The 144,179-nt window shown below is 43.9% G+C and overlaps 1 protein-coding gene across 1 annotated transcript; it reads left to right on the top strand.

Moving 5' to 3' along the window:
- The first annotated feature begins 45,245 nt into the window (after positions 1-45,245).
- Positions 45,246-120,941, top strand: TAF8 (TATA-box binding protein associated factor 8). Its single transcript, XM_086923520.1, has 8 exons — positions 45,246-45,314; positions 49,685-49,841; positions 68,238-68,336; positions 72,818-72,880; positions 73,873-73,997; positions 102,962-103,109; positions 107,865-108,007; positions 119,079-120,941. Exons 1-8 carry the CDS (start codon positions 45,267-45,269, stop codon positions 119,217-119,219), a joined length of 924 nt encoding a protein of 307 aa, XP_086779646.1. The 5' UTR covers positions 45,246-45,266; the 3' UTR covers positions 119,220-120,941.
- Positions 120,942-144,179: the final 23,238 nt, after the last annotated feature.

Raw genomic sequence — 144,179 nt, 5'->3', positions numbered from 1 at the left:
TAAAATCGGCACCTTGTTAAGCAAGAATTTCACGGGGGAAATCTATGCAGGAACAAAACCTCAATCATAGCTGAAGCAATTTGTAGCATGAAGAACAACAATGAAAGAGTGTTACTTGTTTAAAAAATACACAAGTATTAGAGCACATAGGAGAAACAACACCTATTTGGTTTGTTTAGAAAGCCCTCACTCACCGACCTGGCCGGTGACATGCTTCATCATCGGGCCCCACTGGGTGTGACCGAATGTCACCCCAGTGTGCTTCAAAGCCAGATTTACTGCGGAGCGGGTAATGTGAAGATGTGAGAGCTAAGTGATAGATTACGTGAAAAGAGTGAAGTGGTGGGTTTAAAAATGCCTTGATTCTATCAAAAATTGATTTAATGGCTGATCAACAAGGACATGTTAAAAAATGTGATGGTAAACTAGACCAACTAAATTGAATGGTCTGTTTCCAATATTCTTACGTGTATTCTTTAAACAAGTAACACTCTTTCATTGTTGTTCTTTAAGTCATAGTGGGGATTAAGAGTGTTGCTCCCTCCCTACCTCTCTCTTTGTTGATATGCAATTTGTAGCATGCCAGATGACAGGGGACAGCCTTCTTGGTAAAGAAATGTGATGGAGTTTATATATATTGGTAATCCACAGGTTGTGCATTCTTGCCAATGTTTCTTTATTTGCCCAATCATACCGGGCCAGTAAAATTATTCAAAAATAGTTTTTTTCAGTTTTTTGGGGGAGCAAAAAAGTGTATTTGCCCCTGAAAGTCTCTAGGAACGAACAACTGCAAGCCTGTCCCAGGATTATTTCTTCTGTAGGAAAATCTATTCCTAATTACAAAATAGGGTCCTACCTCTGAATCTCCTCCTTCTTCTTTTGCTTCTTCCTAGGCATGCTGGAGATTAGTGTCATATCTTTAGGCTGACCTAAAATATCAGTGCTCCTACCATAGTTCTTGTGTGAGACAGGATATGAACTCTAGGGGTCTTTTTCCTCTTATCTTCATTCCCTATCTATGGTCTCACCTAAGACAGCACATGTGCTGGCTGTTGAGAGACATTTTGTTACTTTACAGTGGGCATACAACCAGCCCATTACTTACCACTGGTTGGCTTCATTGTTGTTTCATTTGCTTGCTTCTATTTCATTAGCGGGTGTAGTTTTTAGTTCCTCTTCTTGGGTTTGTCTCTCCCGATATGGCAATATTTTTTATCTTGGGCTCCGTGCTCTGGTTACCCTCAGCTACTTGTAGGTACTTGTTTCAAACGAATGAGAAGAGGAGGTTATTCATTTTTTTTCCTGGCTGCTCAGACCTGAATTCATCTTCTTTTTTAGGTCTCGCCTATGCAGCGTGCAGGCGCTGAATAGGAGGAGACCTTTAGTAATCAATTCCGTTTTTGGCCCAAAAACGTGCACACGTTGCATTGCTTTCAATGGCATCAAGTGCACGTTTGGCGATTCCCTTGAGGGAGAGATCTTTGGCACCATATGTTTGTAGTTAACTTGCAAACATATGGTGCCCTTGCTCATTCACGCATAGGAAACAGGTGCAGGCCCCCTCCTCCTCATTCAGCGCGAGGCGCGGGCGCTTGTTAAAGGGTGGGCTGGGCATCTATATTTACACGCATTTTGCACTCCGCTGTCTTCGTAAATTCGAAGTGTTCTACAGTATAACATCTGCAAGAACAGTCCCCAAACAGGTTGACCGCAGCCGCTGACACGATGATAAAGCTCCTTCCAAGCCCCGGCGCTTACTTTACTCCCCCTGCCTGCTCGGCAGCACATTTCTCGGGTAAAAGTGCCCGCTGTTCCGGGCCCTTTGAAGTCAGGTGCTGCGCAGACCTAGGCTGCTGAGGTCGGGCGCAAGCACTGCTCAGCTGAACTTTCATGGAAATCGCGCCCGTGCAGCAGTGGCGTAGTGATGACAATATGTGCTGCTTCAATCTGGGGTCCTCCACCTCGTCCCCTGGAAGTGATGGCAGCAAGAAGCAAACATGCACCAGGAAACACTCACAGAGCGTTCTTTGGCACTAGTCTAGGAGGTAACTTGAGGAAGCGCAGAGCGCTGTGACGTGTTGACAGTACAGCCCAATCGACGTCTTGATCAAAGGGTCGCCATCCATCTGTAACTTCAACTGCTGCAGTGGCAATGATATGGGGCAGTGTTGGCTGTCCAGACTTGGTTGTTTCATCTGTGTGTGGTGGGGTGGACAAATAACTTCCCAAATGAAAACTTCACACAGCTTAAGGCGAGGGTCAGGCCCCTCATTGCCAAATTAGCCTGTGTTTTTTTCTAAAGGTAGATGAAACAAAGCCTGCGTCAAATTAAGCAAAAGACTAATGCACACGTCTTCGAAAACACTTCCAGAACTTGAGAAGGAAGGCAAGGACAGCTGAGTCAGGCTAAGAAGGTGGTGGTTAGGAAAATACGAGTGTTGGGGTCGGCTTGCTATTGGAGGGTGGTTTGCTGTAGCATTCAGCCTGGTAGTCATTGATTTCTGCATCTGCAGCTCCGGCCTCACCTCGCCGTGCTGTTAGACCATGAGGACGTGCTTCTCCTGTGCCTGCCCCTTTATTGCGTCTGTAGGCTGAGAAATAGGGTGAGTTGGGTCATCCCAGGAAATGCTAGAAATCTGTTTTTGGTCAACCAGGGTTGTACCAATGAAGAGTATCAAACCCATAAAAATGTGTATAAAATGGCCGAACCTGTTGCTCCTTGAAATTGAAATATGATCTCCAATCTTAGCTTTCCCGTTTGACAGTGTGTGAACTTGAGAACGATTGCTTACTTTCTGTATGCAGTGAGCAGTACAGCAGCATATAAGCAGGCACTATGTATTCTTTTTTTTCTATAAGCTGCTGCTTTGCTCTAAGCATCCAAAAGTCCAGTAGGATGGTGGAGTCACATTTTCTGCTTTTCTCTCCTGCTTAGTGCCAGTAGTAGGGGCTTTAGAAGGGGGGGGGGGGGGGTGGTTCTTGACGAAAAACCATGGAGCTTCTCTGTTCATTTTATGGAGCTAGTACAAAAGAAATTCGGAGAAGAGATTGTGACAGAGATTTCTTGAATTCCCTGCAGTGAAAGGAGGCCTTGCACTTGGAGTAACAATTGAAGGACGGGGAGCACCTTCAATGCTCTGCTTAACTGGGGCCACCCTCAGTGATGCTCTTGAAGAGGACATGATGTGATCATGTTCATCTGCTTGTGTGAGTGATTGGTTTGCCATGAAGATGATCAAGTTGTCAATTTGGAAGACCTAAGTAGAAACTATTATGATATTCAATCAGCTGTACAGGATAGTGTTCTCAATGTGGATAGGGCGTTGTAAGGGCAAGAAAAATGCTTTTGTCCAGGTTTTTTAATTTTATTTTAAACTCTATAGAAATGACTTCTGTGGGAATTGAAACGGTTTGATGCACTAAAATGCAAAGATCACTTTCAAAACAGAGCTAGTGTGTGTTACAGTCCCACGTCACCTGAGACATACCCACTGGTGCACTGCCTTTCAGACATGACTCAGGAGGGAGGTAAAAACATCGAACCTCTGCCGGTCCTAACATAAAGGTGCTTCACCCGCTCACAGTTAAAAGGTGAGGTTAAATGCTCAAGTGATGTCAGCTAGGCAGCAAAAGGTGACCTTATTGGTGGGAAACATTAAAGGTGACATCTGAGATGCAGCATGCCTACTTTGTAAGGGAAGAAGACATTGAGATTCCACGGCCTCCAAAGTATCTTACACAATTAATTAACCTCCAAACTCCCAAAATCCAATATAATCAGTGTACTGATATCACTGACATATGTAGTAAGTGGAACGTTGTTGAAAAATAAGAATAATTCAGGCTTTTCATGTAGAAAACCCCACTTTGGAGTCATCAGTGTTTAGTTGAGTTCTACTTGGTGCTGTGTTTTAGGGTTGTTTTGTGCCATGGACAGGAGGGCAGGCTTTGGTACATTGTAAGTGGGATTTTTGGCACCTGAATGTTTACTTAATACAGCAGAGAGATTGTAGGTTTGAGTTTGGAGATGGTGTTTTCTGAGCACCACATGGATATGAATGAAGTGAAATGAATGAATGAAATGAATTGAAATGAAATTTGATTTATAAAGCGCATGGCTGCCTGAAAGCGTCCCAGCGCTGAAAGAACAGAAAGAAACCTAAAGTGGGGGCCGATAGTTAAGGGTCGTTGGGAAAAAGAAAAGTTTTGAGAAGCTTCCGAAACTTCCAGTAATTGGGTTCAGTTCGAAGCGTCACAGGAAGGGTGTTCCACAGCGATGCCGCGTTGACCGAAAAACGACCCCCCCCCCCCCCCCCCCCCAATCCCCGAGAGTGCCCTCCTCACTCTGGGGACAATGGCCAGGTTTCCCCGGTCAGAGCGTAAAGTCAGGGTGGGCTTTTAAGGGCGAATCAAACTCCTCAGGATGGGGGGGTCCCTTATCCTGAAGGGACTTGTGTGTTATGCAGAGGGATTTGAATTTTATTCTTTCCCGAATCGGGAGCCAGTGGAGAGATTTTAGTGCTGGCTTAGCCGAGGTTCTTAATGAGGAGCCAGTAAGCAGCCTAGCTGCTGAGTTCTGGACACGCTGGAGGGTGTTGATGGTTGCTTCGGGTGCCGCCAGAAACAGGGCATTGCTGTGGTCCAGTCTAGATATTATTAGACCTTGGACTAACAGCTTCCTGGACTGGAAAGGCAGAAGTGGAAGAACCTTTCGAACAGACCGAAGTAACCCATGGCATATGCCTGCTGTTTTCTTTGCTTGTGTCTTAAAGGTAAGGTCCCGCTCAAACCAAACCCCTAAACTTTTGTTTTCATCTTTAGGGGCGGGGGCATCACCCAGGCAGGGAGGCCAGATGGACTTGGGCAGCACTGTTGATTGGTGGCCCAGGAGCATGATCTCTGTTTTGGCTCCATTTAATTTGAGCCGAGAACTGGACATCCTGGCATAAATTCCCGAGAGGCAAACAGAAAGGTTTTCACAGCAACTCTCTTGTTGGGATAACGAGACGACTAGTTGGGTGTCGTCAGCGTAGGTGACTATGTTTATCCCAAAAGGATTAACCACCTCCTCCAGTGGGGACATATAAACGTTGAAAAGGGTAGGGCTCAATGAAGAGCCCTGAGGTACTCCACACTGGAGAGGGATGGATTTCGAGGTTGCACTGCCTTCGCAAATCTGGAAGGATCGACAGCTCAGAAAGTATGACAACCATTGTAATGCCATGCCAGAAATTCCCAATCCCGCAAGTCGCTGGATTAGGATACCATGGCCCACCGTGTCAAAAGCTGCACTAAGATCCAGGAGGATCGCAACTGCGGATCCCCCTGAATCTATAATGCATCTTGCCTCTCCCGCTACCGCTATCAGGTCGGATTCAGTCCCCTGACCCGGGCGAAAGCCTGTTTGTGAGTTACGCAGCAGCATGTTGTTTTCCAGAAAGGAAGAGAGCTGCTGGTTAACCATTCTTTCCGCGATTTTGCTAAGCCCAGGTAATAATGATATTGAGCGGAAGTTTCCCAAATCTGCGGGATCAAGACTTGGCTTTTTAGGAAGAGCCTTCACCCTAGCTTGCTTCCAGCTGGGTGGAACAGTACCACAGGTAAAGGAGGCATTTATAAGTTCCGTGGCTACAGGGGCAATGGTGTCTGAGATGAGTTTGAGGATGTGCATAGGCGCTGGGTCGGACGGGGAACCGCTTTTCATAGAAGACAAGATTTTACAAAAATCTTCCCTAGTTGGGGGGGAAAAGGAATCCAATGATAGGCCAGTGGTATGGGGCAGAGGTCAGCAGAGTAAGAGGATGGACCACTATGCGGTAAACTGTCTAAAATTTTCTGGATTTTCATATCAAAAAAGTCGGCTAGTTGATTGCATCTTGCTTTTGAGTTCTCCTGACTAATTGAGGGTGGGGGGACTTTCAACAATTCTTTTACTATTTTAAAAGTTTCCCTAGATGAGTTAGAGGCGGTTTTAATTCTCTCCTCCAGGTAGGCTGACTGGGCTGTTTTACAGGCAGTTTTATAAAGCCTCATAGCAGAGCGGTATGCTGCCTTATTATTGGCCGACCAGTCTTTTTGCCATGTGCGTTCTAGTTGTTTGCACTTTTTCCTCATATTTCTAAGTTCCAAGGTATACCATGGTGTTTTGAAGGGGCTGCTCTTCTTAGTTATGCTTTTCCTAGGCAGTACCACATCTAGAGAATTAATCAGCCAACTATGAAAATTGGTGTCCGCCACTAGTGGATCGGGTTTTGGTATGGGTATTGTCTGTTCCAGTATCCGGATAAAGTTCTTAAGGGGAAGTTTAGACCAGGCTCTCTCTAATGTACGGGACAGTGTGGCGTTTGGTGTGTCAGTGCAAGTTTTCCATGTGAAAGGAACCAAAAAGTGGTCAGTCCATGGAAGATGGAGAGGGGGGCTGGAATCCAACTGAAAGATGTTAGTAAATATAGGGTCCAATAAATGTCCTTTAGTGTGGGTGGCCTCCTTATTTATAAGGTTAAGATCGAAAGATTTAAGGTCGAGCCTAAGATCCACTGCCACCTTGCCATCAGGATCATTGAAATGTAGGTTGAGATCCCCCAATATCATAAAGTTGGATGAGGACGCAGCTGCAGCTATAGTGATGTCTAAAAGAGATTCTTTAAATTGTTTTATGCTGCCCGGGTGGCGGTAGATGAAGAGACCTGATAGAGAGTTGTTAGGGGTGATTTGGATAATAAAGTGACAACTTTCTGAGTCAGCAATACAACTGTCCTCTATCCTACATGTAAACCTATTTTTGTGGATTATAGCCAGGCCACCTCCCTTCCCATGCGCCCTAAGTTGGCACTGAATAAGGAAGCCAGTCGGAAGGGCGCTGACAATATCAAACTCTGAGTTGGAGGATAGCCATGTCTCAGATAGAAACAGTATATCCAGGTTCCCCTCTTGGAGCATAAGGTTGATCTCGATAGCGTGCGTTGGTAGTGACCTACAATTAAGGAGTGACATACTAAGATTACTTGTCATCAGTTCTATTTACCTGGATGATTTTGGGACAAGGCTGGCCTCGTCTGAGTTGGCTATCGTAACTCTCCCGTTGACCACACTGAGGTCCTACCTTATGCTTTAATTGAAGAAGATCGCCCTGGTGCATTTCCTGCAGTCCTTGAGAAGTGGTAGAGGGCAGAGTATTTGGCCCATGGCCCGGTCTGGCGCGGACGTATCATATCATTGGGCTGTTGGGAGTATCAAAGCTAAGCTCTTGTAATATGGTGCACATGAACTTTATAAGAAACTGTGGCTGAAAACTACAGCCGGTTGAGAATCAGGAAGACAGATTGTGCCTTATCCTAAAACAATTTAACCATTTAATTTTCACCTTAATATCATTAACCCCAGATTCAAGCCTTGATACTGGGCACCAAACTTAGATCCGTCATTCCCTGGGCACCGTGGAAATCCGGCACCTGTTTACACTCATGCAAGGCAGATCAGTGTGTGCCTTTTACTCATCCACAGCCTAGCCCAAACTCAGATCAGAACATAGAGGAAAATCACCCCTGATACAATTTCCAAGACTCTTAAATATCCTTGATCCAACAATGAGATCCCAAGAGAAGGACCTCATCTTCAGAAGGGCTGAAGACAAAGTGTGTTCTCGCAAGCCACATGTGCTTATGCACACATACAGAGCATCTCGCCAAAAAGAAAGCATTGGGTCCTGAATTTCCAAAAGGAACATTGAAATCTCCAGCCATACACTACAAATGAATAAAAGAACACAGCTATTCCCAGTGGTACTAAACCAGTGCTGATCCTACCCGTGCCATCCAAACTCCAACATATACTGGCAGAAAATCAAAGTGTGATAGCAGTATAGCCAGCTACAACAGCGATCCAGAGGGGCTGCATGTTATCTTGATGGTATCTAGATAAACAAGCATTGGCAAAGGCAATAGGTCTCGCCTTTGGGACCTTATAAGTATTTCATTGTGCAGCACAATATCCTGGGTGCAACAACATCAACTGTTGCATGGATAAACACTTATAAGGTCCCAAAGGCGAGACCTATTGGTTATGCCAATGCTTGTTATCTTAGAAACATGCTGAATGAGGAGTGTTTTCGTAAAGTGTTAAAAACCCACTTCTTTAATTTGTTATGATCTTGTCCCTTGATTTGCTTCTGCCTGCAGCACCGGGACACTCTCTGAGTAGCCATGAGCTCTAGAAGTGTGCACATTCATTAATTATTTGATGCATTCATATTTTGATTAATCAATACCACGTTGATTTTTGTTTACTTTAAGTGATTAACCTTTAATAAATCTTCATAGTTAAATATGCTCTGCCTTTCTTGTGGAACCTATTTTATTTAAACTGCCCAGAGAGACCTCCTCTTCTTTGTATTTGAAAAAGTTTCATTGGCTGCCTGTTAGAAGGAGAATTGCATGTAAAGCTCTGGTCTTAGCTCACTGAGCATTTCTTTGCACAGGGCCACAATATCTCATTGCCAGGTTATAAGTGTAGACCCATTACTTAATAATCTTGCAGCGCTCCGTTTTCAGATTCGACTTTATTCTTTTTAAGCACTTTACGGGAGTGTGTTTTTTTTTACGTCTCCCTTGTGTGCGTTTCCCCCTATGCTGCGCTCTCTGCCTCTGGGCTTCATCCATGTCCTTGTGCGCTAATCCCTCTTCTGTGTTCCTTTTTCACCCGTTTGTTTCTCCTCATTTTCGTGTTGCAATCTCTCCCGTTTGTTAGTTCCTACCACGTTCCTCTCTCTCTCTACGTTTGCTCCCTTCTGTATTCCCTACACCAATACTATGGGAAAACAACCATACCCAGGAATTCACAATTAATTCAAAGGGAGACACGGGAATTCAACCCAAATCTTATGCTGAAATCTTGAACTTTAGCAGCTTCTCACATTCCTCTCATTGGTTCTCCAACACAGAAGCTACAGGAGGATAAAGAAAGTATATGGTATCATGTGCATGGTAGAGTGTGTTAGCGTTTTTTCTTTGTGCAAGATCCAATACCATAAAGCCCTATCAGGTGGATTCAATTTCACAACTGACTCTGGTCAACCAATTAATACATTCATTAAATGTGAAGCACACGACGGGTTGCCATGTTCTGCCCAACTCGCACACATATGCTGAACCAAATGATTTGGCAGACCTAGATAAAGTATGCTTGAATAGTCCAGTCGGGAGATGATCCGAGCCTAAACAACTCATCTCTGCGCTTCCCAAAGGAGAAAAGCAGGAAATGTTTTTAGCACTTTCATTATCAAAATACAAGATCTAAACACCGAAAAGACCTGGGCCTTAAAGAGAGGTGAGAATAAAACAACCCCCAGATTTCTAGCAACCTCTGTAGGCAGGGAAGCCAGATATTCCCATAGCCAACTCCCTACCTATCCTGACAATAGGTTGGGGCCAAATAATAGAGGTTCTGTTTTATCTGGGTTGCACTGTAAATTATTTATTCTCAACCAACTCATAACTGCCCCAAACAGGCTGGAGAAAGCCTCCTTTGCTGTGTCAGAATCACCCTCATAAGAGAGCAATAACTGAGTATCATCTGCATGGGAGATGATTTTAATGCCAAAAGATTCCACTAATTAGGCATGGGGGGACATATATATATATATATATATTCACTGAAAAACCATAGGTTATAGACCATATATAGTTAGGGATTAGCATTTACAAAACCTTATTTTACTCACACAAAACCATTGAAATTCGCATATATAGTTAGTTGCACTAACTATATATCGCGCACCCGCAATCCACTGCTGATGATGTCACATATTACATCATTCATGACATGGTCAGTGACATCACTGATGACATCACTGATGACATCTCAAATGACATCACTGATGACATCTCCAATGACATCACTGATGACATCACTGATGACAACATCCAGTGACTGTATGTTTCTGTAAAGTTAAAATATGTCTTACATATTGGAGAATGAGTGAATGTATAAGTGTATGGATGAAGGATTTAGTAGGTGCTTGACTATATGGGTTATTGATTGGTTACCCAAGTATTTGTATGGGAGACTGAGTGTGTTTGTGGGTGGCTGGGAGGTGTATGACTCTGTGCATAGATGCGTGAGCAGTTGATTCACTAGATGTATGGGTTCAAAAGTGCATGTGGAAACAGCTGTATGGGCGGTTGACTGTGTGCATGAGTGTATTGGTGATTGAATGGATATCTCAGTGCTACATGTCAAAGTAAGTACATATGTAAAACACAGTACATGTGAGAGTTGACATATATTAATAACTGCATAAGAGCCAGTAAATGTGTGAGTGGCTGTATGGATCATTGTGAACTTGTATCAGGGATTGTATAAGAGAGTAAATATGTGTTAGTATATGTTTGAATAAGTAAGGTGTGTATAACTGTATAGTTGAGGAAATGGAGGTGTGATTGATTCTAGGCATGACTGACTAGGTGTGTGAGTAACTCCATGGATGAGTGACAGTCTGTAAGTGTCTGTTTACACTGATTGTATCTAAGGTTATATTAGAGTCTGAAGAGGTTCATTGTATTATCACATAAATGATATCATCAGTGATGTGATCAGTAATGTCAAATGAAATGTCATCAGTGATGTCATCAGTGATGTCATTTGAGATGTCATCAGTGATGTCATCAGTGATGTCACTGACCATGTCATGAATGATGTAATATGTGACATCATCAGCAGTGGATTGCGGGTGCGCGATATATAGTTAGTGCAACTAACTATATATGCGAATTTCAATGGTTTTGTGTGAGTAAAATAAGGTTTTGTAAATGCTAATCCCTAACTATATATGGTCTATAACCTATGGTTTTTTCAGTGAATTTTCAAGGTTTTGTAAATGCTAATTCCTAACTATATATGGTCTTTAACCTATGGTTTTTTCAGTGAATTTCAATAGTTTTTAATAGCAAATATCAAAAGCTGTAAAATGTATTCTTCTTTTGAATGAAAAATATATTTTATATGTTTTTATTATAATTGTTTTATGCATTTGCCAAACCCTGACCTCTTAATAGTGCACCGTGGTGGAAATGATTTGGGCACTATGACTGGGGTTGGTCTGGAAATGCTTTTAAAGGACACCTTTCATATATTGATGACACTTTTTCCCCAAACTCCCTTGGTATATTCCAATATATGCCAAAGACAGAAATGGAACTGGTCCACCCAATTTTGTCCACAATTTGAGAAAGCACGGTAACATGTGAATAAATCTCTTTCTGCCTACATGAGAGACTTTAGAATGGGTTCAATATACAACAATAACTTGCATTACAACATGCAAGACATCTACAGAGGAGATGGTGTGCACTTCTCAGATGAGGGGAATAGAATATTCCTCCTGAATTTAAAACTGTGCATTGGAACCTACTTGTAGGTACCTAAATCAGCCACAGAACCCAATAGCTCTTTTCAGAGCTACCCTACCTCTGATCATTCTAAACGTTTATCTTTTTCTAACTTTTTTCACTATTTTTCACCAAAGTACGCTCCCCTGTTCGCTTACCGGTGCGCGTACCGGACGCTCCCCCGCAAAATTTTTCATTTTTTTTTTTTTGCCTATATGAGCGTCCTAAGCCCCCCTTAGAAAACCTAGAGGGTCACAAAGTATCTACCGTGCCCCCTTCTACCCATTCCGAACATTGTTTCTCCTCCATCTTGTGTCTCAATTCTACCGATACACAAAATGGAGGACTCCCGTAACGCTGCCGGTTCGCGTACCGGTGCGCGCACCGGTGAGCGCTCGCTAAAAAAAGGTGGGAAAGTAATCTACAGAAAAACCACTGAAGACACTTTCATCAAATATAGAATAGGCCCTACTACATAGCAGTCCCTACCATTTACCCAAATTTGATGGAATTCCATTGAGAAAATTATGCTGTAGGACTGACTAAATATCCTGAGGTAAATTACATGACAGAAACACATATGAAGTGTTAGAATTGACATCCAATTAAAATGTTACTTTCATTTTCTACTATTATTTCATGACATTTGATTGGTTATGTACCTGAATATATATAAAGAAAGAGAGAGAAACACAGCAATTTTGACTACTACTTCCTGAAGTACATTTCAAGAGCATTTTGACTGTGAACTTTAACTTCTTTTTCAAAGGTAAGATATAATTTTAAAAATTTGAAAGGAGAACTATGTTATGCACTTTAAATTAAATAAGGAAAACATTTTCAGATAGTTACATACTGTCCCTCTATAAGAGTTAGTCATTGAGAAAGACTTAATTATTTAAATTATTGATTGAGTTAGGCTTCTGTGGTATAATTATGAATTTACTTAGGCTTCATCACAGGCACTTTTTAATAGTTTTACTTCCTGCCTGAAACCATGCACTGCCCAAAGATTACTTCACTGTTAAAAACTCACAAGCACCTGTCTGAACTTAAACCCAACAGTGCCCTATCTCCACTGATATATTTTTTTATGCAATTTACAGCAAGAAAATGGAAGCACAGCCAAAAGAAAATACAATTTCATTTGAAATTAAGATTGAAAGCAATCCAAACCAAGAAAAAGAAGAACTAGACTTTATGGATGAATCAGTAGACCAAGAATTATTAAAATGTGCTGAAGAATGTGAATGTGATTCTTGGAATGAAAAGGAGGACATTCCTGATGATTTAATGCTACAAATTCTCTTAGATTATGAAAAATCAGAACAATAAATTTAAATTTTAAAAGTTACATTTGTTTGAGACATTATTCTTTTTAATATGAAAATTATGAAATAGTACCCAAAAAGATAAAATATAAACTGTGACTTAAAATATACTGTGCAACTTTTTTTGTGTTACATAGTAAGTTTGCTCATAGTTACTTCCTTTCTCCCACTATATTTGTCTCCAATGTGTATTTAACATCTCTTTATCATCTCCTGCCTCCATGTTCTTTCTGCTTTCCTCACAGACTATGCTATGAATTCCATATACCACAATAACTTCTGAAACAACATGCAAGATATCTACAAAGGAAAAGGTGTATATTTATTTTTAGACTCTGCATTGGTACCTACGTGTTGGTACTTAAATAATTTTTTTTTTTTAAAAATACAACAAAAAGAACAATCAATAAACATACAATATTTGAACATTCTTTCATTCTTTTTTCCGTATATTACGCTCCCCGGACCGCTTCCCGGTGCGCGTACCGGGCGCTCCCCCCGCAAAAAAAAAGATAATAAAAATATTTTTTTTTGCCCCACGGGGCCTTTTAAAGCCCCCTCATCAAACCTAGGGGTCAAGGAGGATGTACTCTGCCCCCTTATGCTCATTTCCCACTTTGTTTTTTCCACCTCTTGTGTCTCGAACCTACCGAGACACAAGATGGTGGCCGCTCCGGACTGTTTAGAATGTTGACAGTCACCGGGGAGCCAATCCGCTTCTCCTCGCGACGTTCCGTTACGCGTCAGGTACGCGAACCGGGGCGCTAACCGGGACGCTGTCACAGATATATCTGTTTTTTCAAATGTTAATTTCTCAAAATCCTCTGGAGCACATATATTGAGACATAGCAAAGGCACGTCGGGCAAACCAAATCTACAATTTTGCCAAGTTTCGTATAAATCCATTCAGCCGTTCGAGCTAAAAGTGATTCCAACCGCCCTATGGAAAAATGAATGGGAAAAACGCGTTTTGGGACCCCCCTTTTTTCTCCGCCCCCCCTTGACGAAACCCCCCCAAATTTTTAAGGAGCTGCTCAGAAACAAAATGTGCCATTTTCCTGAAAATTTCAGCCAATTCCGTCCACAAACGCCAAAGTTATTCGACATAGAATTTTCAGAAATCCCATAGGAAAAAAATCCTAACTATATATACCTACTGGCGACCGCCAGTAGGTAATATATATATATATATATATATATATATATATATATATATATATATATATATATATATATATATGCGCAAACAGAAGTCTTTCACCACAGAACCACCAGGCAGGCAGCAACGAGGAAAAACCACGCAAGTCCCAGTCTTCTTTCGGCAAGTTTATTTAAAAAGGCAAGTTCACCAAATCTGACGCGTTTCGGGCGTCCGCCCTTGGCCAACATAACAAATGCACATGTATATAATCAATGAGTCATGATCATGACAAAATATATATCTTGACAAATCAAATTAAATGCATATTATTGACATGTGCACAAAACGAGACAAGTGGAGTCTGTGCTGACACTCGTGTTAAATGGCCATGCTAGATCGTAAATTATGTATTGGAGGTGACCAACATGCATGGCACAGAGAGTAGAAGACTATCCAAATGGATGACAGTGTCTAAGCCAGTTACTAGGTGAAATTTCATGTTAGATTTTAACATCTGCTATTTTTAAATTCACAGGAACATCACTGGGATTGAGACCCTTCACTGCACCTGCACCAGTCAACTTCCCTTCACGTTCCTGATATAAGATAAGAGCACGCCTTCGCTGGCTTCACTTCACAGACATTGACTTTTATGACCAGGCCGCCTGATAGAACTTTGGCGCTTCGCCGCCTACCGCAAAACTCTGTAGGCACTCTGGGAACCCAGGTATTTCACCTAGTAACTGGCCATTTAACGCGAGTGTCAGCACAGACTCCACTTGTCTCGTTTTGTGCACATGTCAATAATATGCATTTAATTTGATTTGTCAAGATATATATTTTGTCATGATCATGACTCATTGATTATATACATGTGCATTTGTTATGTTAGTTAAGACGCATTAACAGCATAATTTGACCGTTCCAACATGGCCGAACCACTTTTTGTCCTCTGACATGCGACCTGAGTCCTCTGTCTCTGTTGTTGTATAGTATTTACGCTGTACAGATGCGATGCACAAACTTACGTGAACAAGGCTTCTCGCAAACCGAAACATGTCGTAAGGTGTCAATAAACACCCTTGGACTCTGCTGATCTCTGGCGTTTACTTGGTGTCTGAGAGCGTGGTGAATTGTGAGACGAAGTATTGTCATTTGAAGTTACCGGCGTGCTCTACCGGCATTCACGCCACTTCCCACGGGGCCGACCGCAACCCTTTGGAGCAACCTAGGAACTTGGATATATATATATATATATATATATATATATATATATATATATATATATATATATATTTATATATATATATATGTATATATATATATATATATATATATATATATATATATATATATATATATATATATATATATATATATATATATATATATATATATATATATATATATATATATATATATATTAGCAGCCCGCTCCAGCATTGCCTGGGGCAGAAGGGGGCTGGGGGCAGCATTTTAGGCTTGTGTGCACTCCCGCCCCGGCCCCCGCCCACCACAACATTGTCTGTGTCCCGGACAATGTCATGGCGGACGGGGGCCTGGGCGGGAGTGCACGCAAGCCTGAAATGCTGCCCCCAGACCCTGATATTTTCAGAGAACAAGGGAGACCCAATGGGTGCCTAGGGACCTTGGGCAATCAATTATTATGAAAAACAGTGGTCCATAGGATTGAGTTTTCACAAAGACAAATAGAAATATAGACTCAAATCAGTGCTATATTGACAAGATTTTCAGTACCCAGCCGGGCCTGAATTTTTATTTTCAAATATAGGTAAATTTAAAAGACCATCAAGAAGGTCTAATATAGCAGTTACTAGGATACAAGCCTGTACCTATCCAAAAGTACACTCAAGAAAAATTCAAGAGTAGGAAGAGAGCAAGGAAAAAGAAGGTGAAGAATATCAGGCAAAAAGAGCTGCGGAGCCAATTGTCCCTTGCATCAATAACATATTAGCACTGCAAGTTCAGACAACCAATTCATGTAACATTATAAACACAATGGACAGGTTACATAATCGGAATGAGTGTCGACGGCGTTTCGATCCCCGGCTCCTAGTGAACTGGGATCATCATCAGGACAGTAAAAGTGTATTGCCTGTATGTGCTTTCTTTAAAACCTGTTAGGAATTACAATTTACAGAAATGGGAAAAAGAAGAGAAAAGGAGAAGAAAATTCTGTTTAAATACAGCACTAATTACAGGAAAATGCACGTGGTGTTCATTTTTGTCATGCCATTGTGATCATGTTGGTATCAACCAAACGTCCTTTAGTGTTCAAAACACATGCTTTATCCAGAAAAGTGCAAGAACCGTTTAAGGCAAAGCCGAATCGGGAAATAGTACAGTGAGCATTTAACCGCTAACGTCGTTGCGCCTATTAGAGCGAACGTGACTATATGTGTCGCTTTCAAGGATGACATAGTGGTGAAGCCGTGTTTGGCGCTGATTCTGTGTCTGGCAAAAAGTGAAAATAAAAACTTTACAGATCGTGGCGGTGGTGGCTAAGGTGTTGGGGTGGTAAAATCATGCATCACGTTTGCCTGGTTTCTTTGCATGCCTCTTAACATGGCCATACTGATACCATAATGATAATTAAAGGCGCACCTTTTAGGCGTTTTACATCAGCCTTCTAGTAGTTATAAGGATAAATGAATCGAAGGGCTGGTACCTAAAGTAAACAAGACAAATTAGCCAACAGTGCTGGTAATATGCGCTAATAGTTAGAGCAGGGGGGAACATAGCGTTACCTCGGTGTCCTATTAGGTGGGTTTTGGGGGTGCTGCCATAAGTTTCTATCATATGATGGATGAAGAATCCAATTATTCTTGGAACTTTAGTCGTGTGTATTCCGTGATGGGCATATACACTGGGACTCGAGGGTCTGCAATTAAAAGGGGATTAGAGCGTTAGGGCAAAAGAATACTACTGGCCCATGGTATTGACGCACAGAGGGTGAGAGGGAGGTCGAGAACCCTTACCTTGGCGAGGAGATAATAGTCCTATTACTCGCGGTCCGAGTTGGCAGTAAGCGGTGTGCACAATGGTAACGCGCCGGCTTCACGATGATACGGAGGTCAGCCCGTGCACCGCCGCGTGTAATTAAATAAACAGTGAAGAGGGAGTGAGCGCAAAGGGAGGCGGGAGAAGTGTCCCCGTGGCGGCCATCTTAGCGTGGTGTTTGTTTACTCACGCTAGGTGCAAGTGCTCGTTGTCATGCAATGTGCTGGGATTACAGAGCAATTTCAATAACAGGGCAAAACGAATTACATGATGAGAAATTCTGCAGCCTTTTCATCACCCCGCCTTAGACTCAGCACGTACAGTTGTTAAGTTTTGGAAAGCATGATTTAGAATTTCAAAGGCAGACAGCATTATGTTAAAACACATCATACATTAAGCTATTGAGCAATATGTTGGTAAAAATCCGGAAATTTTTGACACTGTCATAAGTCAAACTCTGGCAATTCATAGCAGTCCTGCCCAATCCTCAGTCCGGTTGAGACCATTCCGGATTGTGTCCAGAAGCAAAATACATTTCAGTTCCTCTTTGTTTAGGAGTTGAGCCATACAACCTCCTCTCTGTGGTAGCCTTAGTGCCTTTAGCACAGTCCATTTTAAGTCATTTTCTGTGTGCTTGGCACTGGCAAAATGTTCCACGAGCGGTGCATTCTGGGTTTGACAACGGATGCGGCTCTTGTGCTGGCAGATCCTTGTTTTCACCTTCTGCGATGTTTGACCCACATACATTTTCATACATGGACATTGAACCAAGTAAATAACATTACAGGTGTTACAATTAGAAAGTGAAGAGCTGGTAAAGGTGATGTTATTAAATACCCTGGTTTTCCCTTCAATGGTTATGTCACACACACTGCAACTGCCACATTTCACATGTCCTACAACGGGGGACAGACCCCATATGCTTTCAAGTGTAGAGGATTGAACGGGGCTTGGCAGTGCTGCTCGGACTAGATGGTCCTTCAGATTTTTGCTCTTTTTAAAAGCAAATAAAGGGCGCTCAATTTCTAGTATGCCCGCATTAATGACAGGCCAGTGACGGAGTATCATCTTTCTCATTTTGTTTGACACGGGAGAAAAAGTGGTTACACAAGCTATTCTCTCCTGTGGGGTCTTAGTGGTGGGTGTCAGTAAGGTTTCTCTAGGTCTATACCATGCCCTTTTAAGGGCATTTTTAACAATACGCCTCGGGTAGCCCCTGTTTTTTAGTTTTTCTGCTAGGATGGCACCTTCTTTGAAATAATCCTGCCTGCACGAGCAATTTCTCCTGATTCGCAGGAACTGAGAGAATGGGAGTGAATCCCGTAGTGCTCTGGGATGGTTGCTGGAATAATCTAATAGTGTATTCCGCTCTGTAGTTTTTCTGAACAAACGTGTCAGGAGAACTCCCTCTTGATGGAAGATGGAAAGGTCTAGGAAATCGATGGAGGTCTTATTCGAGGTTAAGGTAAAGTGAAGACCACAGCAATTGTTATCCATCCAATGTTGGAAATGGCGCAGATCATTGACTTCGCATCTCCAGATCATGAATATGTCGTCAATGTATCTACGCCATAATACAATTCCTGGGTAGAATGGATTAGATGGGCAAAGTATCACCTCCTTTTCAATTTCATTCATGAAAAGTATAGCCAAGTTTGGGGCAAAAATAGCCCCCATACTGGTGCCCTTGATCTGCTGGTAAAAAAGGCCATTAAATGTGAAGAAGTTTTTTGTTAGGCAGATTTCAAGCAACTGTAGAATAAAAGATGTAGGTATTGCGTGAGGGCGGGGACGTGTGTCTAGAGTTTTTTGAATCACCTTCAGGGCCGCTATCTGAGGGATATTTGTATAAAGCGACTCCACGTCCATGGTGCAGAGCGTGTCAGTCACTGGATTAAAGGGCAAGTTTTCAACTAGTGAGATCATGGACATGGAGTCTCTGACATAACAGGGTGTGGAGGGGACAAACTCCTTTATAAAGAAGTCAATAAAGGCTCCTAATGGCTCTAAAATAGAGCCACAAGCTGATACAATCGGCCGTCCAGGTGGTACAGTAAGGCTCTTATGGATTTTTGGAAGAGTATATATCACTGGTGTCCTCGGGCTTTTGATATTTAGATAATTAAACTCTTTTTTAGATAAGAAACCTTCTCTCATTGCGTCCGTGGTAATATTCTTTATTAATTCCTGAATTTCCTTTGTAGGATTGGATGCTAGCCTTTGATAGTGTTCCCTATTGTCTAACTGCCTTTGTATTTCAGCGGTGTAGGACTCGAGATCCTGGAGAACGATTCCACCGCCCTTGTCTGCACTCTTGATGATCAGAGAATTGTTCATTTTGAGAGTGGTGATTGCCTGTTTTTCTCTTAGCGTGATATTGTTTGGGATGAAATTGCGGGTGTTTTGTAAAGTGGAGAGATCTTTTAAGACCAACTTCTCGAAAGTAATTATCTCTGGTGGAATCATCCCGGAAGTGGGAGAAAAGTTAGAGGGAGGCCGGAAAGGTGTTAGGGCATTACTCTCCTGACTGGGATGTAGTTGAAAGAATGCCTTTAACAAAACTCGTCTGAAGAATCTCATCAGTTCGGTTTGTAGTTCCAAAAAATTGGGCGGAATTGTGGGCACAAAAGTGAGTCCTTTTTTAAGAAGGGAAATTTCATCCTCCTTCAAGGAGTAGTTGGAGATGTTGAAGATAGGGATTATTTCTGTGCTAGGGGAAGCGGAGTCTACCACTGGTAGAAATTGTTCCTCGTCCGTCGTTCCCCTGGTGGGTTGACCCATCTCTGGGTTTTCTTGACTTTCCCTCTCTGGGGTGTGCCTTGTTGGCCTCTCTGTAAAAAAGGATTTGTACCACCTGTCTGATGTGAACCGCCTCGTCGAGATGTACTGCTGCCTTCACCCGCGTCCGAGTTATCGGAAGATTCGGCTGAGGTTTCTGAGAATCCTACCAGGTTCCGCCGTCTGTTATACCTACCCCAGGGCCTGAATTGTTGGGGGTTAGAATATGCCCGATTTGTGTAGAAGTCTTTTTGTAGGTACGGGTATGTCACTTCTATATTATATGCTTTTATATCTTTTTTGATTTTGTTGGATTTTTTATTTTGTTCTATTCTTTGATATTCTGCAATGGTTTTATCGACCTGTTCCAGGAGTTTCTTGCTATCTTCAGTGGTACCTGAGTCCTGGATTTGTTTTAAAATATCCGCGATCTCAGTTTCGAGTGATTTCAATGTCTCTACGGCAGTATCGATCCCTAGTGCAAGCCAATGGCGTGAACACGTGGTTCCTATGTAGCTAAAGCTAGTTGTGTATTTCGGATTGTCTGTGAAAATTCCTGGTACGTTACGGACTTGTAATCCTACAGGGATTACCTCGGCCTTTAAATAGTCCGTCAGCATCAATATCATCAATTGCAAGCGGACTTGTTTTTTACGAAGTTTCTCTAATTGTTCCGGGATTGTGGTGTTCTCCTGGCTGGGGGTTTCTGAGTTATCTGACAGGAGGGATGGGCCAGAGCAAAGTTGCTTTAAGTACTCATCTGTATAGAGGGGTGCATGACCTGACATAGTGCAATAGAATAAGAGGAAATAAAGGAATTGGGGAAATAGCAAGGTTCAGTAGGAATGGGATACTAGGGGACCCAAAACCGCTAGGGGTTTGGACAATGCGGAGCCCTTGCAAACCAGCGTTTGCGCTCACGTATATTTTCAGAGAACAAGGGAGACCCAATGGGTGCCTAGGGACCTTGGGCAATCAATTATTATGAAAAACAGTGGTCCATAGGATTGAGTTTTCACAAAGACAAATAGAAATATAGACTCAAATCAGTACTATATTGACAAGATTTTCAGTACCCAGCCGGGCCTGAATTTTTATTTTCAAATATAGGTAAATTTAAAAGACCATCAAGAAGGTCTAATATAGCAGTTACTAGGGTACAAGCCTGTACCTATCCAAAAGTACACTCAAGAAAAATTCAAGAGTAGGAAGAGAGCAAGGAAAAAGAAGGTGAAGAATATCAGGCAAAAAGAGCTGCGGAGCCAATTGTCCCTTGCATCAATAACATATTAGCACTGCAAGTTCAGACAACCAATTCATGTAACATTATAAACACAATGGACAGGTTACATAATCGGAATGAGTGTCGACGGCGTTTCGATCCCCGGCTCCTAGTGAACTGGGATCATCATCAGGACAGTAAAAGTGTATTGCCTGTATGTGCTTTCTTTAAAACCTGTTAGGAATTACAATTTACAGAAATGGGAAAAAGAAGAGAAAAGGAGAAGAAAATTCTGTTTAAATACAGCACTAATTACAGGAAAATGCACGTGGTGTTCATTTTTGTCATGCCATTGTGATCATGTTGGTATCAACCAAACGTCCTTTAGTGTTCAAAACACATGCTTTATCCAGAAAAGTGCAAGAACCGTTTAAGGCAAAGCCGAATCGGGAAATAGTACAGTGAGCATTTAACCGCTAACGTCGTTGCGCCTATTAGAGCGAACGTGACTATATGTGTCGCTTTCAAGGATGACATAGTGGTGAAGCCGTGTTTGGCGCTGATTCTGTGTCTGGCAAAAAGTGAAAATAAAAACTTTACAGATCGTGGCGGTGGTGGCTAAGGTGTTGGGGTGGTAAAATCATGCATCACGTTTGCCTGGTTTCTTTGCATGCCTCTTAACATGGCCATACTGATACCATAATGATAATTAAAGGCGCACCTTTTAGGCGTTTTACATCAGCCTTCTAGTAGTTATAAGGATAAATGAATCGAAGGGCTGGTACCTAAAGTAAACAAGACAAATTAGCCAACAGTGCTGGTAATATGCGCTAATAGTTAGAGCAGGGGGGAACATAACGTTACCTCGGTGTCCTATTAGGTGGGTTTTGGGGGTGCTGCCATAAGTTTCTATCATATGATGGATGAAGAATCCAGACCCTGAGCCTTACCGCAGTTGTTACGGCCCAACCTCCCGCACCGGCTCCCTCCCGTCCCATGTCCCAGAGCCTTACCTGAGCCGCCGCTCCTCCCCGAGCTCCTCACTTCACCGCCGCTCCTCCTCGCAAGCCTGAAATGCTGCCCCCAGACCCTGAGCCTTACCGCAGTTGTTCCGGGCCAACCTCCCGCACCGGCTCCCTCCCGTCCCGTGTCCCAGAGCCTTACCTGAGCCGCCGCTCCTCCCCGAGCTCCTCACTTCAACGCCGCTCCTCCTCGTCATCACGTACGTTGCAGCCAGCGCTACGTCGTGGCCGTCAGCGTCACGGCCGGCGCTACTTTCAGGAAACTACTTTTTTTTTAAGTTATATTTTTAAATTTACGTTTTATTTTTATTTTCTCTAGCCTATGTCCATCTGCACACCCTGAGGATTACAACAATGTATTGGGTGTGTGGATTGGAGCTGTGGTTCCCGAGTTTACCTTGCCAAAAGGTTTGTGTTCTCTCTTTATAATAGTATATATATATATATATATATATATATATATATTGAACAAAGTCGGACTGACTGCAGACCCTTGCGGAACCCAACCTAGTGTCTTGGTATCAGAAGTGTAAGGGTTCATCCAGACAACCTGCTCTCTCAGGTACTAGAAGGAGCTAAACCAAGTCCAGGGAGATCCTCCCACCCCAAGGGCCGAGAGGATACCATGGAAGGATACCATGGGAGACGGTGTCAAATGCAGCAGAAACATCTATTAAGATCAAGGTGGTATTATAACCAAGGTCCTGAGTCATCCTAATCGAGTCTGCTATTTCAAACAGTGCGAGTTCAGTGCAGTGACGAGCCCGAATTCCAGACTGAGATGGATGTAATAGCTTGAATGCCCCCAAAAACTCTGAGAGTTGGGCATTGACATTTTCTTTCTAAAATCTTTGAAGCTGCATGGAAGAGAGAAATCGGTCTAAAATTAGATAGAGTAGAACAATCTGCTGTGGGAGTTTTCAAAAGAGGAACGACACTTGCCTGCTTCTAAATCTCAAGGGCTAGGCCCGACTGTAATGAGGAGCTAAACAAATTAAAATAAAATGGATAGATAGTATCGACAACCCCTCTCAGGATATGAGGCTCAGAGTGGTTCAAAGGGGAGACAGATTTGCAATTCAAAAAGCCCACTTTAATCTATTCCTGGTCAATTTATGGTTTAAATCTTTTTATTGATTTTCAAAAAGGCAAAGACAAAATCACCACCTACAACCAAGCGGCCGGTGGGAAGACGTCAGTAGTTAAGTAGAAGGAAAGAAATAGAGGCTAGAAGTCAAGTAAAGAAGGAGTGTGAGAAAGTTATGCATGGGTCAGTTCATGGTGTTATAGACTGTGGTTAGTGGGCTTCGTCAACCATCTTGTGAGTCCACTGCAGGGTTGTCCATTGAGCTCAGAGGGATCTTTAGTGAGTCCAAGTACCCGTAGGTACATAGGGCATGCAGGCTCATTCTATTCTGTAGATAAAAAGTCCAAGGTTGGCTTCCCGGTTTTATCGAAGCGGGGAAGATCATGAGATATACTGGCTGTGATCTTTTCCATGCCTACCACTTTCCATAGTCTATGTAGCCAATCTAACTTGGTGGGGACCCCTTCCTTGCCCCACCTAGGCAGTATCACCTGTTTAGCTGCCCCCAATGCTAGTGTAATTCCTCTTCCCCTACAAGAGTTCAGAGGGTACGTTAAGGCGTTCCGGAGACCTAGTAAAATGTAGCTTGGAAAACGTGGTCAGTTGGTGTCATAGGTGTTATTTATGTCAGGCAGAATAGAGTCTCAGAAGGGCTGTATCTTAGGGCAATCCCACAGTAAATGGGTCAGTGTACCTATTTGCCACAGTGACACCAGCAAAGCGCGCTTGCCCCCAGTTTCTAGTGTGCCACCCTCTCAGGGGTGTAATACCAGCAGTGTGCTATTTTAAGGAAAATATCCTTGCCGGCCGTACTACAAGAAGATGCCTTGGCCCTATACACAATGTCGTGCCACTCCTTAAGGGAGAATTGTCGTGCGCACTCTGTCTCCCATCTGCGCTGTGCTGGTGATTTACAATGCTGTGTTGGCTTCTTTAAAAAGGCATATATGTTGGACACTAGTTTTTTGTCTGAAGTTCTAGTGATAAACCTTTTCTCAAATTTTGTTAAAGGCCGCCCTGCATGTATACGGACCTTTTTATGAGCGCCATGCTTTTTAGGTCTCGCCTGAGTCAGAGCATGCGCTGCTATGGTGAGACATTTAGTGAGTGGGCTTTAAAAAGCCGACCACAGCATTTTGTGTGGCATAGAGCGTGCGGTTACGCGCACTATTACGAGCAGAGGCACCATATGGCTTTCGTCTCTTGTCATGGTGCATGCACATTGCACACCACTTGCCAGACGTGACGCTGCAGCCGCTTTCACTTTTGTCGCCGCGCAGGCGCGCACCACTCGCACGCGTTTAAAAAAAATATTATAGCGCCTGCGCACGCACACAACTCCCGGGCTTATGCTTTGTGAATGTTGAGCAAGAAGACTCCTGCAATGTTGAACTCTTCATGTACATTGGTTTAGAACTGCTGCTAGCACACCTAGTGCATGCACGAGGCCGTGGTCTTCTATGACACCTTCTGCAGTCCTGTTTGTAGCCACGCTTCCTTTACGTGTTGGTATGTTTTCACACACAATAGTAAGTCCTGCCATGCAGTGTCCTGCCTTGTACAGGCCTGGACGGGGAAAGGTATCATGCTTGACATACGGCAATAGGCCGACATGCTGGTTCTATTGGCGATATAGCATGCTGTACTGTTCAGAACAGGCATGCCTCTGTGATTTATTTGAGCCCATCTGTTCCCCGATGCTAAAGCATGCAAATACTGGTTGGACAAACATTCACAGACTGACTGTGTCGTTTATCACAGGAACAGGCATCTTTTTGTGCTTCTCACGCCCCTTGTCAACCTTGTGGCAGCAGAGACCTCTGCAGTTTTCAATGTGAACGTTTTGTTTTCGTGCATTCATTCATGCTGCAGTTGGACTTATTTCCTCTTTCCCATTCGTTCCTAAGCTCCTCTCCTCTCTACCCTGCCACTCTCTCTTCCTCATTCACATCCTGGCACCCTTCTGCGGAGCCCATTGATGTGAGCCCCCCTCCTGCGCTCTGAGATAGCAGGGCAGCTGCTGATGCACCCGGCCACTGAACGAGAAACGTCACGGCGGGAGGCTGCCAATTAGAGCTCGTGTACCGCAGTTATTTCTGAGCAGACGGATTTCTAACCACACGGGGAGCCCAGGATGTTTTATCTAACTCATGCTTCAGTAATTTTGTAGGGCTGCATTCTGGCGCACTGCCTGAGGTAAGCGCCGGGCAGGAAAGTAGCAACAGTTCCACAGGCTCGCCCCTCCCCCTATTCACAACAAGCATTTGCAATGCAATAGGTCTCGCATTTATGCAAGTTTGAGCTATTCCCATTGCAAATAGCAATGCCTTTTATTTTTTTTGTTTTCATGCAAATGCTAGTTCTAGTTGGTTTTGAAGTATTGTCGCTCTTCAGCACACTGCGCAACCCCCGCATCATTTCACATGACTATTTTGCCCATATGTTCCTGTGCTTCCGACCCCCGCATTGCTCTTTCTTGCATGTTTCTGTTTCATTTTTTTAAACATACCGCAAACTTGGACCAAGTGCCTGGTAGTGTTTTACATGAGCACCAGCTATTAAACAAAATTGACAGAAAGAGATCAAGTGATGTGCCTGGAATCCGAGGATGTTGAGTTGACGCCAGAACTTGAACAAGGTCCCTCGGATCAAGGGTCTGCAGGCCTGACTGCAAGGCAACATTCTCTTATCCCGTCACTAACTGTATTCCAAATTTCGTACATGTTCTTCTCAATGCTCTCACTGTTGCCTCACCCCGTCCTCTGACCCGCTGTTAATAGCTAGCAATTTGTTGTGAGAGACATTCATCTTTTATTGTAAGAAAACGTCAGCTTTAGACTGAAGTTGGTCATCATTATGATCACCGGATGAGCAGACGAAGATTGAACTGTTGGCAAAGAATCAATCTTTTTTTGTTGTGCTTCATCTTTGCTTTACCCACGGGCATATGTAAACATTCAAGCTTAACCGCTTAGAAAAACATTGTCTTTTCTTTTTAACAATCTCACAAAATCCAGGGGATGCCTGTTTGATCTTTGTGACATTCCATTAACAACTTAGTTGATATTAAGATGTCAGTGGTGCCTGTCAGCTTTCTTTTGTGTAAGTTTTGTTTTGACATCTGATTTTGTAGTTAATTGAGTGCGTTTGTGCATACATTTACTTAGCGCCAAAAGCCGGCGGTGCAAAAGCAGCTACACGCTAAGTGTTCTCTGTAAATTCATCTGGGTCAAAATCTGACCAGACCTTCTCAAACCGCTCAGCTGCAAAGAGTACACTCCTGAAAAACTGTTGTGGTCTAGGGCAGGTTGCCATATAAATGCTTCTCTGATGCTCTTTAGGCACTATAAGATTCTGAAGCTGTTGTAGGTCTGTTTTCCAAAACAGAAAGCAAAGCATCTCTGTTAGAATTACTTCAACTAGGTTTTTGTTAGGAATTGAAGGCTGAAGCATCCGGTTAACCACAACATGTGTCAAGTTGCAGTTTCTAAAGAGACATTAAATATGTATGTGTACACTTGGGTAAACAGATGACACTCGCTGTTCAAACTACACACACAGATTCCTTGAACCAGAGGAGTTCGACTCACCACAGTTCTGGAGTAAATGCTTTAGCCGCCCATCTTGGCACTGGTTCTAATTCAAAAGTTCGCACTTGTCCAAAGTGGGTGATCAACTTAATCTTCACTGGAACTCTTCCGCTGTTTCGGCCGCCAACCAGTTCTCCATATTTCTCTCCGGAAATAACCTTGTGCAACACAATTCTAAACCTACACATGCCAAAGTCTCCACTCTTGACATTAACATCTTCAAAGTTAACCTGATAACAGCAGATGACCCTATACCAATAGACAGGTCTGACCATTTCCTCATTCCCTTCTCACTCCACCTCTCTCATGTTGTTACACTTGGTGTTAGACTTGGCATCTTTTGGCGTGTTTCCCCTGAGTTTTTTGCTTTCTGACCTCCTGGTTCTGACTCTGTATGTGCTGGCTTAGTGTTTCTGCGTACCTTCCTCACTGCTAATCAGTGGTAAAGTGCAAGTGCAAACCCTATTTTGCGAGTCAGTAACCTATTACCGACTCGCAAAATAGGGCTATCGAACAGCTATTAGGAAGGGGGGTGCCAAGGGTGTTCCTTCCTAATAACGAGTCGCACTGGTATGCATGATTGTTTTGCGACCACAAATGCAGTTGCAAAACAATCACAGTTACCACCTACTTCAAGTAGGTGGTAAGCCAGTAGCAAAAGGGAAGGGGTCCCTATGGGACCCCTTCCCCTTTGTGTTGGGCAGCAAAAATATTTTTTACGAGCCGGCAGTGGTACCACCCACCACTGCCTACTCTTAAACCTTAAACAAGTATTGGCATAGCCAATAGGTCTCGGCTTTGGGACCTTATAAGTGTTTAGCCATGCAACAGTTGATGTTGTTGCACCAAGGATATTGTGCTGGATAACCAAACACTTATAAGGTCCCAAAGGCGAGACCTATTGGCTATGCCAATGCTTGTTCGTTTTTTTCGGTTAGTGGGGTATTATTACATTTCTGTATATTATTATTTAGGCTACACAATCATTCTTCTTGTGAGAGCATGATGATACATTATATTCATTAGACACATTCACATACACATACTTGTGAATGCACTTTACAAGACTACAGAGATTGACTGGCCTACAGAGAAATTTCGTGATTTCACAGGTTTTGGCCCCTGAAATGATGATGGGCTCTCAAAGCCAGTCACGTTTGTATTTGGCGGACATTCGGTTGACTGATTATGCCCCTGCCCCATCCGCCTTTCTATCCGCCAGTCAAGATCGCTTTTTTTATTTAGGTTTGATATGCAGTTACATTTGAGTAAAAGATCACCAGCCACCTTTTCCCTTTTGCCACTAATACAGGCATTAATTCGCTGCGGGATAATATTTATTTAACATGATCTGCTAGTTACATAAAATACAAATTGAGTTGAGACAGTGTATGCAGTCGTTTGTCAATTAAGACTGTTTAGGTGTTATTTTGGTGTTATTTCATGTGTTATGTTATATTGATTTGGATGGCGCGCTAATCAATGGAGAGGGTATCAAGACGCTTTAATGCAATCTCTAAAATATAACCACTTTCATGTGCCAACGCTTAGGAAGGTTTCCAGCAGATCTTACATGTCATAGAAGAAACAGTCTGAGGAATCACTTGACAACTTGGACTCGACACTTGAAAACATGGCGGGTCGTAAAATGAAAAGCCTTACATTTCCTCTCCATGACAATGTGATGTGTTGCATTGATGTTTAACAAAATGTACCTGCTTGTCGGTGCCCACCATTCTCAATAAAGAACCGTGTTTCAAGAAGCATTTCATATACCCTGGTCCTCTCCATGTTTGTCTAGCTAATGTTTACATTAAAGTCCAGGCACAGAGTCCTATGCAATAGATCATTTCAAAGGAATGTGTGAAAAATAACCGAGGCTGCCTGTACGTTGCTGACATCAGTCAGTGCACTCTCTGAGTGAAGGATGTCTGCTCAACCAGCACCAAACAAATGTCAACAGTAACATCTGTTGAAAGGGTACAGTGAACAATGAACATTCCAATCTTGAAGCATGACAATAGCATCACAAGCATTGGCATAGCCAATAGGTCTCGCCTTTGGGACCTTATAAGTGTTTACCCATGCAACAGTTAATGTTGTTGCACCAAAGATATTGTGCTGCATAACTAAATACTTATAAGGTCCCAAAAGCGAGACCTATTGGCTATGCCAATGCTTGTTTTGTTTAGGGAATCTGGTCAGCCTAGATGAAGACCTGTGAATTTCTCTCCACTAGTGCCTGCTCACTACTGTAAAATTAACTGGCTTCTCTCCCAAACACCCTATACCCTAACAAGCCCTCCAATCTCATAAAAGCCTCCAAACATCAGACACGCTCCCTCTTTGCTACATGGGGCGCTACAAAAAGTACTTCTAAGAGACATTTCTAGATATCAGTAAAAACCTGTTCAGCAGAGAGCACTCTGGAACAATACCATATTAAAATGATCGATTTACCGCAAACATGTTAAGTGCCACAAAAATATTTAGGAGGTCAGCAATACAAGGTAATATGTAGGATTATACTCGGTTCTTTAGCAAGAAAAAGGAAGATCATGGTAACACATTAAGCAAAATGATCATTTTTACATAAGGCAAGCTAAGGAGCCTGGGAAGATCACGGTTACACTGTTTTATTTGCATATTATTTTTATGTAACTGGAAAAGAGAAGGTTCTTACAGCCGGTTGGTTGCTTGTAAGCTCCTAACCTGAAATGACAGCAGACAATGTCTACAATAAATTCTGCCATTTGATGCAGCATGCCTGCAATAAAGATGAAAAGAAGTAAAAGTACTGCAGTTTTGAATACAAGTTTACGGTGTCATAAAGGTAAACACGGGCAGCTTTTAAAACATTTTTTGCATAGCAGCATGGAAGAACAGTGAAAAAATGAAAAACAGAATACATAAGCTGTATTTCTGACTTTCAAAAATTCTGCAGAAATTAAAATTAGGCTTCTTTCAAATAAAACACTCTTGGGATTTTAGAGGAACTCAGTGTCTATGTATTAAGACTTGTTTACTTCAAGTGAGAGTGCCCACCAAGGGGAACTTCGCAATTACAGGCAGTGAAACAACCAGGCATTTTCACTGCAATAAGTCTCGCATTGGCGAAAGGTGAAGCAATTAACGTTGTTCATTTGAACGATTTTACTTATGTTTTTTTGGTTTAGAGAAGGCAGAGCCTTTTTGCATTGATATGACCGCAAATAGTCAAGAGGCTGCAGTAGGGTGACCAGAATTTAAAAGACAAAAACCGGGACATTTCCCAAAAACAGAAGCAGGGCTACAATTTTACTTCCACACAGCGCACAGAATGGCAGCACTCCTCAGCAGAGAATTACAGAAGATTTAGTAAGAACGTACAACAAATGCTATTTTTAAAGCCAGTAACATGCCTGTTAATTAAATGTACTTCTTCTTATAACAGCAGCTAACTATCCCTGCTTTGTAAAACTTAAAAAGATACCTCCCAGCGTTTTCAGCTGACTGTCTCTAAAAACCAGGACATGAGCTTAACTTCTTGAAATTTGCCTTGGCAGCTCGTGGAAAACCGGGATTGTCTGGGCAAATTCGGGACGCCTGGTCACCCTAGGCTGCAGGCTAATTCTTCAGGTCAGGAAATGAGCTGCGGCCACAACAGAAAAGTTCCAGAAGTGGAACTCCTGCTAAATTTTGCTTCAAATTTTGAAAATTTATGCAAGGGAAAAGGGCTCCAATTGAGAGCTTGTGGATGGATAAATGCCAGCGCAGGAATGTGATTCTGGAATGCCGCCACATAAAATAAAATGTATTTGTTGATTAAATCAAAGCTGCGCATGTTGACTTCCGAAATTCAGCATGTTTGCGTTACTTAATACACGCCGTACTTTCAGAACCAGTGCCTGTGCACGGTGAGCTACAGTAAAAGTTGATCAGCTCTCTCTTTACTGCTTAACCCCAGCGTCCTGCCAGGCCAGACTTTTATTTTGTCACAGAAGAACAACTGGGTCCGGCAACAGTGCGCCTGCGCTGGGTGTCTAAAGCGCAATCGGAATTACGGGTCGGGCTAGTTTGCCAGGAGATGCAAGAGGGGCAGTTGCCTTAATGCGTTTACTTTACGTTACGGACACCTGAGAGACCTGCACTGGCTCCCCATCATCAAAAGGATTACGTTCAGACTCCTCACCCACGCACACAAGGCTCTCCACGACCTGGGCCCCAAGTACCTCAACGACCTTCTACACGCCCACCCGCCAGCTACGATCGACCAGCCAAGCCCTCGCCACCGTACCACGCATCTGCAGAGCCACCGCCGGAGGAAGATCCTTCTCCTACCTGGCAGCCAAGACATGGAACTCCCTCCCCATCCACCTTCGGCTGACCCAAGTCCATCTGTCCTTCAGGAAGCAGCTCAAGACCTGGCTGTTCGAGCAGTAACTTACCCCTCTCCCCCAGCGCCTTGAGACCCTCCCGGGTGAGTAGCGCGCTATACAAATGCTGTGATTGATTGATTGATTGACTTTGCTGGTGCCTTTATTAAAGATGAATGGCGGTGATGGAGCGGCATGCAGTGCTACAAAAAAATACGTTGAGTGGGCCGAACTTAGCACAACAAAAGATAAGATGCACAGGCGCCATTGTTAAATTTCAGAAGAGGCATGGTGCGCTGCGAAAAAAAGAAACACAAATAAAATGTTACCTTGCACGCTAATGCAACCAAACCATAGAAAAACACACCCAAAATTACAAGAACAACATGCAGTTGTGTGCAGTGAGCAGCTGCCTGCACCGGCAGATAATACAAACAAACATTGGAGAGGTACGCAAGGCTTAATGAGCCTTGACAGAAACCCGCATGTCGGCTGAGCAAACAAGCAATGGAGAGAGGCACGCAAGGCTTAATGAGCCTTGACAGAAACCTGCATTGCGGCTGCGCGCGTGCACGCGCGGATAGCCGCAAGTGCTAGGCCAGCAAAAGCCTCTGGTAGCTCTTTAAAAACCCCACTTACAAAATGTCTCACAGAGCAGAGCATGCGCAGGCTCAGCGAGACCTAAAAAATGGAACAGAAAAGTTAATTTTTCTTTTCTAAATGCATTATGTTTTCCTTTAAGGAAAACGAGCTGCATGTAAAAAAACATAAACTGCTTTATTTAAAAAGCAGTCTCAGACATGGTGGTCTGCTGACCTCAGCAGGCCACCATCCCTGTGATTGCTGGCCATTCCCAATGGATTGTAAATCTCAACCTGCCTCATGAATATTAATGAGGCAGGTCCCTTGCGACCCGTTTGGGAATCGCAAACAGTGTATCAGACACTGTTGTTCATTCCATTTTGTAAAGTCGTAAAAAACTGCAGTTTGTGACATGCAAAATGGAATAGTCGTACTTCTGGCCCAGGGTCCCTTGTTTGCTACGGAACAACAAATGACAAATAATAAAAGCTTTATAGCGGCTTTACTCTCCTGCAGTTCAGTCTTACTTTCCTCAGGTCACCCAGACTCATTTTCATATTTAACTTTGGTTCTTGTATTATCCACAAAAGGTCAGTGTTGGGAAGACCACTGAGGATAACGACTGATACTCAGTACTTGAAATGGAAAAATAGAAGTGCAGGTACATTGTACCAGAGTGTTTTTTCTGAGAAGTGCTGTTACTCTCCAATTAAACGATTCAGAAAAGGGGTTGGTGATGAACAGAGTGTCTGAATTAAGCAGACCACTCTTACCCAGTCCAAAGATCAGGGCCTGATCCATCACCGTTATTTATCTCACTGCACCATCCCAGTTCAGAACCTGGCTATATGCAAATCAGTCTGTCCCTGGCCCAGTGCATCATGGGAACAGGGCAGACTAAACTACCAAGCCAATTCTTCACCAGAAAGGAGACAAGCTACCGGGGACCGGTTTCTGGCATTTCAGCCGTCGTCGGCCCGGCTTGCTTGAATCCTGATGGTGCAGTGAGAAAGGGACTCATGTCTGAGTATACCCTGCCACACCTATAGTGGCCAAAAACGATTCAGAAAAGGGGGTGGTGATGAACAGAGTGTCTGAATTAAGCAGATCACTCTTACCCAGTCCAAAGATCAGGGCCTGATCCATCACCGTTATTTATCTCACTGCACCATCCCAGTTCAGAACCTGGCTATATGCAAATCAGTCTGTCCCTGGCCCAGTGCATCATGGGAACAGGGCAGACTAAACTACCAAGCCAATTCTTCACCAGAAAGGAGACAAGCTACCGGGGACCGGTTTCTGGCATTTCAGCCGTCGTCGGCCCGGCTTGCTTGAATCCTGATGGTGCAGTGAGAAAGGGACTCATATCTGAGTATACCCTGCCACACCTATAGTGGCCAAAAACGATTAAAAAAAGGGGGTGGTGATGAACAGAGTGTCTGAATTAAGCAGACCACTCTTACCCAGTCCAAAGATCAGGGCCTGATCCATCACCGTTATTTATCTCACTGCACCATCCCAGTTCAGAACCTGGCTATATGCAAATCAGTCTGCCCCTGGCCCAGTGCATCATGGGAACAGGGCAGACTAAACTACCAAGCCAATTCTTCACCAGAAAGGAGACAAGCTACCGGGGACCGGTTTCTGGCATTTCAGCCGTCGTCTGCCCGGCTTGCTTGAATCCTGATGGTGCAGTGAGAAAGGGACTCATGTCTGAGTATACCCTGCCATACCTATAGTGGCCAAAAACGATTCAGAAAAGGAGGTGGTGATGAACAGAGTGTCTGAATTAAGCAGGCCACTCTTACCCAGTCCAAAGATCAGGGCCTGATCCATCACCGTTATTTATCTCACTGCACCATCCCAGTTCAGAACCTGGCTATATGCAAATCAGTCTGTCCCTGGCCCAGTGCATCATGGGAACAGGGCAGACTAAACAACCAAGCCAATTCTTCACGAGAAAGGAGACAAGCTACCGGGGACCGGTTTCTGGCATTTCAGCCGTCGTCGGCCCAGCTTGCTTGAATCCTGATGGTTCAGTGAGAAAGGGACTCATGTCTGAGTATACCCTGCCACACCTATAGTGGCCAAAAACGATTCAGAAAAGGGGGTGGTGATGAACAGAGTGTCTGAATTAAGCAGATCACTCTTACCCAGTCCAAAGATCAGGGCCTGATCCATCACCGTTATTTATCTCACTGCACCATCCCAGTTCAGAACCTGGCTATATGCAAATCAGTCTGTCCCTGGCCCAGTGCATCATGGGAACAGGGCAGACTAAACTACCAAGCCAATTCTTCACCAGAAAAGAGACAAGCTACCGGGGACCGGTTTCTGGCATTTCAGCCGTTGTCGGCCCGGCTTGCTTGAATCCTGATGGGGCAGTGAGAAAGGGACTCATGTCTGAGTATACCCTGCCACACCTATAGTGGCCAAAAACGATTCAGAAAAGGGGGTGGTGATGAACAGAGTGTCTGAATTAAGCAGACCACTCTTACCCAGTCCAAAGATCAGGGCCTGATCCATCACCGTTATTTATCTCACTGCACCATCCCAGTTCAGAACCTGGCTATATGCAAATCAGTCTGTCCCTGGCCCAGTGCATCATGGGAACAGGGCAGACTAAACTACCAAGCCAATTCTTCACCAGAAAGGAGACAAGCTGCCGGGGACCGGTTTCTGGCATTTCAGCCGTCGTCGGCCCGGCTTGCTTGAATCCTGATGGGGCAGTGAGAAAGGGACTCATGTCTGAGTATACCCTGCCACACCTATAGTGGCCAAAAACGATTCAGAAAAGGGGGTGGTGATGAACAGAGTGTCTGAATTAAGCAGACCACTCTTACCCAGTCCAAAGATCAGGGCCTGATCCATCACCGTTATTTATCTCACTGCACCATCCCAGTTCAGAACCTGGCTATATGCAAATCAGTCTGTCCCTGGCCCAGTGCATCATGGGAACAGGGCACTGGGACAGGAACAGACTTATTTGCATACAGCCAGGTTCTGAGCTGGGATGGTGCAGTGAGCTAAAAAACGGTGTTGGATCTAGCCCTGATCTCTTGACTGGGTGAGAGTATTCTGCTTAATTCAGAAACTCTGTCCATCACCACCCCTTGTTGTTAAATAATTTGTCCACCCTAAGCGTGGAAGGGTATACTCAGATGTGTGTCCCTTGCTCATTGCACCATCAGGATTCAAGCAAGCCGGGCCGACGACGGCTGAAATGCCAGAAACTGGTCCCCGGAAGCTTGTTTCCTTCCCAGTGTAAGAATTGGCTTGGTAGTTTGGTTTGCCCTGTTCCCATCATGTACTGGGACAGGAACAGACTAATTTGCATATAGCCAGGTTCTGAGCTGGGATGGTGCAGTGAGCTAAAAAACGGTGTTGGATCTAGCCCTGATCTCTTGACTGGGTGAGAGTATTCTGCTTAATTCAGAAACTCTGTCCATCACCACCCCTTGTTGTTAAATATTTTGTCCACCCTAAGCGTGGAAGGGTATACTCAGATGTGAGTCCCTTGCTCATTGCACCATCAGGATTCAAGCAAGCCGGGCCGACGACGGCTGAAATGCCAGAAACCGGTCCCCGGAAGCTTGTTTCCTTCCCAGTGTAAGAATTGGCTTGGTAGTTTGGTTTGCCCTGTTCCCATCATGCACTGGGACAGGAACTGACTAATTTGCATATAGCCAGGTTCTGAGCTGGGATGGTGCAGTGAGCTAAAAAACGGTGTTGGATCTAGCCCTGATCTCTTGACTGGATGAGAGTATTCTGCTTAATTCAGAAACTCTGTCCATCACCACCCCTTGTTGATAAATATTTTGTCCACCCTAAGCGTGGAAGGGTACACTCAGATGTGAGTCCCTTGCTCATTGCACCATCAGGATTCAAGCAAGCCGGGCCGACGACGGCTGAAATGCCAGAAACCGGTCCCCGGAAGCTTGTTTCCTTCCCAGTGTAAGAATTGGCTTGGTAGTTTGGTTTGCCCTGTTCCCATCATGCACTGTGACAGGAACAGACTAATTTGCATATAGCCAGGTTCTGAGCTGGGATGGTGCAGTGAGCTAAAAAACGGTGTTGGATCTAGCCCTGATCTCTTGACTGGGTGAGAGTATTCTGCTTAATTCAGAAACTCTGTCCATCACCACCCCTTGTTGTTAAATATTTTGTCCACCCTAAGCGTGGAAGGGTATACTCAGATGTGAGTCCCTTGCTCATTGCACCATCAGGATTCAAGCAAGCCGGGCCGACGATGGCTGAAATGCCAGAAACCGGTCCCCGGAAGCTTGTTTCCTTCCCAGTGTAAGAATTGGCTTGGTAGTTTGGTTTGCCCTGTTCCCATCATGCACTGGGACAGGAACAGACTAATTTGCATATAGCCAGGTTCTGAGTTGGGATGGTACAGTGAGCTAAAAAACGGTGTTGGATGTAGCCTGATCTCTTGACTGGGTGAGAGTATTCTGCTTGATTCAGAAACTCTGTCCATCACCACCCCTTGTTGTTAAATATTTGGTCCACCCTAAGCGTGGAAGGGTATACTCAGATGGGAGTCCCTTGCTCATTGCACCATCAGGATTCAAGCAAGCCGGGCCGACGACGGCTGAAATGCCAGGAACCGGTCCCCGGAAGCTTGTTTCCTTCCCAGGGTAAGAATTGGCTTGGTAGTTTGGTTTGCCCTGTTCCCATCATGCACTGGGACAGGAACAGACTAATTTGCATATAGCCAGGTTCTGAGCTGGGATGGTGCAGTGAGCTAAAAAACGGTGTTGGATCTAGCCCTGATCTCTTGACTGGGTGAGAGTATTCTGCTTAATTCAGAAACTCTGTCCATCACCACCCCTTGTTGTTAAATATTTTGTCCACCCTAAGCGTGGAAGGGTATACTCAGATGTGAGTCCCTTGCTCATGGCACCATCAGGATTCAAGCAAGCCGGGCCGACAACGGCTGAAATGCCAGAAACCGGTCCCCGGAAGCTTGTTTCCTTCCCAGTGTAAGAATTGGCTTGGTAGTTTTGTTTGCCCTGTTCCCATCATGCACTGGGACAGGAACAGACTAATTTGCATATAGCCAGGTTCTGAGCTGGGATGGTGCAGTGAGCTAAAAAACGGTGTTGGATCTAGCCCTGATCTCTTGACTGGGTGAGAGTATTCTGCTTAGTTCAGAAACTCTGTCCATCACCACCCCTTGTTGTTAAATATTTTGTCCACCCTAAGCGTGGAAGGGTATACTCAGATGTGAGTCCCTTGCTCATTGAACCATCAGGATTCAAGCAAGCCGGGCCGACGATGGCTGAAATGCCAGAAACCGGTCCCCGGAAGCTTGTTTCCTTCCCAGTGTAAGAATTGGCTTGGTAGTTTGGTTTGCCCTGTTCCCATCATGCACTGGGACAGGAACAGACTAATTTGCATATAGCCAGGTTCTGAGCTGGGATGGTACAGTGAGCTAAAAAACGGTGTTGGATGTAGCCTGATCTCTTGACTGGGTGAGAGTATTCTGCTTAATTCAGAAACTCTGTCCATCACCACCCCTTGTTGTTAAATATTTGGTCCACCCTAAGCGTGGAAGGGTATACTCAGATAGGAGTCCCTTGCTCATTGCACCATCAGGATTCAAGCAAGCCGGGCCGACGACGGCTGAAATGCCAGAAACCGGTCCCCGGAAGCTTGTTTCCTTCCCAGGGTAAGAATTGGCTTGGTAGTTTGGTTTGCCCTGTTCCCATCATGCACTGGGACAGGAACAGACTAATTTGCATATAGCCAGGTTCTGAGCTGGGATGGTGCAGTGAGCTAAAAAACGGTGTTGGATCTAGCCCTGATCTCTTGACTGGGTGAGAGTATTCTGCTTAATTCAGAAACTCTGTCATTCACCACCCCTTGTTGTTAAATATTTTGTCCACCCTAAGCGTGGAAGGGTATACTCAGATGTGAGTCCCTTGCTCATGGCACCATCAGGATTCAAGCAAGCCGGGCCGACAACGGCTGAAATGCCAGAAACCGGTCCCCGGAAGCTTGTTTCCTTCCCAGTGTAAGAATTGGCTTGGTAGTTTGGTTTGCCCTGTTCCCATCATGCACTGGGACAGGAACAGACAAATTTGCATATGGCCAGGTTCTGAGCTGGGATGGTGCAGTGAGCTAAAAAACGGTGTTGGATCTAGCCCTGGTCTCTTGACTGGGTGAGAGTATTCTGCTTAATTCAGAAACTCTGTCCATCACCACCCCTTGTTGTTAAATATGTTGTCCACCCTAAACGTGGAAGGGTATACTCAGATGTGAGTCCCTTGCTCATTGCACCATCAGGATTCAAGCAAGCCGGGCCGACGACGGCTGAAATGCCAGAAACCGGTCCCCGGAAGCTTGTTTCCTTCCCAGTGTAAGAATTGGCTTGGTAGTTTGGTTTGCCCTGTTCCCATCATGCACTGGGACAGGAACAGACTAATTTGCATATAGCCAGGTTCTGAGCTGGGATGGTGCAGTGAGCTAAAAAACGGTGTTGGATCTAGCCCTGATCTCTTGACTGGGTGAGAGTATTCTGCTTAGTTCAGAAACTCTGTCCATCACCACCCCTTGTTGTTAAATATTTTGTCCACCCTAAGCGTGGAAGGGTATACTCACAGCCACACAGTGGAAAGGTGTGGGTCACTGGTTAGAGGTGGCAGACCTGTAAGCAGAGAACGGCCCGGGACCAGGGTTCAATTCCCGACGCGGCAGGGTCGTGGACCAGGGGTCAACGGACTCGATAATTCTCGCCTCAGTGCCTACTCTAACCAGGGAACACACTCGGTAACTCTGGGCATTAAGCTTGCCTCATCTCTACAACGGCCCCCCACAGACGCCGGAGATGCCTGGTTTCACCCTGGAGATACCCAGAAAGGGACCATCTCACAGGGAAAACCAGGACGCGTTCCCCAGCGGTCTACAGCGCCAGGACACTCTGGTAGAGTAACAGTGCGCTTTACAAGTATCCCACATTTACATTTACTCAGATGTGAGTCCCTTGCTCATTGCACCATCAGGATTCAAGCAAGCCGGGCCGACGACGGCTGAAATGCCAGAAACCGGTCCCCGGAAGCTTGTTTCCTTCCCAGTGTAAGAATTGGCTTGGTAGTTTGGTTTGCCCTGTTCCCATCATGCACTGGGACAGGAACAGACTAATTTGCATATAGCCAGGTTCTGAGCTGGGATGGTGCAGTGAGCTAAAAAACGGTGTTGGATCTAGCCCTGATCTCTTGACTGGGTGAGAGTATTCTGCTTAATTCAGAAACTCTGTCCATCACCACCCCTTGTTGTTAAATATTTTGTCCACCCTAAGCGTGGAAGGGTATACTCAGATGTGAGTCCCTTGCTCATTGCACCATCAGGATTCAAGCAAGCCGAGCCGACGACGGCTGAAATGCCAGAAACCGGTCCCCGGAAGCTTGTTTCCTTCCCAGTGTAAGAATTGGCTTGGTAGTTTGGTTTGCCCTGTTCCCATCATGCACTGGGACAGGAACAGACTAATTTGCATATAGCCAGGTTCTCAGCTGGGATGGTGCAGTGAGCTAAAAAACGGTGTTGGATCTAGCCCTGATCTCTTGACTGGGTGAGAGTATTCTGCTTAATTCAGAAACTCTGTCCATCACCACCCCTTGTTGTTAAATATTTTGTCCACCCTAAGCGTGGAAGGGTATACTCAGATGTGAGTCCCTTGCTCATTGCACCATCAGGATTCAAGCAAGCCGGGCCGACGACGGCTGAAATGCCAGAAACCGGTCCCCGGAAGCTTGTTTCCTTCCCAGTGTAAGAATTGGCTTGGTAGTTTGGTTTGCCCTGTTCCCATCATGCACTGGGACAGGAACAGACTAATTTGCATATAGCCAGGTTCTGAGCTGGGATGGTGCAGTGAGCTAAAAAACGGTGTTGGATCTAGCCCTGATCTCTTGACTGGGTGAGAGTATTCTGCTTAATTCAGAAACTCTGTCCATCACCACCCCTTGTTGTTAAATATTTTGTCCACCCTAAGCGTGGAAGGGTATACTCAGATGTGAGTCCCTTGCTCATTGCACCATCAGGATTCAAGCAAGCCGGGCCGACGACGGCTGAAATGCCAGAAACCGGTCCCCGGAAGCTTGTTTCCTTCCCAGTGTAAGAATTGGCTTGGTAGTTTGGTTTGCCCTGTTCCCATCATGCACTGGGACAGGAACAGACTAATTTGCATATAGCCAGGTTCTGAGCTGGGATGGTGCAGTGAGCTAAAAAACGGTGTTGGATCTAGCCCTGATCTCTTGACTGGATGAGAGTATTCTGCTTAATTCAGAAACTCTGTCCATCACCACCCCTTGTTGATAAATATTTTGTCCACCCTAAGCGTGGAAGGGTACACTCAGATGTGAGTCCCTTGCTCATTGCACCATCAGGATTCAAGCAAGCCGGGCCGACGACGGCTGAAATGCCAGAAACCGGTCCCCGGAAGCTTGTTTCCTTCCCAGTGTAAGAATTGGCTTGGTAGTTTGGTTTGCCCTGTTCCCATCATGCACTGTGACAGGAACAGACTAATTTGCATATAGCCAGGTTCTGAGCTGGGATGGTGCAGTGAGCTAAAAAACGGTGTTGGATCTAGCCCTGATCTCTTGACTGGGTGAGAGTATTCTGCTTAATTCAGAAACTCTGTCCATCACCACCCCTTGTTGTTAAATATTTTGTCCACCCTAAGCGTGGAAGGGTATACTCAGATGTGAGTCCCTTGCTCATTGCACCATCAGGATTCAAGCAAGCCGGGCCGACGATGGCTGAAATGCCAGAAACCGGTCCCCGGAAGCTTGTTTCCTTCCCAGTGTAAGAATTGGCTTGGTAGTTTGGTTTGCCCTGTTCCCATCATGCACTGGGACAGGAACAGACTAATTTGCATATAGCCAGGTTCTGAGCTGGGATGGTACAGTGAGCTAAAAAACGGTGTTGGATGTAGCCTGATCTCTTGACTGGGTGAGAGTATTCTGCTTGATTCAGAAACTCTGTCCATCACCACCCCTTGTTGTTAAATATTTGGTCCACCCTAAGCGTGGAAGGGTATACTCAGATGGGAGTCCCTTGCTCATTGCACCATCAGGATTCAAGCAAGCCGGGCCGACGACGGCTGAAATGCCAGGAACCGGTCCCCGGAAGCTTGTTTCCTTCCCAGGGTAAGAATTGGCTTGGTAGTTTGGTTTGCCCTGTTCCCATCATGCACTGGGACAGGAACAGACTAATTTGCATATAGCCAGGTTCTGAGCTGGGATGGTGCAGTGAGCTAAAAAACGGTGTTGGATCTAGCCCTGATCTCTTGACTGGGTGAGAGTATTCTGCTTAATTCAGAAACTCTGTCCATCACCACCCCTTGTTGTTAAATATTTTGTCCACCCTAAGCGTGGAAGGGTATACTCAGATGTGAGTCCCTTGCTCATGGCACCATCAGGATTCAAGCAAGCCGGGCCGACAACGGCTGAAATGCCAGAAACCGGTCCCCGGAAGCTTGTTTCCTTCCCAGTGTAAGAATTGGCTTGGTAGTTTTGTTTGCCCTGTTCCCATCATGCACTGGGACAGGAACAGACTAATTTGCATATAGCCAGGTTCTGAGCTGGGATGGTGCAGTGAGCTAAAAAACGGTGTTGGATCTAGCCCTGATCTCTTGACTGGGTGAGAGTATTCTGCTTAGTTCAGAAACTCTGTCCATCACCACCCCTTGTTGTTAAATATTTTGTCCACCCTAAGCGTGGAAGGGTATACTCAGATGTGAGTCCCTTGCTCATTGAACCATCAGGATTCAAGCAAGCCGGGCCGACGATGGCTGAAATGCCAGAAACCGGTCCCCGGAAGCTTGTTTCCTTCCCAGTGTAAGAATTGGCTTGGTAGTTTGGTTTGCCCTGTTCCCATCATGCACTGGGACAGGAACAGACTAATTTGCATATAGCCAGGTTCTGAGCTGGGATGGTACAGTGAGCTAAAAAACGGTGTTGGATGTAGCCTGATCTCTTGACTGGGTGAGAGTATTCTGCTTAATTCAGAAACTCTGTCCATCACCACCCCTTGTTGTTAAATATTTGGTCCACCCTAAGCGTGGAAGGGTATACTCAGATAGGAGTCCCTTGCTCATTGCACCATCAGGATTCAAGCAAGCCGGGCCGACGACGGCTGAAATGCCAGAAACCGGTCCCCGGAAGCTTGTTTCCTTCCCAGGGTAAGAATTGGCTTGGTAGTTTGGTTTGCCCTGTTCCCATCATGCACTGGGACAGGAACAGACTAATTTGCATATAGCCAGGTTCTGAGCTGGGATGGTGCAGTGAGCTAAAAAACGGTGTTGGATCTAGCCCTGATCTCTTGACTGGGTGAGAGTATTCTGCTTAATTCAGAAACTCTGTCATTCACCACCCCTTGTTGTTAAATATTTTGTCCACCCTAAGCGTGGAAGGGTATACTCAGATGTGAGTCCCTTGCTCATGGCACCATCAGGATTCAAGCAAGCCGGGCCGACAACGGCTGAAATGCCAGAAACCGGTCCCCGGAAGCTTGTTTCCTTCCCAGTGTAAGAATTGGCTTGGTAGTTTGGTTTGCCCTGTTCCCATCATGCACTGGGACAGGAACAGACAAATTTGCATATGGCCAGGTTCTGAGCTGGGATGGTGCAGTGAGCTAAAAAACGGTGTTGGATCTAGCCCTGGTCTCTTGACTGGGTGAGAGTATTCTGCTTAATTCAGAAACTCTGTCCATCACCACCCCTTGTTGTTAAATATGTTGTCCACCCTAAACGTGGAAGGGTATACTCAGATGTGAGTCCCTTGCTCATTGCACCATCAGGATTCAAGCAAGCCGGGCCGACGACGGCTGAAATGCCAGAAACCGGTCCCCGGAAGCTTGTTTCCTTCCCAGTGTAAGAATTGGCTTGGTAGTTTGGTTTGCCCTGTTCCCATCATGCACTGGGACAGGAACAGACTAATTTGCATATAGCCAGGTTCTGAGCTGGGATGGTGCAGTGAGCTAAAAAACGGTGTTGGATCTAGCCCTGATCTCTTGACTGGGTGAGAGTATTCTGCTTAGTTCAGAAACTCTGTCCATCACCACCCCTTGTTGTTAAATATTTTGTCCACCCTAAGCGTGGAAGGGTATACTCACAGCCACACAGTGGAAAGGTGTGGGTCACTGGTTAGAGGTGGCAGACCTGTAAGCAGAGAACGGCCCGGGACCAGGGTTCAATTCCCGACGCGGCAGGGTCGTGGACCAGGGGTCAACGGACTCGATAATTCTCGCCTCAGTGCCTACTCTAACCAGGGAACACACTCGGTAACTCTGGGCATTAAGCTTGCCTCATCTCTACAACGGCCCCCCACAGACGCCGGAGATGCCTGGTTTCACCCTGGAGATACCCAGAAAGGGACCATCTCACAGGGAAAACCAGGACGCGTTCCCCAGCGGTCTACAGCGCCAGGACACTCTGGTAGAGTAACAGTGCGCTTTACAAGTATCCCACATTTACATTTACTCAGATGTGAGTCCCTTGCTCATTGCACCATCAGGATTCAAGCAAGCCGGGCCGACGACGGCTGAAATGCCAGAAACCGGTCCCCGGAAGCTTGTTTCCTTCCCAGTGTAAGAATTGGCTTGGTAGTTTGGTTTGCCCTGTTCCCATCATGCACTGGGACAGGAACAGACTAATTTGCATATAGCCAGGTTCTGAGCTGGGATGGTGCAGTGAGCTAAAAAACGGTGTTGGATCTAGCCCTGATCTCTTGACTGGGTGAGAGTATTCTGCTTAATTCAGAAACTCTGTCCATCACCACCCCTTGTTGTTAAATATTTTGTCCACCCTAAGCGTGGAAGGGTATACTCAGATGTGAGTCCCTTGCTCATTGCACCATCAGGATTCAAGCAAGCCGAGCCGACGACGGCTGAAATGCCAGAAACCGGTCCCCGGAAGCTTGTTTCCTTCCCAGTGTAAGAATTGGCTTGGTAGTTTGGTTTGCCCTGTTCCCATCATGCACTGGGACAGGAACAGACTAATTTGCATATAGCCAGGTTCTCAGCTGGGATGGTGCAGTGAGCTAAAAAACGGTGTTGGATCTAGCCCTGATCTCTTGACTGGGTGAGAGTATTCTGCTTAATTCAGAAACTCTGTCCATCACCACCCCTTGTTGTTAAATATTTTGTCCACCCTAAGCGTGGAAGGGTATACTCAGATGTGAGTCCCTTGCTCATTGCACCATCAGGATTCAAGCAAGCCGGGCCGACGACGGCTGAAATGCCAGAAACCGGTCCCCGGAAGCTTGTTTCCTTCCCAGTGTAAGAATTGGCTTGGTAGTTTGGTTTGCCCTGTTCCCATCATGCACTGGGACAGGAACAGACTAATTTGCATATAGCCAGGTTCTGAGCTGGGATGGTGCAGTGAGCTAAAAAACGGTGTTGGATCTAGCCCTGATCTCTTGACTGGGTGAGAGTATTCTGCTTAATTCAGAAACTCTGTCCATCACCACCCCTTGTTGTTAAATATTTTGTCCACCCTAAGCGTGGAAGGGTATACTCAGATGTGAGTCCCTTGCTCATTGCACCATCAGGATTCAAGCAAGCCGGGCCGACGACGGCTGAAATGCCAGAAACCGGTCCCCGGAAGCTTGTTTCCTTCCCAGTGTAAGAATTGGCTTGGTAGTTTGGTTTGCCCTGTTCCCATCATGCACTGGGACAGGAACAGACTAATTTGCATATAGCCAGGTTCTGAGCTGGGATGGTGCAGTGAGCTAAAAAACGGTGTTGGATCTAGCCCTGATCTCTTGACTGGGTGAGAATATTCTGCTTAATTCAGAAACTCTGTCTATCACCACCCCTTGTTGTTAAATACTCTCCAATTAAAAGCATTACATTTATCTTGAGAAGTGCCGATACCGTACTCTCCCTCTCAAAATAAAAAAGTGCTGGTACTGAGTACCGGACAATACAAGCCCATTTAAAGCACTGCTGATACTGCAATTGGATTGGCCCTATGCTTATCAAAGATCTTGTGTTGGCCATGAATGTTTGCTGTGTCTAGTTAAAAGACTGTGTGTAAACAATAGCAGTTCCTATACCTTAGTTTTGGAGCGGACATGTCTAAGCTACACAACAGGTCGATTGATAATACTTACTCTTTCACTTTATTGCACTGTATGGACAAAAATGCTGTGTGCTACTTCAGGTAAAGTGCATGGACAAAAATGCTGTGTGCTACTTCAGGTACAGTGTCACTCAGTGGGTCACCTATTAGGACTTGAAATGTCACAGTCACACGCTAAAACAATGAAAACGTCACACATAAGAAAACTCAGAATTTTAATATATAAAGCAATTTTTCCTATCGTAAAAGAAGATTTGATATTTAAATTCTCCAGAAGTGACTTGTGTTGCGAGTCACGTATTTGAAAATGCGACAGTGCCCCAAAAGTGTTTCCTCGGTGTCAACTGGGAAATAGCTTTGCGACTGCTTAGGGTGTTTGAAAGTACCCCGCAATAGCCCACTACTTTTTGTCTTGAAAAAGTGCCAAATTGCAGCGAGACTATGAATTTTAATTTAAATGAGTCTCTCTATTGTGTTCTATATACTGTATTGGGCCGAGTTTCTACCCTGCATTTCGCCAATCTCCTAAAGCTGATGCGCATAGTGACTGCTGTACCGTTTCGTCTCTACTGCATAGAGAGAGCTCTGGTCGATCGTAACATTCCACGAACTACAATTCCCAAACTACTCACTATACAGCACGCATGCGCGACAGACTGTAGCAAGATGGCGGATCCTCAGGTGTCTGTCGGTGCTGCTGGCGGTTCAGGAACGGTAAATACTATGCGGTACCTCCTGGTTTGCTAGAACAAGGCGTGTGGGGTAGTGGCGATTCGCAGTCACCGAAGAGGCACTCTAAAAGCCACAATTGTGTCTCTAGTGGTATCTGTTTACTTGATGTGTTCTTGCTCCAGCATAAACCCCGCCCCTTGGTGTTGATTGGCTAGGTTATGCACGCGGAAGTAATGCCTGAGCCTTCGTTGTGTTTTTGTGGGATGTGTCGTTGCTGGTCCTGCTCTGTGTTTTATGCGGTTTAGTATCCTAAATTAATAGTAGTAACACAACTGCGAAAGGACGAGCTTACCGACTGGATAAATATGGACAAGTCTCTATTAATTTTAAAAGCCGGTCCTTGTGAATAAATATCCGGAGTATGATGTTTGGTTTTTGCAGGGCTCATGTCCTAAAACAAAAATGGGGGTGGGGGGAGGGGGACGGGGGGGGGACTCACCCAGTTAGTCAGAATGGGTGTGGCATAACAGAAAGTGACAACACTGCATGTGACACTATTGGAAATGACATCACGGCGCGCGTGGCATCACAGCCCATGACATCACAGGAAGTGACATCAGATATTGAGATCTCACATATGTTTAGCAGGTCTATTCCAAATACATTTTAGCGCATTACAATAATTGATACATTATATTTTGTTTTGGGGTTGTGCCAAGATATTGTCACAACCACACTGCAAAATCAGTGCCTCAATTTATACATTTCTTTTTTTTTTATACCCTGCCACAAAGAAACTGGCAACAAGGAGAACTGTGGCAGTAAATCTGTCCAGTTTTATTGGTTGCAATGTCTGTATTTTAAAATATCTTATGGGGTTAAGGCACCTGCTGCAGAGATCTTTGTATGCCAGCTAAATCTCAGGGAATAATAATAGTAAGATAACTCTGGAGGATAACATTTGCTGGAGAGGTAAGTTTTTTGCCTTGTCCCCAAAACTAGTATAGAGGGTAATATGTCTCCTGCAAAGCTCATTATGTAACAGAGATTATGAATTTTTATTTTATGTAAGTGGATTACTGCTTTTAAGACAATTCTTTTGTTACTTGCAGTTCATAAATTGTAATCCTAATATAGCACAGTGAGGTATGATGGACATGTGGATCCTACATCGTGCAGCCCTTGCTGTCTTATGTAACACATCCTTTATATTGATGTACACACATATGATTCATTTTCAATGTATAATCTGTACGTTTGATGTAAAGCGCTCTGACACCCTTCATTGGGATGAGTAGCGCTAAAGCGATATAAAAGAAATCAAATAAAATAGTGGTAGTTGAATTGTTATTTGTGTAAATACTGGGGCGACCAACACATCTGACATTCTTACAGTGTATCAGCGACGGCTCGTGGAGGGAGTTACGGTGGGGCAGGAGGGCGGGGGGGGGGAGGGGCAGGGCGGAGGTTGCTAAAAACCGGCATATGGATAATTGCAGGTAAGTAAACAATTTAATTAATAAAACGAATTTCGTAGCTCGCACTGCATTGCATTTTGCGATGCAAGGCGCACTACGAAATTCGTTTTATTAATTAAATTGTTTACTTACCTGCAATTATCCATATGCCGGTTTTTAGCAACCTCCGCCCTGCCCCTCCCCCTCCCCACCCTCCTGCCCCACCGTAACTCCCTCCACGAGCCGTCGCTGCAGTGTATGCATATCTCTTATATACAGGGACTTAAAAAATTTCTCTCTTAAATACCTGTGAAGTGATGAGTTTCCCCTCTATTTCACCTGGGTGTGAGGCTCCAGATAGATCCCGACCGGAATACTCCAATAAAAAGAGGCATAATGGCCTCACAACTCTTTTGTTATGGGAAAGTTCGAATCTGATAAGCCCTTTTCCTGCCCACACATTGCGGCTCAGAATAAAAGCAGACAATGTGCAGGCGCTGCTGAAAGTGTCCCGGTACCAGAAAATGATACTGGGACGAGTTCAGCATATTTCTTTGAATTCCAGGAGAAGTAGGTAAGGGACGTGGCACTCTGCTGAAAAGTGGCCAGCTTTGCAGCAGGGTAGACAGCGTCTATCCTCTGAAAATAGTGGGTAGATGGCGTCTACCCACGACTCAAGACTTGGGTTTAGGATTGAGAGGTGTATGTTGACCGGGTATAAATCAACGGTCGTAGTACATTAAACGATGCTGCATGCAATGGAGGCGGGGTCAAAGATGTGGCTATAAAATCAAGATGTTCTGTAATTTGTATTTTTTTTGTCTTTCACCTTCAGGTAGCTACATATAAAATAAAGCGCAGCTTGAATGAAAAAGAAATGTACAAAAATTAATCAGGGAGAAATGCATTATAGTACATTATGAAACCTCTTCTAGTTAATGCACTGCAGAAGTATGTGTGTAATCAGAGAGCCGGGGGTCTAAAGGCCAATATTATGGCGGGCTAACTATAACTCCTTAACAGTGAGTGGCTACCCAAGTAACAAAAAAAGCCCAAGAATCAAAACTAGCAAAAGGAAGAGACTGTGATAAGTGGTAGGATCTAAGCCCATATAAGTGGATTGCCATCAACGTATCATCACGATCAATCTTCTCATTTGGTGCAGTGCAGTGCAAAACATAAAAATGTGGTGAGTTAAAATAGGATGATGAAGCCGAAAATAGGAAACAATTTATTGAGATACAGACTACTCCCCTAATTAAAAGCTGAACAGTGCAAGGGGCAGTTTAAACAAATAACAGCAGAAAAAGGCCAACATGTTTTAGCCAATCGGGCAAATAATCCCTAGGTTTTCTTCAGGGCCTCTGCTCTCAAACTTTGCTACTGCATAAACAGAAACAAAAGTGTTCCTCACAAGTGAGAATGCAAAGGGTGAACAAAGTAAATGAAAGAAAATTCATATGACAAGTCATGAAAGTAACAATAATAAAGGTTGGCATAAATACAACCTGCTATGTACTAATCCTCCGCATCAAGGCATGCATATGCCATTTACGAGAGATACAATATAATAAAGTTAACAAATTAACCTAAAACATAATCTTCCTTGATAAGTTCCTGTTTTGATATAAGAACTTAGTTCAGCTGGGTGAGCATATCAGTGAACTAAGTTCTATATGGGGAGCAACAAGAGGTTACGCAGGTGTTGGGTGATGTGTTCGTGTCAAGGATGAGTGGCTGCGGTGTTCTGTATGGTCTGGAGTTTGTGGAGCAGAGACTTGTTGATCCCGGCGTAAAGGACGTTTCCGTTGTCCAGTCTGCTGGTTATGAATACGTGGGCGATGATCTTCCTTGATTCGGGGGGATCCATTTGAAGATCTTTCGGAGGAAGCGGAGGGTGTTGAAGAAGCTGGAGGCGGCGGCGTTGACCTGTCGGGTCATGGAGAGGAAGGAGTCTAGTACGAGGACAAGGTTTTGGGGGCGTGGTCTGTGGGGGTGGGAGGGCTGCCAAGGGCTGTGGGCCACCAGGTTTTGTCCCATGCAGAGGGGGAGGGTCCGAGGACGAAGACCTCTGTCTTCTCCGAGTTGAGCTTCGACCACCTGCTGCTCATCCAGGATGCAACACCCTTCATTCCTTCCTGGAAGTTGAGTCTCGTGGTGACTGGGTCCTTTGTGAGGGAGTCCATGCTGTCTGATGATGGCAGCAAGGGGGGCCATGTAGATGTTGAAGAGCGTAGGACTGAGCGACGATCCTTGGGGTACTCCGCAGTTGATTTCCGTGGGTTCGGAGAGGAAGAATGGCAGTCTGATTTTTCGGGTTCTGCCGGTGAGGAAGGAGCGGATCCAGTCGAGGGCGGTTCCCTGAATGCCGGCGTCGTGGAGTCTGGCGGTGAGTGTGCGGTCGTAGACGGAGTCGAACGCTGCAAAGAGTTTGAGCAGGATCAGAGCCACGGTGTGTGGGCTGGAAACATGGTGATGTTCTCCTGGTACATAGTGATAACACAGTCTTAGCTCAAGAAGCCTGCCAAGCTTAGATTGGAGCCAACCAAATTCCGTTGTCTGGTCACTCATCTTGTGTTCTCATTTCTGTGTGGTACGATTAGGTGCGTTGTAGTGCCACAGCTTTAAAGGACATTCAAACAAAACAAAATCTGAATGGCTGTTTAAAGCTTATGCATATGAACAGGGAAAGAAAACAAAATATCTTCAGACTAGATGATGATTAAACTAAAGAAATTGGGGCAGCCCAGAATAGGGCTGTTTGTGGGACAGTTGATATTTTTGAGGATGTGTAGTATTGCAAAGTTAGTCAAGTAGTAAAGGTTATTTTGGAGAGCACAGTGGCCAGGTTGGGGATACTGTCTGTTTCCCATAGACCGCAGCTAAAGGCTAAGTGGGATTAAATCTGTGATACAATGTTTGAACTTCTCTTTCATTACATATTTTTTTCTTCAGAGATCAGGGGGGAAACACTCATCGACCCCTTCAGATAACTATTACCAGGCCCGAAGGCGCACACTACAAGTGGTGGTGAGCTCATTGCTGACCGAGGCCGGTTTTGAGAGTGCCGAAAAAGCAGCTGTGGAAACCATGACAGAAATGTTACAGAGTTGTGAGTAATATCTGTGTTAAGATTGTTATGAAAATGTATGTCAATACTAATATTCAGTGTCAAAGTTAATGAATGGGCAGTGCCTCATTTTGAGAAAGTAGTTCTTTGAGACAGTACAAATTAATGAAATACCCATATTTTGTGGAGAGACCGCTGACTTAATTTCAGAACATATTAAACATTTGCAGAAAATCTTCATAATAGCAGCTCATTAATAACCATTAAAGCCCAGAATAGTTAGATTTTTTTTAACAATATATTTTATTGCGTTTACATGGTATATACCCGGCCACAGCCTGAAGGATACATTTTGAAAATATGTGTCAATGTATACATCCAATCGCAACTTCTTGATAACTTGCATATACAACATCAAAAACATTGTGCAGGTTGTCTCGAATCCCATAAATCTATAATTGACTAATTGGATACCCATGCCAGAGGCTTTACATGGTAGTTTTAGTTGTACAGTGACCAAAATTGTTAGGGGAGCACAGACAATCATGGGTCTGGAGTGAGGAGGATGATAACTCTGTGCCCCGGTAATCCGCCCAACATAGCCACATTTTCGTGTGCTTTTGGGGGCAACCACGAGCTTGGAAACACAGCGATTTCGGCATTCCTGCATTGAACAATGGCCTTTTTTCCACCTGCCCATCATCGGGGGGATACATTTTTCCATTGCTTGGCGATATCCCGTTTAGGTATAGTAATGGCTAAAAATAACAGGTGTTGCTTGTACCGGTTCCCACCTATACCATCAGTACTATATATTAACAGTAGTTTTGGCTCAAGTAAGAGATCCCAGGACAGCACCTCGCTCAGGCATGCCACAATCGTCCGCCAAAATGGTTGCAGTGCCGTACAGCCCCAAACAGTATGCATAAAGGTCCCATCCTCCACCCCACATATCAAGCATAATGTGGATGTGAATGGCTCCAATCCTCCAAAGTCAGAATCTGGTATAGTGTATGCGGTGTATATATTTGAATTTTTTGAGATGGTAGCGCAATCGGACTGCCGCACCTCGAGGGCTTGCCAAGACTTCAGTCCAATCATCATTGGTTATGTCAGGGATGTCCTCTAGCAATGCCTTTCTGATGTTGGTGCGTCGTCAGTGTTTGATAGATCTGACGGGTTTTATGGGCACCCAAGTCACCCATCAATAGCCGCCCTTCCAAAGGGTGATATTTAGGCTAATTATCAATCAGTCGCAGTAGGGGAGTAAGAGCATGCCAGAGTTGGAGATATTTATAGAATTGAGTCTTATTTAATTGAAACTTTGTCTGGAGCTGTTGGAAGGATAAGTGTACCATGCCCCAGTGGGGTCGTCTGAGTCTGGCAGCCATTCCATCCCATCTGCTTGACCATAGCCCTCCAAAGTCGAATCACTGTGCTGCAGGCTGGGGGTCAGAAATCTAGATTCTGCGCACTATACAGGAGTTATAGGTCGGGAGCACCTTCCATTGCCCTGTGGTTCAGTGCAAACACTGGGTCAGATGGTGAATTGTACCACCACTCATTGACAATTAGCAGGCGGGTGGGGGGTGACATAATAAGCATATACGTCTGCATCTGCAATGCCACTGCAATAATTTGACTGCGAGCATGCACTCAATGCAACCCGTACCGCCCCATCGTGCCAGAGAAATTTGTTATGTATGGCATTAACTTGTACGAACCAATCCCGTGGTATGGCACATGGGAAATTCTGTAGCATATAAAGTATTCTGGGCAGTGAGACAATTTTAAAGATGGCAGAGCGCCTGTATAATGAGAGTGGAAGAGGGGACCAAACTGCAGTGTCATCTTTAAGGCTTGTAAGGAGTGGGTTGATATTATAAGCCCAAGAAGTCTTCGGACAAGGCTACATGAAAATAACTAGAAACTTAAATCCTGTGGTAGCGCGAGATAACTGCGCAGAACATGTTTCACAACCCGGATTCACGCACACCGGAAATAGCACAGACTTGGAGGGGTGTGTGTAAATGTGTAATGTAAATGTATAGGCATTTATATAGCGCACTACTTACCCGTAGGGTCCCAAGGCGCTTCGACCGCTGCGAAACCCTTCCTGGCTTCCCTGAGAGATGGTCCCTTAATGGGTATCTCCAGGGTGAGACCAGGCATCCCCGGCGGTCTGTTGGGGCCGTTAGTGAAGATGAGGCAAGCTAATGCCCAGAGTTGCCGAGTGTGATCGCTGATCAGAGTGGGCACCGAGGCGAGAGAATTATCGAGTCCGCTGACCCTGGTCCAGAAACCTGCCGCGCCGGGAATCGAACCCTGGTCCCGGGCCGTCCTCTGCTCTCGGGTCTGCCGCCTCTAACCAGTGAGCCACACTACTAGTATTGAGCCGGTGAATCTGGCCAAACACGCATGAAAAAGAGGACGTCATCCGCGTACAGCGCGAAGCGATCAGATCGAGACAGAGACCATTCTAAGCCTCTGAGCACCGGGTTGCTACGCACCCACGCTGCCAAAGGTTCCACAGCAAGGGCGAATAATAATAATTGGGACATCGGACACGGCATATAGGGAATGGGGCAGAGCGATGTCCTGCAATCCTGATTGAGGCGGTTAGCCCTATATAAAGTAGGCGTACATATGCTAAGAAGTGCGGACCGAAGTTGATGGCGTCAACGAGTTGGAAGAGATACGCCAGCTGAGGGAATCGAACACCTTGTTGATATCTGCTAGAAGAAGAGCTGCGGGCCATCCGAGTTCCGGGGCTCTCGCCATTGCATTATGCACCTGTCTGATGTTATGACGCGTAGAGCGGTTTGGCATAAACCCGGACTGGTCCGAGTGGATCAAGTCCTGCGCACAGGATCTGAGGCTGTCGGCGAGAACTTTGCCCAAAGTTTGGGCTCGTAGTTAATAAGAGAGATGGAACGGTACAACGCGGGATCTTCAGGCGGGCTACCTGGCTTCAAAAAGAGGACAATCTCTGCGTGTCGCAAGTCTTTGGGGAGTTGGGATTGGTCAATAGCTTCATGTAAGAATATGTTGGAAGTAGTGTGGCTCACTGGTTAGAGGCGGCAGACCCGAGAGCAGAGGACGGCCCGGGACCAGGGTTCGATTCCCGACGCGGCAGGTTTCTGGACCAGGGTCAGCGGACTCGATAATTCTCTCGCCTCGGTGCCCACTCTGATCAGCGATCACACTCGGCAACTCTGGGCATTAGCTTGCCTCATCTTCACTAACGGCCCCACCAGACCGCCGGGGATGCCTGGTCTCACCCTGGAGATACCCATTAAGGGACCATCTCTCAGGGAAGCCAGGAAGGGTTTCGCAGCGGTCGAAGCGCGGAGGTACCCCTTCGGGAGTGATTCCTGCGCTATATAAGCACACAATTAATTGGATATGGCCCTTTTTGCAGGGGTATCCCCACACTTTTTGCTTCTTCCTCCCTTGTTTTTCCTGACCTATAGGCTATAGGACTCTGGGCACTTTACCACTGCTGATCAGTGCTAAAGTGCATATGCTTTCTGTATAAATTGTTATTGTGATTGGTTATCCATGATTGGAATATTTGTGTTACCAGGGAGTCCCTAGTAAGTGCACTGAGTGTGCCAGGGCTGGTGATTCAAATGCTACTAGTGGGCCTGCAGCACTGATTGTACCACCTACATGAGTAGCTCTAAAATGGTGCCTCAGGCCTGCCACCGCAGTGCCTGTGTGCAGTTGCTAACTGCCATGCTGACCTGACCTGACCCGTGTCCACACTGGCCAGGCCTAACCCTTCCCTTTCTGTACACATTGGACACCCCTGTGGAAGGCCCTAGGTACCCTCATTGGGAAGGATGCAGTGTATGTGAAAGGTAGAGCATGTACTATTGTGGGTGACATGCTCTGGTAGTGAATTACAGCCATTTTCGTTTTTCACTATTGAAAGGCTATCTTGCCATTATGTGGAATCTTGTGTATAATGTTTACCTGCCTATCTTCCCATGGGAGCAAGATGGAAAGTTAAAGTCTGGTATCCCTGAACTCAGAACTCAATAACACATCTTTTAGGAAGGATATTTTTAAATCCTGTGTTTGAATACAGCACTTTTAGAACACAGCTGTTTTCTTGCCTGACCTTTCTGTGTGCCTTGGTCTGTTTGTGAATTGACAATCTGGTTTGTGAGTGACAGGGGCTGGGTTGGCTCCCAGAGGCTGAGTGAGTCATTCCTGGGCTGAATAGCTCCATCTGCATCTTGAGTGGTGGGAGGGGATAGCACCTGGGCCTAAATAGGGCTGTGCCCGCCTTCCACAATGCTGGCTCCATCTCCTGCTGAGCGGCCGCCAACCCTGCCCCTCTCTCTCAAAGGAAAGAAGTCAAGGAAAGAAAGTGCTCCAGGACTGGCCAGAACTGGTTCTGACTAAGCCAAGGCCTCTCTGCCCTCAGAGAACAAAGAGAAAAGTGGTATAACAAGCATTTGCAATGCAATAGGTCTCACATTTACGCAAGTTTGAGCTATTGACATCGCAAATGACAGTGCCTTTTATTTTTGTTTTTGTTTTTAAAACATAAATAAAAGGCATTGTCATTTACAGTGGCAATAGCTGAAACGCATGTAAATGCGTTACCTGTTGCATTGCAAATGCTTGTTGGTAAGGTCATTGTACCCGAGGGCACTGAAAAATTTGCAGGTGCTCAGAAAACTTAAAAGATTCAAGAGCGGTGCGCCAAATCTCCATTGGTAGGTGTGGAAAGAAAGTAACTGACATTAGTGCGAGGGGTGGTGCTTAAATGCAGCTCCTCTCCATCATAAGGCGCCAACGTGGAGCTCGTGGACGTCAGCCTACAACGCATGGGAGTACGGCTACGAAAAACCTCCACATCCAGTCTTTTACCAGAGGGATACTCACTATGATCTCAAAATATATATATTTTTTAATTGAAAATAAATTTGACATATACAAACAGTTTGTCACAATTCTTGACTGCTTAGACCAAAATATAATGTCTGGCTTGTGGTGGAGCACGAGAGAGAAATAACAGAGAGAGAGGGGAGGGGGGGGGGGGGTTATCGTTCCAGGTGGGCATCCAGGGCCGCCCACATGTCCCTTCTGGCCGTGTGATTCGCCGGGTGGTGGTTGGCGGTAATGTTGTCGGCCCCTCGTAGAAATGTTACCCAGTTGAACCAACGTTTGAACGTGGCTTTACTCATGTTTTCCCAGTTACCAAGAATTGTTTTGGTGGCTGCGGTTAGCAAGATGTCAGCTAGTTCGCGGTTCTCTTTGGAGTCGAGCTCTATGGCCAGGAAGGCCATGGTTATGCCTGGTAGGCCGCGTTGTATGTGGCAGCCTGTAAGCGTATCTATGAGTTCGTAAACTTTGCACCAGAAAACCTTGACCTTGGGGCATTTGTATAGGACGTGAGCAAGGTCCCCCCTTGCTTTGTGGCAGTTCCAGCAGGTGCCGCTCTCGCTGGCTCCTACTGTTTTTAGCTTGGCTGGGGCGGGATACTCACTATGAACTCCGCCAAGGCTTTTGCTCAGTTTTAAGAAAACATTGACTTTTTATTGACCCAAGCCTGAAGTAAATGATGACAGGTGTATAATATTATGTTGTGCTTCGGTTATAAAGTGCACTAAATTTGCACAGTGTTGATGCTATGCCGTAATGCATTAAAGCAGTGTAAGCGTGATTAAATGCAAGCATATTGGATTCCACACATACTCTTTGGAGCTTTAGGTCAACCTCCGTCAGCCATTGGATTCTTTGGTTCAGAAACTATTAGCATTCGCTTCAGACATTACCAGTCACATCATGGATCACCTAACACAAATATTTTAGTCTCACCTTCTTTGTATTGGCTGTTTATGTATATTTGGTGTTCTGCCTCCTTTGAGACACAGAAAGGACTATTTTACATCTGAAAGATACATACTGTCATCACACATGTATTTCTTTATTTCATCTATCAACTTTTGAGGCTGGGCGTGTTATCGCAGCTCTCCAATAATATATTGCTACCAGTTCTTTAAAATATGCATGGAATAGTTCAAGTTAAAGTTCATGGATTTATATAGCGCACTACTCACCCAGAGGGTCTCAAGGCGCTTGGGGAAGGGAGGGATCAATTTTTGTCGAATAGCCAGGTTTTAAGTTCTTTTCTGAAGGAGATGTGATTTTGGGTGAGGCTGAGGTGGGTGGGGAGTGAGTTCCAGGTCTTGGCCACCAGGAAGGAGAAGGATCTGCCACCCATGGTGGATTTTCGGATGCACGGGACTGCGGCGAGGGCTTGATTGGACGATCTGAGTTGGCGGGTGGGTGTGTAGAAGGACAGTCGAGAGTTGAGGCATTCGGGTCCTAGTTTGTAGAGGGCCTTGTGTGCGTGGGTGAGAAGACGGAATGTAATTCTCTTGTTGACCGGAAGCCAGTGGAGGTTTTTTAGGTGTCCGGTGATGTGATCTTGGCGAGGGATGTCCAGTATGAGTCTCGCTGATGCGTTTTGGATGCGTTGGAGTTTTTTCTGTAATTTTGCTGTGATTCCGGCGTATAGTGTGTTACCATAATCCAGTCGACTCGTGACCAGTGCGTTGGTGACAGTCTTTCTTGTTTCGAGGGGGATCCAGCGGAAGATCTTTTTGAGAATACGAAGTACGTTGAAGCAGGAGGATGAGACTGCGTTGACTTGTCTGGACATCGAGAGAGAGGAGTCTAGGATGAAGCCCAGGTTGCGAGCGTGGTCTGTGGGTGTGGGTGCTGTGCCCAGGGCGGAAGGCCACCAAGAGTCGTCCCAGGCAGAGGGAGAAGATCCTAGGATGAGCACCTCCGTTTTGTCTGAGTTGAGTTTTAGGCGGCTATGTTTCATCCATTCGGCTACGTCTTTCATGCCTTCGTGAAGATTGGTTTTGGCGGTGTTAGGGTCTTTGGTGAGGGAAAGGATTAACTGGGTGTCGCCGGCCTAAGAGATGATGTTAAGGTTGTGTTGACGTGCGATGGAGGCGAGTGGACTCATGTAAACTTTGAAGAGGGTGGGACTAAGTGATGATCCTTGTGGTACTCCACAGATGACTTCCGTGGCCTCTGAGTTGAATGGGGGAAGTCGGACTCTTTGAGTTCTCCCAGCGAGGAATGAGATGATCCAGTCCAAGGCTTTTCCTTGTATACCGATGTTGTTGAGGCGTTGTATAAGGGTGCTGTGGCAGACTGTGTCAAAAGCGGCGGAGAGGTCGAGTAGAATGAGGGCCACTGTTTCTCCGTTGTCCAGTAGTGTTCGGATGTCGTCTGTCGCTGCAATGAGGGCGGTTTCGGTGCTGTGTTTGGCTCAAAATCCGGACTGAGAGGGATCGAGGGACTTGTTGGATTCAAGGAAGGCGGCGAGCTGGCTGTTGACAGCTTTCTCAATGACTTTGGCAGAGAGGGGGAGGAGGGATATGGGTCGGTAGTTTTTAAGTTCAGAGGGGTCTGCTGTGGGTTTCTTCAAGAGGGCGCTGAGTTCAGCGTGTTTCCAGCTTTCTGGGAAGGTGGCAGAGTTGAACGAGCAGTTGATGACATCACGGAGATGCGGTGCGATGATGGAGTCAGCTTTGTTGAAGATGTGGTGGGGGCAGGGGTCGGATGGCGAGCCAGAGTGGATTGAGGCGGATGGTGTCTTCGGTGGTGATTGGGTTCCAGGCGCTGAGGTTGTTAGTTGGTGCTGTATGGGGGGTGGGGAGGGTTGTTCGCAGGGAGTGTTCTTGAAGCTGTTGTGAATGTCGGCAATTTTGTTGTAGAAGAAGGAGGATAACTCATCGCAGAGGTCTTGGGAGGGAGTGATGTCGTTAGATGCTGCGGCGGGGTTGGTGAATTCTTTAACGATGTTGAAAAGTTCCTTGCTGTTGTGGGCGTTGTTGTCGAGACGATCCTTGAATGCTGATTTCTTGGTGGATCGAATCAGTTGGTGATGATTGCGTGTGGCTGCCTTGATGGTGGCCATGTTTACGGTGGTTGGGTGTTTTCTCCAGGTTTTCTCTAGGGTGCGGTAAAGCTTCTTGGATTTTTTAAGGTCATCATTGAACCAGGGAGCCTTTTTGCTGCCTGAATTGATCTGGTTCTTTTTCAGGGGTGCTAATTCGTCAGCGCTGTGGGTGATCCATTGCTTGAGTTTGGTGGCCGCTTGGTTTGGGTCCAATGAGGGGGTGGGAGGGTTTTGGTTGAGTGATGTGAGGAGTTGGTTGGAGGTGATTTTGTTCCAGTTTCTCCGAGGAATAAGTTGTGGGCGGTTGTGGGTCAAGGTGGTTTTGTAGCTGAAGTGAACACAGCTGTGGTCCGTCCAGTGGAGAGCTGTGGTACGGTCAAAGGAAATGTGCTTGCTGGAGGTGAAGATAGGGTCGAGCGTGTGTCCGGCTACATGGGTGGGGGTGTCAACAAGTTGTTTGAGTCCGAGATTGGCCAGGTTGTCTAGAAGGGAGTTGGTGTTACTGTCGTGTTTGTTTTCAAGGTGGAAGTTGAAGTCTCCTAATAGAATGTAGTTCTCGGAGGCGAGGGCATGTGGGCTGACGAAGTCAGTGATGTCATCGCTGAATTGAGTGCGGGTTCCTGGAGGCCTGTAGATGAGTGTGCCTCTAAATGTGGTCCTAGGGTCGGTGTGGATCTCGAAGTGGAGATGTTCGGCGGTTGCAAAATTATCGTCGAGGCTGGTCGTGATTTTGATGGAGTTCCTGTGGATGATGGCGATGCCTCCTCCTGTTTGGTTGGTGCGTTCTTTTCGGATGATCTTGTAGGCGTCCGGTATGCCGCCGGCTTTGGATAAATCCAGAAGTGTATTAATCTCCCTTCCTCATGCTGTTGGCTGTTTAGTGTATCCTGTTACCTTCCACGAGGTGCTTGCACTGCAACCAGGTAACGTGAGTTCAAATCCTGGCTTAAACACTTGACCAGATTGTGTGACCCTTTGTAAAACACTTTACTGTGCCTTATTGAGCATCAAATCTGAAATCCCCTTAAACATATCCAGTTAATGATACGTGCTATAGAACAACCTCACTGCCTTATGGTTTAATAGACAAAGACGTGGCTCTGCATACGACACGTCATACTTAGAGAGCACATGACAAACTGACATATCCTGGTTTCCTCGTGGCGGTATTGTCATGAGAATGCAGGGGGGGGGCTTAATTATTACAAACGTATAAAATATTACACTTAACTGATGGCAATGCATTGACACAAACGTTGAAGAATTAGCCAATTTTAATCTGAAATAGTCTTCACCATATTTTACGTGACGTTTGCTGCATTATTTGCATGACTAACATGTTGATGTAACGACTAATGCTTTGCCTCCTAGAAGAAACTCAGACCCCCTACTCTTCTCGTCCGATGAACTCTTCCACCTGTAAAAAGTTGCGCTTATTTACTCTATTTAACGCAGGTATCGTTACAGTTGGCAAAATAAACCACACACTACAAACTACACATCTAAACACTACTAGCATTAAATGTCCCAGAACACAAAGCTGCATTCGACTTCAGCCGCAAATATTGAAGTGCGAGTGTTATTATTGTCAGGTGAGTTCAGAAATAATCACGCTGTTTGCAGTCACGATACAAGCAGGGCCGTGTCCGCTGTCTGTCATACGAGCAACTTAATATTCACACTTCACATCATAGAGAGATCCATAATGCACTGAGAAAAGATGCGACACGCCCGGACTCACTGCACGGAGAGCTGGTACACCTGATCCTCGCAAAATGACATATTTTGTAAACATTGGAGGAATGTGGCGTAATGGCCAGAGCTGCTGACCTTGGCACTAGGGAGCCAGGTTCAAGCCTTATGAGCTCAACATTGTGTGTTTCTTGTCAAATCCCTTAGTCTTCCCCGTGCCGACAAAAAACGAATGAGTCCTTGTGTAAGGTAACGAACTGGTGCTTATGTAAAGCGCTCCAATACCTTCCGGTAGAGCTCGCGCTATAGAAAACTGCAAAAAAAAGCAAAGTTTCAATGGACGATTGCTTATTCCCGCCGGACCAGCCACACATCCGACTTCTCTCTTACATCAGGACACTGATCGCGAACTATGGCTGGCTGCCCTATCTCTCTTTCAACTGTCTCCGCCCATCAACAATGCCCTTTCCAATCCCTTTAAAGAGAACCATAGCAGAGGGGAGTTCTGAGACGCAAGAATGCACACAAAGCACTACTCACACCGAGGCTGGCTGGCCGGATCTGGGCGCAGACCCCTGGATTGCAATGACTGGGCGCCATCCCCAAAATCCGCATGGTTCGGTAAATACGTATACATTTCCCATGTTCAATTTCGGCAAGCGAAAACAAAACTGAAACCTACGAGCCGCCCGACGTGAGCTGTCTATGGTAGAAGCTCACGCACGCGACCCAATGCCAAGGCGCCTGGCAGAGTCGGATTCCGACCCGCACGACCCTATCCCAAGGCGCGCGTCGGAATCCGACTCTGCCATAGACAATGCTGCGCGCGTGGCCAGCTCTTGTCTCCCCTCGTTGTCGTCTGAGCCGACAGCTATAGTTCTGTCAGCTAGAGCGCGTTTTCGCGCGCTTTTCGCAGCGAGACCTAAAAAGGGCTATCCAGACTACAGAAAATTCAAGAAGGAACCTCTGCCAAGGAGAAAGCTGGAAGACTGAAGAGGAAGGACTGTACTGCTGTGTGTTTGTGGGCCTACCTGCAGTTGCTTTGCTGCCAAGGAGAGGGGAAGGACTTTGCTGTTGATGTGTCCCCTTGTTTGAAGAGATCTCCAAGGGCCTGAGGAGAGCTGGCCTCCTGTTACGAAGTCCCAAGAACAAAAGGACTTCACCCCTAGCTCCGCCCTGAACTCTGCTGAGTGAGTTCTGCCCTTCCTAGAGTGCTTGATACAATTGTGGGGCCTCTGGAAGTTGTTGCCTGCTGTTTGGGGAGCTGAACAAGAAGAAAAGAAGATCTGCCATTTTCACGCAATGCTCGATTGTGGAGCGCATCGTCGCCAGTGCGAGAGAATTCCCGTTGCCGCGAAGATCGTCGCAGCGCCTGTTGCCGCTGCAAGAACCAACGCATCGCCCGCTTGCGGAGCTCATCGCCCCGGTGCGGGAAGATTCCTGTTGCTGCGAGTATCGCCACAGAGCCTGTCGTCGCTGGGTGAGATCGCCGCACCGCCTGCTTGCGGACCGCATCACGTCGCTGCGAACATCGTCTCGGAGCCAACGCATCGAGGGGCCGCGAGAGGAGAAGGTCAACGCTGCGCCACGTCGCTGCACCGGAGATCGTCGCATCAAGCCTGTGCGAGACGCTTCCTACCGAACCTGCGTACCGGAATCCATACAAGGTATCGCATCCCTCCCCATACAGACCGGATTCGTCGCAACACGCCTGCTGCGTGTAGCGGGGCTGTCGCATCGCCTCCCAAGGGTCTCATGGAAGATGCATCGCTTGTTTATCAACGCTGCAGCTTCCACTTGGAACTTTTGTCGCATCTACAGGTACTTTGGGCTAAACATGACGCAACTGTGGATTATTTTGACGCAAACCCTTGAACTCTTTAAAATTATATTATTGAACTGTGTATGTTGGATTTTTGTTGTTCTGGTTTGTGTAGGTTAGATTAAAGATACTTTTCTAAACAGGTGTGGAGGCCATTAGTGGTGTTTTCACTGTGTTACTGTGAGTGGTACAATAACTTTACACATTGCCTTTGATAAGCCTGTCTGCTTGTGCCAAGCTACGAAGGCGGTGAACAGGCGTTATCTAAAGAGTGTATCCCCCTAACCCTAAATATAAGCAAGGGTCCTTAATTTGACATTGGTACCTACCTCTTCCAACTAGAGACCCCCAGATCTAACAGAATAGCTATATTTTAATTGTATATCAATCACAAATTTATCCCATTCAATAATAAGTCCGGTTTCGCCTTTAACAAGAGAAACCCCCAGTTGTTTCCAAGTTTAAATTCCAAAATTATGACTCCAAACATGTTTTTCAAAACCTTCCCTCAGTCCATTTCAAATGGTCATGCCTTCACACACATCTTACTGAATTTGAGTGACCAGCTCTCCTACAGTGATCCAATCCCCTTAGCAATCTTTCCACCCTTGTTGGTTTTTGAATACCTCAAAAGTTTGCTATAGAATTCTGAGCCACTGTCTAACCTAGAAACAGCAACAAACATGCTTGATGACTAAACACATCAGAGTACCTCAGTCTTTACATTTTAGTGTTTACGCTTTTTTTCCATTGTAAGATAACAAGCAGCATAAAGTCTCCCCCTGCGGTGTATTGCCCTTTGACGTTTCCATTAATAGCCAATCCAATTTAACCATTGGTGTATTCACCAATGTAGGAGTAGTATATACATTAATAAGTGGCCATCTTTGTCCACTCGTGTAATTTGCAGCCGTTACATAGAATCCCAGTGGGCCTATGGTTTTCCTCTCTCCTTCATAAACTTCCTCTGTTTATCACAAGTCCACGTGTCATTGTAACCTCTTTTCCCTAAAAATTCCTGATACTTCCCAGTTCTTCTCAACCCACATTTCCCAGCAGTGGACATCAATCAACCACCTTCTGTTACAAGATGCGCCCATCCCCTGCAGCTCCCCAAAACGTGATCCTCTTTTTCCCCTTTGTCCCTCTTTCTATCTTAATTTATGTAATGCCTCAAGGGTTCCCTCCCGTTGCTTGACCCTCTCAGGAAGGAGAAGACTAACTATCTTTATGAAAAATCTCTGTCTTATCGTAGCTCATTTCTTTTTTCCCCCCAGAGCCAAGCACCGTAAGAACGACCTACCCAGCACCTTTCATGTCTTTCTCTTCTTTTGCAAAACCATAGACCTCTCCCCTTCCTTTTGTTCCACTTGAACTGACCGCATCTTACCCTTGATAATAGCAAGCCCCACATCTCTTCCTCTCCTTTCATCTCGGAGCTCGGTGCTACTGTTTCCCTCTGCTCCTTGTGTGTTCAGTTATTCAGCCCAGAGCTTCTTTGTATAGTGCTTTCATCATATTTTCAACATTCACAGGCTTTCCCTCTGTCACATTTGCACTTGCACTTCGGCGCAGAGCGGTATATTGATTGGTACAATGGCTGGGAGGTACCTTTTTATGAATGTTTGACTACTAAGTACCCCGCCCTCTCTGTGACCTTGAGGATGGTAGCACCCTGACTAAAGGTAAAGAAGAACAAGAGTTCCAACTACAGGCAGGTAATTATGATAGGACTTAATAAGGACTCTACTGTACCACTATCCAATGATTTCCAATTGGAACCTAATGTAGGTATTTCCCTAGGGATCCGTTGCCCTTACGAATGCTCCAGACAGTTTAGGCTATTGTTAGTGGGCAGAAACATGTTGGCAATAGTTTGAGGGTGAAACGTACTCCAATACCCACATGTTTTTTCGCTTTTAATCTTACCTAGTGTCCCACAAATAAAGGTAATATTCCACTGGGAACTCTAAGGTATTTTTAAAGTTTTCATCTGGATCCCATGTTTTATGGAGTTGTCCGGCAAGATTTATGAAAGAACTCCCTCCTAACTAGTCAGTTTTTCGAGAAGGTCACGTCCGCCCGGGTGGCACTGTCCTACCAGGGTGGGTAGATGATTCCTATGATGATGCGTGACATTAATAAGTGTGTGAGGTTTTCTCTTCCATTAAGGATGACTTCCCAATAAGTTAGGAATCTGAGGTCTCGGCTCCAAAGTGGCACACCTGCACCAGGGCCCCAGCTCTGAGGCTCTATATACACCCTTGTTCTTCGTGTATCTCTGACACCGTACTATGTTGTGTTTACATTTGCACTTGTCCGAGCAATCACTGCTCTTTCTTTCTTACAGTTCTGTTCGGTGCTTGTGTCTCAGTATGTTTTCCATGTCAGATTTTTCCAAGCCTCCTTTGTTGTAAGCGTAGTTGGACTTTCTCAGCCTCTCTCACAGTTTCTTTCTCTGGTGCGTGCCTGCTGCACTGCTCAATTTCAGGCATCTATGAGCATGTTGAAAAATACGCTTGCTTTGACATAGGACCCTTAACTTAGCATTGAACATCAATATACATTGAACCTTCGTGTCTCTCACTTCTGCTTTCTCTCGTCAAATGAAGTTCACATTTTCTGCTCCTGTAATGCATAGTTTGGTAACACCATTATTGTTGCTTTGTGCAATTTAAGTTGGTTATATATTTTTTCCTCTTGGAAAAATGTATACCCTTTGTGGTGGTACAGCTTTTGGTCATTATGGCTCTAGAAGCAGTGATTTTGAATGCTTCTCGTCAGAGTTGTGTGCGCCATCTCTATTACGAAACTGCAAGATGATTTTCCTTGACCTACGCAGCTAATGAACCAATGTGGTAGAGACTGCTCAGATTATTTCCTTCCTCATCTGCAAGCAGTCGCCAAATCTAATGTTATTCTTTATAGACTGTCTTTCTGCATCGTCAGCTCTACTTTCCACAAACGTTCTTTTCTTTTGTAAAGAGATCAAGTGGGTTATGGCATGTTAGTTGAGAAATTGAAAGCACATAGACACCCACTTATGTTTTAACCCCTTTCACGCGGGGCTAATCCCCCGCGGTGCTGGGGGGGGGGGGGAAGGGGGCCATGCGCGGCGCCGTGATGCTCGTGTCGAGCCCAGCTCGTCATGCTGCACAGTGGAATTGTGCACATGACGAGCAGAGATCTTCACGACTCCGTCCACTCTCATGGAACCCCCGCACAGGCGGGGAATTAGCCCAGCGTGTGCGTTCTGCGGCAGTTATGACGAGCTCAGCACGTCATGAGCACAGCTCCACTGTGCCTCATGACGAGCTGAGCTCGTCATAAGCATCGAAGGGGATAAAGAGCTTCTTTGGGGAGACAACTGTTTGGAGTTCGACCTAGTTCCAGCAAAACAAGTGGAGAAAAGACAAGTCTTTCAAGTATTTTCCTGAATTCGGGTAAATCTGTGATAGGGCATAAGTGGAGTGGGAGTAAGTTACACATAATGGAGTCCAGGACTGTGAAACTTCTCTCCCCACCATCTTGTGTTTTCAAATGGAGAGCTTTAGGCTGATAGAGATTAGAAGACAACTGGTTAGTAAGGAATCGACAGCACCTAGGAAAAGAGGGAGCCATGACGTTATTATTTCTGCCAGACCGATTTCTGCTCTGGAGGTATCTTGCTTACATCTTATCTGAGGAGAGTTAACTCCTCTCCAGCAAGGCCAATTTTAATTAGTAGTGTGACCCTAGACTCCTTTGTGGTTTTGAGCAAATTTCCTGCTTAGATTACCATCTGCCCTTCTGCGCCACATACATTTTTGCCCCTTCTTGTTTTAGTGCCCATTTAGTCATTCCGTGCTGCTACCGCCTTCCTTTGTGTTTGTCCGTATCACCCTTTTCCCAGTCACCATGAAGCTCCTGAATCGCTGTGTCCTATGCTCCAATGTATTGTAACAAATACAGGATTCTCTTACCCAAACCTGGGCTCCTGTTCTAAGGAAGTCCCGACCCTTGGAGCTACTTCAGGCCCCCTGACCCATTTTCATAAAGAATTTGTTTCTTACAAATGTTTACCAAGTTTTAGTCACCTTCCAGGTCCGCTGTAGTTTCAGTAACTCTTCTTCATTTCCTCTCCTCTTCCTTTTCCTCTACTACCAGTTATCCACTACAGCTTTAGACTTATCTTCTGTTCACTGATTCATTTAATCTCTCTTCCCACTCGTGCTTCAATCCAAATCCATCTACACTCTTGCCCTCAGGCAGTCTGCAGCCACTTCCCTCCAAGTCTCAACTCTTCATTTTTTGTCCTTTTAGGGTACTCTGTGCTTGCTTCCTTCTCTCCCAGGCTTTGTTAGAACGCTGGTGCCTTTTGCCTTTACCAATGACTTCCGATAGGTGAAGCTGGAGATACTGTACATCCAGGGAGACCAAGGCTTTCCCAGAGGCTGGGGGCGCTCACTTGCCCCCTCCTGGGTATTCTCCTTTTTATCACACACTTTCCTTCTTTGAGAATGAAGAGGGCGCTTCCATTCACACTGCCCACCTCATCTGTCTGATTCCTTTTCAAGCACAACACCTCAGCAGCAGTACTTCTTTATTCTCTTCCCTGTGACCTCCCGCTGAGAAATCCTGTCTCTTGCCAATTTTCTAGACCAGTGGATCTAAACCTTTTGCCTTGTGGACCCCCACTTAATCATTACTGGAATCCAGGGGACCCCTACACAATCATTATTGTAGTCTGGGGACCCCATCTGGAGCAATTTTGATGATTTAAATGTCAAAACTATGGAAAAAAACAAGCATTCATCAGACAAATACACAAATGATGAAATATTTTATTTAATTCACCAAAAAATATTTAGAAATTATTTATTTTTAATGGGAAGGATGGAACTTTTCTATATTCAACTGAGACCAGCATGTTATATTCTTTTTGAACCACTTTACTGACTGCTCCCACTAATCGATCTGAGGATACCAGCTTAGTTTTTAAACTCCTAATTGATGTTCCTTCAAATTTACAGAACGTTTTAAATTTTACATGTTGCTTCTTTATTTATCTGCACTTTATCGCAGACCTCCAGGGATCTCCGGACTACAGGTTAAGAACCACTGTTCTCGACACATGTTTGTTTCCTATTCTACCCTTGGTTCTCCTTTCAGCGCAGCCTCCACTTCCCTCTAGGCACCCACTCACACCTTATACTCTCGGCATATTATCCACTTCCGGCTCTGCACCCACTCAAACTTTATCCTTTCGGTGTGTCATCCGCTTCCTTCTCTGCACTGAGTTACGTCACCACCATAGGGCAGGACCGAAGGACTGAGTAGGCACTCTGCTCTCCAGCTCTGTGAGGCTGCCCTGTACCCGACTATAGACTCATCTTGTCCATCTTCCTCAGTTCACAGATAAATCGTTGGGCCCGTATGCACTTCTCCTGGTTCTTGTTCTCTGGTCCTGCACAACTCTTGCAGTTTGTCTACCTCCAATGAAAACCTATTAACATTTGGCAGCCTCAAAGTTACAGCACCCTGCGGTAAAGCCTCTGCATCATTATCATCTTTCTTGACCAGAGACACCGTGTTTTTAAGCCACACACTATGTCTCAAGTGGTTCTCCTGTGCGCCTGTTTCCTTTTCATGGTTTTATGTCTGTAGACAGAGTTTTGAGGCTCTAGTGAAAATTCCACACTTAACATCTTCTGCCTGTCTTAGTCACTCCTTCCCAACCTCCAAAATTGCTCATTATTATTTATTTCATGAAAGTAAGTTCATCAAGGGTAGTGTGTGCTCCTAAAATGCTTACTTAATCTAGAATAGTCCTTAGTAAAATTTGAGATCTTGAGATTTCAAATGAAATATGTTTGGCTGACATCTTAAAATAGTTTTAAGTGCCACATATTTGGTAAATGTGTTTTATATTGCAAATATGCTTCATGAATGATTTTTTTAAATGTGAGAGAAAATATTATGCCTACCGTATTTTCCGGCGTATAGGACGACCCGGCGTATAAGACGACCCCCTACTTTTCTTCATAAAATGTAGGTTTCATGCTATACTCGCCGTATAAGACTACCCCCACTTCCAGCGCAGTACTGTATTGCCGGCGGGAACTTTCTACAATCCCCTTTCAATGCCCATGAACTGAGGAGATGACGTACGGTACAGACGCTCCTCTCCTTCCGATGAACGTGAGATTTATGGCCACATCGGAAGGAGAGAGAGACGCCAGATCAGCGCATGTGCCCGCTGTAGCTCTAGACTGAATACCTACGCAGTTCGAAAATACCGAAATGCCCCGTGAGATCCTGCTCCCATCGGCACTACTGCACTACAGGACTGTAAGAGACTGCGCACTATTGTCATTTTTGATTCATGTGCCGTAACTTAACGTAACGTTTGCGTTTGTAATTTGTTCTGTTGTAATTATCTCCTCATGTATCATTACTATGGTAGTCCTATTGTGAAGCGCTCTGACACCTTCGGGTAAAGTCCGCGCTATATAAAATCGCATACGGTAAATAAAGTACCGTACCGTACAGCTAGAGGGGATTGTAGTATGACTCACATAAGCATGAATATGGTATAAGGGGGATCAGTAGCAGGGAGAGAGAGATTAGAGAGACGCCAGATCAGCGCAGAGAGAGACGCGAGATCAGCGCATGTGCCCGCCCGCTGTGTCTCTAGACTAAGCACGCAGTTCGAACATACCGAAACGTTGCTTCCACTCCTAAAAATTTGGTACCCGGCGTATAAGACGACCCCCGACTTTGGAGAACATTTTAAGGGGTTAAAAAGTCGTCTTATACGCGGGAAAATACGGTATATTTTATTTAAATGTAACCACAGGTATACATGTATTTTCAGGTATTGGATGACTTTTGAGGATAACATGTCTCAGTTTGCAGGCATCTGTTGCGGTTTATGTAGCAGTGTGGTTTTCGTTGCTAACAAGCCTGTGGTGTGATGTTTTTGTTGCTTTTAAAATTCTCTTAGATCTTTCAGAAATTGGGCGGAGTGCCAAGTCATATTGCGAGCACACAGCCCGGACCCTGCCCACCCTTTCAGACATTGTGGTCACCCTCGTGGAGATGGGTAAGTGATCTGCCAAATAGCAATCTAACATGATGCCTCATTTCATGGAGCTGTATTGCTGCAATCTAATTTCCTGTGATCTTCTAAAGTCCTATCCTGGTTATTCATTTATTTAATTCATACTTCATTTTTCAATTTCACCTGAGACAGGGTGCAAGTGCTGTCACTTGCGACGATCTATTGTTTCTAAAAAAAAGCTCTAAAAGGAGTATTGTAGCTCTCCCATTACTTACCATTTGTTGTCTACCTTGTCACTCTTATTTTTTTCCTTTTCATTACTGTTTATGTGACTGTGCATTTTGGCTTCACTTCGTCTCTGTGTTTTTGTTTTCTTTCCTGGAATATGGACCAAGTACTGAATGATTTCTTGATTACTGTTTTTCTACACCGCTGTGCTCGGATTGTGGTACTTTTGCAGACAACTTGAAGCCATAAGAGCTGAAGCTGACACTTCCGGTATATCCAAGTGCTGAATGCAAACAACTAGCAAAAACAAAACTTTGTGGCATGTGACCAATTCCGAAACATAGATTTTGACCCTCTGATGCTTTAATTGATGATGAAGCTGTAAACTTATTCTGTTTGTTTAGTACTGTTCCCAGGCAGTGTGTGTGTTTTCTGAATTAACTCTGGTTGCCACAGTGTCACAAAGATTTATGTGTAACCTTTACCTCTACCCACCGCAACACCTAAAATCACATTTACCTATCCTTACCTCTACCTACCCCTTAACCCCTCAGTTTGCACTCACCTCCCATTACCTGTACCCACCCCTGAATCTTCAAGTCACCCTAACCTCCCTTTACCCCCAAAGTACCCTCACCTCCCTTTACCCACTTACGAACCCTCAAGTCACTCTACAATCCTTTTAATTCTGCTCACCCTAGCCCTCAAGACACTTTCACCTTCCTTTACCTCTACTCACCTCTGAGCCCTCAAGTCATCTTCCCCTCCCTGCACCCCACTTCTGAACCCTAAAGTCACCGCTCACCTCCCTTTACCTCTTCCCACCTCTGAACACTAAAGTCACCCACACCTCCCTTTAGCTCTACCAATCCCTACACCTGTCTGTTATTTTATGCCCTTCAGTAAGTTTGGTGGGCACCTTTTTCTCTTTGACAGTTTGCCTCACTTTCTCCCCTCCACCTCCACACCACACACCTTATATTTTAGGTCTCACTTGAAAAAGCACATGCATTGTCCTTTGCAAGACATTTTGTTTACATAGGGGATTAAAGCCTGCCTATTGTTTACCATTGGTTGACTTCATTATCACTCTCATTTCCTTGCTTCTCATTTGTCAGCGAGCGCTGGCATAATTTCCTTTTCGTGTGATTGTCCCTACCCTGGAGCATTACCTAAGTATCCCTGCTCTTCTTGTCCAGTATCCTTCCACTGCTCGCCGTTTTCATAGGCGCTTCATTAAAAACGTAATGAAAAAAGGAACTTCTGAACTTTAAAAAAACAATGAAAAATATTTTAGATTCAAAAACATAATTTTACTTAGTTACTATTATTCAAATATTTAAGTGCCAGTGACATTTGTTTAAAATATTTATAAATTAAATGAATATATTTTAGTTATTAAATTATTCGATGAACATTTGATTTGAAAAGTTAAAGTACTGTTACATTTTATTGTATTTGTTCTAGGCTAATAATAAGGTACATTTACATTAAAATAGTTTTTGAAAGTATTAATAAAGCCTTTTATTTTTGCCTTTCCTTTACCTCAGAGAGATCTACTCCCCAGTGAGTATGATTGCCACCTACAAGTGAAAAGTTACTAGTAGTTACTTTACGCTCAAAAATTCAGTCTTAGATGTCTGCACTGCCTGGTTTCGAGGGATGGAGACATGCAAGACTCCACTTACTTGTAAATCTACAATGAGAAACGCATAGCTGCAAAAGTAAATCTATAGCTGAGTACATTTACAAATGTAAATTTACCTTTATGAAAAGGACCCACTCTAAATGAACATGTACACACAATCGCAAATCTGGCTCTTATGGCAATAAGACAACTCAACATTTCGGCAATATGCATACCACACAGTATCTTTGCATATAAACTAAAACCCTAGGTAGTTTTCTTGTATTACTACTTTCCTATTTTTTGTTTATTATTCATCAACTAAATTTATCTACCTACAAGTAAGTTGCAGCTGATTGTGATAATGATATGAAAAAAGAATAGCTGGGATGGCATCTCCTAGTAGGAAGACCTCAAGAGTCAATAATCCCTTGATAAATTCTTGTTCTGCTGGCGGGCTGGTATTGTGGAAACAAGATATGCACCACAACAAATGTCTAATTGATGTAGTCTGATATGTAAAGCAATAAAGTTCCTAGCAAGTGCAAAACCGTGTTGAATCCTCGATCTATTAATAAAAAAAAATGTATACATGAAGTTTGGAAAAAGTGCTATCCGGTGGATCTAATAAAAGCGAATGATTTATTTCACTTGTTGCTTTACAAAATGATGTGTCTCTATGTGACAAACGGGACCAGTTGAAGAGCGGCTCAGTTAGTTCTCTGTTCCTATAAAAAGAAAGTCTTTGTGTTTACAGCCCAGTTCTTGCTTATGATAAAGATGTCTCTTTGCAGCAGCTGAGAATATGGCCCATTTAAAGGGAACTTAATAGCGAGGGAAACACATGCACTGTTTACTGTTGTAGGGGGAGGGTCATAGTAAAAACTAGAGATACGGGATTCAAAAGGTATGTTGTGGTCTTACCTAAGTGCTGATGTTGGGCATTACTTTTTTCCTAGGATGCCTAATGAGCAAGTTTATGGCAGCATAAGAGAATTCTTTTCTTTTAATAGATGCATTTGATAGAGCGGTCTCCAGGCTGCAGGTATCAAATCAGTCTTTCATTAATAGACTAGCTTACCAGTCGCGCGTTGCTGCAATCTCCGAAGACAGGAAATTCAAGGAAACTCGTCCTGATAACATTCAATTTACATTGTGTCATTTTTATTGAAACTTATTCATTTTAATATGGAAAACATTTCAAAGTGTCGTTTTAATTCTATTCATTTATTTGAGTGCTTGTGGATACACGATTTGTTGTTTTTCCGTCTGGTGCGTACATCAGTATTCGAAAGATTATGAGTGTCCTGGGGGGCCGATATTTTAAAAAAATGTATGGCAGAAACCTTCGCGGGAGTGTACTCAACAACTTTCTAAAGTTTTATGGCAATCGGATGAATGGTGTTTTAATTCTATTTATTATTCAAGTGCTTGTGGATACACGATTTGTTGTTTTTCCGTCTGGTGCGTACATCAGTATTCGAAAGATTATGAGGGCCCTGGGGGGCCGATATTTAAAAAATGTTTATGCCAGAAACCTTCGCGGGAGTGTACTCAACAACTTCCCAAAGTTTCATGGCGATCGTATGAATGGTGTAGTAATGCATAAAGGACAGACAGACCGACCGACAGACATACTTTAGTTTTTATATATATAGATCAAGCGTTTACTAAGGTTTCACATTTGCTATAAACACTTGTTTATTGCTTTGCTCGCTAGGCTATATAACTTGGACATTTTGTATAGTGTATATCCACTTCTACAATATCAGCCTGCTGGTGGAGCAAGACTTTATATGATAAATGTTGACCTTTGAGCCCTCTCTACCAGCAGATGCCAATCGGCTATCCCAGTTGCATATGATTATCACAGTAAGTTGCAATTTTAATTGTAGGGAAGTGATGAATGTCGTTGAGGAATAACAAATAGGCTGGATAGTAGTAGTGCGATCACCCTACCTATTGTTTACGTTTTATGTAAAGATACTGCATTATATGCACATTGCTCAAACTAATGAATCCTCATATTGACAAAAGTCAGATTTGTGATTATATGTTCTAATGTTCATACAGGCTGTATTTTTTTTAAGTCGGGGTGATTTCATCTCTCAGTGGTTATTTTGGTCTGTTTCTCACAAGTTTGCGCAATATAAATCTACTGCATACGCTAAACTAAATGTGAATGAGATATGATAGTGTGAAGGACTTGAAATGGAATTAACTTGAAATATATTATTACATACACATTGACTATCAACAGCCTAACAGGAAATTTTTCAAAATTGTAATCTTTAATTCTTGAACTAGGTTAAAGTGATTCAGCACTATGAATGTTGAGGTTGCTTCCTGTGTTTTGTTTTTTAAGTGGATCTACTCAATCAACATTTCTCTGTATGTTGATTTGTGCTGCTCCAAGTTGGCACTAAACTGCCATTAGATTATGTTTACCTGTGTCAGAGTAGCTGAGGAAGGGATAGTTGGAGATGGGGACCAAACATAGCACAATCTGCTTTGCTTTGTAGGCAGCGCTGGAGGGGTGGCGGCCATGTAGCCTGCACTTTAGTGGCAGGATTATAAAGATAACATCTTTTTCTTTCCCTAAGGTGTCATCTTTCAGCTTTTACTGAAGACTTAAAAGACACTGATGCTTTTCCTCCTCTTTCCTCAGGATTCAACATAGAGTCTCTTCCTGCATATGCCAAGCGGTCTCAGAGGATGGTCATTACAGCACGTAGGTTTTGAGCACACATCTCCGTGGTTTTTAGGGTGCTACACCATGAGAATTGCGTTTGCATGTGAGGGTATACATTTAGCAGCTTTGTATTTGGGTTTAAGGATGATTCATCTGGTTTTTATTTAGTGTGTGACTGGTAAAATTAATCTTCACACCTATGAGTTTCTTGTCATAAACCCGGGGCTACATTTTTGCTTTTCCACCCTGTTCATGACAATTACTGCTCAATAAACACTTTTCTATACACTTATGTTTTCTTTATTCACTCCGAATATTTGCAGGTTTAATACTCACACTGCAGTCTGTTGCAATATTGCACAATGAATGAAAACCAAAACCAATGGATTGTACTAAGTGATTGTGCACTTGAAACCTCGTATTCATACTAATGAAGTAGCGCGTTGTACTAGCCTCAGTCACTGCCATTCTCCAACGTGGTTGAGGCAAATGTCTTTATGTGTAGACTGCTTCTTGATTGTGGGAAAATATGTGTGTGGCCCCTGGCAAATCATATGAGCTCTATAAATCTGTGACTACAGAACGCAGCCAGGGTAGGTTAAGTGTTTGTGTGAGATACATAGTCTGACGCTCAGTTAGTGGGTGGGTGTTTGCATCTGCAGCTCGAAGGGCTGTTATTTGATGGTGTGCATGGTGTTTGGATGTGTGTGTTATATGACTACCATCTGCCATTTGGTCATGGTGGGATTACTCATTTTGCTCGTCTGGGTGGGTGGGTGGGCTATTGCTGTGTGGAAGATTCACCGTCTTCTGCTCGTTTGGGGTGTTATCATTTGAGGGATTGACCGTGAACAATCTAAACAATCTTCAGGTAGAGGTGATCAGGGTGTCTGTCTTTCTGCCTCTTTGTGTCTTTCTGCCTTTTTGTGTGTGAGACCCCTGCCGCTGCTATTAACTGATCTAGATTGCGTGTATATTAAATCTGCACATTCTGGAGGGGCTAACTGGTTAACTGTGATTTTATATTGCAGCTCCTGTGACAAATCACCCAGTGGTCGCAAAGGCTTTGACTGCTGGACAGAACAAGCCACACCCATCCCACATCCCCTGTCACTTCCCTGAGTTTCCAGATCCTCACACCTACATCAAAACACCTGTAAGTGCCACATATCATAAACCTCTCTTCTTAAGAAAAAATACGGTAATTTCAAAATATATAAGAGACTAGAGAGAACAGAGCTGATATCAAAGCCAGTGCCAGAAAAGCATCAACTGTCAGAAAGCAAGAGAATAGGAACATAAATAAGCAGCTTGCCCATTATCCACTTAGGTACATTAGCCATTCAGAATATATATGTTTCCTTAGAAGATGCTCCCTCTGCTATGTGAGAATAAAAAACACAAAGCTAGTAGGTCTGTCATTCTCACAGTGCTGATGTAATGATTTATAACTAGCTAGAAAGGTGTATGGGACTGTTATCTAGCAGGTCAATGCGGGAAAGACACATGGTATGGTTGATTTACCGCAGTGATGAGACAAGCTCACAATTCCCATTATGTTGGCCCGGTAACTTGGCCTGTGTCCCCTTCTTTAGGTGCATAAAAGGCAGATTGACATTCTTGGCAGACATTGCCACATGTGGGGCCAGGAGGTGCCCTGTTGATGGAGGTGACAGGCGTAGTTAGCATGCGACATGGTCGGTCTAGGGTGTGCTGTTGTGCACTGCTCCTCCACCAACAAGGGGGGAAACCTACTGATTTGAGATGGGTTCTCCTGCCACAGAAGTTGGCTCTGGTAGGGCTCCACCATGTCAGAGCTAATGTTATAATGCAGCTGTGGCATTGCAGTCCCCAGGTAAGAGTTATTCAGACACATTCATTGTATAGTAAAGGGCAAGATAAAAATTGGCATTCAGTGGTCGCTTGCAGTTAAATTTGTGTTAGAAAAAAGGTTGAAAGGTCTGCCTGGTAAGATACATTACTACGCAGTGTAATATCAGGACAGCTGGCATCGTAGTGACATTGCTCACCTGCGAGTCAGCAGAAAAGTCCCATGTGGCAAGTGGAGAATTGGTGTCTTGCAGTTTAGAAAGTAGACTGTTTCCTGGGAGGATAGGCTGCTCAGAGTAGGTGGGCTTAAGTTAGAAGCTTAAGGAGCCTTTAAAATATTTCATATTAGGACTCTTCAGGTTAATAGGAAATGTGTTGGCAATAGGGTGCCATCAATTACGAGAAATTAAGGCCATTTCTGGAAGAATTTGGGGAAAAGCATTAATTTTAGTGTTTAATCAGAGCTGGTGGGTTTAAATCATTTTGAAATCTTTCTTGGAAATTGGGAGGCTAGAGTTTGAAAACGTGGCACAGGGACAGGTGTTAGGAGCTTCCTTGATCATTTTCCTACATCTTTCTTAGTCTACTTGCTCTGCCCCTGGTCCGCCCCGGTTGTTACCATTTGAGCGGAGGGAGAAAAAGCTGATATTGCCGTTTGGTCAGGACATGCCACTTGCTAACTATTTCGAGGATAAGATTTCCAGATTATGTGAGGAATTTCCGCCATTGGCAGATAGGCCCAATGAACCAGCAAACTATAATGCATTGCCACCAAATGCGCCAGCCCTGCTGGGTAGGTTTGATGTAATCTTCCAAAAACAGGTGTGAGAAATGCTGGGTAAGGTTAGATCTGGGTCTCCGTCTGACCCTTGTCTACCTTACATAGTCTTGTCTTAGCCTGGACTATGGGAACACACATTTTGGTAGCTGCCAACGAGACTGTCCTTTCTAAACAGCAGGTAGTACAAAATACTGCGGCCCAACTGGTTTGTATATTTCCAGCTGGCTCCCTTCTGTACCTGTCTTAGGAGCACTACACTGGCTGCCAGTCAGAAAGTGTAATCTGTTCAAGCTTCTGTATCTTAAGCACAAATCCCTTTGCTGGAATAGACCCGCTTACCTGGGATATAGGCTCTCCTGGTATTGTCCCGGCAGAAACTTGAGGTCCGAGGATAACGCTCTCTTGAATCCTCACCTCATTCGAGCGAACAGGTATAGACGTCGCTCATTTTCCTATTTAGCTCCCATCAGTGGAATAGTCTTCCTCTTTACATTCGATCCCGTCCCTATTTTGGAAGGCTTAAAAAACTGCTGAAAAATTGCCATTACTATATCTATATAGATATATATATATATATATATATATATATATATATATATATATATATATATATATATATATATATATATTTGTTAATTACTTTCCTAGATCTGCTTTTCTAGCACCAAGATACTCCTTTGGGAGCGAGTTTGTGCTTTATAAGCTCACCTAACATAACATAGCAACAATGTATGGTGGTGTGAAATAACATGACTTGAGATAGCCAATTTCAAGTAACTAAAGACTAGTGTGGACGGTATTTTAATATCAACGAGTACAACTCAAAATCATAAGTGTCTGTTATATTGGAATGCTTAAGTTAAAGAAGACTTTTGATAGTAAGAGGATAGTCCTTGAAAGATAATATTTTGTAAGCAAGAGAGTTAGAAGAGATATCTTTAAGTAGATTCATTGCAAATTTTGGATGCATTTTGGAAGTCGATTCCTTCATGATGTCAGTTAGTAATAGAATAAAATGTAGCAAAATAAGAAATTAAAGATGTGTTTAGAAACTTTGAAAAAGAATTGGAATATGCCTAAAGAGTGTAGTGAAAGTTTTATGATTACATAATATCCAGGTTACCCCAACTGGTGCTTAGTATAAATCGATTCCTTATAGAGTCTCTGCTTTTGATTCTCCAGTTACATTTTTGTTAATATGTGAAAGTGTAGACAGTATGAGAACATTTTAGTTCAATGATCAAATCTCTATAGGTATGTAAAAGTATAGAACCCCAGAAGACATCTTTGAGGGGAAAAAAGATATAAAATATTATTCATCAACATTAATGCACACCATTATGCCCAGTGTATCAATGAAAAGCTATGTGCACATATTAAATTCATACATAGGAATCTTATACGTGCCATAGTATAAATAGTGCTCATGGTTACATTGTTGCATCCTTATATCTTCATAAAGTTATTAGCACTGTTTCATTATTAACTTAGTTTGGTGGAGGGAGCACTGAAAGTAGTTGTAATTAGAATTCACAGATCGTTTTGGGTCCGAGGAAGTTCACTCACAGATTACAGTGATGAAAAGAGAATTAAGGTACAGGTGGAGGAGTTTCCAGTGATTTGTCTTGTTCAGCAAGAGATTTTAAGTCAAGTAAATGTTATTGTGCTTGAGATGTTAGCTGTGCAATATTAAATGTTATCTGATTATAGCCAGAGATGCTTTATGCTTCTATGTTAACACCAGGGAAAACTGTGTCTAAACTGAGTATGTAGTCACCCACTTTTCTACAAAGTTTTAGATCAGTCTTGCCACCTCTGGAGAGTTTGGGTACATGGTCAGTGACAGGTAAAGGTTATTCTGATATTAATGTTTCTTTGAAACATGTTCAGATAGTTGTAGTGTTGACCTATGTATGTTGCAGTAGTTTTCTTGATTCCGTTTTTCATCTCTCAGAGATTTTACTGCTAAATATAACCTTTTTTTATTTTTATTATATTTATTGAGTTTTGAAAAACACCAAACAAAGAGTCTACCCTTTTTACAGACATATATATGCATTTTCTGGAATTGGATACATTTCGGGCAGAGTCATCCTGTAAAATGTAGTTTAACCAGAACTTTTTGTAACAGTCTTTTTCAAACTTAAGGCAATAGCAGAACAATTTGGTGGAATGTACATTACTTCTTAATACTGATCGATATCCACTTAGTAACCTGTAATCATCGACATTATCTTGAATTTACAGCAGAGTATCAGAGCGAAATCAACCTACAACCCAGTTGGTAACTTGGTACGGTGTAGGCTAATGAGTACCATGAAATACATAGTACATTCACATTTTTAGTGCCCTAGATTGATATGGTCGCAACAGCTATATTTCTCCCCTTGCAGCCGGTGTATCTACTGGATCAGTCATGAGGTATCCTTTCAAAGGGTCCCAAATGTCGTTAGGTCGTGATGTCAGGGAGTGCTAGATATTATCTTACAAGAAAGGTTTACCCCGGTAAACTGTCTTCAATGCTTCAATTCAATTCAGTTAGTCTTTATTCGATCATAAGCAATCATAAAAGGCATATATAAACAGCTATAAGAAAAATCAAAACTTAACTCATTAAAACCAATTACGGTGTTGCAAGATAAAATTCAATACAATTCCATTAAAACGAAACAGACTAATAATACATGTCATAAAACCTTTTGTCTTAAAACTAATAGTAATCCCTAAAAAGATAGGAATAACCATAATTACACAGATTTATATTAAAAGGATCACAATCTTATGAGCAAGTTAAATTTGAGAAGACTAGAAAGCACCATAGCTCATTGAAGTCATTTAAATGATTACGTAATTACGCAACTACATAGTTACATAATTACATAACTACCTAATTACATAATACCCTGCATCCTATTCCTTCTAATGGCCCACGTCCAGGTACAGAATTTAGCCATAGCAATAACTATGACTTCGCTGGTATCAGTTTATAAAATACGCAAAGCCGTTTGGCAAGATCTTATTCCTATTTTAGCACAAACTGGCTTTAGCCATTTGTGACGAGGGGCCTTATATGCAGGGCAAACAAAAAGAATATGCGGCAAGGTCCCTTCCTCACATGAACAGGTGTGACAATTTATGTCTTGAACATTCCCCCACTTTTTTGATATAGCTTCCTATCACCAGGGCTGGTAATAGTATCCCAGTAGGCCTCCAGTCTATGTTCAATTTTGTGGCCCAGAAAGAGACCTGTTAGGGATTCGCCATTCACCTCAGAAAGAGACTTCTGCCAGACCATATCTCTATATAGGGCTTTAAATTCTGATTTTGAGGGAAAGAAATTCCCTACTGGGCCCAGCCACACACGATTGAGGCCCATATCCAATAATATAACCTTAATCCTTTGTAGCCATGAGATTTTGTTGGTTTTTTATCAGCTTCTCTAGTATGCTTAAGAGCTTGGGCATAGGGAGCTAACTCCGGGGTGGTCCAAAGCCAGCGCCAAAAGGCAAGCGGTCTGTAACCCGCTGCCTCCTCAAAGGAAATGCACCCCAGGTCTAAAAGTAAGGGTCTAAGTGGTGTTGACTGGGGAAGATTGGTCAATGTCCTTAAAAACTTGTTCTGCACTTGGACTTAAGGAACTAAGGGGCAGATGTATCAACTTCGAGATTTGCGAATCTCAAATAGTGATTTTTTAGAAAACGCTATTTGAGATTTGCAAATTAGTATGTATGTAGAAAATCGCATTTTTTTTGCGATTTCCTAAAATTCCTTAATTGTGATTAGCAAATTGCGAATCGCAATTAAGGAATACTTTCCTATTCATTTCTATGGGTCAGGAGGCCCATAGGAATGAATGTGAAGTTATTTTCAATTTGCAATTGTCAATTTGAGAATCGCAAATTGAGAATAATTTCAAGGGTGCAAGGGTGTCATAAGGACACCCTGATGAGCCCCTGAAATTCACATGTGTACGCATATGGTGCACATACATGCCCTAAGGGCATGTATGTACGCCACATGGCACCTTCACAAATGCAAAAAAGTGCTTTTGTGAAAGAAATCGCTAATTACCACCAACTTCAAGTTGGTGGTAATTTGCGATTTCTTAATGAGAAATCGCACAACTTGGGTGCTTCATACATTGCATTTAAGAAATCGCAAAATTTGCGATTCCATAAATGCAATCGCAAAGTAAGGAATCACAAATTTTCGATTCCTTATTTTGCACTCTAATTTGCTACATACATACCATTTAGCGAAAATTAGTTCTCAAACGCCGAAATTCTGCGAATTTCGTTGTTTGTGAACCCATTTGAGCTTCCTACATCTGCCCCGTAGTTTTCGAAGCCCCAGAGTTCAGCTCCATAGATTATTGAGGCTTTAACCTTTCCTTGGTAAATAGCCAAAAACTGAGCTATAGGTTTAGTTTTTGATAAACGGTGTGCTTTTAGAAGTGCCCCTGCTAGTTGATTATGCTTTAAGACTGCAAATCCATCTGTGGCTTTCAATTCATTATTTTGCCCATTGTAACACCCAAGTAGGTAAACGAGTCAGTTTGTTCAAGGGTTCCAGTATTCATTTCCACTCTGGCTTTCACTGTTTTGTTTTTATGCAAGACCATGAATTTTGTCTTATCAATATTGACTACAAGATCATGGTCATTACAAAAAAGACTAAATCTGTCAAGGGCTCTTCGCAGACCAGCATTTGTTTTAGACTAGATTAAGGTGTTGTCTGCAAATATTAATAAAGAAACCCTCGAGCCAGCTAGAGTAGGGGCATCCGTGGGATATTCAGAGTTGTATGAGACAACTTTATTAATGAACAAAGAGAAAAGGGTAGGGGCCAACACACACCCCTGCCTCATTTCCCTGTCCACCGGAAAACGTTCAGTTGTCTCCCCCTGCTGACCTCACCTAACTTGGGCATAGGTGGAAACATGTAGTTTTATGATAAATGAAAGAATCTCTGCGGGCATCCCAGCTTCATTAAGAGTGGCCCAAAGTTTGTTACGGGGCACTAGATCAAATGCAGATTTAAGATCTGCAAATGCTGCATAGAGGGTGCACCCAGCTATGATCACGGTGTTCCAATATAACATCATAAATCTAAAAACTTGGTCGATGGTTCTAACATGGGAGCGAAATCCTGCTTGATAGGTGGATAGTATTTCATTATCATCAATCCACCTATTTACCCTGCTTAGCACTAATCTAGCCACCAGCTTTTGCATAGTGTCTATAAGACTAATAGGCCTATAATTGGAAGGGCAGGCTGGGTCCCCTTTTTTTTGTATATGGGGACAATCTCAGCCCCACGCCAGGAATCCGGAATAAGGGCTCCTCTAGCCAGACCATTGGCAAAAATGAAAATGTATTTCAGCCAATTCTCCTGGTCAGATTTAAATATATCTGCCGGGAAAAAATCTGGACCCGGGGCTCTACCTGCAGCTACCTCGTCAAAGGCACGTTCTATCTCCACTGAGGTAAATGTTAGAGTTCACTCCGATACTACACATTGGAATTGCCCAGGATCATTTGCCTTCACGGAAAATTGGGTCTGATAATGAGCAATCCAGGCTTCAGGGGGACATTATTAACAGGTGCCGGACTGACGTTGTCACCACCCCACTTAATTAAATGCCAGAATCAGCACCACTTTTTCCCATTAGATGCAACCAACAGGTCCCTCCATCTATTTTCATCATGGGCCTTCTTTGCCCGTAGTTGGGTGGCCTTGTAATCAGATCTCAATTTCCTCATCTCCTGCGTGGAACCTGCCCTTTTTGCGTTAGACAAAGCTCTGTAGGCAGTCTTACATGCCCCGTTGTACCATTTTGCTGACTTATACACTATGCGCCTGTTACTACTTAATTTGGGTTTTACCATATAAGATCTTAACTTGGCAAACAGGGCCTCATGATGTACAGTAAGGGCTGGAAGAGTATCGTCATTTAAATCAAGTTGCGAGAGGGCAGTGAGGGAGTCTACAAATGTTAACTTAATTTGAGTCAAAATGCCCTCATCCTCAGATACCTGGGCCCATTTTAACCTGCGGCAGTCATTGGACATAATCACATCTGGTGTTGCAGTATCCAGGCCACCACTCCTAGACAAATAACATGTCACGTCTAGCGTCAATAAAAGGGGATCATGGTCGCTCTCTGATCTTTTCACGACTTCCATTTCCCTCACCCCTTGCCAAAGTTCTAGGTTAACAAGAAAATAATCGATCCTACTTTTCCTAGGCCTGCTAATAAAAGTGGGATTGCCATTGGTGTCTGATTTAGATCTTCCATTAGCTGCACGAAGCCCCTTCTCTAATGTTAGACTTTTAAGTTGGAGAGCGGCTTCTGTCCAGTTCTTAATTGGGGCAAGCATCAAGGACGGGATGCCCCAGACAGCATCCTCGTCACTGGTGAGATTCTCGTCTTCTAAGCCAAGTGGCTCGAATGTACAATTAAAATCCCCCCAATAATCCTGTAGCAGGACCCATTTAATGATTTAACAAATGTATCCAGCCTCGAGACAGTTGGTGAAGCCTTGCCACCTACCAGCCCTCTGGCATAGACATTAATAAGTATAAACTCAGGTTCATACACAGAAGTTATTTTAATTGCCTGAATATCTGGGTTGTCGATCACTAAGTCTTCCAGATGGAGACCCGCCTGTTGTCTAACCCAGATAGTTAGGCCGCCTGATGGACGCCCTTTGGTACTAGGAATTGCTGGCTTGCCGAATTCCAGGTAACCTGGCCGAAAGATTGTGCTCACAGACCAAGTCTCCTGAAATGCAATAATGTCACAAGGCTCGATGAAATTAGACCAGTCAGAAGATCTAGACTTTGTTAACTACCCAGCAATATTCCAGGATAAGATATTCAATGTCCTGAGAGGTGAACCTTCACTTTGTTCTATCGGAGCCACGTTCTCGTTGCCCTCTGTCCGTCAGTAACTAACTGGGGGTTTGAATCCATAAAGTTGGAAGTAACGGGATCAATAACGATGTTCTCTGTCCGAGATGGGTCTGCAGGTATCAGTCAGTCACAGTCATCTAGGCCGGACAATGGGGCAAATTGGTTAACTAAGTTTAAATCAAGGGGATGCCGCATAACCCTATGATTGGCATGGCGACAATCACTACAGGCCCTCCTTCTTAGTTGCGAACAGGAAGGTGGTCTATAGAATAACCCTAGGGGATGGAGAGAGATTTTTCCGGGGCAGTACCCTTCATGCCAACTCCCTAAACACTCCAATATGAGCCTAACTACACGCTCATTATTGAATTTGGCAAGTACACAGTTGCACCCCCGTCCATAGTGGAGTATCCAACCCAAGGTGAACGTTACGTCTAGCCATTATCAATTGATTGCGGATGTCCCAGCCCCATACCCCCGCTTCCTTCAGTTGTACGTTAAGCCAGTGCATTGTTTTTGCCATTAACTGTTTGGTAGATTCTAGCTGACCATCCTGAAGAGTAGGTACATTCCTCAAGACCACAACCAATTGTGCGGCAGCAGGAGGAAGATTTACTACCCTTGGATTGTGTCTGGTCAAGCTATTTCCCAACCCAGAATGTATAGCTCGGAGAGCACGGCCAGTGCCCCCAGGGGCTGTAGTTATTTGATTATCTAAGTCAAGGCATAGGAGTGTTCTGTGCTATATTGCTCGCTGACCTAGTACAATGTCTATCCCCTTCCCCCCGGGAGTGCTCGGGGTGAGCTGGGCAATTTCACTGGATATATTAACCACCTCCCCGAGCCACAGTACCGAACTCAAGAATTACCGCCCCATCTCGCTCCTCCCGTTCCCAGCCAAAGTCATCGAGAAGACCGTCAACAAGCAGCTGGCCGCCTTCCTCGAGACGAATGGATCCCTCGACCCCTCACAGTCTGGCTTCCGAGCCAACCACAGCTCCGAGACCGCCCTCATCGCTGCCACCGATGACATCCGAGCCCTGCTGGACAACGGTGAAACAGCGGCCCTCATCCTCCTAGACCTCTCCGCGGCGTTCGACACTGTCTGCCACCGCACCCTAGTGCAGCGCCTCAGCAACACCGGAATCCAGGAGAAGGCACTGGAGTGGATCATCTCCTTCCTCGCTGGAAGGACACAGAGAGTCCGCCTACCACCGTTCAGATCTGCAGCCACGGAAGTCATCTGCGGCGTTCCTCAGGGCTCCTCGCTCAGCCCCACCCTCTTCAACGTCTACATGAGCCCCCTTGCGGCCATCGCACACCAACACAACCTCAACATCATCTCCTACGCCGACACCCAGCTGATCCTCCCCATGACCAACGACCCCGCCGCCGCCAGAACCAACCTCCACGAAGGGATGAAAGACGTAGCCGAGTGGATGACGACCAGCCGCCTGAAACTGAACTCAGACAAGACGGAAGTCCTCATCCTGGGCTCCTCGCCCTCCACCTGGGACGACTCCTGGTGGCCCCCCGCCCTGGGCACCGCACCCAAACCGACAGACCACGCACGCAACCTGGGCTTCATCCTGGACTCCTCCCTCTCCATGACCAGACAAGTCAACGCCGTCTCCTCGTCGTGCTTCAACATCCTGCGCATGCTACGGAAGATCTTCCGGTGGATCCCCACCGAGACCAGGAAGACGGTCACCCAGGCCCTCGTCACCAGCCGACTGGACTACGGCAACGCCCTCTACGCCGGAACCACCGCCATGCTCCAGAAGAGACTCCAGCGGATCCAGAACGCCTCAGCCAGACTCATCCTCGACATCCCCCGGAGCAGCCACATCTCCGGACATCTGAGAGACCTGCACTGGCTCCCCGTCAACAAGAGAATCACCTTCCGTCTCCTCACCCACGCACACAAAGCCCTACACGACCAAGTCCCGAGCTACCTCAACAACCGCCTCAACTTCTACGCTCCCAAACGCCACCTCCGATCGACCAACCACGCCCTCGCCGCCGTCCCCCGCATCCGAAGAGAGACAACAGGAGGAAGGTCCTTCTCCTACCTGGCCGCCAAGACCTGGAACTCCCGACCGACCGACCTTCGCCTGACCCAAGACCACCTCTCCTTCAGGAAGAAACTCAAGACCTGGATGTTCGAGTAGTAGCGGCACCCCCTCCTCCCCCCAAGCGCCTTGAGACCCTCCGGGTAAGTAGTGCGCTCTATAAATGCCTTGATTGATTGATTGATTGATTGATTGATTGATTGACATCAGAAGCAATGACTGCCCATCTATTCCTATTAGATGTGGTAGGTATTGGTTTAGTTTAGAGGGGTGACAGATGGGGGGTTAAACATTGTGGGTTTACACAATAAATTAGATATCATTTCAGAGTGGCAGTTATTTTCCCCCAGTATAGTCATAACAGAACCATGGTTAAACATGGCAAGAAGTTCGAGATTAGTTATTTTCTTCTCAATTACTGTCATTTTCTCAAGAATTGGAGAAAAGGATGCCGATATAAGGGCCCCCATTTTGGCCCATAATGTCTCTAAAGATTCGAGCGTTGGAATACCAGCTGAAACAGCGTTATGAGTGCCAGATAAGAATGGTAGACTGAGGTTCAGATGTCGTAGGCAGTGTTGGAGATGCCAATCCACCAGTCTTGTTTGTTTTGGGGATTTTTGTGTTTTTTTTTCCTCTGGGAGCCCCCTCCCCGCTTCCTCTTTGAAACAGGCTCGGGTAAATTTTCCGATACTTTAAATTTGGGTTTGGGCACGGACCTTGTATTAACCCGTGGCAATGTGGAGCTTGATGATCCCTCTTGCACCAGTTCATGTGGGACAGGGCTAGTTGGTAGCTCATTTATTGTAGAAGTGTCCAGCCATAAGGATGGAGTCTGGCTAAGATCTCCTATAGAGTTAGGAGAATCTAAACCTGTGGCGGGCAGCATTCTGGGGAACGTGTAAGCATCAATCCACCCAGAGACAAACGTTTGTTATGCAGGGGATCAAGAGATAAACGGCGCTCAGTCAGGGCAATTTCATGGGCTAAGACCGAGCTGGCTCTTACTATAAATTGGTCTAGTGTCCCAGCCACACTTCCGCCCGTGAGAGCGTTCCTCCCCCTTCTCTACCGGAAATTCATTTTACCAGCAGGTCACAAAATCTAAGCACTCGTGAGGGATCAAACTCAGCGAAACTTCAGTAAGTATAAAGTGACTGACCTTACAATGCTGGACAGCTAAGAGGGGGGGGCCCGGTCTCATCCGAACTTGAACGGGCTCAAACGGGCCCGCCCTAGGTCCAGGCTACGTCCCGCGCCGCGGGGAAAGAGGCTATTCTATGAGCCCGGTGGCTCCGCCTCTCCCTCACTCACTCGCGGCAGCTGCGGAGTCCTGCGGTGCACTCTTGGGGTTGAAGTCCGCCCCAGAGTGTGAAGATGACATAGAGGTGACTGCGTTATCCCCTGGGCTCCTCGTCCCCCCAGGGGTTCGTGTGGATACAGGAATGGGCAAAAGACACCACAACAGGCAAGTAGCGGCACCACAAACATGCAGGAAAGCTCCCTCTGAGTCTCCCAGTATCCTCAATATAAAGTGCACAACCTCCATTGGAGCCACACCCACGGTCCCTGGTGGCTCTCATGAACCTCGCGGCTTCTCACTCCATCTGGCTGGCTGGCTGGCTGCTGGAGGAATCGCTAGGGAACTGACGCTCCCACATTGCTCCCTCCTAGCGGCTTCAGGGCACACACGTGCCGCATATAACCGCTGAAAATCACACGCAGCTCAGCTCAGTGGCGCAATCCCACAGTGGAGCATCCACAAAACCTGGATTCAGGATTCCTGGCCTCTGAATAGCCTCTGAATAAGTGTGGGGCAGACTAGACTGCTACCCTTCTCAGAGGTGCACCTGCCAGGTAGGTGCTCTAACTCCTGCTCAGGCCGCCTCCAGACCCCCGCCCGTCAGAAGAATCAGGCAGGTGGCAAAGCAAGGCAAGGGACAGACCAGACCGCGGCCACCACCAGCATCCGGCAGACAGGAAGCGGGAATTTCCCCACACAGAACAGCGAAAACGGCAGGAGAAAGCGAGGCAGAACAGCGTGCTCCTCGCTCCCCGCTCTCTCTCACTCGTCTTTGGCATCCGGCAAAACCAGGGCACTGGCTCGAGAATGCTTTATCTGTCCTCCATTACATGGAGCTTGTACCACTAAAACACTCTTCAACTTACCATTGACCATAGTTTCATTTCTGCTACTATTCGTACTGTTCTTTGCATTTCTCTTCCGCCTTTTCTTCTCTAATTATATTCCTTTACATCAAATTATTATCTTATTTTGTGAGTTTAAACATGTTTTAATTTTCTTGGAATTTATATAGACTAGCCTATAGACAAACACCATACCATATGTCTCCTTTCTCCTGTGTACATCACTTTTATTGGTTCCCGTATATGAACAGCTCTACCTTTTTATGTTTTATAAGTTTCATTCTTAATCTACTGTTATCTGAGTCTTACTATTTGCATAACCAATTTCAGCCTTGAGAACATCCCAGGCTCATTCATTCTTGGGGCGAAACCTACTGACTGATCCTCTTATTTAAAGAAAGAATGCAATCAAGACAAAAAGTTGAAAATAAATATTTTGTATGTAGCATGGATGGTTGTAGATAGAGATGCATTGCTTACTTCTGCCATCTTTTGTTGGGATTAGCCATTTGCAAGCTGTTTTTTTCTTTTAAGGAGTCTAAGTTCATAGTTAGTTTTTTTTTCTGCTTTGGACATGCACCGAGTGGGCTTAAAGGTTGCTGTGTTCCTAGCACGCTTTTTGTCAGGCCTGTTTCATTAGTCTTTCATCCGACTTTGTCAGGTTCCACCGACCTGTGGCATCATCTTACCAACCTACTCAAAATTCTACAACGCCAAATACTTATGTCAACGCCGTGCTGTGTCGACGGCCTAGCCCCCTCCGCCCCGCCGCCCCCTCCCCTCCCAGGCCAATCCTCTTTTGCCAGAGAATGTTGCAGGGGTGATGGAATGGAAAACTTTACAAAACTTTCCTTGCCATTCGAAGTAGCCTTAGGCAAACCACCATGAGGTGTGTGATGATGACTCCTGCCCCACGTGCCTCACCTCCAAAAAGACTCTTCGATACCAAAGAAGACGCAGCTGGGCACAGAGCAAGGTGCAGCGCTAGGACATCTCGGACATTCTGTAAATGTTCAGGGAGGAAGATCCCCTCTTTCCCCAAGAACAAGAGGAAGCTGGGCTGTCCGTGCTGCGAGCAGCGCAACTGTAACCCCGTTGAGGGAAGAAGATGACCATCACACGGAGGACGTTGAGTCGATACCGAAAAATGGGCCTCATATGAAGACCACACTCAGGGTTGTGAGTATAACTATGGGTCCTGAGACTTATTCCTACTAGATGTGGCCACCTAAAAAATCCCATGCTGAGGCAGAGCACCATTTCAAAGAGAGTTGGGTATTGATCTCCATGCATGGGAGTTGGGACAAGGCAAGCCATGGGTCCCCTGCTGCCTTTGGGTTCCGGTTGCCAATGGTTGGCTTCAGAGCCAGCTAAGTCTCCAGCCAAAGGCACTTACCCCCATCATGCCCTAGCTGATACAAGTGCATTGAGCATGAAAGTTACCATTCGAAGGTGACACTTACACCGCCATTTGCGCCCACCCACAAAACACTGCTGTCGCTGAAGGCAGCCTCTGCCTGCTGACGCAGATGCTCAAGCAAAAGCTCCTCTTCATGCACCCACTCATTGGTAAGATCTCTGCAAAGTCGCCTCGACAGGCTGCGCTGCCAACTTTAGAGCCTATCCCCAGCACAAGGAGACTCACATTCAAGGGAGAACTTGCTATCAGGCATTCCATCACAGAACGGACACCCAAGAAGCATAGGTACACAGCCAGTAGCCTTGTCCCGACCATATAGCCACCTCTCTCCTGCTCACCACCTCTCCATGCCCCCTCCTACAATGCCTCCACCAGAATCACCCTGAGGGGTCTCCCTTTTAGGATTCACAGCCAGACAGGGGCCAATGGGGCCTTTGGCCTTCGACCCTTCTGATCGGCTGACAGGGGAAAGTATTGCGGACAACCCCTGGGATGACTGCAATGTGGATCCCCAGGTGATCCAGATGTGGACCATAATCCATTCAGTGCCTCACCATCTGACAACACTGCAGCATAATTTAAGGTCATTGAGAGAGCTACAGCCTACCAGAAATTTGACTTACACATCACCTATGTGGAGGATGATTTCTTGCTTGACAACCTTCAAATCTGAGCACACAGTCCAATTCCTGTTCTCAAGGGCATGTTAAAATCTGCCCCTGACAGTTTCAAAGGACTGGTCAAATCAACGGTGGTCATCCCAAGGGGACATGTTCCACCAGACTACCTAGCAGTACACACCAACTGCAAGTGGGTCTCCGTCTTTGCCACCAGCGATGATGCTCCTCCAGATAGGACGACCAGATCGAGAGTGGTAGTAGGAGCAACAACCCATTGGCGAATATTTCAGTTGGTGGCTCTCCAGTCACACTAAAACAGGGAGCTATGAGGAGAGATGGAGGGGGTCCTCGAGCACCTCCAGGAGCAATACAGGAAGCGTAGAGTAGAGACAGTGTCTGAAGGCAAGGCCTTCTCCAGTGCCTGCCTTTGCTGTGCTTTGGATGCTGCATACGCGGCATCTAAGGGCATAAACACCGGTGTCATACTCACACCACGCCTGACTTTGTATCTCTGGGTTAAAATCTGGGGTCCACCAGCATCTTCTCAAACTTTCAATGGGGAGCACCTTTTTCTGGCCACAGTAAGTTGTGATACTTGAACATATAAAGAAAGATATGGAAACGGCAGTCTATGGGAGTGCTCCTGTCCACTCCAAGTAGGGTCTTCTTTTAGAAGCACCAGCCTAGAATAAGGCAAAGGCCCCCTCACCTGAGCAAACCACTCGTACCAGAGGCAACAGGCGGCGTAATTCTGGCACAAGCCCTTAGCCAAGAACACATATCCCTTTAAGAGGAAGTTCAGGCCTGCTACAAAAGGGAGCTACAGAAAGGGTCCCCACAGAACACTACCAGAGCAGTATGTACTCTGTCTCTACTTTCTAATCCCCGAGAAGAACTGCTCCTCAGACCATTCAATCCATACAACCTGTCCGAAAAATTTCCTATTTTTTTAAATCTCTTTAATAAGCAGCTTGCAAACATATAGCATACAACGCCCCAGCAGTAGGGGTAAGCAAGTCAACTGAGTACAATCTTAATACAAGTCATTTTGTCCTTGTTTCATGTCAATGTAAACACAAAACCCCATCAAACAGACCTGCCACCCTCACTCCACCCTCCCCCAATCCCGGCATGGTTGCATATGGTTAATACACCTGATGACTGTACACTGTTACGTACGACATTTCTCCCTATCCAATCCAGCATTCCCATCTCACAGAGACAACTCAGAATTTACAATAAATCACTGCAAGTCTGGATTCCCAAGGAGGTAACCCGTCAGGGGGGCCCAGAAGTCCTTAGGGCGTGAGGCCTCAGGCAGCTCCTCTGCGTATATACCCAACTGATACCTGCAGTATAGCAAGTCGTGGATCCACCTCTGAACGGTCGGAACAGTTTTCGATCACCAACACTGTGCTACTGCCCGCTTGGCGAACAGAGTCGAAATGGCCACCAGCCATCTATTGCAGGGGTAAGCTTCTGCACCCAGCCCAACAAGCATACAACCGACACACACTCAACAGTTTTCATGACAACAGTCGTAAGTATGCACATGACCTTCAACCAGAAATTATATATACCAGTGCAGTTCCAGGCAAGATGGATGAAAACTGCATCTGCCTGCCCACGGCGCACACAACATGCATTCTCCCGTAAACCAAACCTTTGCAGCTGTTGCGGTGTATAATAAAGCTGGTGTATGTATTTAAAATGAATTATGCAAAGGTTGCAGTTCGCCATCAAGAGCCCAGTTAATGTACAGCAAAACTTCCAGGCATCCAACAGTAGCGTGTCGCTCAGGATTGCATTCCACTTGTTGTAGGATGGGGAGTCGCTAAGATCGGTCTCCCAGGCTTTGCAATGTACAGGGCTAATCTCCGCACGCGGACTCCCCACTCCACCTGTCAAGGCAGCAGCAACTAGAGGCAATGTGAGCACCGAATCAACCTCAACAGCCGTATGTGGCTGGAACTTCTGAGGATAGTACCAAAAATGCGCATATTACCCCTGTGCGCATAAGTAATATAGGCGCAAATCAGGAGTCTCAAAACCACTGCGCTCAGACGGTTGAACCAGCACACTCCAGCTGCAGCGGGGCTTCTTACCCCCCAAAGAAACGTCAACAAGGTCGACTACAGTGTATTAAACATCGCGAACTTTAAGCGAATGGGAATATTAACAAACAAGTAAAGCAGCTTGGTTAAAAAGGTCATATTTATGACCGATATGCGGACCGCAAGAGAAAGAGGGAGTTTAGCCTAGCGCTCAGCCTGTACGGTAATCGTGTTAATAGCTCGACCATAGTTAGCGGTGATCATAACCTCCGGGTCCCTGTGCACCCAAACACCCAGGTCTATCTCCCTGGTGCCAGCTGTAAGCTGGAACACAGTAGATTTAGCCCAGTTGATGTCCAGGCCAGAGTATCCTTCAAACCGTATATACTCTCGCAACAGTTCCAAAAGATGTATGGCAGGGTCGCAGACGTAGAGCAGCATATCCTCTGCATACAGCGACACCACTAGGGGCCGCTGTCTAAACCGCAGCTCCGCCCTAGCATGTCTCTGACGCAATTTACACACCAGCGGCTCAAGGGCCAGCGCAAAAAGCATGGGCCACAGGGGGCGCCCGCTGCCGCATGCTACAGTGGATGGGCAATGCAGCAGATACTCAGCTATTTACACGAATCCGGGCCACTGGTGCAGTATACAAAAGATAGATCCACTTTTAAAAAAAATGGTGGAAAGCGCATTTGTAACAAGACAGTAAACATATACTCGCGCTGGAGAGAATCAAACGCCTTGGCGGCATCTAGAAGCGCTGCCACTGACTGAAAAATAATGCTCGAAATGGTGTAATGTAGAAAAGATGGTACGGAGGTTGTGCGACGTGAATCTAGAGGGCACAAACCCCGACTGGTCCGGGAGTACACGATTAGGGACTAATGGCTGGAGTCTGGTAGCAATCATTCACGCCAATACTTTGGCATCTATGTTGAGGATTGATAGCGGCCGTTAAGAGTCGCAAGCGTTTGCCGCCTTGTAAGGCTTCAAGAGAAGTACCAAGAGAACCTCCCTAAGAGAGGGAGGTAGAGAACCTGAGTCATACGCCTCCACATAAACCTCCAGCACCGCAGTGCCAGATCATCTGCATAGGCCTTATAAAACTCACTGGCGAGTCTATCCAAGCCAGCCACTTTACAAGTGGGGAGCGACATAATAGCTAATTTAACACCGTCAACGTCAAATGGCTGTGTGATATATTATCGCTGTGCCGAGGACAACCCTCCCAGGGCCACGTCCTCTAAATATGCATTAATTTCGGCAGGAGGCAGATAAGCATGCTCCCCATACAGGTCTGAGTAAAAGTCCAGCACCACCCTACTTATTCCTGAGGTGTCATAGTGTGCCACTCCCCCCCCAATCCAGCAATTCGGTAATGTAAGCCTGGCTACGTGGAGCCGCCTATTTCTGAGCCAGCGAGCGGCTAGGTCGCCCTCCCCATAATATCGAGCAGTGCGTCAGTGAGATCTGTGCATCATTTCTTGGTCCACCGTCTCGTTATGTTCTGATACGAGCTCACGGTTCTTAGATAGGAGTTCGGGGGCAGGGTTTCAAGGCGACTATCTCCGCTGCGAGCCTTCCAATTTTAGAAAGCAGATCTTTTAAAACCCCAGCTTGCGCTCCAATACATACCCCCCGAATCGTAACCTTAAACGCCTCCCACAAGACTCCCTCGTTCTCAACCGTACTGACATTTTCCGTGAAGTAGTTATGTATAGCTTCACCAACAGTATGTTTAAAGACGAGATCAGTCAAAGATGACGGCGGCAAACGCCATGAGATAGGAGGCCTTGCATAATCAGGCACCTGCAGCTCAAGAGATACAGGAGAATGGTCAGAAAGAGTTTTAGTCAAATGTTGAACGTCGACCACCCAGGGACATACTGTCTCTGACAAAAGCCAATGGTCCAGGCGGGACCACGTACCATGTACACTGGAAATAAAAGTATTTTCCCTGGCGCCAGAATGCCCCATGCGCCAGATGTCATGCAGATTACCAGCACCCATTATTCCCAGGAGGACATCTGTGGATAGCCTGTGTCTCGCCACCCCGGAGCCCTCCCTATCCACAGCCATATCCAAGCAAGTATTAATATCCCCCACCCCAAATAATGTCAGCAGCAGGAAAAGCAGAAACACGGCGCCACACATCCACAAATAGGAGTGATCGTCCACATTAGGACCATAAACATTCACCAAAAGCACACTCATGCCTCTTATCGTCCCATGTACAATAGCCAATCGGACCTGCTCATCCACATCCGCTCCATGCACTCAAAATGGTATTCCCTTCTTAATGAGAATCATCAGTCCCCGTGAGTAAGTAGAATAAGAGGAGGCTACCCTCACCCCCGCCCATCTCGTACCCCCGTTCTTCTCAGAGAGCTTAAGAGCTTAGTAAGGTGGGTCTCCTGCAGTAAGGCGACCTGGACATTCAGCCTGTCCAGGCAAGCAATCGCAGTGCAAATCTTCTTGGGACTGTTAAGGTCACGAACATTCCAAGGGAGGAATCTTAATTTACTGCCCATGTGTCATATAATCGTGAAGCACTTGAAAATATGTGATAAATCAGACACATCCTGTCGCCAGGGTGTATACATACCGTGTTCAACACATGCTTCCGATACCCAACCCCCACTCCCTGCAAACCCACCACCCATTTCGGCACCCCCAACTTGCCAAAGCCATCCCAGGAGTGACTTAACAAACCCCAGAAAGGACAATAAAGAAATAGCTTAGTGTGGGGAACTCCCATACAGGGGGCATCAGAGTGCTACTGCCCTCCCACTTCGTAGGAGGTGGCTGATCAGATCTAGTACACGTGCTACCATTCGAGAACAAATACTAAAACATAAGGCATCCATCCAGTATACATATAACATAAGAAAACTTGCCATGCCCATATATGTTAGTAGCAGTGAACATATAATCCTATCACATTAGGCGAATCCCACCAACAGGACTCACAGAGCAAACACAGTGAGAGCCCTCATTGAATATCATAATTCCTCCTCCCCATGTTCAGTTTCGGCCTCACGTCGCTGTCTCTTCAATTGTTTCGCGTGCTCCATCCCTGCCTTAGGGGTCGAAAAGATCTTGAAATTTCCCTTTGACCCCACACAGAGACTCACGGGATACAATATGGCGTAAGGAATGTTTTCGGATTGGAGAAATTTTTTGACTGCACCATACTCACGCCGCGCAGATTGAACTGCAACAGTAAAATCAGGGACAAAGGACAGTGTGTTCCCCTGATGATAAATGTTGCCCCAGCCGTAAGATGACATCACGATCCCGGTAATTCAAGAGCGAGCTATTATGGGACGAGGCGGAGCACCAAGGACCGGTCACGCTACCAAAGAGCGGTGGGCACGCTCTACTACAAACATGGAGGATAGGTGCTCAGAACCAAATATTTCATTGAGTAGAGTCTCAATGAAATGCTCCATTCTACCAGTCTTCGTTGACTCGGGAAGGCCCGTATTTAGAATATTATTCCTTCTAGACCGGGCCTCCAAGTCCTCGTTCTTGGCCTGTATGAGGGCTAAGACCTTTTCCATATTGAGGGTCTTACTAGTTACGTCGCTGAGTCTATCTTCAGTGTTAGAGACCCTCTGCTCCACCTCTCTCATTCTTGCAGTCTGCTTTTCTAATTGCGAGGACATATGGTCCAGCCTATGATTTATAGTCGACATGGAGACTCTTTTACATCGCCAGCAGCCTGGATTCCAGATTTGGCGGACCATCTCCTTTTTCATCAGCCTCAGAGTCAGAGGCCGCTTTTTGTTGGGCCCTGCCTAACTTTCGAGCCTCAAACGTGAGGCGGGTCTGCCACATGTCCTGCTTCCCCATAGTAAGTGACAGGGAGTGCACGGAATTGAAAATAACCCTGGCAATATGGCAGAGCAATGAACTAGCTCCTCAACATCGGAGATTAATGCCTTCACAGACACTCCAGCAATCGGAGTCAAGGCAGCGCAGCAGATCGTGAACAAATGACTCGACAAGGCAGTACTGCAACTCTTCAGCTGTGTTTTTGCTCCCATCAGGTACCAGTACTCGAGCAGTGAACACAGCCCTACACTCCTGAAGCACAATGGGAACAGACTGACAACGGTCCCAGGTGCATCCTATCACATAGCAGCTCCTCCTGAGAGCCCTGGTGGGACAGGTTCCCAAACAACAGGCAAACATCGGGGTACTCTGCAAGACAAGGCAGCAAGTTGTTCACTAAGAGTTCTCCATAAGGCACTCTGAAATGCCACGCAATCCGTTTGTCCCCACAGTCCAGATCGGGGTAGGTCCAAGGAATAAGATGGAAGTGGCTGGAGTATGCAGATTAGGAATTGTGGCAACAGAGTCAGTCCCTTACCACAGGCCGCAAAGAGACATCACTGGGCAGCCGTTCCTTCCCACTGATGCACAGATAGGTGGTTAGGCCCCCGCTGGCCCGGGTACTCAATCCCAGGGATATGTTGGAACCATGCATGCGGGCTTCCCCATAGGACACAGAGGTGCACCATTGTAAAGATGGGTCATAGTCTGGATATCTTCGTCAAGTACTTTATTGGCAACCCTGCTTAACGTGGCAGGAACGATCTTCACAAATGCTCAGTCTCCCATCAACTGTCCCACCCTGGAACCCCACATAGACATTCCTATTCTTAGAACCTACCCACATTCCTTACAAGAATACTACAACACAACACATCTTCCCCCTTACAATAATAAATAACAAAAGGAACTATATACAACAACAAAAAGGAGAAAAAAAAAACAAATGATAAATTAAGCAGACTAACATATAATCTCTGAGTCTGTGAGGAGTATTAATGACTCCTCCAAATCTTCCCAATCTCATTGTATCTGTATGAGGTTGTTCACCCAAATCTTCACCTTCTATGCAATTCCCTTCCTCAATTCTCTCCTCATCTTCCATAGTATCCTCCACTTCATCTTCCCACAACCATTCTCCAAACATAGCTGCAGTTTCCCCAACATCCTCCTCCTCTGCTTTTTTAACATTTTTACATTTTGCAATTCGACTCATATGCCATACCCGACCATCGCTAAGTCTGGCCGAATTTTTTAGACACTCCACAACCTTACAAGGTTTAGAAAAAACACTTTCTCCCTTTGCCACTTTACCCCACTTCTTGGTTTTTACCCAATCTCCTACAGCAGGCTCTTCCACTCTTGTCACATTTTTTTAAATCATAATTCCTTTTGTACACTTGTTGTGCTTTTATGATATTCTCCTTTACTTTTTCTGGTGACCATTCAACGTTTTTTGTACTATTCATCCAACCAGAATTGTCTCTTGTGATCGGTTCTCTACCCCTCATCATCACAAATGGACTCAAACCGGTGAGAGAAGGTGTGAGACGATAACCCCACAACATTTTTTTAGCTCAACTTCCCAATCCTTTTTATTCTGGCATGCAATTTGTATTGTTCCTTTAATGACGCAATTAAATCGCTCAACAGCTCCATTACCAGAGGGATGGTACACAGATGTCAACGCATGTGTAATGACATTCCTTTTTAAAAAATCTTCTACCTTCACTGCCGTAAAATGTGTTCCATTATCGCTGATAATTCTTTTCGGCAATCCTTCTCTCAAGAATAAACCCTTAAGAAAGTAGACTACAGTTTCTGCATCAGCTTTTTTTACAATTTCCAATTCAACCCATTTACTAAAGTAGTCTATTAAAACTATAATAAACCTACCCTCATACTTGTTCTGAACTGGACCAACAAAATCAATTGCAATCAAATCCCAAACCATTTCAGGACATTTCACAGGTGACAATGGTGGTTTCAACGTCGTCAAACTTGTATCCGAATCAGCACATTCCTTGCACTCCCTCACCACTCTTTCCACCTCAATATCTACACCTGGCCACCAATATGAGTTCTTAACTCTTTTCTTGGTCCTAACAATCCCAAAATGCCCTTCATGACATAAATCTACTATTCTTTTCCTCAGGGTTTTAGGTGGTACAATCTTTCCTCCTCTGAAAATAGATCCTGACTCTACACTCAACTCACTTCTTACCTCCCAAAAATTCCTTTCCTCTTCCACATCTGGTTTCCTTCCACCCCAACCTTCTAAAACCCTCTCTCTTACTTTCTCCAACAACTCGTCTTTTCCATAATGCTCAAGCCACTCTTTTTCTGCAATCAATTCCTCAAAGTCTTCCTCCACAACAGCAATTTGATAATCATCCCATTCACTTCTAGGTACTTCTTTGATTGGTAAAGGCATTCTACTTAAACAGTCTGCAAATTTATTCTGTATTCCTGGAACATATTTAATCCTGTAATTGTAATCCTGCAATCTCATAGAAAGTCTTGCAATTCTCGCTGATGCCCTAACCATTCCTTTTGTAGTCAACAAATTCACTAGTGGTTTATGGTCCGTTCTTACATCAAACTAATTTCCCCATAAATACACTCTGAAGAGCTTCATGCCCCACACACAACCAAGGGTCCCCCTTTCAATTACTGAATACAGTTCCTCTGCTGGTGTCAAACTTCTTGATGCAAATCCAATTACAACTTCTTTCTCCCCACCTTCATTTTGCGTCAAAACCGCACCCAAACCTTTTCCACTTGCATCCACTGTTAACACACTCCTCAAATCCGGATCAAATCCCTTAATTGGTGTGGCACAACAAATATCTCTTTTAAGGACCTCAACACTTTTCTTACACCTCTCATTCCATTCGAACTTACTTTCTTGTTTCAACAACTGTCTTAAATCATAGGACTTCTCTGAAAAATGATTTACAAATTTCGAATAATACTCCGTCAGCCCTAAAAACGAACGGAGTTCATCCTTATTCTTAGGCTCCGGAGCCTCACTCACTGCCTGTAGTAATTCCTTCTTTGGAGAGATACCATCTGCACCAATACTATGACCTAAATAAGCCACTTTTTGCTTAGCAAATTTACACTTTCCATATTCTGCTGTCAACCCCTTATTTCTCAAAACATTGAAAACATCAATCAATCTCAGGTCATGAATCTTCCTATTCTCTCCCATCACCAATATGTCGTCCTGGAAAAACAACACTCCTGAAATCCCTCTTAAAATTTCACTCATAATCCTCTGAAAAACTGCCGCCGCAGAGGCTAGCCCAAACGGCATCCTGACATATTGGAAACACCCAAAAGGTGTAATAAAGGACGTTATCTTCCTGCTTTCTTTGTGCAATTGAACCTGATGGTACGCTGACGATAGATCAACTGTTGAAAACCATCTCATGCCCTTCGTTCTGGCCAACAACTCATTAATCTTTGGTAAGGGGTATTTATCTACCAAAATCTCTTTGTTCACACCTCTCAAATCCACACAAAGTCTAATCTTTCCATTCGATTTCCTTGCTACCACAATCGGAGACATCCATACAGACGACTCTATTCTCTCGATAATTCCAGATGTCTCCAACCTATCCAACTCTTTCTCCAATTCATTCCTCACTGTAAATGGAACATTTCTTACTTTATAATTTACAGGAACAGCATTCTCTTTCAACTTTATTTCATGCTTGAACCCCTTAAGCACACCAATTTTTCCTGAGAATACATCACTGTATTCTTCTTTAATTTTTTTTGTAAAATCATCATCCTCTTCTAGTACCATAACTTGCTCTTTCGCATTAGGGTTAAGTATAATATCTAAGCTCGCTTGATCTTTCCATCCTAAAACACTTGGTCCATACTCTGCCACATACATCCTTCCCTCTGCTACTCTCCCTTTGAACACAAATGTAACATCTCTACACCCTAGAATAGGAATCCTTTTGCCAGTGAATCCTCTCGGATTGATGCCACTTTCCATTAAATCCATGCCAATTTCTTTCTCAAACTTTTCCTTCCACATATCCAAATTGACAATAGTATACGGCGATCCTGAATCAGCCACTAATATTACTTTAACCCCCGCCACTTCAATTTCACTTTTTGGTTTGTTCCTACCATTACCCTTCACATCCAAAATAAAGTCTCTTATTATAAAAATGTCATCATCATCTGAATCGTCTTCTTCATTCTGCTTCCTTTTTTCGTCTTCTTCCTCTGTCACATATTTTATTCTTGCAGACTTTTCCTTTCTATAACAAACTCTTGCATAGTGACCAATTAATCCACACACTGTACATTTCTGATCTTTTGCTCTACATGCTTGACTGTTCGCCAAATGTGTATAACTTCCGCATCTATAACACGCCAAATTGGTAGTGCCTTCTCTTCTGTATTCATTCTTTGTGCCTTGAAAATACTTCTTCTCTGACTTCCTCTCATTAAATTTATCTCTCTTCTCTGCACCAACACTGCTCGCTCTTATCGTCTTCCTTACAACGCAAAGAAATGCTGTGACTATTCCAACTGGCGAACTAGAGCAGCAAATTCGACAGCAGGTAACGCGAACACATACTACCTGAAGCGAACCCAAATTACAGAAAAATCTACTGCGATTCTTATTTGAACCCAATCAATGCTGATTAAAACGTGAGAGCTACAACTGTCAATTACAGTACTGGTTTATTTACTGTCTGCATTGACGCTGTACACTGATGAATATATGCAGACCACTACTGGTTTCTGCTTGTTTTTGGGGTGCGCAGTGGACACAAGTGTATATTATGGGGAATATGCTACTTGAAATTGCTACTGTTTTCTCCAGCGAAAGCAGTAAACCCTCACTCGTGCTATTAATGAGAATACTGAACTTCAGAGCACTGGCCGCCTTTCCCAGCTTGGTGTTTGATGTAACTTCCAAAGCAAAAAGACGAAAGGCACGGAGTGTAGGGATGGGAAGTCCCAGGCTCTTAACCTACCAGAGATGGAGAGGGAGCCGGAGACGGAGGGAGAGGGGATGGATAGACAGAGTGTTTGTGTGGCGTGAAGGTGCATGTCATTTGTGCTTGTGTTTGCATATTGGCGACTGCATGTATGACTTCGTACAGATTGTGTCTTTACGTGTGTCATTACTAATGTAATTTCAACCATGACTGTGCCGCTGATAACATGGGAACTGTTAATGGTATCTTAAATAAGCTCCTGTCTGAAGGCTGGGACAGCCCTTTGGAATTTATGGCTGCTTTGCTAGAACAAGAAAAAGAAGTAATACAACAGTGTTACCTACTGCACACAACTGATATTACGAATGGAGAGCATACTAAGCAAAAGCAAACCAGCAGGCAAGAGACTGTGGCGTTACCTCTACACCTGACGACTTTGGGCCTTGGGACCCGGGATTCGTACAGATTGTGTCTTTACGTGTGTCATTACTAATGTAATTTCAACCATGACTGTGCCGCTGATAACATGGGAACTGTTAATGGTATCTTAAATAAGCTCCTGTCTGAAGGCTGGGACAGCCCTTTGGAATTTATGGCTGCTTTGCTAGAACAAGAAAAAGAAGTAATACAACAGTGTTACCTACTGCACACAACTGATATTACGAATGGAGAGCATACTAAGCAAAAGCAAACCAGCAGGCAAGAGACTGTGGCGTTACCTCTACACCTGACGACTTTGGGCCTTGGGACCCGGGATTGAGTCTCGGCGTCAATAAAACAGTGTCTTTAAAAATAACAAATAGAATGTAAATACATGATGATCGATTTTCACTAAAACAATGGTAGGAATACTGATGAACCCCCCAAAAAGTCAAGCAGGAGCAGTTGGGGGCTGCGCTGTCGGGATGACCATGAGAAACCGTCAACGCGGAGGGAGAGTGGTGAGGAGTGCCGACAGGGGTAGTACCGAAAACAAAATAAAATTAACAATGCGCAAAGTATGTAAAAGTATTAAAATAGAGAATACCATTATGCGCAGCTTTTGCAGAACATGCATCAGCCTTGAAGCGGAAGCACTGGTCAATGATTTCGCCTGGAACCTTTCAGCCTGTGCTAAGTAACGATAACATGCACAAGCAGAGGCAGGCCAACAAAAAGAAAAGAGTGCTCTCCAAGTCCCAAAAATTAAAATGAAGAGTAACAGCACATGTAACGGGGGCAGTCCTCATTAGAAGTCACAAAAGTAGAAAAGGAAGAACTACTAAGCATAATAACTAATGAAAAGCAGGGATTTAGGAAGGACAGCAAAAGTAACTCATGAAAAAGATGGGTGTTTTTTTCAAGCCCATAGATACAGCATGTCTTGAAGAACCACAGACTGGCTCGAAGAGACAGCGCTAGCACTGCCTAGGCAAGACCTAAAAACAATAGTCTTCTGTACGTACTGCTGCGAAACTGTGTTCTTGAGCATCTTCCCATTCATTTCAGTTTGTCTCTCCTGCTGTCAGTTCTAAAGTACAAATTCAATCATGCACTCGAGTAATCAGGCAAATCGTGCTGGGGCAACTTTAGCAGTGCTCCTATCTTGCTTGCCTCGCTCTCTCGCCAGTCATCATTTGTAGGAGATTGAAGGAAACACCATAATAAAGAGTGCGTAGCCCTGCAAGTCGGATAAGTAATCTGAATGATTTTATAAATGGAATCATTTAAATGATATCTCTGACTTACGGTGGAAAGCCTTTATTTAGCGAGCTAGTGTAAAATGAACTGGGTCACTATGTTAAGGTTATAAAATCTTAATTTGTAAGCTAAACTGCTTAAAACGAAGGTTTTTTTTAACCAGAAAAATAGAGACGTGTGAGAGAAAAGAATGAGGAGGAACCTGCTTGCACAAAAATAATGAACTCTTTAAAGGTACCATCACACGTATTATTTAAGTCACACACTCCCCTTTTGAAAAATTTCAAGATGCTTCTGCTTTAAGAAATTGCCATTTTCACTTTTCTTGTATATTTTTAAGGGTTTCATTTCTTATGTGCATACATTTAAAGTGATGTTTGCCTCGAATTACATAACTAATACTGGGAGCACACACCATTGCAAAGTCCTGTAAATTTCTTACGTGCCTGGAGGAGAGTCCCCTTAAAAAAAAATATGTGCCATCGCAGTGCTACCCTCGACGCCGAAGGTTTGCTCAGAAGACCATAGTCAGCCATATTCAATATCATTGTGCTAAATACCAAGGCCGCGTAGTTGTGATTGAGCCTGATGCATCTTTAATCCACCACCAGGCACTTAAGGCCCCTTTAACTCGTCCTTTCAGGTTCCTGCTTTCTCACTTTGAGACGTTTTTCCATCTTTCTCTTGCTTCTTCTTTCCTCCTTGTGTGTTTGTCTCTCTTTTGCTCTGGATCAAAGTCTGATAAGTAAAAATGAGTGTTGGTGGGCCCTACCCGGAACTGCTGGCTCAAATTAACCATTCGCTACCCACCTTGGGTGTTGGGGTTATTCAGTGCAGATTGCAACATGTGATAAGATAATAAAGTGTGCTCAAGCAGAGGGGTCCACACAGATGGGGGACTGTGACTACTACTGTGGTGGATACAATATGTGACAGGCACCTACCAATGACGGACATGTAGAGAGATGCAAAATCCCTGATGGCTCATTTTCTTGCACAAACTATTCTGTAAAATACACCCTCTAATTTTCAACATTTTCTTGGAAGAGAATACCCCCAGGAACCCCTTGGAAAAGTTGGTCTGGTGTGCACAGGTAGCTAAATCCAATCCGAGTGATGTATTTGCGGCCTCACCACTTTTAACCTGCAACAGCCGCTACTGATTCTCATTGATGATGCTTTCTTTTCAGTGTCAGGAGGCTTGCTGGTTCTTAAACACTGCTTCTTGTCTTATGCTTGTATTTATCTGATAACCGCCTCAAACATAAAACAAGAGGCACATAAAATGTACATTTGATTTAAGGAAGTCTGTATGATACATGTTGTGTATATGAAGTCAACCATTGGGCTTAATGGATATAGGGGATTCTCCAAGTTCTAGTTGTCAGTGTTTGAGTACTATTTTTGTATTTAGGACAGATTGATGGGTTATGTTAACAATGGAAAATGACAGGCTTTTGTGGGGAGATGCAGGGATTTTTAGGGGAGATGATTCTTTGTTGTATTTGTGATTGGTATGCAGAGAAAAATGGTTAGTACGTGGGGGGCAGGGATTGGGTGGATGGAAAGAGAAACCATGAATTTACCTAAGCAGGATTATTAGAAAAGTATAGTCTTGCCAGGGTGTCTCTTTTGTGTGGTTCCGAAGGGCTTTGAACTCCAGGATACACGAGCAGCAAATCTCACAACTCTCTTGTCTTTTGGAGCTCTCTTATTTAAAGTTTATGTAGATATGATCTTAGTGGCTTCTTTTGTATGCACCTACCTGTCTCTCTGTCTCCCCTCAGACATACCGTGAACCAGTCTCAGATTATCAGATCCTGCGTGAGAAAGCGGCATCCCAACGTCGGGACGTGGAGAGGGCCCTCACCCGATTCATAGCAAAGACTGGAGAGACTCACAGCCTGTTCAAGGATGACGTCAGCACATTCCCATGTAAGGGTCACTGTTGTCAGTGGGATCACATGCATCTCTCTCGATGTCAGTACCACAATGTTTGTAGGGATGTACTGATACCCCTCTGTCCCAGCTTCTGCGAGCTTCCTTGCCTCCCTATTATAGAGAAACGTGTGCACAAGTGAAACTAAAGTTCTGACCCTATGAACCTCCCCTCCCGCAGCAGTCATTCAGACACCTCATTGACTCTGAGTGTTGATGAAACATCCTTCCCCCTTCGTTTCAGGAAAGTGTCTAGCCCCTATCAGTCTTTTGGATTACTCCTCAGCCACCTGTCCTTCGGAAGCTTCAATAAACAATTCACCTGTGGGAAGCCTCTGTTTCTGCGAAGCCTTCATTGAACATTTCTCCCATAGAGGCCTCAGTGACTCTGTTTTCTGAAGAGCCTATGTGCTCAAGGTATTACATACAATGGCTCGTGGCAGGTCAAGTCATTTTGCCCGCTCCATCTTTGGGTTATCTCTGAACTCAGTCTGTTGTTGGAAAGTCTCCATGTACCCTTCAGTTCTAGGATCCTTCATGACACTTCATCCCCAGGGATCGTATGTCACTTGGAAATTTCATAAAGCATTCTGTGTCCCTCCTCCCCAAACACCCCCCCCCCCTCCGCCCCCATCTTTTTTCATCTATGTGCCATCTGCCTCTAATGCCCTCTGTCCCTCTAAAAGATTTGTGTCAGTGTGCCCCTGAGAAATCTCATTCAATGTCACAGAAGTTCCTGGGTTCACTTTGGGATTGCAAGCATGCAGGTGTTGCTCATAGTGGTAATTTGTTCTTCTTTGAAGGATTCTCTTTTAGGCCTTAACAACTAGTGGCGTGCATGATGGTCAAAAGCAACACAAAAGAAGCAATAGAGGCTTACAGATCAAATCAAAATGGGTTCGGTGGCAAAGCAATTCATGTCAAACTCCTTTGAATTTTCGCTCCAACACAGCGGGGTACGCCAGTTTGAGAGATGGACTTTTAATTCAAACCTCTGTTCTTGTCTCAGATTACAACTGCACTTATTTTTACATTTAGAACAGATCAGCAGTTTTTGAAAATTGGCAATTTATTGAATCCTCTAAAGAGTACTTTAGCCACGACATGCCAGACAGATTGGTGAAGGCTTGTAGAAAAGCAGATTATCATTCAACAGTGGGAATGGATGAAAGGACTGTGGTTCCCTATGGACAGACATAATGTACATATTTTCAGCAGATGAAACCCACACTTTTTTTCTTCCCATCTTTTTCTCTCCACTAAATGATGGATTACGGTTTCGTATGCTGAACCACACTAAAACTGAGTTTCTTTATGTCTCTTCTTCAACAGAACCCTTCAGCCCATTAATGAAAATGGAAACCTTGGTTGCACAGCAGCACCTTTCCAAATATGCTCACATCTGCTCTTCAACACAATCAAAATGCTAATTAGTTAAATCAGAAAATAGTCGTCTAATTGGCCTCCCCTCTATCCTGTTGTACCAGTAAACACGGTCCTAAGCTCTGCTACCCGAACCCTCTTCATCGTAGACAAATACCTTCCCCTGCCCACCCCCTCCACTGTACACTGCTACCAAGATAGTTTGCTCAGTCCCCTGCAGTGGGCCTGGTACAAGTTATGGCACAAATCTGCCCTAATGGTCTACCCCAAATAACTCAGGCTGATTGATGTGTCCCTGCCGCTCCCAGTCTTATGGTCAGACCACTTTTTAATAAATTTTTGTATTCCTTCGTCTGCTACGACTGGCCCTAGAGTGCTGAAAGACGTGAAACGGTCGATGAGGCCATTTCATCAAGTTACGGCGGAATTGCTGTCCGATGATCTCCGTCGTCATCCCTGTGAGCTTACTGGTAATCTGGAGGAAAATTTAGATTCGGTCCAGAAGTGGCTGACTGCCAGATTTGATGAGCTAGCCCCGGTTAAGCCAGCTAAGTCCTTAGCCAGACATGTCTCGGCCCCTTGGTTTACCCCCCTCCATGGGAAAATGCGTCAAGATTGTAAAAAAGCTGAGAGCGTGGAGGCGCAAATATGATCCGGACGATAAATCAAAATATTGGGATTCGATTAGGCTTTATCATAAGCACATCTTTGACGGAAAAAAAAGTATATTTGGAGCGTAGAATAGATGAGGCGGAAAATATAAGTAAAGAACTCTTTAGGATTGTAAAGGAGTTTACCTCCCCTTCCTTGAGCTCGCCCTCTCATTCTCACACCGAAGCTTGGATCAGCCAACTTGGGGATTTTTTCGTAAATAAAATTAAGTCTATTCAGGATTCTTTCCCTGATAGCCTCAGTTCTACGGTTAGTCAACCGACTACCTTCCCCTTATCATCGGAAGAGAACGGTCCTGTTCTCTCAGTATTTCCTCCTCTGCCTTCTGCTACCTCTCTCGGCCTTTTGTCCCGGCTTCAATCTGGTTCGCCTCTTGATCCCTGTCCAGCAAAATGCCTGGGAAGAGTAGCGCCTGCAGTTAACATCCTGCTCAATCCGCTGCTCAATCTCTCCCTGATCACGGGAGAAGTACCTTTGGCGTGGAAACATGCTTTGATCTTGCCGCTGCTCAAAAAGCCTACCTTGGATCCCCTTGTTCACGCTAACTATAGGCCGATCTCCCTCCTCCCTGCTCTGGCAAAGGTGATTGAGAAACATGTGCAGTCCTCTATTTCCAACTTTATTGAGAGCAATAACATCTTACATGACTCTCAATCGGGTTTCCGTGCTAATTTTAGAACGGAGACAGCCCTTCTTGAGATCACCGATGCCATGAGAGAGACTCTTGACCTCGGGGGTAAGGCTATTCTGGTTATGCTGGACCTGTCGGCGGCTTTCGACACCGTCCCTCACGACGGTCTCCTTTTCAGACTCTGGGAGATCGGTCTTCGTGGGAAGGTGTGGAATTGGTTTAAATCTTTTTTGACCGGCCGCCGACAAGTGGTCTGGGCACCTCCGTTCTCCGCTGAAATGCCGCAGCTAGAGGTGGGGGTTCCCCAGGGGTCTATCCTGAGCCTCCCTTTTTAATATCTATATGGCCCCTCTGGCGGCGGTAGCGGAGTCCTTCGGTGCCCGGATCATATCCTACGCTGATGACACCCAGCTCCTTTTTATGTGTAAGAAGGGAGATGCTTTTGTCGGATCAAAGATTGCCTGGGTGCGGTCTTTGACTGGTTCCGGCGGCATAGTCTGAAATGCAACTCCGATAAGTCGGAGCTGCTTTTTTTCGGATGTCCGCCTGATCCCAGCTGGAAAACATGGTGGCCCCAGGACATGTTTCCACCTGATGTGGCTTCCGCAAAAGCAAAAAACCTTGGTGTGTTGTGTGATGATGGCCTTTCTTTCAGACCCCAGATCATCAGGTTGTCTGGGAAATGCTTTGACATTCTGAAAATGCTATGGAAGTTTCTTCCGCTGTTGTCTCTGCAGCACAAAAAAATCATTGTTCAGTCTCTAATAGGATCCCGACTGGATTATGCGAATGCCCTATATCTAGGGCTGCCTAAATATCTCCTGGCCCGTCTGCAAATTGTGCAGAACTCGGCGGCAAGAGCCATCTTTGGTCTTCCGCGCAGGGCAAAAGCTTCCGAATTGCTTAAGAGACTGCATTGGTTGCCTATTTCTAAAAGAATTACTTTCAAGGTTTTGACCCTTGCTTTTAAGGCCCTTCATTTGATTGGCCCTAAATACATGGGGAAGCCCATGGCCTTTTATGCTCCAAGGAGGACTTTACGGTCGGCCTTGTTGGCCAAAGCCGTTGTTCCTCCTATCAGACTCGCCCGGATCGGAGGTCGCTCCTTCCGATACTTGGCTTCACATTGCTGAAATGAGCTTCCTGTGTCCTTAAGGAAAGCCAACAATCTCCTTTCCTTCAGAAAGGAGTTGAAGACCTGACTTTTTTCTGGATGATTTCTTTCGGCCTCTGCGAGCAGCTGTGTTGTGTTTTCTTCTCCAGTTCTCTTTGCCAAAGCGCCGGGACACCCCTTGGGGTAGCCGTGCGCTATAGAAGAGACATAATAACATAACATAACATAACTCAGTCATTCTTTTTCCAAATACACCAACTCTAGATCTACGATCCATCAACTGCAAACCGCCTTGCACCATTCACCAGATATTTGTGTTACCTAACCTCTACAAAAATTCAAAGTAGCCCTGAAGAGACATTGCCTGAAAGATACCTGAAAGATGACTGCCCCCATTCTGCTGTTAGTATTTTTTATTGGCTGTATGTTGTATTAACTAGTTATGTTTTGGCATTAGTTCTGTATAGGCAGGCCTTTACCAACTACAATTACAAAACTGGCCTGATTCCTCCATACAGTGACTGCAATGTCTTAAGCTGTGTTAACCACATCACTCCAATATATCTATGTAAAACATGTTTTTGTTCCAAATGTTACTGTTAATAAATAGATACAACTAAAATCTGGAAAGAGATATACATTTGCGTTGTTGAGGAGACTATCTGAGCCTGTACCCTACTATCGTCACCTGTTACTGGTTTATATATTGCTGAAATTATTGGTGTTTTATTATAGAGCTGACCATAACACTGGTGAGACTTTCCTACCTCTGTTTCATTATTGCTTTGCATCAGATGAAATGCTCTGTAATACTCCGTGATCATCCCATTCTGGACAAGCTGGATTCTAAGACAAGGCCCTGTTGTAGCTTCTCTGGCCTTGATTCATAAGGGATGTACTGGTTTTCTATGTTGTGATTCCTAATAAGTAACTATATCTTCTTTCTCTGCAGTGATTGCAGCAAATGCCTTTTCCATTCCGTACCTCAACGCCCTGCTCCCCTCCGAGCTGGAGATGCAGCAGATGGAGGAGACGGACTCCTCCGAACAAGATGACCAGACGGATACAGAAAATCTGTCATTGCACTTGCACTCGGTAGGCATTGAGGCAGAATTACCAAACGAAAGTGGAAGGGGATGGCATATAGGGTGCAGTTTATCAGGACCCAATGGGTTTTAGGTAGGGAGTTGTAAATTATCTAGATAATTTAGGCTTCTTAGTATGTAAGAAGCGGAGTATTGAAGGAAATCTGTAGCATATGAGAGGATCGGTAAATGTGTTGCCTTTCTGTGTTGTCTAGTGCCTGGGGTTCAGGCCCTAGCCCAGTGGGAAGCTTGTGGGTTTTTTGAGGAGTCCTGTTCTGTTTACCTTGGCACATATAGGAACAGAAGGCATTCACTGGTGCGGTAGGTACAATAATATACAGGAATGTGGCCATGGGCTGGTCTGGTTGCTCGAATAGTCCATTGGAATGAGGACATTGGATAGCCTAGTATCTCCCTTTGTGTGCAGGAATGAGGAAATGCACTGATCTGAGGCTTTGGAACAGTCTCATTGAGCCCATATTGGACAGGAATCAGGCCATGCACACATCTATTAGGACTCATAAGAGCCTATTGACAAAGCTGTTTTTGGCCACAAGCTTAAAGGTATGGCCAAAAAAACAATTTGCGAGTAATTCACAAAGGGATTCCTGACAGGCGTAAATGCATTTGCTATGGATTTCTGCACCATAAAAATGTGGAAAAGTGCACATTAGTAAATCCCACTCAAGGCGTGAGATGTCGGTGTTCTAAGGAATGGTATACCGTGAAAGCTTAGGAATGCACACAAACATTGTGGGCATCTCAAACTTGTCTCCCACCCTTTCTGTCCTGGCTATGGTAGGAGATTTACACCCTTGCAAAATGAGAAGGGGGACAAATGATCATCAGATTTACTGGGGAATCAGGGAAACATGTTTTGGGCACGGAGAGAAAAAAAAGAATTTGCACAGGCTGCTCCATTACCCCTGTGTAAATTTCTACTAACTGAATCTTAGCCCAAAAGATTATTCACAGGACTTATCCAGCTGATTAGTTTTGTGACTAGTACAGCTTTTGAGGCATACTGTTCATGAATACCAAAAAACGTAAATTTGATATCAGGCAGACAGCTACATTTGCTGCCCATACTTTTTACATTTCTATTGGTGAATATACCCCCCTAGTGTACAGTAATAGGCAATGCCCTGCTCTCCTCCTTGGGTGTCAGGAAGCAGGCAAGTTGGGGTTTAGCAATATACTAGGTTGAAAAGTCCTGGTCTGACGATATCAGTACTTGACATGTTCTGGTCTGGTAATCCACACTGACCCTCCCTTTTGGGCATCCTGCATGCAGCAGCACATCTAATCATAGGCCTACAGAAATAAGACCACATAACCCTTATACTGACATAACTCTGCTGGCTTCCTTTATCAGACACATTTTGTATGGCAATATATCTAATAGACCTGATTGTACTCGTACCCAAAAGCTTTTCTAAGGATCCTGGGGACAGGATGATAATATCTCTGCCCAAACACTGGCTTTTGAAAAATGCCAATAGCAGCCGGACCTGGGTGTCCACTTTTAAGGTCGATACAAAAGGGGATGATGGACGGAGCGTTTGAGCAAATCAAACACTCACCCCCAGTCAACTGATCTGGGTTTAATCCATCACCTTTCTTTAGCTCACTCAGCCACCCCAGTTCAGACATGGCCATATGCAAATCAGTCTGACCCTGTGCCTCATGGGAACAGTCCAGCCCGAACTGCCAAGCCATGTCTTCCCTGGACCGGAAACAAGCATCCTGGGACCGGTTTCGGATTCATAATCCTCATCAGCCAGGCTATCTTGAATCCAGTTGCCAAGTGAGCAAGGGACTCACGTCTGAGCATACCCTGCCAACTTAGGGCGAACAAAGCGATACAAAAGGGGATGATGGATGGAGCGTTTGAGCAAATCAATAACTCACCCCCAGTCAACTGATCTTGGTTTAATCCATCACCTTTCTTTAGCTAACTCAGCCACCCCAGTTCAGACATGGCCATATGCAAATCAGTCTGACCCTGTGCCTCATGGGAACAGTCCAGCCTGAACTGCCAAGCCATGTCTTCCCTGGACCGGAAACAAGCATCCTGGGACCGGTTTCGGATTCATAATCCTCATCAGCCAGGCTATCTTGAATCCAGTGGCCAAGTGAGCAAGGGACTCACGTCTGAGCATACCCTGCCAACTTAGGGCGAACAAAGCGATACAAAAGGGGATGATGGACGGAGCGTTTGAGCAAATCAAACACTCACCCCCAGTCAACTGATCTGGGTTTAATCCATCACCATTCTTTAGCTCACTCAGCCACCCCAGTTCAGACATGGCCATATGCAAATCTGTCTGACCCTGGTCCTCATGGGAACAGTCCAGCCCGAACTGCCAAGCCATGTAATTGGGTGTGAGTGTTTGATTGGTTCAGATGCTCCGTCCATCACCACCCTCTTATGTACCACTTTTTAGGTCGAGCCTAGCGCAGCGCGCATGTGTTGCTCTGCTCGACTTTATGTAAGGGCTTTAGAAATCTCACCACACGCTTGTGCGTGTGCTTTTGGTTTTGTCCAGGGCTATTGGCCTTTGCGTGCGTCTTTTTAACAAAGACAGCACGCAATTGGGCAAAGGCCAGTGCATGTCCTGTCTTTGCTCCGCCCACGGCCTATTGCTTGCGGTTACCTGTAGCAGCAACATCTATTTTGAATTATCGTGCCCAGACACGGACGCGATAATTGGGAACAGATCGCTCGCTGTGGTGCGTGTGCACCACTCATTTTCACATAGTCTCCCTTATACCTCCATCCTAGTACCAGGAAAACTAAGATTACCAACTGTTAGCGCTCTAGGATGACAATTAAAATAAATATTGAATAGAATATTAAAGTGTTTAAAAAAAAAACTCTAATGACCAGTACAGTGATTATCTCTATGTGTATTTTTCTCGTGGTGTTTAGTTAAAGTTGAAGGTGCTCCTCTAACAGGACAAATGAGCACAGAATGTTTAAGATAACTTGTTTTGGTTTCATAAGTCCATGGACGAAGGCATCAAGTGCTGCCGTGGACCTAGGCATGCTCTTTAGAAATAAGTGACCCAGCAGAGTCCGTCCACTTACCTCCACAGAGAGCAAGTTCATGGTTAGAGAGTGCCTCCTCTAGGCGCCAGCAAGTCCCCTCGCTGCTGGGCCGCCTAACCCTAACTCTTAAATAGGGCCGTCGCTGATACCTGGAAAGGCTGCTGAACTCGCCAACCCTCATCCCCAGCGAAGGGATGAGCATCAATCAGGTGGGCACGCGGGCCAGCTCAGCCTCTCCCTGGTCCAGGACCCCAAGTCAGTACCTTTCTTGGGGAAGAAGACGATTGGCGCCCTACAAATCACAGTGGGCAGGAACAATACCAGCAGAACCAAACTAGTCCCTCGGAGAGACAGCAAGTATTGGCAAAGTGAAATACTACAACGAGTTTACATGTCGTGGCTCTTCTTGAAGGCCCTCAGCTTTCTGGGCTACTATATCTGACGAGACATCACTATGCATAAGGTTGGGTGTCTGGATGAATGAATGCATGCATGAATGGATGGATGACGGATTAGTGTGGTTAGCTGATAGATCAATGATTCAGTGGGGTCAAAACTAAAATATTGGTTAATAGATAAATGAAGGCTCAGCTTGCTAGGGCATGTGCAATATAAATGGTGATGTTAATATACGAACTGGCATACCGTCATTATTACTTGGCAAGAAGACTGCTGGAGATGATTTCGAAGGCCCAAAATATATACAATGGACTTCTTGCTTTGCAATTTATGTCTATTTTCTAAGAAATTAAGGTTGTCACGCAAACTATATTTTTTGTTGGAAATAAATGTACAAAATACATAAATTTGTTGGAAATTATAAAATAATTTGTTTTAAGCGAGGAACACTTACATTTAACATCAAGCGTATATAGTATAATATATATATATATATATATATATATATATTCACAGAAAAAAACATAGGTTATAGACCATATATAGTTAGGAATTTGCATTTACAAAACCTAGAAAATTCAATGAAAAAACCATAGGTTATAGACCATATATAGTTAGGGATTAGCATTTAAAAAACCTTATTTTATTTGCACAAAACCATTGAAATTCCATATATAGTTAGTTGCACTAACTATATATCGCGGACCCGCAATCCACTGCTAATGATGTCACATATTACATCATTCATGACATGGTCAGTGACATCACTGATGTCATCACTGATGACATTTCAAATGACATCACTGATGACATCACTGATGACATCTCAAATGACATCACTGATGACATCACTGATGACAACACCCAGTGACTGTATGTTTCTGTAAAGTTAAAATATGTCTTACATATTGAAGAATGAGTGGATGTATAAGTGTCTGGATGAAGGATTTAGTAGGTGCATGACTGACTGTATGAGAGAATGATTAAATGTGTCTCACTGAGTGCATGGGTTAGTGATTAAAGTGTCTTAATTTGGCAATCATTATTTATGTTGTTCTGTAAACTGCTGCATGTTTAAATCAGTAGCTATATCAGAAACTATATGGGTTATTGAATGGTTGCCCAAGTATTTGTATGGGAGACTGAGTATGTGTGTAGGTGGCTGGGAGGTGTATAACTCTGTGCATAGATGTGTGAGCAGTTGATTCCCTAGGTGTATGGGTTCAAAAGTGCATGTAGAAACAGCTGTATGGACAGTTGACTGTGTGCATGAGTATATTTGTGAGTGAATGGATATCTCAGTGCTACATGTCAAAGTAAGTACATATGTAAAACACACTCCATGTGAGAGTTGACATATATAAATAACTGAACATAAGAGCCAGTGAATGTGAGAGTGGCTGTATGAATCATTGTGAACTTGTATCAAGGATTGTATAAGAGAGTAAATATGTGTTAGTATATGTTTGAATAAGTAAGGTGTGTATAACTGTATAGTTGAGGAAATGGAGATGTGATTGATTCTTTGCATGACTGACTAGGTGTGTGAGTAACTCCATGGATGTGTGACAGTCTGTGAGTGCCTGTTTACACTGAGTGTATCTATGGTTATATTAGAGTCTGAAGATGTATTATCACATAAATGATATCATCAGTGATGTAATCAGTAATGTCAAATGAGATGTCAGTGATGTCATCAGTGATGTCATTTGAGATGTCATCAGTGATGTCATCAGTGATGTCATTTGAGATGTCATCAGTGATGTCATCAGTGATGTCACTGACCATGTCATGAATGATGTAATATGTGACATCATTAGCAGTGGATTGCGGGTCCGCGATATATAGTTAGTGCAACTAACTATATATGGAATTTCAATGGTTTTGTGCAAATAAAATAAGGTTTTTTAAATGCTAATCCCTAACTATATATGGTCTATAACCTATGGTTTTTTCATTGAATTTTCAAGGTTTTGTAAATGCAAATTCCTAACTATATATGGTCTATACCTATGGTTTTTTCTGTGAATTTCATTGGTTTTTTAAAAGCTAATATCTATAGCTGTAAAATATATTCTTTATTAAGTGACGTATCACGTAGCCCGTGAGACGCCTCATGATGCATCGCATAACCGTGACGTATCGTCTCTGCAGCGCAAACCAAACCCAAAACGTAAGCGTGCCAGAACACGCTTAAAGATATATATATTTTTTTTTAACCTTAATTAGACAAAATCCACACGTGCACATATCACAAACGTTCAAAAAACACAATATGTCGGACTCCCGTTACGCTGCCGGTTAACTGCCCGGTTAACGTACCAGGAAGCACCTTTACCGCGAAAAATCGCAATTTTTTTTTTCTTTTGCCCCGCAGGGAACTTTAATAGCCCCCTCATCAATCCTAGGGGTTCAGGAGGGGTCTGCCTTACCCCTTTCATTCATTTACACCTTTTTTTTTTCCACCTCTTGTCTCTCGATCCCACAGAGAGACAAGATGGCGGCCGCTCCAGACTGTTTACAATGATAACAGCCAATCAGCTTCTCCTCAGACTCCCGTTACACTGCCGGTTAGCTTCCCGGTTAGCTGCCCGGTTCGCGTACCAAGACGCGTCTCTACGGCGAAAAAATCGGATTGTTTTTTTTTTTTTTTTTGGCCCCGCGTGGCTTTATAATATCCCCCTCATCAATCCTAGGGGGTCAGAAGGGGTCTACCTTGCCCTCTTTCCTTCATTTCCCCCTTTGTTTTGGCCTCCTCTTGTCTCTCGATCCTACCGAGAGACAAGATGGCGGCCGCTCCGGACTGTTTACAATGTTGACAGCCAATCAGCTACTCCTCAGACTCCCGTTACACTGCCGGTTAGCTTCCCGGTTAGCTGCCCGGTTCGCGTACCAAGACGCGTCTCTACGGCGAAAAAATCGGAATTTTTGTTTTATTTTTTTTTGGGCCCCGCGTGGCTCTATAATATCCCCCTCATCAATCCTAGGGGGTCAGAAGGGGTCTACCTTGCCCCCTTTCCTTCATTTCCCCGTTTGTTTTGGCCTCCTCTTGTCTCTCGATCCTACCGAGAGACAAGATGGCGGCCGCTCCGGACTGTTTAGAATGTAACAGACACCGGAGAGCCAATCAGCTTCGCATCGCAAAGTTCCGTTACGCGAAAAGTACGCGAACCGGAGCGCTGCCCGGAGCGCTGTTACAGATATATATCTTATTTTAAACGTTAATTTCTCAAAATCCACTGAAGCACATATATTGAGACCTAGCAAAGGCACATCGGGCTAACAGTCCCTACAATTTTGCCAAGTTTCGTGCAAATCCATTCAGCCGTTCGAGCTAAAAGTGAGGCCAACCGCCCTATGGAAAAATGAATGGGAAAAACTCGTTTTGGGACCCCCCTTTTTTCTCGGCCCCCCCTTGACGACCCCCCCCAAATTTTCAGGGGCTGCTCAGAAACAAACTGTGCCATTTTCCTGAAAATTTCAGCCAATTCGTCCACAAACGCCAAAGTTATTAGACATAGAATTTTCAAAAGTTCCATAGAGAAAAAATCCTAACTATATATACCTACTGGCTATCGCCAGTAGGTAATATATATATAAAATATACAATATCCTGCTGGTTCAGCTCTCGATGCTGCACTTTAGCCACAGGTACAGACCTCTCAGACACCAGAATTAGTGAAATGAAGTGTTTTTATTCTCTCCTCTCCACCACCATCATATTACAGGTTGTGATTGCAACAATAATAAATAAAGTGCAAATGCTCATGAGTGTAATCATAGTGATAAAAATTATTTTTCTATTTACAATGAGACTTTTACTGCATAGACAGACATATGAAACCTTGTGCCCTCTGTATCGACCTTACTTCCAATCTATGTCAGATAAAAGCGATAATCACGTGTGCTTCATGTCAAGGAAAGTGCAAGTGCTTAAAACAATTAAAGTGCATGGTGATTGCGCAATATTTATAAATTTACAATAAAAAGACAAATACAACCAACCATCTTAAAATGATCAAAATGGCAAAAATGTGCGCCAATATTTCATATATGTACACAGATGTAAACACTGTATATATTAGCAGCCCGTCCCAACCTTTTCCGGAAGGAACAGGCTTCCCTGACCCCCCGCCCGCCCCGACATTGTCCAGCAGCCCGGGCCCCCGCCCGGCCCGTCCCCCGACCCTCGCCTGCCCTGACCCCCGCCTGCCCCGACATGGGTCCCCTTACCTCAGCCGCCGCTCCTCCCGCCTGTCCGCTGCTCGCACCGCCGCTGGCCTGTCCGCTGCTCCTCACGTCATCGCTCCTCCCCTGCGCCATGTCCGCCGCTCCCTTACCTCAGCCGCCGCTCCTCCAGCCTGTCCGCTGCTCGCTCCGCCGCTGGCCTGTCCGCTGCTCCTCACATCACTGCTCCTCCCCCGCGCCATGTCCGCCGCTCCTCGTCGCGCTCCTGGACGCCGCTCCTCCCCGCGCTCCTGACGTGAGCACGCACGTCGCGGCCGGCGCTACTTCGGAGGGACTACTTTTTTTTTTACTGTAAATTTTTTAAATAACGTTTTTTTTCTAAATTTATATAGCCTATAACCATCTACACACCCTGACGATTCCAACGGTGTATCTGGTGTGTGGATTGGCGCTGTGGTTCCCGAGTTTACCCGCCTCAAAGGATGAAAGTTCTTCCTTTATTATAGTAGTATAGATATATATATAGATTTTTCAGTGGTATTTCATTTATACTGTAAGTAAGACACTTGTGTTTCACTAACATTATGTACACACAATCAAAAAAGAAAGATTCTCGTAACCTGGTCTTTGATTTGGGAAACCTATTTTAAAAGCCACTTGTTTCTGGTACATTGTGATGCGCCTGCGCACGCATAACTTAACAACCGCTCGCTAAAGTTAGCTCGAAATGAGATGAAATAAACAAAGACTTACTAACTCAGTTTGAAATATTACTTACTGATAAATACTGTTTTTCTTTAATTGGGGTAGGAGTTCAATTTATTAACCCATTCGGTTTTAATTCAGAAGTTTAAAATATTGTATTTATTGTCGTTCTGGCCAGAACTACCAAGTTTGGAACTGGGGAAACCGGTTGGAGTCTCGGTGTCTGCTCAAGATTCTATGATTTTTGGCAAATCATGTATACACCCTGAGCCTAGAAAATAATAAATCTGACCTTCTGTAATGCAACTGGTGCTCATAAACCAGCATTGGCATAGCCAATAGGTCTTGCCTTTGGGACCATACAAGTGTTTAGCCATGCAACGCTTGATGTTGTTGCACCAAGGATATTGTGCTAGATAACTAAACACTTATAAGGTCCCAAAGGCGAGGCCTATTGGCTATGCCAATGCTTGTTAATGTTTGTCAGTCCACCACACTTGTACCCCTGCTTGGTAGTGTATACAACAAGAAAAATATGTGAAAGGTCAGAAAGTACCTCATGTAAGCATCACCAAGGTAGCTGCTGGTAGGTACTCACCAGTTTGCTCAGTTTTTCATCATTGGTGACTTGGTGTCAAACTTATATTTAGGATGTGAAGAAAAAAGAAGATACAAAGTGATATGTGGAAGGATGCACAAAGAGTGTTTATGTCGTTCTATCCAAACTAGAGCCTGTGGTGAGAGAAAGGGTAAACTCCCTTGTCCAAGCTAAAATGAGGTGTGACTCACTTGCAAATAAGCCTAGTTTATTAGATGCCGTGATCCCACTAAAGATTAAAAAAGGAACAGCATGTTTCAGTTAGGAAAGGCCAACATGTTTCATTGCCAAATACCTTGCAGCAATTTCATCAGGTCTCGGGCCAGTATTCACCTCACGGGTACTTGAATATGAGCCACGGGTGAATGACAAACAGGAAAAGAAAAGAAAGATGGTGCCAACCAGTAAGGACATCTTAAAACATTAAAATATCACCAGGCATCTTTGCCCAGAAGGTAACGCATGCAGCTCAGTAGTAATGGTATATTTACCAGGTGGTTGCCATCAGAGTTCATACCGGCACCACATGCAAAACACTCAACCGTGCACACACTTAGTGATTCCCATGTGTGATATCCACAGGCTGACGGGCGGTGACAGCGTGTGTCTACAGGGGATGTGTAGCTAACAAATTGAGAACACTCCCCAGGAGGTGTGGTGCTGGTATGGTGCTGGTATGAAATGTTAATAATTTGAAACTACTTTCTCACAAATAGCTCTTTTATTGTATGCAAATACATACAAAAGCATGAAAGCAAGATTGGTGATTATTTGCTTTCAAAATAAAATGTACCCACAAATTTGCAAAAGTGTTTAGCTAAACTATTGTGCAACTGTAAATGCCATTTCTTTGAGGTATCATTTAGTAAAATGTGTTTGTTGCATGGTAATATTTAAAAGCTAAGATTTATAATGGAGAATCTGTGTAAAAGCTTTATGGTTAAGAGTAAAATAAATAATGGTATACATTTTTGAAGGAAGTCACAAAATTGCATCCCCAGGTAAAGTAAATGTCCTTGTATTTGTGCAGGTTTATGACTGCTAGGAATTCTCAAACATTTACAGAACTAGGTCTGGAAAGTGTTCTCTTAACAAACCTTTGTGATTTCCATTTTCTCATAAGCAGATATACGTAAGAATATTTGCTTCTTCAAATCTGCTGAACAATTGCAAATTAACTTTCCCTCCGCCCCCTATTTCCCACCATGCTAAAAGTGTCTATAAAAAACTATCATGACCAGCACCCCTGCATATCAAGCTGACATGCTCATTATCTCCAGTGGCTCTTAGCACACTGGCTGTCAGGCACCATCAGACTTGTGGTAAACAAGTGCCATAAAGTAAAAACAAGACAATTGGTCGTCTCTAAATATGTACACAGGATCTAGTGATATTCTAGTATCTATCAGGACCATGCCAACCCAGCTCCAATATAGGAAAGAGCTGAAGACGCAACTCTTTATAGAACACTACACGAGTCGACGCAACTCTTTATAGAACACTACACCAGTAAGCAGTATTGATCTATCTACTTGTGATCCCAAAACCCAGCTTTCACTCTATTCACTCATTAACTGCATCTTTGCCTTTGACACTGTACATAATTTTGCAGAGTTTTGGCAATTGCACTCTACAAATACATGCATACACACGTAGGTCCCATGGTACATGGGATTCAGGGTGTGGCTGGTTTTGACACACCATATACTTTAGGTGCCTCTTCTGGCAAAAGTTCACAAATAAGATAATCATTGTATGCCCACATATCCCAGGACTTTCGGATTTCCCCACATATACATATTCTTTCCCTCTATCTGTTTTGTTTCTCCATTTGCCTTTCCTTTTACTCCCTCATTTTTGTTATTTCACTTTTTATGTTTCAGTTAATTATGCATCTTTTGTTTTAGGAATGTGGATTCTGCAGGTGACGTGAAATCATGTGATGAGTGCTGTTTTGAAAATTACATAATATTTAAAATTCAGATTCGCACAGGCATGCTCATAATTTTGTAAAACGAAGACAGTTAGAGTTTTTCTCCACAGGATAAACTTTCTGTCAAAAAACAGAACTCTTCAAGTGCAGGCTGCCCTGTCCTTAGTTCTTTGTTCACCCTAACATTGATTTTTTTTTTTCTGAAGGAAGATGCTGGTATGGAGAAAGAAAACTCAATCCTGCAGCAGAACACAAGTTTGTCAGCAAGCAAGAGCATAGATGACAACCTGATCGATAACCCCTACCTGCGCCCGGTGAAGAAACCTAAACTGCGTCGTAAAAAGTAAACAAGGCCTCTCAGAGCCATGAAAGAGGCACATAAACGGAAGCTCGATGCTCCTTCCACACTGGTTCCCCTTAGACCATTCAGCATCCTCTATAAAACATAACCAAACGAGGAATTTGGGAAGAAGGTGCGCCTTGAAGTGCCCAGGACACTGGCCTGATACTGCTTCAAGTTACTTTGTGTCAAATGTGCTTGTCCCACCACTATGTACAAATCAACTGTCTCAGAAAGTAATCCACATACCAAGAATCACATCTATCTAGTCCTGCCCCTTTATGGTGTTTATAACATAAGTACCAGTTTCTGTTGATAGAGCCCAGAGTATTTATTTTTAGTCCCATTTCATAGATATTAGTAGCAAATGTTGGAATTGCCAGAGGCTTGGATTCCTCCGCCATAACATACCTACATCTCGGTCTTGTTGGCAAATGAGGATAGTTCAGTTGTTTCTAAGCCCCTCCAAACGTCCTAACAGTGAACCTTTCCAGCAAAGAGAAAGCAGTAATAAATTAGTTCACCTTTTCTTTTACATTTCCCTGTTCCCACACTATGTTTTTTAACTGCCACCAGGGAAGGTACAACACATACTACAAGAGACGCAAGCTTTTGAGCTATGATGCTTTCACAATGGTGGTTGCCTGCAGGTGACTCCATTTAAAAGAATGGATTGTTTAAAATGTTCCTGAAGCCTGTTGGTCTTCTGATTCTTAATGCACTCTCTTCATAGTTTTCCTAGTATATGTAGCAATGCCTCTGTTCGTCTATGGAGACCTCCACTATGTTTGTGTGGGCCTCCTACTTGGGAATCATTTATTTACCCTTCACTGTGATGTAGGTAATCCGCTCAGAAGTAAGAGTATAATTTCTGCCTTGGTGGCGCCAGTCTTTGCTAGAGGCTGAAATCTCTCTCGCCTGAGATCGTGAGAATTCTTCTCAAATCTTGGTACTAGAGACTACATTTTCTATAGGGAGACTTGCTGTCTCTCAGTTCAGATGGGACACATTCTCTCTGTAAACCCTGCAATGACTTAGCTCTTGGGAATCTGTTTTGCAGCGAGGCTGTAATCATTCTGCAGGTGGTGGTTTGAATATTTCAGAATATACGTTGTAGTCTCGATCTACTCAGTCAGTGTAGGAAATTGGTAGCAGAACATCTTTGCAGGGATGGTGTAGGAATCTCTTTGAGTGCGGTTGTCATTACTCTCTACCATGATTGGTTAATCTTTTTCAGAAGTAAGCTCTAATCACCATCCACTTCGATGCTGTGAAACCTTTCAGGAGAGATGGTGAAATTCCTCTCCACTGAGTTGGTTTGGATATCCTTTCAGGAGGGAAGGCTGTGCTCAGTTCCTGTTAGGTCTTTGTTGGAATCCTTTCTGCCCTAAGGGGTGGTTTTCCTTCCTCTAAGGAGAGAAGCTGCAGGTGTGATTAGTTACCATTGCATGAGAATCTTTTCTCAGAGAGAATGGGGTTGTTTCTTTTGGGAACCGGTGGGAGTTTGTTTTGCAGCAAGACAGTTCTCCCCACTGGGATAATCCACTGAGAGATTCTGCAATTCATGTCATACACCCCCTCTGATTCCGCTCTGGGGGGGTGGGGATGTTTCCATGGGTCTTGTATATTATTTATAAAGTTATCTTTTTCGTTCCATGGATTGGGGAACTGTTGAAAGAAAAGAGTTTGAATGTTATTTTCACATTCATAATAAATTTTGTAAATTAAACATGATTGCAGAGCAGTTTCTGGATTCAGTGGCAAGACTTTGGTTGAGTCCTGGAGTGAGAGTGTGCTGGAAGATGGTGGTGAGGCTACAAATGGAGCGTTCTTCATGAGGTACATGGTCCATCGATTCTGAATATGGATTAAATGATGCAATTGTGAAGAAATGACTGGGCATTTACTATTATAGGGGTCAGTGATGCATGGACACAAGAAAGACACAGGCTACTTGTTGCTGGGTGGAGGAATGAGTCCTGTATGTGGCAGACTACTGGCTAAACAATGTAGGTTATTACAAGTGGAATTTCACTTGGCCCCCTTCTGCACTGCGAGAAATAGCTTTTATGTTACAGAATACAATTGAATTCAACACCTAAAATCAACATTTTTAACAAAGATTGTTCCAAAATGTCATTCGCATTTTCTTTTTATTAATTGCGAAATTTGTATGTGAAATGCATCTCCGCTGCTAACACATTTTTCTCATAACACATACATTTCAAATGACAATTTACAAAATAATAAAGTTGTATATCCATATGATACTCAGATCGTACAACACATGACTCTCGCAAAGCTATTCCCAATTCATTTCGGGATATACAAATCCCTTCTTCAGGGGTGCTGTCAAAATAAAAATTACAAGCTATTTAAACTATAACACAGAGAGGATCACCAATATATTCCGCACCATACATGCCAACCATGTGACGGTTATCTTGTTTCTCTCGCCATATTAGATTTTGCTATTCACATGATGCTGTGATGTTAATAATATACATGCATTGTGCTGTTCAATGCAATTTCTGCTGTGTGTACACATCCTCATATCTAACTGCACCATTAATGTAGTTATACACACTAAACTGCAGGTGCGAATACAACATTTATCCAAACGCATGCTCAAGAATAACATTTAGGAGAAAAACCTAAATATGGAAGCTTACTTGAGAGTAAGTTCCAAGCCTCTCGAGTGTATTGAACGTGTGACCAACTGGCTGGGTAATTACTGAGTATCCTTAAACAAACAGAATCCTCCTTTTACAATTCACTCTCAGGATGCTAGCACAAACGAGTCCTTGCTACCATAGCGATTAAAATACCTGAGTTCTGTTGTGCTGTGTGTTGACTTTTTATCCTTGCGTATGCACAACAAAAACTATGTTTGTTGCATTGGATGCTGAATATACACGAAAGTACTCGATCAGAATTCCAATATCATAATCTATACCCTTGCAAACACATAGCTTTGTTTGCAAATCACCAACGCTAACCTGTTCAGTGGATGAATCCCGCGAAGTATTGCGGAAAACCGGATCAACTCTCACGCGTGTCGCTTCCACGCAAAATGCTATCTTGAAAGTAAACACTAAGGTAGGACTCCTCAACTGTTCACACTATCGCTGGTGCACCATTTTGAACTAGGAAACATATAATCGGCGCTCTAGTGAAATACTCTGTAGCGACCTGATGTTGCAAACCATATTCAAGAATTCTACTGTGCTAAAACACCTCCTAAATGGAATATGGTTGTCTAAGCGGACTAACAATGTTCAAACTCTATTATGATACACATGCTGTATGAAGTGCTGCCATGAGCTGACATGCTGCCCAATTGTATCTGCTCAAAGAATCGCTTCTCCTTCTTGTGGATAAACCGTATGAATGTGTAATATACATCAACTTTCCAACTGAGACACCAATGTACAACCCAAGTACACACTGTAAATGAAGCTCACAATAGATAAGCTACCATGCAATTATTCAGACCCTCTAGGATTTTACTATTTGCCAAAAAAATCGTGAATTCTGAAATTTTTAGTAAAAATGCAGCGATTTTTACAAAAGTGCCTGCGAAATTCGGAAGGTATGTAGAGGATGTATACATAGAACAGTGATGGGCTGGGGTGGTGCAGGGTTTGCAGTGAGGTGAGTGTGGCTGGAGGCTTCCGAAAAGCGCCTCCAGTAAGCAAGTAACAATCAGCCAGGAGCATAGAAGCCATTCGAACCGGACGACATGTTTCAGTCACAATACACCTTTCACTTTTAAAAGAACCAAATAACCGCAGATGAACAATGTTTACCTTCTTTGTAAACCTGCTGCCTATTGCCAGGCCTGTCTTTTTTAAACCTATGGTAATGTGGATAGAATATAGCCTTAGAGCCCCTGGAGCCCTGGTGGATGTAGGAAACTCAAGTGGCATAACTTCAGGACCTGACTCAGAGCAGTATATTGATATTCAGCCCGTCATGCTCCCAGTGAGTATTGTGTATCACCAGCCTCGAAGGTTGGTGCCAACCTTCCTCTTTTATGCACCACAAACCAGAATTAATTGCAAATCAATCGAACAAGGTACAACTGATCAGTAAACCAATCAGTAATCATCCTGTCTTCATTTACTTGAGATGAGGGTTATCTCTTTTGTGTTTTTTTAGGTCTCGCCTAGCTATGCAGCGCATGTCCTGCTCGCTTGGCAAGATCTATTGTCGATTTTCTGCTGAAGGGGGACATGAGAAGTGCACTCGTACGAAGGACAGCAGATATGCATATCCACAGTGTCTCTTCTCTGGCGATCTCAGCTTTCACTTTGGCCCGCTCCCACCCCGCTTTCACGCACTCGATCTCAGCCTGTCTGAAACGCAGACTGAGATTGTGTATTTCCAGCCTCCAGGATACTGCGCTTCCCAGGTAAGGCTGTCATTGCCAACAACCGCGTGTACGCACCATCAAACTACTGCGCCGCTTACACCTATTGCCTGCAACACTGCTGAAAATGACTTAGTTCCTCATTTAAAGTTGCTGGAAGCTGATAATTCACCAATTTCCGGAGGGAACCCTTAAATCAGCAGTAGATTTACCCATGCCGAAGTCCCCTCACTAGTGGATATTATTGTAAAATAAATTCAGCCGTGGATTCTACTCCGTAGTTAAGTTTCCTTCAGAAAATGGAGGATTTTCAGTCCTCTTGAAACTAAATAAGTCCCTTGATCGTAACCAGCTGCAACAAATTGGATCCAAGCGCTTTAACCATAGTCTTCTCCCGCCATGCGCGCAGTCCACATTAACCACTGTTCTGTCAGGAGCCAAGGTCAAGAGTGAAGGGCAGCAAGTTTGAGTGAGCCCTCCCACAACCTCCTCGTTTCAGTGTATCTGCTCAAGCCTCAGTGCAGCTGAGCTGCTTCAGGAGCGGTGCTTGTCCGGGCTGCAGACCTTCAGGCGCTACTGGCCTGAGCAAAAGTGTTTGGAAGATGAAGCAAATGTCTCAGTCAAATACACTGACTCCATCCAGCCAGCTGTTAAAAGTATCTAAGCCATAGCTCATGGTGAATGCGAATTTAGATCTGACCTTCAGCTGTACTGACCGACGTTCTAGTTTACTCTCCAGCTTTGTAAAGAGAAAGATAAACAAAGTACCTTTAGATTACAATGGTTACAAAAATAATTGCTTTTACATTGATAGGTTACTTGTAGATACATATTTTCTTGGCCTCAATAGTTTTTTTTTATCAATTAGCGTCCAGATACCCTGTTTTTCTGTTCTTTGACTAAACACTAAAACATACATTTTTGGGGGATATTCACCACCAGGAATTTCTCCTTACTGTAGTGACCCAACGTTTTTTATCGGTCTCCCCTGGTCAGATCAAATAGGACTGTGTAATCCGCATACTGCAGAATGCCCATTCGGTAATCCCCTGACTTATTAGGACCCCTTACGCCCTTTTATTTACCAGGATGTGCCTATAATCAACATCACATGTTGAACCATATGGGTGCCAATACGTATCCCTGTTCCAGGCCTCTGTCGATATCAATTCTTCTGCGATAGTTGAGCTGTGTCCTAGTTTACATCCAAGTACTGTGAGGGAATCTCTTAATTGCTCTCAGTAACCCTGGTGGAATAACCCATGGTGGCCATCTTCTTCCACTGATTACTCATGGCTACGCCATCAGATGCTGTTTGAAGCATGCGTATGAGCATGGACAGGATTACAATGTTATCGAGCCTCCTTCTAAAAAAAGGTCTTGCACCATGTAAGAATATTTTCTTCAGTTACCCAGGATGCTGAATTACAAAATATTTATCTTCTACCTCAGCTCTCTGGCTCATCTCAAACCTCATTCTACTACTCTCGCCAATGCTCTACCCTATTTCTCACCCTATCCCTCTAACAATATATCCTCTACCTCCTCTCTCTCATTTATCCCAACCTTCATACCACTACTATGATCCCCAAAGAAACCCTTTCTAGATTCTTCCCTACTTCAACCCTCCTTGCATTATCTAATACCTCTTTTAATATTCAGATCTCCTAAACAAGCCTTCCTATACACTTCCCTCTGACTCTTCCCTGCCACCTCCCTTTTCCTCATCCCAAGCCTCATCCGACTGCTATGAGCTGTAAAGAGAAAAAAAAATCGAAATCCTTCCCTATTCTATCCCTCCACTAACCTTTTCAATCCAAATAACAGACTAACATGTCCACCACTCAAATGTACTTCATATTTCACTATATTAATTCACCACTAATTCTTTATGGGTTTCAAATTAGCGTGTACTCGCCGAAAAAGTGCTTCAAGACCCCATCGGGGGTAGCAAGCGCTATATAAATGTAAACCTTTTTCTCTCTTCTATCCCTCCACTATCCTCCTTAATCCAAATAACTAGAGAACCAGCACTTCTCGGCACTGCTGCAATATTTAATGGGAGAGAACAGTCACTTCTCAGACCTGCTGCAATACATTTAGTATGAGAGTACTGGCACTTCTCAGGAGCAAACAGTTACACTAAAGACTGAGTCCCTGCACTTCTTTAATTTTAAAGGGAGAGTGCCCGCACTTCTGATCACTGCTGCAACACATTAAATTGGAGAGAATTGGCACTTTTAAGCACTGCTGCAACACATTTAATGGGAGTGCTGACACTTCTCAGCACTACTGTAATACATTTAATGGGTGAGAACTGGCACTTCTCAGCACTGCTTCAACACATTCAATGGGAGAGTACCCACACTGCTCAGCACTACGGCAATGCATTTAATGGGAGAATAACTGCACTTCTCAGCACTGTACCTGCCATTCTTCACTCATTTCATCTCTTCTCCATCAGTTGTTTCTCACCTTTTGTTATCGCCCCTTTTCATCTTGCCTCCCCCTTCTCTCTCTCTCTGCTGTCTTTCTTGCCTATCCCTTTACCATTCTGCTACCTGCCTCTCACTCACCTCTCTCTCTCACTTGTCACTTTCTGACTTCTTTCTGTTTCATTATCGCCGCTGTAACCGGTCTTCCCTTCTCAGTTACCCCTGTCTTTTATCACTGCACTCTCGCCTCGTCTTTCTCATTAGTGTCTTGTTAGCACCTCTGTCTCCAGTCTTCCTGCCTGTTGTGTTAACGTTCTCTTTCTCACATCTGTCTCCTTATCTTGTCTCGCAGTCTCAGCTGTCCCTCTCACATTTTCACAGCTGCCACTTCTCACAAATCTAAGCCTTTTCCACCTCTCTCTATTTTTATCCTCTTTTATCACCCTCTCCCTCTCAATCCAATCTCTGCTCGCTCTCACTCTTTCTTTTCTCTGTCTCCCATCTCTTTTTCACTTCCATTCTTTTTTTTTGTTTCCCTTTCTGTATGTAACATGTTTCTCTATCAACTGTATCTGTCGCATTATCACTCTCTCTCCCTACAACCAGGGACACTAAAATTAAGCAATTCCGCGGCTGCTGCGTTTTCTGCATAGTTATGGATTTGCTGCATTTGCTGCATACTCCATCATCTGCTGCATAATCCGCATATTTTAACAAACAAAAAAATTGTTTCTAGCTCAACCGGATCATAAATTACCAAAAAATAGTGCAACATGTCTTCCTGTGAAGTGGAAGACCCTTTGCAAAAGTTGACTGGTCATCTTTCAGTTGCTTATTGCTGTAGTTGATTGTTACATTGTTACACTGGTACTAATCAGTTGAAGTCTTTCACAGACAGTGTTACTATGAGTAACAAGCATTTGCAAATACAATAGATTCCCCCTATGTGATTAATAATACTTTAAAAAAAAGTTTTAGCTTGGTGAGCAGCTGTGCAATATAAGTTAAAGAAACTGTAAAAATGTTATGACTTGTTTAGTGAGAAAGGCAATATATTGTGCAGTAACTGGTGGTTATGTAAAGCGCTCATGTACATTCGGGTGACGTTGGGGCTATATAAAAGTGTTCCAAAAATTAATTAAATAGAAAACGTTAAATTTCAGCACTATAACATGTTTTTCATTTAATTACCCGTGGGGAACCATCAATGGCTCTCAGTCAATGTTGGTTATGACCTTTTCAAACTTCAAAGGAAACAACATTGAATATTATCACAGCAAAACAATCTCCACTCGTCAAGCTGAGATCTCAGCTGCCCAGCTTTATCCAGGACAACTTAATTAGCATTCAACACACTACCAAAGAAGGTCATATCCCTGCAGGGCTCCATAGAATGTCATTCACCAATCACAGTCGTAAACACAACCACCTACCTTCCCTAATGGAGTGGCAATCATGTCCGTTCTAGTATCTTCCAGTGTGTCAAATGTGTCGCATAGAATAGGGCCTTGAGGATATTTGGACGTCAGTGCTCTGCTATTTAAAACATTTCAAAACATAAATATGTAGAATGAGTTTGTTGTGTTTAAAAACAATTGTAACATATGAGCAAATCTGCATTGGCTATTCAAGACACACTTAGTGGTTGACAACTAACACCACTCCCAACCTTCATCACATGGATCACCACTAGCGCATGGAGGCATATGTATACAGCGATGGGTCTGAATACTATTTAACTACACCACCACCAATATATATACAAGCACAGTGTTGCACCCTTCGAAACAAGCCACAATCTAAATGACAGGTTTTAGTATGTAAATAATGAATACAATGATGCTGAGATTGCTTCATAGCTGAGGTTGTTCTTAGATTCTATTCCCCGCGGGTGCTGAAATTGAAAGAGATATTCCACTATTATATGGGCAAAGTAAGTGTTATGTTAAAATGTGACTGTCGCAGGAATAACTTACCCAGTCACCATTTTTAAGTAACTTTATGAGCAACATCTTGCATATAGAAAGAAGCATTTGCAATGCAATAGGTCTCGCATTTACGTGAGTTTAAGCTATTGGCATTATAAATGATAATGCCTTTTATTTAGGTTTTAAAAAACAAAACATAAATAAAATGCATAGTCACTTGCAATGCCAATAGCTCAAACTCACTTAAATGTGAGACCTATTTTATTGCAAATGCTTGTGTTAGCATGTTGAAGTTTTTTTTTCTTCATCCCGTTACTGTCTCTGCATAAGCATTTCAAACAGATATGTTACACACGTCAGCCATTTTCAGCATTTTCCTATTCTTTTATCATGTATACCTGTTATATTTTATTGCCTGTTAGGGCAAAATGTAGAATGGCCTTTATCCTGCTCTTTTGAAAGAAGACATGACTGCATAGTTTTTCTCAAGGTTTGCAGGCTCCATTCACTATTGTTGTCTTTCCTACTGTGGAAAATGTGCTTCTTTTATGGAATAGACAGTTGCCATGTTAAATATTCCATTTAAAGTTTAATTCTCCTTATATCAGAACCGGTCTTGCTTTCATGCTGAGAAGGTTGCTGTAACATAAATATTTTATTTTGTTTAAAAAAAAAATGCTCCAGCATCTCTTAAAGGCATGGTTTAGAGTTGGATGGTAAAAAAAATCTGGATACTACATCCACTTCAGGAAGTACCTCTCTCATACTATCAAAATAGCGAGGAGAGCCTCCAAGGGATTCACTCCTTGATTTAGCATTTCCTCCAGAAATTAGATTTTCTTTTTTCTGTTAACGCACATCTATAGGAAAGGATATTATATGGCACGATCAATCACTGAGACATTTGTGTCTGTAGGCATAATTTTAAACCGCACACACGTTGGTAATCCACGTACCCTTGTAATTAAACGAGAAAGTATTCTAACAAAAACAGTTTTCTTTTTCAACATTTTTGAAGTCTGCGCCACAAGTTATAAAGGGTATGATTAATAAAAAAATATATTTAGATTTAATGCATTTATTTAGGATTACGACCTGAGGGAGAAGCAATGTGAAATAGCCTGCAATTTTCAGAATGCAACCAAATTTCAGTGTCTATACACTTGTCATAAATAATGGTGAACATTGCAGTATTTGTAGTATTTCGAGTGGGTCACTTCAGTTATACAACGCAAAACCATTACAGTTTTCACCGACTCCAGGGGGAAGAGCTATATTACAAACAAGCTTAAATCTTGAGAAGAATACATTTGAGCACTCAGGGTCTCATTTATAGTGAATTCGCACAGGGCAGCACTGCAAGTCTTCTTGCAGCTCTGCCCTGCACCAATGTGAAAGGACAGGTCTTTCCACCTGCGCTGGCGCACAAATTACTGCCTAGTGCCATCACAGGCACCCTATCACCATGGTGCAAGGGTGTCTGTGTTGAATGCAGGATTGCACAAAAAGAATCCAGAGAGGCCTTTTTCCTCTTTCTATGTTTGCTGGGAAAAAACAGGGGTATATGGTAAGATAATACAGAGAAATGTAAAAGGTAAGGTGTTACTTAGGGGGTGGTGTTACTGAAATAGGTATTGGGTGATATGTTACTGAGGGAGGTTTTGGGCAAGATGTTACTGAGGGGGTATTTGGTAGATGTTACTGAAATAGGTACTGGGTAACATGTTACTGAGATGGGTTTGGGATAAGATATTACAGAGGGGGTATTGGGTAAGATATAACTAAGGGGGGTATTGGGTAAGATGTTACTGAGGGAGGTACTGGGCAAGTTGTCACTGAGTGAAGGATTGGGTAAGATGTTATTGAGGGAGGTAATGGGTGAGTCTGACTCCTGGGAAACACCCCTTGCATGGCAGAATCCTTACATTATTTACTCCCATCACAAACCTCCTCCAGCCTGCATCCAAAGTAAAATATAGCGCTGCAAAATGCCACTAAATTTCCATATTTGTACCGCTAAATTTCTATATTTGTGCTGCTAAATTTGCTAATCCAAGCCGTAATATCCTGGGGGTTCTGATTATTGCGATCAAGTGCGGCTTGCTTGGATTAGTATTGTACTCATGCTGAATAGAAAATTCAAGCTGGAACCACGCTGCATGGATCAAACTGTCTCTTATTAAATGGTGGTTCTTGTAGTATAGAAAATGGGTGATTACTGCAGAAATGAATGCTGTTAGAAGTATCATAGTGTATCACTGAGTGTAATCTGCAAACAGGCCATATGTATGGTGTATTGCTTGTTGATTGGTAAGGTATTAATTTACAAATAGCAACTCATGCCAATTTGTTGTTTAATCCTAGTGGCATCATGGTATTCAATTTCTTGATCCACCATATTTCTCTTTGTGACAGAAGTTTTGCATTATCTCTTTCTGCAGAAGTTTGTAATTTCTCTAAGATAAGAAATCTCAATTGTGGGATGTTATGCTTTTTCTCCATCAAATGCACTGCCAAGTTGGAATTGGGATTCTTATTACGGATCAAGCTTTTGTGTTCTGTGATTCATATTTTTATTTTTCTCTCTGTTTCCCCAACATACATTAGACCACATGGGCATTTAATAGCGTAAATCACAAAGGATGAGTCCTGAATTATGTTGTAATTTGATGGATTCACCTGTTTGAGGATGCACGATTGTGTCTCCTGTGATAATGTTGTTGCAGTGAACACAATTGTAGCATTTTTTCCTGTCAAGCTTGTTTTTGGTCCGCTGGATAACAGTTCTTCAATATTGCAGCTTCGAGTGTAAGCAAATAGTGGCTTTTGTGAAAAGAAATCATTGAAATCTGGCTTGTGCTGAAAAAGTTCCCAGTGTTGAATGATCAAATTTTTAATAGCAAATGACTTAGTTGAATATTTAGACACAAAAACCATCCGATTTCGAGTGTCCTTCTTTCTGATTTTCAGTAAGTCACATCTTTGAATAGATAGCTTCCGCTCTAGAGATGGCATTGCTGGTGATCGGTTCCGGATAACCTCTTTGGTGAAATTTGGTCACATTTTGTTGAAGTGCTGTTGTGAAATCCTCTGATGCTGACGATATTCTCTTAGTCCTCCGGATTTGCGAAAAAGGTCAATTCCGTATTAGATTGGGAGAATGAAAACTATTGTACAATGACAAATTGTTGCGGTCTGTCTTTTTGTGGTATACAGATGTTTTCAAAGCCTCACTGGTTTTAACAATTAGTACGTCCAAAAATGAAATTTGTTTGGTGTTGATTTGATGAGTGAATTGGATCCTATTGTTTTTAGTATTCAATTCTGTGATTTTGGTTACTAGTTTCTCTTGAGTGTTTTTCCAGATCAAAAAGATGAGGTTTGTCTCCCATTCTGTCAGTATGTGGTCCTCCTCAAATGTTGACATGAAGGTATTCGCATATGCTGGAGCCCCAGCGAAACCCATTGATGTACCGCTGATCTGGAGAAAGAACTGGTCATTCCATTGAAAATAGCTGTGCTGTAAGCAAAACTGTAACAGTTATAAGAGGAACACTTTATTTGCTGCCAGTGGTGGTTGTGATAATAGTGCCCATTATAAGCTTCAATACCGTCTGATAGGGGAATAGATGTATAAAGAGCTGTTATGTCAATGGTACACAGAATCAAGTTAATGTGGTTCTTGCAATCGAGTACTTGTAAGAGTTGCAGGAAGTGAGTGGTGTCTTTGATGTATGTTTTTCACTGTTGCACGAAAGGTTGTAGAAAATTATCTACGTATTTTCCCAGGGGCTCAAAGTGACCTGCACCCTGACACTATGGGCCTTAAAGGTGGATTCAACAAGTCTTACCTTAGACAACATGTAGAGCTTTGGACGTCTGGGGTATGGTGTGTTCAAGAAACTGTAAGTGTTGTCAGAAATCCATTCATTCTAGATCTCTGGCTTTGTCCAGGATGGTCGTCAGTGTTTTTTTAATCTCCGTAGTAGGGTCCTTTTCCAACAAGAGATACATGGTCATGTCCACGATGTGTTCTTGTACTTTGGTGGTGTAAAAGGTTGTACCCATGATCACTAATGCTCCGCCTTTATCTACTAGTTGAAAGGTTAATGATTGGTCTCGCGATAAGTCTTGCAGGATCTTGTATTTATGCTTGGTCAAATTGAATCTGTTCTTGGTTTGTAAATTTATGTGTGCCAAATCTTTTTTTACGAGCATTTCAAACTCATCAAGTACTTTGTGCGAAATTGGAGCCATGTAGGTACCTCATGGTTTAAATTCCTTATAATTAGGGTTTGCGCTTTCTGATGAACCTATGAATCCTTGTGATAATGTTGGTGCGATGTTAGTGAAAAAATGGCGTAATCGCAGCTTGAGCATGAATTTAAACACGCCTATCTCTACATCCATTTTGTTGGTGTGATAGGTAGGTACAAAGGCGCACCTTTATTGAGAACTGAGATCTGCTGTTTGTTCAATGTCTTGGATGAAATTTTGATTCTCAATGTTTGGTCTTGCTGATGGAATCTCTTTCCCTGCCCTCTACGTATCTTTTTGAATACCCTGGGTCCGGGGGCCGATCCGTAGCTTGGCCTACCTCTAAAAAAGACGTGTGTTGAACGTTAGACGTGCCTGATGTGCCTGGTGTCGCTGCCTGGGTTTCCGGGTCTGTTTGCACAATTAATGGTTGTCTATTGGCTGCCAATTCGAGTTCTGATACTATGCTTTCTTGAGACGAAGTTGCTGGTTTCTGGCTAGGTTTCCTCTGAGCATACACCTCCACCCAGGTGTAGACCTCGTTCAATTTATAGTCTATTGTATCTTACTTATAATTCCGGAGTTAGCCTTCCTGAGTTTTTTTGCCATATCAGTCACATTTTTCGTTTAGATCTTTTAAAGTGATGTTCCAGAATTCTGTTTCACAAGGTGAACTTAAATACGTTTTATTGGTGATAATCTCCTGTTCAAGTTCTTTAATTGATTCAGACAATTCTTCCACTAGGAGCAATATCAAGTCCAGGGAGCATTTGTAATAAATGGCGTACCATTTTTCCATAATTTGTTTGTTAAATTGAAACCTATACAGCATTGGTTTAATAGGTAAACGTAAACCCCTTGGTATTCTCTGTACTTTGTGGTACTGTATTAGAGTTGAAGCATGTAGTCTTTGATTCAAGACTCTTCGTGATAGAAATTTGAGTCATCTACGTTGACGTGTAACAGATCCTCCTTGAGAATTAAATGCCTGGGTATCCTGTATCAGTATGTATACATCCTTTGCTTGGGCTTGTGTATAGGTCTTATTGTCGACCCGATTGTCCGTTAAATTTGAGATAGAATCAAACGACCTGTTTAAGGTAGTGGGTAATAATGAGAGCATATCCTAAGGGATGGATTGGAGGCCCTGCAGTTTTTGCTGAGGAATTTTGTTTAGATATCTGTATTGAGAACATTGGTTAAAATCTATGATGGCTTTGGCCAAGGCCTTGGATGAGCTCTGACTGGAGTAGAAAGTCTGGGAAAGATGTGGCCGGAACATTAGTTGACTCACAGAAAGTGTTCAACGACTCTGAGGAATGTAGTGGGAGAGTTTGATTGTGATAATCTAGAATTAATGTGTTAAATGTGCTCTCTTAGATTCCAGGATGGATATAGCAAAAACATTTGGACAATTCTAGAATGCTATGGTTTGACCGCTATGAGAATTGTTAGTGTTTGAAGAGTCCCAGGTAGGTTTTGGTGAAAGCCCTGCATGAATGTAGTTAGAACACTGGGCAATTCTGAGATGTATGTGTTGAGAATTTTGGCAGAGTCATGGACAGCATCACTGGGGCTTCCAGCGGCATTCACCTCCTAGTGTTCATTCCTCTCCATTGGACACCACCAGACTTGACCCCTCCCCCCCGTTCCCCACAACTTTAGACAGTTTCCTGGTGCCAGCCTGCATCTGGAAGAAGGTTTTGAGGCATCTGGCCTCAAAGCTGAATATCCACACCAGAGACATCTGGGTCTCATCCATGAACACTAACTCTGTTCTTCTTGGTATAGGGAATTCCGGGCAAAGGGTCACTCAGGACTCATGTAGCAGCTTTGTGGAACATCATGCTGCACTCTTTCGTCCCCATGGTTGGGAGAACAACTGCTCTGATCACCATGCTCTTACAGAGACACATACAGAGAGAGGAGGAGACTAAGGATTCAATGAGCAGTTTGGGAATTGCCTTTATATTATACCAAAAATTATACTTGTGATTATGCCAGTTTCCTTTATTTTTTTCCTTGTGTTCCTTTTCGCTTATCGTCCTCAAGTCATAAATATTTATGTGCAGCCTATAGTCCGTGACCACGTGTTGCTTGTCAATAGTGATATTGTTTTTTTAATCATGTTGTCATGAGCACTTTAATTTAGCTGAAGTTCAGATTCAGGTTCATTTTTCTCAGGGCTCATTATATATTTAAAATTAGAAGTAATGTATGTTTTGAGTTCACTAGCTTTAAAGTTGTGCACTCATGCTCAGATAAGGAACTTGCAATGCAGAGATTATTTTGCCATTTTGAAGATCATAGGCTCTTGAGTGCTTTAATGTGGCAGGATCAGTGGCAAAGATCAGTAAGAAGCAAGCCCATTTAACAGTTTTATCCTCTTTGTGAACGTTGCTTTTCAATATTCAGAAAAGAGCAGGAAACACACACGTAAAACAGTTTCGTATTCAAGCAAGGAGTGTTTCTCTGGATTCACATGCACTTTTGGTCAAGAACTTGCAATATTTGACTTACTCCAGTTCTATAATATGCAGTAGAGAACACTGCCAAATACTACAAAGAATTACTGTCCCGGTACCAGCTTTAAAAATTCTACTATCTCCAGCCCTATTTGTGGCAACAGTATGATAATGAATTAGCAAAAGTACTAGAGCGCTTCAAGCTGTTCTTCCTGCAGTTGGCTCGATTAGGTCCTTGCATAAGCCCTTCAGTTCTAGACAGCTCTGCTGTATCTATCTGGAAATCCTGGGTGGAATCCATGAGGTTCCAGGCTGTAAACCCAACAGTTCCTGCCAGTAACCTACAGCACCTGGATGTAATCTCTGCAATTCCAAGCTATATGTTAGGCAGTTACTTTCAAAACACTTACAATTTATGAACCTTGGAGTTCTTCATCATACATTCAGCAGCTTCTAGCCATAAACCTTGCAGTTCCTAGCATCAGGCTGTGTAGATTCTGGCCATAAACTCCTATAGCACTTAGTACCTCTGACAAGACATTGAAGAGCTTCATGCCGGGCAGCACATTGCTCTAAAGTCAACATTCGTGATAAGTTCAGTGGTTATTGGGATTTGGCATGTTCTCTGAAGGAGACCATGCCATGCATTTACTCCAGTGTTTTTCTGGTGGATTAAATTAGTATAAGTTAAATATGATCATTAGTTTGGAGGTATGTGAGGTCATGGTTGTTGAGATTAGAAGATGAGCTAGAGGAGATTAGGTGTACTAGGTTGAAGAGTAGACACGTTCAAAGGAGGACGGGTTATGATCTTTGATATGAGGGGTGGACAGTTTTTAGAAATACAATTAAGAGTAACGCAAACATGTAAGTGACTTAGCGTAAGTATATTTTATTCAGGTACACTCTATTAGAGTCCGGTCTGACCAGCCTCCTTGGATTGCTGCAGAGGGACTAACCTTAGCAAGCATGGTGACCCATTATGTACAATTCAGAATCAATGAAGACATGCCCTGACCAGAAATTTCCCTTTCGTGGCTGGTGAACAAAGAAGATACAGAAGGATGGGTTTTGATCCTGAGACCGGGAACAAGCTATCTCAGCGTCAAGGTCACTCGCCTGCACCCTCTGCTCTAAGGGTGGGAGCAGGCATATCTAATGGGAAAGGTATGTACTGACGAGAACAGTGTATTCATTAGCACAGCGAAACTCAACCTCGGAGAAACAAAACTATCGCAGCTGCTTCCAAGCTGGGACAGAGAGTGAGGCAGAAGTTAGTTTCAGTCACGGCTCAAAATGGCGGCTGAATGAGGAGCCAAGCCAGCTTCCGAAATGGCCCCATAGCCGCTCGGCTCCGCGAGCCCTCTCTCCCTGCACGCCCATCCTGCTGTTCGTTCTGAACTACAAAGGTATATTTGGATAGTGGAAGGAGAGCGTTCACTTACCACCTGCTCCTGAGATTCCTGCGTGATGTGAAACCGTAGAATTCCCTACCCATCGCTCAGCGGCCCGTGCGGTGACGAAGCCGGGGTGTCGATTGCAACGGGCGGCCGGCGGCGACTGCAACCACAGCGGCCGCCTCTGGTGGTGTGGAGTCGGTCGGAGGGTGCCGTTGTCTTGGAGTGCCGCTGAAGGCAACATCAGCCAGGTCCCTTGTGGAAGAGCCTTGGGGGCCTGAGAGGCATACTGGAATCGAGGGGGGTGCGTGGCTCCTGGCCCCCCTCTTCGGACTCCGTGCCCGGACATAACCAAGGATTCGCCCCAGAGACAGGCAGGCAGCCCCCAGGGAGTGGTAGGGTCTTTTGTTTAGCCTTTTGGTGACTCTCCCTGGGGAACCCGCCTCACAACTTTGTGTTCCGGGCGTACATTTAGCAGCGCCCTGTGCTGGGGCCGGTCCCCACAGTGAGGTGCAGAGGGACGGGGCCGAACTGACGAAGATGGCGGCTGACACCCCTCATCACGGACCATGTCCCGATCGGACGGCTGCCGTAGGCATGGAGATGGGATGCTGGCGGCGCACAATGGAGCCCACACCCAAAGATGTCCTGGCCGCCCTAACGGATCTACGCGAGTCCCTGATTTGCAATGTCTGGGACCTGGATCGAAAAATGGCCGCCATTGCTGTTTCACCGCCCTGTGAGGACGTAGTCTGATTTCAATGGAGTGCCTCTGTGCCTGTTTCTACTTCCTTGGGGAGGACTCCGGGCCCGCCTGGAATCCGGGAACTGCCGAGAGACCTGGTTGCTTCGTCCTCCCTGGACAGTGCGGATGCACACGTGAGTGCCTCTTTGGGACACATGCCTAACCTGAGCTTAGGGACGCGCTGCTGTTCTTCTTTTCGGGCCGTCTCAACAACACCGCGGCATTCGCCGGACAGTGATATTTCTTCTTCATGGATGGTATTACTGTGCTTAGACTTTGTGGCACCCGCGGGCGTGATATTGCCCCCCTTGGACTTCAGCTGCACACGACTGGATGGACTCGAGCTGCTGAACCCTTTTTTGGTATTACTCGGGCCTGATTTGCTTGGATCCTCTAGATCCTCCAAAAAGTACTGTAATTCGATTGACAAGGGATCATTGGGTGGTTCCGTTGCTAGACGAGGCCAGGGGTGATGCATTTTGGGTTTCGGTGGCCCTCACGTTAACTGACGGTGCTTTGGGTGTGTTTGTACAGGGGTTGTATTTTTATTGTGCTTGGTACTTGACGCTCTCCGCTATACTCCATTTTGCTTTTGGACTTCCTCCACGTGCAGGGGTGATGGGCGGGGCCGGGTGGCGACTTTAAGGGCCCTCCTCCATTTATGCTCTTTGTCTTTTCTTTTTCTCTTTTCTAAATTTCAGGTTCCATTAGGGCGACAGGCACGCGGCTGGGCGGGTAGGCCTTGGCCTTCCGCGGGTGTGCAGGGTGGGGGTAGGGGGGTGGGGTTTGTCCGTTCTTTGTTTCCATGGCCCTTTAGTCTTTGTCTTTTTCCATAATGTCGTCTTCATTCGTGGTTCCTGTAACGTGTACTGATTTGAGGGGTGGGGTTGGGGATTGCTCTCCATCGGATTTGTGCCAATGTCTCTCCTGATTTGTGTGCCGTAACCCCATTACTTCGTCGGTATTTATATTAATTGTGGATATCCTGATTTGCGTGCTGTGTTGTAGGACCACGTGTGATTGTATGGCACTTTTTCAGTTCCCTATATTAAAAATGAACCTCTGTAATCCTGACTTCGGACCTGACCGTATGCCCACGTGTTGTCTCCTGATATACATATCGTTCCGGCTTTTGAACTGCTCTGATTCTTCGTATTGATTGCTACATTTCTACCTTGTTTCGCGGCCGGCCGAGAAGGTTGTAGGCCCGTACCTGTATTTGATTCCAAGACGAATAAAGGTTCACCAAAAAAAAAAAATTAAAAAAAAAATGGCGGCTGAATATAAAATGGTACAGTGAATGCTAACTTAAGACATACAATGTGTGGAGAACTCGGCTAAAACATTTTTATTCCAACAGACCTTCCTTTTAGCAGTCGCTAAACCATTTTATTACTATCTAGAAACAAATAACATCTTGCAGAAAATAGGACCTACCACTACAAGCTGATATGTGCATTGTCAATATTCAAAGATGCCTTCATCAATCAGCATAATGTTGTTGATATCTTTCTTCATGATCGTGGCATTAATACCATCAATTACATACTAATTGACAGTGCCACAGTCATAACAGCATGTGATGGGTAACGGGAGAAAAACCCCTGGTAAGGTTAAAAAACAACAGTCGGCATGGTTACAGCTAAAGTGAGAGAAAGAATGCCATTAAGACGTCACTGCTTCATTGCTTTGATGTTACGGGTATTGATGAGCCAAGTAGCATGCACAAATGTTGTCAATTAAACAACAATTCTCTCTCTGGTGTCTGAGCGTGGAGTGCATAGTGCAGGGACACAATGACAAAAGCCCAAAAGTTTGCACACAGGTTTTGGCCGTTGTTTGTGCTGCCTAATGTATGAGGGACAGAAAAAGTCAAAGTAATGAAGAGTTTCCTTGGCCAAATTGCAAGAGGGGCACTTGCCGGAGCTACAGTGCTTCACGCCCCATCACATGCACAAACTGTTCACTGGCAGGACCCCATATCTCCAGTTTAGAAAGAGTTGCAATGGGGTAGGTCCTGGGAGAATATATAAAAAACAGTTCATAAGCAGGAGTAAGCTTAATATCTAGAAAAAGGTCAGTTAAGCTCCCTGCTTTGACATGTCTCCGTTTCCTCAACCACAAATGCTCCTTTAGACGATCTCTCATCAAGGAGTGAGAGGCTCGCTTCGCAATAACTGGGGTATCCCACAATAAAGGCAAGCCTAAGTCACACAACATAGTAATATAGGCGAACCAGGCAATCTTCACACAGCCCAGAGAGATTTTAATAGTGCCTTAATAGAGGCTCTGTAGGATTGCAGCGTGTCTGTTGACCATAGTCTATGCCAATACATCATGGTACGGGACATAGTAGGTTGGTTAATTAGAAAGATATCCAAGTCCAAAAATTAGGGGAGGCGAAGGGCACTCTGCTGGAGATTAAGAATGCTCCTTCCAAAATTATTTTTCCGAGGTCATCAATCCTGACATGTCCCCACAGTTCTACACCGTACATAGCCCAGAGGAACACCAGGCATCATAATATATGCCCTGCCAAATTTATAGAGATTGAATGCCTTGCATTGTGTTTTATTAATGTTAAGCCCAAGGCCCTGATCACTGCTAAAAAAGTTAAAGCAGTACGCCAGTACCCTATGCTACCCTATGCTAGTACTCGTTATTGATTTAGTCAACATGTGCCAAGAAATAATACATGAAGGTCATTAAATGATAATCCGTTAATGTAACAGTGTGTAAGATTAACAATTGTTATGGAATTAAAGTTGTTGGCAATGGTTATGATCAAGGGAAAATTGTGATCCATGACACTAATCACCTTACTGGGAACACAATCCTTGAGTACTTAAAAATATTTCTAAGAGGAAGCTGCACTTCAATCAGGGTCCATGTTGATAGTCACGGTAAGTAGACATAAAATCTAAATTTAAATATCGATGTGACAGAATATCGATGTTTTAATATCGATGGTAATATATATCGAACAATTTAATATCGATTACAAAAATATCGTTTGTAGTATGTGTGTTTTAATATCGAAAGTGAAAATATCGGATGAAAATATTGTTTTGTTAAAATATAGATAATGTGTAGTTTTTAGTAATATGTGTATATTTATGTTTTTAATTTTTGTTTGTATTCTAAATTAGTAATTTTAATGTGTTGATAAATTTGAATAATTTTATGTTTGTTTAAAAATCATTTATAAGTTTTGGAGCGGGATGTTGGGTTTATAGGGGATAAGGGTGGGGAGTGTTTTAAAAATGTATATTTTAATTAAATTATTTTTAATTTAAAAAAAATAGAAATTTTTGTAAAAATGCAATATTTTTCTATTTATTATTTTACTAAATATTTTAGGAGCGGGATGTTGGGTTTATAGGGGATAAGGGTGGGGATTGTTATAAAAATGTATATTGAAATTAAAAAAATGTTAGAATTTAAAAAAATATATATAATTAAAACATTTCTAATTTTTAAAAAACTATGAATGAGTTGTAGTGTTTATAGTGGATAATGTTAGCTTTTTTGTAATAGTTAATTTTTTAGGATAATGTTTAAAATTTAAAAAAAAATTGAGAATTTAATTTTTGTAATTTAGGATTGAGTTGTTATGTATGAAATGTATAAGGGTTGTGTTTGTTTGTAAAATGTACATCCTATAGGAACAATTCTAATAATTAAAAATGTATAAATACAAAAAAAAATTACATTTAAAACTTCGAAAAAAATGTTTTCATTTAGGATTGAGTTGTAGTGTTTATAGTGGTTAAGGGTTGTGTTTGTAATGAAAAATTCTATATTATAGAAAAACATTTCAATATTTTTAAACAAAAAAAATTGAAAAATAATTTAAAATGTAGAATTTTTTTTTAAATGAATATTTTATTGTGGTATAATATTTAATTTTATTTTATAATTTGGATATTGTTTTATTATTAATCTTTTATTTTTGTCCAGCACTTACCCCAAATTATTGTAGAATGGTGTGGGAATAGTACATTATATTTGAATATTGTCCAGCACCTACCCAAAATTAATGTAGATTGGAGTGGGAATAGTAAATTATATTTAATTAGTGTCCAGCACCTACCTCAAATTAATGTAGACTGGAGTTTGAATAGTAAATTATATTTAATTAGTGTCCAGCACCTACCCCAATTTAATGTAGATTGGATAGTGAATAGTAAATTATCTTTAATTAGTGTCCAGCAGCTACGCCAAATTAATGTAGACTGGAGTGGGAATAGTAAATTATATTTAATTAGTGTCCAGCACCTACCCCAAATTAATGTAGATTGGAGTGGGAATAGTTAATTATATTTAATTAGTGTCCAGCACCTACCCCAAATTAATGTAGACTGGCGTGGGAATAGTAAATTATATGTAATTAGTGTCCAGCACCTACCTCAAATTAATGTAGATTGGAGTGGGAATAGTAAACTATATTTAATTAGTGTCCAGCACCTACCCCAAATTAATGTAGATTTGAGTAGGAATAGTAAATTATATTTAATTAGTGTCCAGCACCTACGCCAAATTATTGTAGACTGGAGTGGGAATAGTTAATTATATTTAATTAGTGTCCAGCACCTACCCCAAATTAATGTAGATTGGAGTGCGAATAGTAAATTCTATTTAATTAGTGTCCAGCACCTACCCCAAATTAATGTAGATTGGAGTGGGAATAGTTAATTATATTTAATTAGTGTCCAGCACCTACCCCAAATTAATGTAGACTGGAGTGGGAATAGTAAATTATATGTAATTAGTGTCCAGCACCTACCCCAAATTAATGTAGACTGAAGTGGGAATAGTAAATTATATGTAATTAGTGTCCAGCACCTACCCCAATTTAATGTAGACTGGAGTGGGAATAGTAAATTATATGCAATTAATGCCCAGCACCTACCCCAACCTAATGTAGACTGGAGTGGGAATTGTAAATTATATTTATTTAGTGTCCAGCTCCTACCCCAAATTAATGTAGACTGGAGTGGGAATAGTTAATTATATGTAATTAGAGTCGGAGTCGAAATCACTTTATTCGATTATTTTAAAATCATAAAAGTATGCTATACCTATACATGATGAATTTCAGAATTATATAATATATAAAAACGATTTGATAAAAACAATACAGTACATGGATATAAAATCAGCGGCCTATGTGCATGATTCTAGAATTTTATTTTTTACAAAAGTATTCATTATCTAATAACAAATATTTTCTGAATTTGTAGCGTTATTAATTCATTATATACATGGGAGTTCATTTATTATAGCTGTGGCAGTTAAACATTGTTCGGTTCCTATGATGTAATATCCCTTAGTCTGTTCCGTCTAGCACGGATAGATGCTATCAAAAAGTTTGCAACCCCAAACATCACTCCTGGGGACTCCATAAGTTTTAAATATAGCAGTGCAGGTTTTAACTGTAAAAACCCCTTATCCCTTAGCAATGGTACAATATACTTTTTCCGTCCTTCCAAAAAAAAAGGGCAAAAAAACATAAAATGTATTAGATCTTGGTCAGAGAAACTATCGCATTTACATGGTTCATTCTCCATTGGTCTACACCACTTCACGTAATAGCCCAACAAAAAATGTGCCTGATTAAAACGAAATTTTGTTAAAAGCCACCGGTGGTAGGGTCTAGTGACAATGGTCAAGTAAGGTTGTATGGACATTGTCGTAATCAGTGAATAATGTACCCTTACTGTTGGCTTAACAGTTTCTCGGGCTTCACGTTCTAATTCTCTGTTACCAACAAAATGTTTCTTTACCCAAGGAATATCATCCTTGCTTAGGTTTTCAGGGTTAAGGTATAATTCAGGCCGACCCAGTTGCATTGCTGTGGCTTTGATAAATGACAGCCTCTGGATATCCTTTGCTCTATCCCGTCCCATACAGTCCTTAATGATCTTGTGGTTTAGTGTAAGGTTTGGGTTCAACCATGTTTTGATCCAAAACAAGAGTGGTGCCATGTTAAGGGTATCCTCAATGTAACCCAGCCCCAGTTCCATATGTGCTGCAAACGATGATGTGGAGTGGGGCAGCCCTAAGAGTGAACGCAGGAATTTATTTTCCTCTCTCTGTATTTGGCCAGAGTCTTTATAGCCCCATATCGCTGCTCCATACCTTGCTATGGCTATAGTTTTAGCTCTATATATAGCCAGTATGGCCTCTGCTGGTTTCCCACCCAGTCTTTTTGCGAAGCCTGATATAGCAGCCGACGATCTTCTCACAGCAGCTACTTTATTAGAGACTTGGGGTGCCCAGGAGCCCATGTCATCAAACACCACTCCAAGGTAGGTGAAGACTTTAACTCTTGATAATACTACGCCATTACAGGAGAGTGTTTTAGTATTATTCTTCCCTTTCCCCAGGGACATAACATGGGATTTCTCCATATTTACCACAAGGTCTATATTGTGCATAAAAGCCCCAAAGGAGTTAAGAAGATGTTGTAAGCCGATGGAGGTCCTTGATATCAGGACCGTATCATCAGCATACAATAAAACAGGCAATGGGGCCCCCCCATATGTGGGACATCAACAGTAGCTGTAGCCAAGGTATTTCCTAGTGAGTTGATATAAATAGAAAATAGCATTGGGGTCAAAATGCATCCCTGGCGCACATCTCTACCCGACTTAAAGCCAGCAGTGCACTTCCCCTCTTGTGTCATGCGTATTGACGCTTTCAGGTCTCTATGGAGTTCTGCCAGGAAGTTCACAAGGGCCTGATCCAAACCCAGATCCAGTAGCATTGTCCACAGCTTTGACCTATTAACTAGGTCAAAAGCTGTGGACAAGTCCATGAAGGCCAGGTGAACTAACCCCTTGGACGCAACAGTATATTTATTGATTATAAGATGCAAGTTTAGACACTGATCTTCTGTGCCTCTCCCAGTTCTGAACCCATACTGCGCATTACACAAGATATCGTTGTTATTAGCCCATGTGGAAATTTTTGCCAGAATAACTTTCCCTAATATTTTAAAGAATGAATCAATTAAGGATATCGGCCTATAACACCTTGGATCCCCCCTTTGGCCCTTCTTAAAGACAGGGATTATAATGGACCGGGACCAAGATGTAGGCAAACTAGTGCTATCTGTGCAGGCTACATTAAAGACATTTGTAAGGACGAGGGACCAAATATAGGGATTGGCTTTATACATATCTGCAGTCACCCCATCTGGGCCCGGCGCCTTATGTCCCGCCATGTCATCTATAGCCTTCTGCACTTCCTTAACTGAAAAACTCAGAGGGGGCTCTGAGCGCTCAGGTATTTTGGGTGTATAAGGCTCTACAGCGATATTACTACCATAGATTTTCTCGAAGTGGTCCAACCATTGCCGTTCTG

Source organism: Lissotriton vulgaris, chromosome 5, assembly GCF_964263255.1.
Source record: "Lissotriton vulgaris chromosome 5, aLisVul1.2, whole genome shotgun sequence".
Taxonomy (NCBI): Eukaryota; Metazoa; Chordata; class Amphibia; order Caudata; family Salamandridae; genus Lissotriton; species Lissotriton vulgaris.
This window is presented reverse-complemented; position numbering and strand designations above follow the sequence as displayed.

Bases quoted from the DNA above. Each gene is read 5' to 3' on its own strand.
- TAF8 (XM_086923520.1), top strand. From the start codon at position 45,267: ATGGCGGATCCTCAGGTGTCTGTCGGTGCTGCTGGCGGTTCAGGAACG. The intron at 49,842-68,237 runs GTGAGTAATATC...AAATTCTCTTAG, and splicing joins GACAGAAATGTTACAGAGTT to ATCTTTCAGAAATTGGGCGG. The intron at 68,337-72,817 runs GTAAGTGATCTG...CTCTTTCCTCAG, and splicing joins GGTCACCCTCGTGGAGATGG to GATTCAACATAGAGTCTCTT.